Below are 110,141 nucleotides of genomic sequence, written 5' to 3' on the forward strand. Positions count from 1 at the left end.
AACAGCAGACCTCTCTATACAGGAAGCCCGTTCACCAAAGGGAAAGTTAGCTGACTAACTTTCCTCCTTTTTTTGTGAACAGATAAACATTTGACATCCTGGTGGTCTTGGACCAAGTTAAGGTAAAAGAAAATTGTGAGAGCTGCTCTATGCATTAACCCCTAAAGCCTTCAAACTCAACTCTGGACAACAAAACCAGTTCCACCTCATTTTTTCATGGCTCGCCTCTAAGCAGGGACTGATTTAGACGTGGGACACCAGGTGTGTGTAATGAATGATCAGGTAGAACAGAAAAGCAGCAGGCACCATGTAGGGTATGATCATGTCAGGTATGATCATGTAGGGTATGATTTGAATACCCATGACCTAAAGCCTATACTGATCCCAAAACATTCTAGAGGGTGGAGTATAGATTGGCCTTGGGATGAGAGGTGTGTGCCAGTCCTGAGTACTGGTAAATACTACCCACAAATACCAACTGTAGCTAAACACAAGGGACTGGTGGAGGCTTTAGCTGGTAAAGATTGGCATGAGGTGATATGGATTGAGGCCAGAGGTAGAGTGTACCGAGTGGCTATGGGAGGCAGAATAGAATGAAGTGAGTAGGACATGGTGAGGGAACACCTTTTTTACACCTGCCGCCTGTGGGGTGTGAGTGAAAGCATGAGGAGCAAAATGTATACTTTGTTCTTGCCAATCTCTGCAGAAAAGCAGCCCACATGCATAGAGCCAGGTCAGTCAGGAGGTGGGAAATGCCGGGTTTCTTAAACGAGGGTGGGTGCAGTGGGAGTATTTAAGATACTCTTTTAAGAGGTAGGGTTTCAGATGTTTTCGGAAGATGGGCAGGAACTCTGCTGTCCGAGCTTCAAGGAGAAGCTGGTTCCACCATTGGGGCGCCAGGACAGAGAAGAGCTTGGATTTATATCTTGAGAGATTGAATGTAGTAGTATTAGGTTCAACTGACTATAGTTACTGAAGGAGTCTCTTCTATCAGAAGGGCCCCATCTGAAACATTCCTGTTCAGTGGTGTAGAAACACCTCCATGTCAAATAATGACTTTTGACGGGCCATTAATAACCATTATCAGTTAACATGTCAATGCTTATCAGTCATTCCCAAGAAAGCCAGGTTTCATCTTGTAGCTGAGGTTATTCCCACTACTTTCTAAATCAAAACACACGTGGACAGGCCGCAGCATAGGATAGCATTCACGTTCAGGACGATGTGACAGTACTACGTAGTTTCTTTCACAAGCAACTTGATCAAGAATAGAGGGCTGCGGATGACCCTGCTGCTGTGTCTTAGAGGGGTTGGGAAGCAGAAGACACTTCATTTTCTTACATAAAAACAGACAATAAAGCATTTTTCTACTAACTCCTGAAGGTTCCTACCTATGACAAAGGCATCTTTGGACTGGGTTCCATGTTCGTTGTACCAGGGTGGGAGGCCGGCTGTGTAGATGGTCCGTTTGGAGGTCCGCAGCAGGGGTGGTTCTGACTTTCATTGGCTGGTGGTCCGTTTCCATGGTGCCAGCCCAGAGCTGACGGATGGAAGGAGCCTGCTGGGGAGCCGTCTCCAACCCCGCTGAAACACAGGAAATGAGACAGAAGAGCAACATATGTCAATTCCAAAAAACTGACATGCTTCTGGGGCGTACTATCCCTGTAAGACGCAGAATGTGTGAATATCATATTTGAAATGACAGCTCAAAGTTTGAGAATTGTTATCACAATACCAGTATGTGTTCTGTTTGACTTTGGAACAAGAAACGAAAAATAACTGCATATACTACATATAAAGCGCTGCATAGAACACAGCTACAGGAAACACTGATATGGTGACCATATGGAGAGACACAGAAAGGCGTTATGGGATATGTTGTTGTTGTTGTTTATGTTAGGACAAAATTAAACAGTTCACAACAGTCACCTTTGTATCCGTTTTGGACTGTAATAAAATAAAATATATCTGTGTTCCCATTCCGCTTAACCTAGTAAACCACCCAGGCAGGTGAGATAGCTTGCTATAAACATTACTCATCTCATGTGATTCAGTCTCACTGACAATGGCAACACATCTACAGTTGAAGTCGGAAGTTTACATACACCTTAGCCAAATACATTTAAACTCAGTTTTTCACAATTCCTGACATTTAGTTCTAGTAAAAATTCCCTGTCTTAGGTCAGTTAGGATCACCACTTTATTTTAAGATTGTGAAATGTCAGAATAATAGTAGAGAGAATGATTTATTTCAGCTTTTATTTCTTTCATCACATTCCCAGTGGGTCAGAAGTTTACATACACTCAATTAGTATTTGGTAGCATTGCCTTTAAATTGCTCAACTTGGGACAAACGTTTCGGGTAGCCTTCCACAAGCTTCCCACAATAAGTTGGATGAATTTTGGCCCATTCCTCCTGACAGAGCTGGTGTAACTGAGTCAGGTTTGTAGGCCTCCTTGCTCGCACACGCTTTTTCAGTTCTGCCCACACATTTTCTATAGGATTGAGGTCAGGGCTTTGTGATGGCCACTCCAATAACTTGACTTTGTTGTCCTTAAGCCATTTTGCCACAACTTTGGAAGTATGCTTGGGGTCATTGTCCACTTGGAAGACCCATTTGCAACCAAGCTTTAACATCCTGACTGATGTCTTGAGATGTTGCTTCAATATATCCACATAATTTTCCTGCCTCATGATGTGAAGTGCACCAGTCCCTCCTGCAGCAAAGCACCACCACAACATGATGCTGTCACCCCCGTCCTTCATGGTTGGGATGGTGTTCTTCGGCTTGCAAGCCTCCCCCTTTTTCCTCCAAACTTAACGATGGTCATTATGGCCAAACACTTACATTTTTTTTCATCAGACCAGAGGACATTTCTCCAAAAAGTACGATCTTCATCCCCATGTGCAGTTGCAAACCGTAGTCTGGCTTTTTATGGCAGTTTTGGGCAGGATGAACCAGACTTGTGAAGGTCTACAATTATTTTTCTGAGGTCTTGGCTGATTTATTTTGATTTTCCCATGATGTCAAGCAAATAGGCACTGAGTTTGAAGGTAGGCCTTGAAATACATCCACAGGTACACCTCCAATTGACTCAAATGATGTCAATTAGCCTATCAGAAGCTTCTAAAGCCATGACATCATTTTCTGGAATTTTCCAAACTGTTTAAAGGCACAGTCAACTTAGTGTATGTAAACTTCTGACCCACTGGAATTATGACTCAGTGAATTATAATTGAAATAATCTGTCTGTAAACAATTGTTGGAAAAATTACTTGTGTCATGCACAAAGTAGATGTCCTAACCGACTTGCCAAAACTATAGTTTTTTAAATTTATGGAGTGGTTGAAAAACAAGTTTTAATGACTCCAACCTAAGTGTATGTAAACTTCCGACTTCAACTGTACATTTACATTCATTATATACTGTATGTGTTATCATTTGTAAAATACAATTAAATGTCCAGTTGGAAATAGAAAAACAAAATAAAAAATAAAATAAAAGTTCTCACGTGTCTCAGAAAAATAGTTGATCCCATAAAATCCCATTGATGCTGTTGACCCGGATCAATGTTTGCTGCAGGAAAGAAGGGGGTGAGTGTTACTGGTTTGAAATTCCTAGCTAGTTAACGGTGCGCGCTAATAGTGTTTCAATCGGTGACTTCACTCGCTTTGAGACCTTGAAGTAGATGTTTCCCTTGCTCTGCAAGGGCAGAGGCTTTTGTGGAGCGATGGGTAACGATGCTTCGAGGGTGACTTGTCGACGTGTGCAGAGGGTCAAGCCTAGGTTGGGGCGAGGGGAGGGATGGAAGCAATACTGTTACAAAGTCTGATCCAATATCCTAGACCCGTCCTCTACCTTTTACATGCCTGTCCTGGAGAAACGGTTAGAGGCCTCAGGAATACTTGTCTCCTTAATGCTCATAGTCTGTGCAACATGAGACAGCGGATGGATTATAATCACTTACAATGTATGACATATCCTTCACATTTAGTGGTGCTATCACACTGGCCATCTAATTCAACTATTTGGGTGATGAACGGGTGTACACCACAATAGTGTTGCAAATATAGAGTAATCTCGGGTTTCGATTATTTACGTTGGACATACATACTATGGTTACACATATGGTTAACATATTATGGTTACCATGCTATAATTTCTGCAGCATTGAATGGCCGGCATCAACATGGCCGAACGAGAGGCTACCAGCGATTTATAGAAAACGCTTTCTGTGTACAAACGTTTTTACTATGAATACAAATCGCTTTCTATGCGTGATAACTTCTTGTCTTTTTCTTGTCGTCAAATCCCTGCCAAAAGTCAGGTGACCTAACGGCTTCAATATATGGAGTTGCAGGTCTGCCCTGCCATATCTGTCATGTTTGCGCATCTCTCCCCTGTGTGCAACTCTTTATGATAGTCATTTTACTTAAGGCCCTCGATTTACAAATACAAATCAAAAGGTGTTTGTTTGTGGATAGTGATTTCCATTTGTGGAAAGTGATTTCCATTTGTGGATTGGTGATTTACATTTGTGCACTTTCCATTTGTGGATTGGTGATTTACATTTGTGGAAAGTGATTTACAGGCATAGGTGGAAAAAGTACTCAATTGTCATACTTGAGTAAAAGTAAAGATACGTTAATATAAAATGACTCAAGTAAAAGTGAAAGTCACCCAGTAAAATAGTACTTGAGTAAAAGTGGAAGTCACCCAGTAAAATACTACTTGAGTAAAAGTGAAAGTCACCCAGTAAAATTCTACTTGAGTAAAAGTCTAAAAGTATCTGATTTTAAATGTACTTAAGTACAGTGGTGGAAAAATAACTCAATTGTCATACTTGAGTAAAAGTACAAAGTAAAAGTAAATGCTATACATCAAATTCCTTATATGTAGCAAACCAGACGGCACAATTTCCTTTTTTATTACTTTTTTTGACAGCCAGGGGGACACTCCAACACTCAGACATAATTTACAGATAGCCAGGGGGACACTCCAACACTCAGACATCATTTACAAAGGAAGCATTTATGTATAGTGAGTCAAACAGAAGTGAGGCAGTAGGGATGACCAGCGACATTCTCTTGATAACTCATCAAATCACATTTATTTATAAAGCCCTTCTTACATCAGCTGATATCTCAAAGTGCTGTACAGAAACCCAGCCTAAAACCCCAAACAGCAAGCAATGCAGGTGTAGAAGCACGGTGGCTAGGAAGAACTCCCTAGAAAGGCCAGAACCTAGGAAGAAACTTAGAGAGGAACCAGGCTATGAGGGGTGGCCAGTCCTCTTCTGGCAGTGCCGGGTGTAGATTATAACAGAACATGGCCAAGATGTTCAAATGTTCATAGATGACCAGCGGGGTCAAATAATAATAATCACAGTGGTTGTCGAGGGTGCAACAGGTCAGCACCTCAGGAGTAAATGTCAGTTGGCTTTTCATAGCTGATCATTCAGAGTATCTCTACTGCTCCTGCTGTCTCTAGAGAGTTGAAAACAGCAGGTCTGGGACAGGTAGCACGTTCGGTGAACAGGTCAGGGTTCCATAGCTGCAGGCAGAACAGTTGAAACTGGAGCAGCAGCACGGCCAGGTGGACTGGGGACAACAAGGAGTCATCAGGCCAGGTAGTCCTGAGGCATGGTCCTAGGGCTCAGGTCCTGAGAGAGAGAAAGAAAGAGAGAATCAGAGAGAGCATACTTAAATTCATACAGGACACCAGATAAGACAGGAGAAATACTCCAGATATAACAGACTGCCCCTAGCCCCCCGACACATAAACTATTGCTGTATAAATACTGGAGGCTGAGACAGGAGGGGTCGGGAGACACTGTGACCCCACCCAACGATAAGTGTGTGAAATGGACAATTTTCCTGTACTGCTAAGCATTCAAATTGTAACTAGTACTTTGGGTGTCAGGCAAAATGTATGGAGTAAAAATTACATAATTTTCTTTAGAAATGTAGTGATGTAAAAGTTGTCAAAAATATAAATAGTAAAGTACAGATATCCCAAACAACTACTTAAGTAGCACTTTAAAGTATTTTTACTTAAGTACTTTACACCACTGGTGGCAGGGAATTAAATATGTGATGGCCACGTATTACTGGTTGAGGTACATGACACTGTGAGGTCATGTGATTCAAATATTAAACCAACAAAATCTAATGTCATGCTACTTATGATAATGAAATGTGAACCTTAAAATGGATTGTATCAGCTCCAATAATTCTGTCAGTTCACATGAACTTTACTGCATGTACAGTATTATATACAGTACCAGTGCATAGTTTAGACACACCAACTCATTCAAGGGTTTTATTTATTTGTTCTATTTTCTACATTGTAGAATAATAGTGAAGACATCAAAACTATGAAATAACACATTTAGAATTGTGTAGTACTGTATATATAATGGCAACAGTCAAACTTAGTCAACAACATTTTTATTAATTAATTGAGGGGTAATAATGCACAGGTAAAACAACACTTAAAAAACAATTTTTTTAACAGTTCAGATTCAAAAGGTGTGGTGCCTCCCTAGTTAGGATATAGCTTCAGATCAGACCAACTCCAACATAGGAAAAACATTGTCTCATTCAGAACATAATCAAACTAAGTATTCTCCTCAACATAACCAATCACCAAACGTTTTGCATCCACTCTATAAATGGTCAGTTTTCTAAACAAAGATTTATCTAAAGCTTGTTGAAATGCTTGTAAGATAAAACAAAGCGGGAAAGTAGAATTTGTGAAGAAAAGGAAGACAGCTTAGCCTATGGACTCCCCAGGTACAAAAGGCACAGCACACACAGTCCAGACTACTAAAAAGCGACAACACTCCTAATTCAAGCCTATTTCAAGGGGTAGTAAGTGCACTAAATACAGAAACAAACACAGATACACACGCCTCCTTGTTGATCCTTAGATAGACAAATGGATTCTCAATAATTGTGTCCTGAAAAATCAACATTTAATGTACATTATCAAACTTGTTAAAACAACATATTTCAACATCCCATAACATTTGATGGACTTCAACTTGACTATTTTTTCACTGAGAAAAAAATTAAATAACTATCTTAAGCAAACAAACAAAGGGATAGGGTAGGTGATAAAAATGTGCCATTAAATGAGTAAATTACAACAAAATATGGTGTAAACATATTGCTGCAGTTGGCTCAAACAGGATATGCGTTTTCCACATCATCTCGGAAGACTGATAGTAAAGGGTGAGATATGAATATATGGTACCAGTCAAAAGTTTGGACACACCAACTGTACTCATTGAAGGGTTTTTCTTTATTTTCACTATTTTCTACATTGTATAATAATAGTGAAGACATCAAAACTATGATATAACACATATGGAATCATGTAGTAAATAAATAAGTGCTAAATATTTTATATCTTCAAAGTAGCCCCCCTTTGCCATGATGATGCTTTGCATACTGTTGGCATTCTCTCAACCTGCTTCAAGAGGAATGCTTTTCCAACAGTCTTGAAGGAGTTCCCACATATGCTGAGCACTTGTTGGCTGCTTTTCCTTCACTCTGCGGTCCAACTCATCCCAAACTATCTCAGTTGGGTTGAGGTCGGGTAATTGGGGATGCCAGGTCATCTGGTGCAGCACTCCATCACTCTCTTTCTTTGTCAAATAGCCCTTACACATCCTGGTGGTGTGTTTTGGGTCACTGTCCTGTTGAAAAACAAATGATAGTCCCACTAAGCGTAAAACAGATGGGATGGCGTATCGCTGCAGAATGCTGTGGTATCCATGCTGTTTAAGTGTGACTTAAATTCTAAATAAATCACAGAGTGTCACCGACAAAGCACCTCCACACCATCACACCTCCTCCTCCATGCTTCACGGTGGGAACCACACATGCAGAGATCATCCGTTCACCTACTCTGCATCTCACAAAGACACGGCAGTTGGAACTAAAAATCTCAGACTTGGACTCATCAGACCAATGGACAGATTTACGCCAGTCTATTGTCCATTGCTCCTGTTTCTTGGCCCAAGCAAGTCTCTTCTTATTATTGGTGTCCTTTAGTAGTGGATTCTTTGCAGCATTTTGACCATGAAGGCCTGATTCACACAGTCTCCTCTGAACAGTTGATGTTGAGATGTGTCTGTTACTTGAACTCTGTGAAGCATTTATTTGCGCTGCAATTTCTGAGGCTGGTAACTCTAATGAACTTATCCTCTGCAGCAGAGGTAACTCTGGGTCTTCCTTTCCATTGGCGGTTCTCATGAGAGCCAGTTTCATCATAGCACTTGATGGTTTTTGTGACTTCACTTGAAGAAACTTTCAAAGTTCTTGAAATGTTCCATTCCATTCCATTTCCACTGGAGCTGTTCTTGCCATAATATGGACTTTGTCTTTTATCAAATAGTGCTATCTTCTGCATACCACCCATACCTTGTCACAACACAACTGATTGGCTCAAACGCATTAAGAAGGAAAGACATTCCACAAATGAACTTTTAACAAGGCACACCTGTTAATTGAAATGCATTCCAGGTGACTACCTCATGAAGCTGGTTGAGAGAATGCCAAGAGTGTGCAAAGCTGTCAACTTTCAAGAATCTCAAATATAAAATATATTTAGATTTGTTTAAAACCTTTTTGGTTTTTACATGATTTCACAGTTTTGATGTCTTCACTACTATACTACAATGTAAAAACAGTAAAAATAAAAACCCTGGAATGAGTAGGTGTCTCAACTTTTTACTGGTACTGTGTGTGTGTGTATGTATATATATATATATATATATATATATATATATATATATATATATATATATATATATATATATATATATATATATATAGTAGATACAGTGCCTTTGAAAGTTTTCAGACCACTTGACTTTTTTCACATTTTGTTACATTACTGTGCTATTCTAAAATGGATATACACACAATACCACATAATGACAAAGTGAAAACAGGTTTTTAGATTTTTTTGCTAATTTATTAAAAGTAACGACATACATACTTTATTTACATAAGTATTCAGACCCTGTGCTATGAGACTCTAAATTGAGCTCAGGTACAACCTGTTTCCATTGATCATCTTTGAGATGTTTCTACAACTTGATTGACAGTGCATGTCAGAGCAAAAACCAAGCCAAGATGTTGAAGGAATTGTCCGTAGAGCTCCGAGACAGGACTGTGTCAAGGCACAGATCTGGGGAAGGGTACAAAAAAATGTCTGCAGCATTGAAGGTCCCCAAGAACACAGTGGCCTACATCATTCTTAATTGGAAGACGTTTGAACCACCAAGACGCGTAGGAAGCGCCTGGGGGAGAAGGGCCTTGGTCAGGGAGGAGACCAAGAACCACGATGGTCACTCTGACAGAGCTCTAGAGTTCCTCTGGAGATAGGATAACCTTCCAGAAAGACAACCACCTCTGCAGCACTCCACTAATCAGGCCTTTATAGTAGAGTGGCCTGACGGAAGTCAGGCCTCAGAAAAAGGCACATGACAGCCCACTTGGAGTTTGCCAAAAGGCATGTAAAGGACTATCCAGACCATGAGAATCAAGAGTCTCTGGTCTGACGAAACCAAGATTGACCTCTTTGGCCTGAATGCCAAGCGTCACGTCTGGAGGAAACCTGACACCATCCCTAGAGTGAAGCATGGCGGTGGCAGCATCATGCTGTGGGGATGTTTTTCAGCAGCAGGCACTGGGAGACTAGTCAGGATCGAGGGAAAGATGAATGGAGCAAAGTACAGAGACATCCTTGATGAAAACCTGCTTCAGAGTGGTCAGGACCTCAGACTGGGGCGAAGGTTCACCTTCCAACAGGACAACAACCCTAAGCCCACAGCCAAGACAACGCAGTAGTGGTTCCGGGACAAGTCTCTGAATGTCCTAGAGGGGCCCAGCCAGAGCCCGGACTTGAACTGGATCAAACATCTCTGGAGAGACCTGAAAATAGCTGTGCAACAAGACTCCCCATCCAACCTGACAGAGCTTGAGAGGATCTGCAGGGTAGAATGGGAGAAACTCCCCAAATACAGGTGTGCCAAGCTCGAGGCTATAATCACTGACAAAGGTTCTTCAACAATGTAATGAGTAAAGTGTCTGAATATTTATGTAAATGTGATATTTATGTTATTTTTACATAATGGTTAAGATTCATCGAGTTTAGCACCTGTATTTGTAGGACATATTATAAAGTAATAACATTTTTGGAAAAACTGTGCTGGATGAACAAGCAGAGTAAATTGCACCATGTAACCATAAACTTTTCACAAACTCCCACTACTTTCAGATTAACTAGATAATATACACAAGTGATTATCAAATAGATCTGCCGCTTTGAGAGAGCAAGCTATTCTGCTCTATTCATATAAATATACATTAAACATTTCATTAAATTTTACTTAAATGAAATTATTACAATTGTTTTGTGAATTCAAGTTATCTACTTTAAGTATTTATTATAGATAAAATATTAAAATGAGCTGATTGCACATTAGCATTTTCATAAATTAAAGACATTTAATTTAAACGTAATTTCCTTTTACGCTGAAATAGTTGACTGGCAGAACAGTCTAAAATGTTTAGCATTTCTGAGGATCAGTTATGGCTTAGTTAGGGTTTTGAATTCACTAAGGTGGCCCTGTTATCTACTCATTGAATCCTGTCGGAAAGCGGGGCACAGATATCTAAATGTACTTATTTCTGGACACCACATTTTTTATTTTACAGTCCTGGATATAGGAAGTTTAGGTTAGAGTAGGGTGAAGCTGCCCCTTAGAAGCTGATCTATGGTCAGTTTTGTGTCTTTACCCATAATTCTTAAGGTAAAAATTTAGGCAGGGCTGATTATAAATCTGTGTCTAAGGGCATCTTCTTCCCGGAGCGTAAAGTTTTTTTTCTTTGCTTTTCATGTGCAAAAAGACAAAACGGGGGGAAGAGAGGAAAGGGGTTAGGGTTAAAGTGCAAGACAAGTGTTTTAATGACCGGGAAAATGTCCTTATACATAACTACATCTAAGCCTTAATTTTAGGTTTTTATTTTTTACGTTTCATAAAAGATTAAACTAACTTAAACTTTTATTTAAAAAAAGTCAACTGCAGCTCCCTTTTCTGAATTATTTAAAGGCCTAGTGCAGTCAAAATTCACTTCCTCTTGTGTTTTGTATCATATTGTACCACAGCTGATGAAACTAACACTGTAAATGTGTGAAAAACATTTGATCAGTGTTATTTCCTGATAGTTACTGTTAGAAAATTCAATTTACACAGGACCTTCTAATCAGCAGGTTTGCATGGGCGGGAGTTTCGGCTTGCCTGGTGACATCACCAGGCTAAATTGGTTAAGGGAAAATTGGTTAATACACCACTAACAAAGAGAGTTCCACACCTCTCAGTTTTCCCCTCCCGACTCCCAGACAGTCCTAGGAAAATTGTAGCTTGAGAATTTTTGTTGTTGCAAAAAAGCAATTTTTGTCCATTTTAATGGGAACCTATTACGACAACATTCCCACATTTAATTCAGACTATGAGCTCCAATGGCGAAACCTATATTAAACAAAATCTACACATCTTCAAACTTTGTGGATATGCTGTTTACATTGCTTGGGTGTAGATATAGATTTTACTGTAGAAATGTTTGCGTTAACATCCCCAATCATATGCCCCACCAAGGTCTAATTACTGTCACCAAAATTCGATAAAATCTCATATCATATTGTGAAAATGTTGCTAATTTCCTACATTTCAGTGTAGTTGAAACAAAGACTAACTATGTAGCTTAGCCAGAGCATCAGAACACAGTAAAGAATTTGATGTATGCGTTACAGTGTGGTCTTTCACTACTTTGAAAAGAAAAGCCAAAGAAAACAAAGAGACAAAAACAAATTAGCATATTACACTGCAGTCTGATAAAAAAAAACTCTAATCCGACATTCAGCTGCCACAATAAAAACAAACAAAAGATGCCAAAGTGTAAAACAACAAAAATGAAAAGGAGTGTGATCGCTTTAGACCAAATTTGACCTTCCTGCGTTAAAAAAGAGGGATGACGTCATTGCTTTGAGTATATACTGTAAATAGATAGATATAGTATATATACACAGTACACAGTATATCCATTAAAATAATCACTAGCAGCACCTCACTATCCTAATAGAATATCCTTTGAAAAATCTCTCAAACACAACATGAATCTAAAGACATGTAGAGGGAATATGCCAACATTAATTTGAAATACTACTTTTGTTTAGAAAAATATATTTTTACACAGAGTAGGATTATAACTTTGATTACAATGAACCCCTGTTGTCAATAGTTAACTTAAATGATGCTTGGAAATGGAATGGAGGAAACTAAATAAAATGACTGTCATATCAACATATACCAGTAGACAAACTGTATACAGTATATTTAATGTTAAAACACAAAGATCTGAGTGCAGTCGTTTTTAGTTTTGTTCTCTGTCCGCCAATCCTTGAGGTATCCAAAACATCCTTGAGCTTACTGGCGTAATGTGGATAGATAGACATAGCCTCTCTGGCTCTTGGGTTGAAAGCAGAGCTACTCGGAGGGAGGGGGCACCCACTTGAGCTTACTCCTCCGTGTGGTGGGTTGGTTGGGCTGTCTGTTTAGCGTCAGGCTCCCTGGGTTCCCTCTCTCTGTCGGGACCGGGTTCTGGGCCTGAGCCATGTTCAGGGTGGGGGCTGAGTTTTGGGTGGTGCTGAAAATAGTCTTTGTTTGGACGGGGGTGGCCTCAGGGGGGTGCTCTTTTGGCTTGCGGCCTCTCTTCTTTCCCATGGTGGCTCCATTATTAACCTCCGTTTTCTCTTGGTTGTCTGGCGGTCTGCTGCTGCTGGGCACCATGTGGCTGAAGGCTCGGAACCAGTTCTGTAACATATGATAATGTTGAGGGGAAAACATTCAACTACATGTTACTACAGGTGTATGACATCCACCTGTGTGTTTTAAAATGTGTGTATATCAGGCCCACCTGTAAGGGATTGAATGTTCGTCTCACCTGTGAGTGTGTCTATCAGGCCCACCTGTAAGCTACTGTATGTTCGTCTCACCTGTGAGTGGGTCTATCAGGCCCACCTGTAAGGGACTGTATGTTCGTCTCACCTGTGAGTGTGTCTATCAGGCCCACCTGTAAGGGACTGTATGTTCGTCTCACCTGTGAGTGGGTATATCAGGCCCACCTGTAAGGGACTGTATGTTCGTCTCACCTGTGAGTGTGTCTATCAGGCCCACCTGTAAGCTACAGTATGTTCGTCTCACCTGTGAGTGGGTCTATCAGGCCCACCTGTAAGGGACTGTATGTTCGTCTCACCTGTGAGTGTGTCTATCAGGCCCACCTGTAAGGGACTGAATGTTCGTCTCACCTGTGAGTGTGTCTATCAGGCCCACCTGTAAGGGACTGTATGTTCGTCTCACCTGTGAGTGGGTATATCAGGCCCACCTGTAAGGGACTGTATGTTCGTCTCACCTGTGAGTGTGTCTATCAGGCCCACCTGTAAGGGACTGTATGTTCGTCTCACCTGTGAGTGGGTATATCAGGCCCACCTGTAAGGGACTGTATGTTCGTCTCACCTGTGAGTGTGTCTATCAGGCCCACCTGTAAGGGACTGTATGTTCGTCTCACCTGTGAGTGTGTCTATCAGGCCCACCTGTAAGGGACTGTATGTTCGTCTCACCTGGAGTGGGTATATCAGGCCCACCTGTAAGGGACTGTATGTTCGTCTCACCTGTGAGTGGGTCTTGCTGATGTGGTATTTGACACCACTCTCTGAGCTGAATTCCTTCTGGCACAGTAAGCAGGTGTACTTCCCTGCATCGCCCTCTGCCTGCAGCACACAGAAACATACCCCAGTCAAGTGAAGGAACAAGTTGTCCCTGAACTCAACAGGGTGATACAGGGTCAGATATTTTTTTATCCATTTAAGGTCCTGATGGTCCTACCTGGTTACAGTTGGCTAGATGAGCTTTGAGTCCGGACACACTGGAGTAAACAGCTTCACAGCTCTAAAAACAGAGAGGAACAATAACTGAGACACAACAATAGGAAACTCTGCCTTATAAACATGAACTTGTTCATTTTTAGAGACTGTTGAGCTCAGAATTTACAGCACTGAAATGTATAAAAGCAACTGGATTACAGGATTTATCTGAGAGGGGTTTAATGTACAGAACAGGTTGTCCAGAGATTCTTACTCCGTTGGAGCAGCAGATGAAGCCTTTCTCTTTGACCTCATTCTTCCAGCTATCCAGCAGCTTGGGACTGAACTTGGGAAGACCAGGACGAGTGTAGTTCAACTGGGGGAGGAAGACAGGGGCCACATGTTAAGTGTGTGTGGGTGTGTGTGTGTGTGTACCTGTGTGTGTCTTACCCTCTTGCTGTCCGGTACCAGGTCATCTTTGATGCGACGCTTTGTGCCCCAGTCCTTGGCCAGTTCATCCTCTGCTATCTCCTGCAGGTGGAACACTGCTACCTGAGCAGACCGACGTCTCACCCTACCACTAGGAGTCCTCTCAAAGTCCTCCCCCAGCCCCTCTCTCTCCCTCTCTCTCCCATCCATCTCCCTACCCGCAGACAACTCCTGACACTTTTCTTTTTCCTTCCTCTCTCTCTCCATGTGGTTCTGTTCCCTCCTTCCTGCAGGCTGTGACTCCTCTGTTCTCATCTGGAAGAGAGGAGGGACACAGCCCAGTCAGAGACCAATGAGAAGAGGATTCACAGCGATTCAAACAATGACTATGGGTGTAATAAAGGACGAGAGGATAGGGAATGGAGAGCAATTGTAACTTTTTGTAGGCATAACTCTGCCATGGCTCGTTGGCCAAAGCCTATGGGGGAATGAATGGTTTCAAAAACAATGGGGATAAATGCAGAAAATAAGGTGTGTGGTAAAACACAGGCTCAGGAGATCTTATACGTTTTGTACTATGAGATAATCTTCATCAGATAACGTCACTTTCTGTGAATTCGGAGCATTTATTTAATCAAAACAAGCACATGAAGACTTCATCATTCATAAAGGTCATGTTGACTGACTGATATTATCTCATAGAACATAACATAAAGGTCATGTTGACTGACTGATATTATCTCATAGAACATAACATAAAGGTCATGTTGACTGACTGATATCTCATAGAACATAACATAAAGGTCATGTTGACTGACTGATATTATCTCATAGAACATAACATAAAGATCATGTTGACTGACTGATATTATCTCATAGAACATAACATAAAGGTCATGTTGACTGACTGATATTATCTCATAGAACATAACATAAAGGTCATGTTGACTGACTGATATTATAGAACATAACATAAAGGTCATGTTGACTGACTAATATTATCTCATAGAACATAACATAAAGGTCATGTTGACTGACTAATATTATCTCATAGAACATAACATAAAGGTCATGTAGACTGACTGATATTATCTCATAGAACATAACATAAAGGTCATGTTGACTGACTGATATTATCTCATAGAACATAACATAAAGGTCATGTTGACTGACTAATATTATCTCATAGAACATAACATAAAGGTCATGTTGACTGACTGATTATCTCATAGAACAAAACATATCTCCTAAGCCTGTGTTAACCTGACCTTATTTTCGTCTTTCATCCCAAACCCCCATTCTTTCTACATACATTTCTGCCATAGGAATGGCTGAACGAACCAGATGTAAGTCATTTCCATAATTAACAGCATATATGACATTTCAAGACACACTAGTCATAATAATATAATAGTAAACAAAACCGTTCAGCTCTCTCGTACCCCTCTGCCGGTGGTATTGTTGGTAGTGGTGGGGTGTTCAGTGCGGAGGTGGTAGTCTCTGCCAGCCTTAGAGCGGTAGGTCTTCCCACAGTGCTGACACAGAAATACAATTTTGTCCTCCTCTGATAGCTCTCTGCCACAGCGCTTCTGATGGTACTGGTATCCCATCAGACTGAAAAAATGGGCTGAGCAGCTCTGTGTGTGTGTGCAACATTTAAAAAGGGAGAAATAGAATATTCACATTAGACTGGAAATCAGGTTGGTGGAGCGGAGTATGGATTTGTCTAACGAAGGCAAGCATCACATTGTGTCTACTATTCATCTAACATTTTTTATATAGTCTAATTAACATAAACATATTTTTCTCAGGAGGTTGTTTGACATAAGAATGGAGATAGAAATGGAGGAAAGTTTGAACATGTCCATGGAAGAAGAGAGGTTATTGTAAATGTCTCTGTCTCTGCAGCCCTCCCTCTTCCCCTCTCTGCACTGTAGTGTGAGGAATTGATAACAGAGTGTTGATGTATGTTTGGGCAGAATAACAAGAAAGACAGAGGAGAGGAGGGAGCGAAAAAGGAAGGAGAGAAAGAGAGAGAGGGGTAAATGGAGATGGAGGAGTTTTCAGCAGAAATAGAGAAGAAAATTGAATACAATTGGAGAAGATAGCAAAAGAAGTGGGGGTACAGAAAAGAGAGAGAAAGAAAGAACTTGTTGAATCAACGTCGATTCCATGTAATTTCAACCAAAAAAATTTGACGTTGAATTAATGTGGAATACTGATTGGATTTGAAAAAGAAAGGGAAATTTGTATTTTTTTCACCCAACCTAAATCCAGTGACATGGTGAACATTTTAGTTGATTTAACATTAGTTGACAACTCAACCAAATGTAAATCCAAACTAGACATTGAACTGACGTCTGTGCCCAGTTGGAGGAGAGAGTACATACCTCCCTAGGACACTTGATTCGTCCCATCTGTTTGAGCACTCTGCGCAGCCTCTCTCTCTCTTCTTGCCCGTCCCCCATCTGGTCCTCGCTCCCCAAAGCCTGAGGGGGGGAAAACACAGCGTCAGACAAGTGTTCTATCCCCTCAAAACACCTCCCCCTCTTAAATCAGGCCTGGAAAATGTGAATTCCATCTGAGGCGTTCGGGCGATGCCAGAATCATTAAACGGTTTCATGGCAATCCCGTTACTCTATGCATGTTATGACAATTGTCAAACTAATGTTTTCACCAAGGTGTTTATCAGTGCCAAAAACATGCCTGATAAAAACAGCAGCTGACAGCACAGCCAGAGAGAGGAGGAAAGGGGAGGGGGGCTACAGATTTGGGCAGTGATTAAGTGCATATGTGACTCGTTTCAAGAAGCTAGGCGTATGTCACATGTCACTACTTCACAAGAGAAGCCTGTTTTTTTTTTGGGGATCAAAATGCGTTTTTTGTCAGAAATGCCTTCTGGATCATGTGAACCTTCATGTGCCTTAATAACAAACCTGTATGCCACCTGTTAATACAAATAAAATAGTTCAATTACGAGCCTAGTTGTTTAAGCCACAGGAAATTACAGGAACCTTCCTGCTAGCCATGATTGGCTGAGATCATGGATGGGCTGGACATGCCGAGAGATGAGTTTGGATTGGTCTGCCATGTAACATGCTTCTGTCTATAACATGAGCAGCTCAGTATATGTAGATAATCCTTTCTACCACGGCTGTTTTTGAAAAATATCATGAAGAAGTGTTGCTACTGCTCTCAACATTACTACCCTGAAGTTGTGACGGACTACTTTCTGGAGGACGGTTGCTGACTCTGAAAATTAATCAGACGATGAGGAAATCCCTGATTTAGGTAAAAACATTTTCACTGAACCAGACATTGTAGGGTCTTCTGATGACAGTGATGGGGAAGAAACGGCGATCAACAGTGTTGTTGACCGAGTTTTGAAATCAATGGAATGCTCGGTGGAAGCAGATAGATGACTACCAACTACATAGAGTCGAAAAAAGAATACAGTAGGTTGTTGTATAAAACACCTGACTCCAGATCACATCTTCAAAAAAATGGCAACCATGGCATCCATGACAGAGACGGATAAGCATTCATCAATTTATACAGGTAAGAGTCTAGCTACATTTTCAGATATTATACGTTTCAAATTTAGTCAGAAAGTCGTTTTCATTGCAAGTGAAAGCATATTGTTAGCTAGCTAGGTAACGTTAGCTAGCTTAAGTTACATATGATCTGTCTAGTAATAGTTTTTGTATCTCAGAAAACCATTTGCATTCTTAGTTATAGCCTTATGTTAGCTAGCCAGCATTGAACCTAGTTATAGCCTTATGTTAGCTAGCTAGCATTGAACCTAGTTGATAGCTTTAGCTACCTGCATATTCATGCATGGTGCATGGTAGTATTGCCGTGTTCAAAACAACTGGAAACTTGGAAAGGCCTTGGTCAAATCATGATGTCAGTGATCTTCAGGTCGGAAAGTCGGAGCTCATGAGTTGGAATTCCGAGTAGGATGACCGTTCAAATGTATTTTTCCCAGTCGGAGCTTGTTTTTTTTCCAAGTTCCCAGTTGTTTTGAACTCACTGAAGTCAGAAGTCAGAGATTTCTGAGTTCCCAGTTGTTTTTAACGTGGCATTAGAGTTGGGATTACGGTTCATCGTTTAGTTAGCTAGCAAGCGATATGTCTAAACAAAAGACCCCACTATGCAAGTAACCATTTCACAGTACCGTTTACACCAGGGATCATCAACTAGATTCAGCCGCGGATAATGTTTGGCTGCTCAGAAAACTTAGGGGGCCAAATAAAAGGGGGCCAAATTTGGGGGCCAAATTTGGGCATGTGACAAATAAAAGTTGATTTTATTTGACATAGTGTGTGTTTACCAGAGATGGTAATGTGAAGAGCAACATGACCTGCACCAAAGTTAGATTAGGATATAGGCTAAGGACGAGAGTGTGTTTTTACTGCTACTTTTTTCTACTACTTTCACCACTTTTAGTCTTGAAATCTTTGGTTGTTTACTACACTACCTTATTCACTCTGTTTAGCACATGGCCTCACATGTGAGTTCTTAAAGAGATGGGTGGGGCTACGGACTAAGAGGGTGTGAACTATGATGAATGGGTGTAGACAAAGAAGAGCTCTCCAGTAGGTGTACCAAAACATTCAAAGGCCATTTTCTCAAAAGTGGGGTTACAAGTTTATCAACATTCAAAGCAGAATTACTTTCCCATTATTCCTCAACTGCAGTGTATGATATACCATTTTCTAGCTCTGAGTGTATACTTTCATCCAATGTAAAAAACACAATTTCAAATTTTACTACATACAGTTGAAGTCGGAAGTTTACATACACCTTAGCCAAATACATTTAAACTCAGTTTTTTACAATTCCTGAGAAATAATCCTAGTAAAAATTCCCTGTCTTAGGTCACCACTTTATTTTAAGATTGTGAAATGTCAGAATAATAGTAGAGAGAATTATTTATTTCAGCTATTAATTCTTTAATCACATTCCCAGTGGGTCAGAAGTTCACATACACTCAATTAGTATTTGGTAGCATTGCCTTTAAATTGTTTACCTTGGGTCAAACGTTTCAGGTAGCCTTCCACAAGCTTCCCACAATAAGTTGGGTGAATTTTGGCCCATTCCTCCTGACAGAGCTGGTGTAACTGAGTCAGGTTTAAAGGCCTCCTTGCTCGCACACGCTTTTTCAGTTCTGCCTACAGATTTTCTATAGGATTGAGGTCAGGGCTTTGTGATGGTCACTCCAATAATTTGACTTTGTTGTCCTTAAGCCATTTTGCCACAACTTTGGAAGTTTGCTTGGGGCCATTGTCCATTTGGAAGACCCATTTGCGACCAAGCTTTAAGTTCCTGACTGATGTCTTGAGATATTGCTTCAATATATCCAGAAACTTTTCCTCCCTCATGATGCCATCTATTTTGTGAAGTGCACCAGTCCCTCCTGCAGCAAAGCACCCCCACAACATGATGCTGCCAGCCCGGTGCTTCACGGTTGGGATGGTGTTCTTCGGCTTGCAAGCTTCCACCTTTTTCCTCCAAACATGATGGTCATTATGGCCATACAGTTCTATTTTTGTTTCATCAGACCAGAGGACATTTCTCCAAAAAGTACGATTTTTGTCCCCATGTGCAGTTGCAAACCGTAGTCTGGCGTTTTTATGGTGGTTTTGGAGCAGTGGCATCTTCCTTGCTGAGCGACTTTTCAGGTTATGTCGATATAGGACTTGTTTAACTGTGGATATAGATACCTTTGTACCCGTTTCCTCCAGCATCTTCACAAGGTCCTTTGCTGTTGTTCTGGGATTGATTTGCACTTTTCATCTCTAGGAGACAGAACGCGTCTCCTTCCTGAGCGGTATGATGGCTGTGTGGTCCCATGGTGTTTATACTTGCGTACTATTGTTTGTACAGATGAACGTGGTAACTTCAGGCATTTGGAAATTGCTCCTAAGGATGAACCAGACTTGTGAAGGTATACAATTTATTTTCTAAGGTCTTGGCTGATTTCTTTTGATTTTCCCATGATGTCAAGCAAAGAGGCAATGAGTTTATAGGTAGGCCTTGAAATACATCCACAGGTACACCTCCAATTGACTCAAATGATGTCAATTAGCCTATCAGAAGCTTCTAAAGCCATGACATCATTTTCTGGAATTTTCCAAGCTGTTTAGAGGCACAGTCAACTTAGTGTATGTAAACTTCTGACCCACTGGAATTGTGATTCAGTGAATTATAAGTGAAATAATCTGTCTGTAAACAATTGTTGAAAAAATTACTTGTGTCATGCATAAAGTAGATGTCCTAACCGACTTGCCAAAACTATAGTTTGTTAACAAGAAAGTTGTGGAGTGGTTGAAAAACAAGTTTTAATGACTCCAACCTAAGAGTTTGTAAACTTCCGACTTCAACTGTAGGTCCGAATCCAGGTGGTGGGTCACAGATATTGAGAGAACAACTCTGGATTGAAATGCAACTGTGGATACACGCTCGGGTGCATCTTAATGGCCTAAAATTAGCATACACTCTCAAAGGAGACTGTTTGGGACATGTTCATTCATTAATATTTTATGATGGGGCGGGAGGAAAAACATGAAAAGTTGTTGGTTCGAATCCCCGAGATGACTAGGTGAAAAATCTGTCAAATCAAGTTGCCGTGTCCACTAAGTGTTTTTAAATATATTAATAAGCCTCTCTACTTGAGCAAGGCACTTAACCCTAAATGCTTTGGATACGAGTTTCTGCTAAATGTAAAATGATACTTTTTGAGATAGTAGTTTTGAATTATTAACAAACTTAATGGAGCAGCATTCCACTAATGCAGGAGGGATGTTGATATCTTAACGAACCGCTGAGGAAGTTAACGCCATAATGTAATGTGCATCAGAACAATCAAAACTTCAGCTGTGCCAAAAAGAACAATAGTAGAAATCCATCTTTTAGAACAGGGGTGTCAAATTACTTTTGGACCACGGCCGCATTCGGTCTTCACCGAGGTTCGGAGGGCCGCACTTTAAATTGATTACTTCAATTAATAGCCTGAGAGTTTATTCGCTTCAATCACTGAACACAAGCGCTGCTTATAAGAGACATGCTTCTATTTGAGCCAGGCATCTATTTCCTTAATGCACACAACCTTTGCTCAATAAAATGTTGAAAGGACTACCAATGTTTATTGTGACCAGTATTACCAGTATAAACATAACACATCTATTGCAGATCAGACTTGCAAAGACTAGGCTGCCTATCATACACCCCCGATTTTAGTTTCAGCACCATTCTCTCATTTCTTGCGCCTCGTTGCGCCTTGTATCCGCCGTAGTTGCAGTGGGATCACTGCAGATAGACTTCAGTGTTCGACATTTGTCCAGGTCCCCAGGAGGTCGAGAGATGCCTTCAATACCATCCACTAGGGGCAACGTGAGCGCATATTACTTTATGCTTAAGCGTCATGTTTTTTCTGTTTTAACAACCCTTAGCGGCTACCTTCACCTCACCAATAGATGTTTATCCCTTCAACCATGTCAAACCAGACTGCTGTCTCATCCAATGATGTTGCTCTACTTTATCCTCTTTTGCGCAATCTTTACGGTACTCACTGAAGTTCACTCAAACTATTCATTTAGACATAGCATTTATTTAAAACAGACGTTTATTTGCTGAAATGTGTGCTGATCCCCGGCTATTAAAAGGGACAGGTGGCTATTTGAGACTTTGCATTTAATGGAAGTTTTACGATATATTTCCTTGCCGTCAAAATGTGCAAAAAATTGTTGTTTATCCAACGCTGTTATAATTGTCGATGCTCCCTGACTGTCTAGCTTTCCTTTTGATGACCGTTAGCAAGCTGGGCAGAGTGACTAAAAACGTAGATCCATATTGTGGGTCCAATATCATTATTACACAGTTTCAAGTTAATTTGAGTAATTTCAATGTTCATTAATAAAACATTTCCTTGAGAAAAATAAATAAAATACAAATAAAAATGTTTTTACTCAAACCACTTGCAGGTCGGATCTGGCCCATGGACGGTATGTTTGACACCCATGTTTTATAAACATTTAAGTACTTTTACCCACAATTATAATTGTTTGATACATGGCCTTCTCAAGAGACTCTGTCTAAAATTGCTCATTCCTGAAACTATATCCCTTCACACAATCCATCCATCACAAGAAACAAGGTGTTTTTTCTGACAGGGGAAACCAGACACATGCACACGGTAGGGTGTTGAAGTCCATATTGGTCAGAAGTGAAAACCCACTTTAGGGTCTGGTAGATACTTGGGGCTCAATCTTAACAAACCAAACACAATGGTAAATCTAAGGGCTGTATTTTAACAAACCAAACACAATGGTAAATCTAAGAGCTATTTTCACAACTACAATTATTGGGGCACTTGGTGCAAAAGGGTTGGTTATTCATGAATAAACAAGTTGTGGGTGTGTCGAGGCTTGGCCCCTCACTGGCCAATCAGAACCTGTTCCAAAGCGCAATATGTGGTTGCTTCAAGTTGTGTATTTACGGTCTTTTATGTACTTCCTTGGAATCAAATCCAATTCCAATGTTCATTATAGTTTGTTAAATGTCCTACAGAAACCTAATATCAAAATGTAGACCTATCCCATCTTTGCTAAATACGTTAACTTGAATCCATTTACAGTCCACATTGTTCTAAGTAATTGAATGGCTTCAATAGCATTTACATTGAGATAAGGGCTAGGCCTACTGTACATTTCATTATGGCTGAGCATGGACATGCCAAACATTGTTAAAAAGCAAGATTCAATTAATTAATGATGAGGCCTAAAAAGAGAACAAATAATTAATCAAATTCTATATATATATATATTTTTTTAAACGTTTAAATGCTTTAAATACACTGACAGGCCCCATCATTTCTCCCCGTGGGCATATAATATTAAAATAATGCAGACTATGGAGGGTTTTACGCATCCTCGAAACTTTTTACAGTAGCTGGATCCAATATAGATTCAATATAAAGAGAAATGGAGAATGTCCACTCACCGTTATAAAGCTCCCAAATATGTTTTATGAATATAATCGGAACCATTTTACAGATCAGATCGTATTCACATATCTCCAGGAGTTGCATTGCATGCGCGCCACGGATTTGTCACCATAAAACCAGGAAGGAAGGTGAATAATTTTAACAAGTTTGGTTGTAATAAAATTAACACATTTTAAAAACAGCAACAATAAATAAATGTAAAATGTAATGATATTATGAAACTGCTGGGATAAAAAAGACATGCATTGCTGTTGAACCAGCCTTTGTTATAGTAAGACTACAGTAAGGGAGGCCTTGGGTTTTGAACATATGAAACGGAACAAGCCTTTGTCACAGGAAAATAACAAGGTTCCCCGGTACCGAGGTTCTCATCTCTCGTTTCATGATGGGCATGGACGTCATGGAGGGTGTTTTACGCATGTCCAAAACTTTCTCTGCATAGCTAACATAATGTGGACCTGCCTACAATGCATAGATAAAAAGGGAATGTCAGCTCACTATTTTGCTCCTCTCAAACGTAATATTTTAATCAAGCTTTGGTGATTAAGATTTATTTCCAAGCATTCTCAGGAGTCAAACCTTTTATCAACAGTCTTGACTACATCGCGACTACATTGGGCAGGACAAAAAAAAGCCTTCATTGCGAGGTGAAGAGGATATGCTTGGTTTTAAATCCAATAAAAACGAAATAGGAAAAAACATTAGCGTCATGACTTCCGCCGAAGTCGGTTCCTCTCCTTGTTCGGGCAGCGTTCGGCGGTCGACGTCACCGGTCTTCTGGCCATCGCCGATCCGCCTTTCATTTTGTGTTGTCTTGTTTTCCCACACACCTGGTTTCCATCCCCTCATTACTTGAAGTGTATATAACCCTCTGTTCCCCCCCATGTCTGTGTGTGGAATTGCTTGTTGTAAAGTGTATGTGCACTTCTGACTGGTTGCGACGGTTTATTTCAACCCATATTTTGTTGTTCTGGGTGCCGTTGGTTTTGCCTCATTAAACTGCTCCGGTTATTACCCAGTTCTGCTCTCCTGCGCCTGACTTCCCTGCAGCGAGTTACGCACATCTTACAGAATTCCACACCCTGAATATGGAGTCAGCAGGAGCAGGTGCCCCTGGTATAGAGGTCGAGAAGCGGGTCCGGGAGCACCACCATCTCGGCACCGCCATGGACCGCGTTGTCCAAACCATGGACCGCTGGGAGAGACAGGGAGTTCCTCCAGCGCCTCCACCAGCACAACCACGGTCTCCACTACTCGCCCCCCCCCTGCACCCGGTCCCAGTGGGATTCGTCTCGCCCTTCCCGGGAGTACGATGGGACGGCTGCACGCTGCCAGGGATTCCTGTTGCAGATGGATCTATACCTGGCAACCATCCACCCTGCTCCTTCGGGCTGTGAGAGGGTGTCCGCCCTCGTCTCGTGCCTCTCGGGGAAAGCCCTGGAGTGGACCAACGCCGTGTGGGTAGAAGGAGATGCGGTGCTGGACCATTTCGAGGATTTCACCCGCCGCATCTGGGCAGTCTTCGACCACGGCAGGTGAACGTCTCTTCCATCTGAGGCAGGGGACAAGGAGCGCCCAGGAGTTCGCGATGGACTTTCGGACCATGGCCGCCGGCGCGGGATGGAAAGACAGGGCCCTGATCGACCACTATCGCTGCAGTTTGCGCGTGGACGTCCGTTGAGAGTTGGCCTGCAGGGACACCACCCTCCACCGAGCAGCTGGTGGACCTGTCCATTCGGCTGGATAACCTGCTGCCTACCCGCGGACATCCAGAGCGGGGTCTGTTGGTTCCATCCCCCAGCACCACCGCTCCGATGCCCATGGAGCTGGGAGGTGCTGCGCTTAGGGAGACCGGAGGAGGTTCCGTCACGTGCACCATCTGTGGCCGCAGAGGTCACACTGCCGGTCGGTGCCTGGTTGGTTCCTCTGGAGGTCGAGGCAGCAGGCAGGGCACTCTGGCGTCACCAAAGGTGAGCCGACACCATTCTCACCCAGAGCCCTCTGTTGCACATGTTTTTGTATGTTACTTTTCCTGAGTTTTCCCCGCATTCCCAGCATAAGGCGCTCGTCGATTCAGGCGCGGCTGGGAATTTCATAGACAGATCATTCACCCATAGTTTAGGGATCCCCATTGTTCCAGTGGCTATGCCCTTCCCAGTTCACGCCTTAGACAGTCGACCATTGGGTTCAGGGTTGATTAGGGAGGCCACCGCTCCCCTGGGCATGGTGACGCATGGGGGCGTCACAAGGAGAGAATCAGTCTCTTCCTCATTGACTCTCCTGCGTTTCCCGTGGTGTTAGGCCTACCCTGGTTAGCCTGTCATGACCCCACTGTTTCATGGCAACGGAGGGCTCTCACGAGGTAGTCGCGAGAGTGCTCAGGGAGGTGTTTAGGGGTTTCTGTTGGTGCTACTACGGTGGAAAGTCCAGACCAGGTCTCCACCGTGCGCATTCCCCCCGAATATTCCGATTTGGCTGTCGCCTTCTCCAAAAAGAAGGCGACTCAATTACCACCCCATCATCGGGGGATTGTGCGATAAATCTCCTGGTAGACACCGCACTTCCCAGGAGTCATGTGTATCCCGTCACAGGCGGAGACGGCGGCTATGGAAACATATGTCTCCGAATCCCTGCGTCAGGGGTTCATTCAGTCCTCTACTTCACCTGCCTCCTCAAGTTTCTTTTTTGTGAAGAAGAAGGGAGGTCTGCACCCATGTATTGACTATCGAGCTCTTAACCAGATCACTGTGAGGTACAGTTACCCGCTACCTCTCATAGCCACAGCGATTGAGTCAATGCACGGGGCGTGCTTCTTCACGAAACTATATTTCAGGAGTGCTTACAACCTGGTGCGTATCCGGGAGGGAGATGAGTGGAAGACAGCGTTCAGTACCACCTCAGGGCATTATGAGTACCTCGTCATGCCGTACGGGTTGATGAATGCTCCATCAGTCTTCCAAGCCTTTGTGGACGAGATTTTCAGGGACCTGCATGGGCAGGGTGTAGTGGTGTATATCGATGACATTCTGATATACTCCGCTGCTCGCGCCGAGCATGTGTCCTTGGTGCGCAGGGTGCTTGGTCGACTGTTGGAGCATGACCTGTATGTCAAGGCTGAGAAATGCCTGTTCTTACAGCAGTCCGTCTCCTTCCTAGGATACCGCATTTCCACCTCAGGGGTGGAGATGGAGAGTGACTGCCTTTCAGCCGTGCGTAATTGGCCGACTCCCACCTTGGTAAAGGAGGTGCAGCGTTTTCTTGGGTTTGCCAATTACTACCGGAGGTTTATCCGGGGTTTTGGTCAGGTAGCGGCTCCCATTACCTCACTGCTGAAGGGGGGTCCGGTTCGGTTGCAGTGGTCAGCGGAGGCGGATAGGGCTTTTGTTCAACTGAGGGCCCTGTTTACCTCGGCTCCCGTGCTGGCCCATCCGGATCCCTCTTTGGCGTTCACAGTGGAGGTGGACGCGTCCGAGGCTGGGATAGGAGCCGTGCTCTCTCAGCGCTCGGGTACGCCACTGAAGCTCCGCCCCTGTGCCTTCTTCTCGAGGAAGCTCAGCCCAGTGGAGCGAAACTATGACGTGGGGGACCAGGAGCTGTTGGCTGTCATCAAGGCTTTGAAGGCGTGGAGACATTAGCTTGAAGTGGCTAAACACCCTTTTCTCATCTGGACTGACCATCACAATCTGGAGTACATCCGGGCAGCAAGGAGACTGAATCCACGCCAGGCAAGGTGGGCCATGTGTTTAACCCATTTTGTTTTCACCCTTTCGTACAGACCAGGTTCCTAGAATGTCAAGGCAGATGCACTGTCCCGGCTGTATGACACAGAGGAGCGGCCCATGGATCCCACCCCCATACTCCCGGCTTCTTGCCTGGTGGCGCCGGTAGTATGGGAGCTGAATGCGGACATTGTGCAGGCGTTACGTGCAGAGCCCGCTCCCCTCCAGCGTCCCGCTGGGCGTCTGTACGTTCCGTCTGCTGCCCGTGACCGGCTGATCTATTGGGCTCACACGTCACCCTCTGGTCATCCAGGTATCGGTCGGACAGTGCGCTGTTTGAGTGGGAAGTACTGGTGGCCCACCTGGGCCAAGGATGTGAGGGTTTATGTTTCCTCCTGCTCGGTGTGCGCCCAGTGTAAGGCTCCTAGGCACCTGCCCAGAGTTAAGTTACACAACGGCAATGGTCTCACCTGTCGATAGATTTTCTCACAAATCTCCCCCTCACAAGGTAACACCACGATCCTGGTCGTTGTGGACCGTTTGGTCTCCCTACGGCCCTACAGACTGCTGAGGCCTTGTTCACTCACGTCTTCCGGCACTACGGGGTGCCTGAGGATTTTCACCCCGAGAGTAACGGGCAGGTGGAGAGAGTTAATCAGGATGTGGGTAGGTTTCTGTGGTCTTATTGCCAGGACCGGCCGGGGGAGTGGGCGGCATTCGTGCCCTGGGCAGAGATGGCCCAGAACTCACTTCGCCACTCCTCCACTAACCTCTCCCCCTTCCAGTGCGTACTGGGGTATCAGCCGGTTCTGGCTCCTTGGCATTAGATTCAGACCGAGGCTCCTGCGGTGGACGACTGGTTCCAGCGCACGGAGGAGACATGGAACACCGCCCATGTTCACCTTCAGCGCACCGTACTGCGCCAGAAAGCCAGCGCAGACCATCACCGCAGTGAGGCCCGGTGCCCGGGTCTGGCTCTCGACCCAAAACCTGCCCCTCCACCTGCCCTGCCGGAAGCTGGGTCTGTGGTTTGTGGGGCCGTTTAAAGTCCTGAGGAGACTGAACGAGGTGCGTTACAGGTTACAGCTTCCCCCCGATTACCGTATTAACCCCTCGTTCCATGTGTCTCTCCTCAGACCGGTGGTGGCTGGTCCGCTCCAGGAGTCTGAGGTGCGGGAGGTTCCTCCGCCCCCTGAAGGCCCCGGCGTATTCAGTTCGATTTATACTGGACTCGATGCGTCGGGGAGGGGCCTTCAGTACCTCGTGGAGTGTGAGGAGTACGGTCCGGAGGAGAGATGCTGGGTTCCGATAGAGTACGTGTTGGACCTTTCAATGCTGCGGGAGTTCCACCGTCTCCGTCTGGATCACCCTGCACCTCGCCCTCCGGGTTGTCCCCGAGGCCGGTGTCGGCGCGCGGTCAAGGGGGGGGTACTCTCATGACTTCCACCGAAGTCCGTTCCTCTCCTTGTTCGGGCGGCGTTCGGCGGTCGACGTCACCGGTCTTCTAGCCATCGCCGATCCACCTTTCATTTTCCATTTGTTTTGTCTTGTTTTCCCACACACCTGGTTTACATCCCCTCATTACTTGACGTGTATATAACCCTGTGTTCCCCCCATGTCTGTGTGTGGAATTGTTTGTTGTAAAGTGTATGTGCACTTCTGATATTTCAACCCTTATTTCAACCCATATGTTGTTGTTCTGGGTACCGTTGGTTTTGCCTCATTAAACTGCTCCGGTTATTACCCAGTTCTGCTCTCCTGCGCCTGACTTCCCTGCAGCCAGTTACGCACCTCTTACAGTTAGTATTTAGAAACATAAAAAACTAAGTATACATGCACTAAAAGAAGATTAGGCTACTCTTGTTCCATGTGAATATGGGCATTGTGTGTTACCGCTAAAACCAGCGCTGTCTGAAATTATCACTTTGGATTGTGTTTTTTTAAGGACACACCTCAAATATGTCCACCCCTCCCATGTGAGTGCAAGTGAGCTGATATAAAACAGGTAAATTGCTGAACCTGGCGTTAGGGCTGGAAAATTGAATGTCCGTTTGATACTTAATGCCAGCTGATAACAGAGCCCTTGGTGTCTATGTTGTTCAGAGGTGTCTATATTGGTCACTCAACAGTTCTAGGTAGGTAGTAGTGTAGTAGGTCACTGGGTCAGAGGTGTAACCTTTTTGACCAGGGCAGGATTACCAAACGGGCATGCAGGGGACATGCCCCGAGGCCCCTTTCCAAAATATGTAAATTAGTTACTTTTAAAACTGCAAAACTTTCTCTCAGCTTCATGGCAAAATGTGAACAAAAGCATGAAATGAGCTATAAAACAGCCAAAAAAATAGAAGTCAGGAGAAGGACCCTTCATTTGTCTGCCATACCACGCACAATCCCAAATCAATCACTCACGCCTACTTGCTAGGAACTCACAACAGAGCTCCCTCCACTGTAACATGTTGCAAATTAAACTCCAACGGTTACTTTCAAAACGGATAGTTTCTGACTAGTATATCAATCAACTTTGGTTGTGTGTGTGTTTGTGTTTGTTTGTGTGTGTGCGCATGTGTGTTTACCTTGCTGCTGTGCTCAGCCATTGTATGGTAGTTGAGTCCAGCCTTGGACCTAAACTGTTTCTGGCATTGCTGGCACTTCAGGGCATCCTGGAGCTGCAGGGTTAAAGGACAAAGGTCACACAGTAACTCATTCATTCCTATTAACTTCTAAATATCTTGTATCCACTGGCAGTCAAGTTCTTGGTCTTTCTGCTCACTGTTCCCCAGCATGACCTTCACATGAGTTAATGACACGGGACCATTTCACCTATAACGGTCTTTGTCAGGTATCATCAAGACCAATAACTGGAAAGAAGCCCTTTTAATGAAGAAGCAAATATTGATCTATCTGGCAGAGAAAGAGGTTTTACAGTGACTGACCCCTGTGCTAATTTTACAGTGACTGACTCCTTAATGGCTGTCTTTTTTATAGTCACATTGCCCACCAGGCCTTAAGCACCTACTGCCTTAGCTCTACATTACCTCAATAGTCTAAAGTGGCTTCTTCTCCTTGTGTCCTTTCCTGATTGTTTTGACCTACAGCCTGTAGCCTGTGTTTTCAGATTGGTACAGTTAAAGGAGAGGAAGCTACTTCAGAGTATTGAGACACAGCCACAGTATAATTCCTCCAGCCCTCCAAATCAATACTCTGCGTCTAATGGTCCCCTAGGACCTGCCCGAAGGGTCCTCAGAGAGAAGCATCTAACAGCGTGCCTGACTTATTCTCATCCCCAGAGTACGCTAGTGGTCTGAACGCTAGAGGTTACAACTGCATTTAAGAAAGCAGTCCAAATGAATAAAAAGCAAATGAAGAGTTTTATCCCAAAGCATGATACAGTTGAAGTCGGAAGTTTCCATACACTTAGGTTGGAGTCATGAAAACTTGTTTTTCAACCACTCCACACATTTCTTGTTATAAACTATAGTTTTGGCAAGTCGGTTAGGACATCTACTTTGTGCTTGACACAAGTAATTTTTCCAACAATTGTTTACAGACAGATTATTTAACTTATAATTCACTGTATCACAATTCCAGTGGGTCAGAAGTTAAGTTGACTGTGCCTTTAAACAGCTTGGAAAATTCTAGAAAATTTGGTCATGGGTTTAGCCTGTTAGGGCTAGGGGGCAGTATTTACACGGCCGGATAAAAAACGTACCCGATTTAATCTGGTTATTACTACTGCCCAGAAACTAGAATATGCATATAATTATTGGCTTTGGATAGAAAACACCCTAAAGTTTCTAAAACTGTTTGAATGGTGTCTGTGAGTATAACAGAACTCATATGGCAGGCAAAAACCTGAGAAGATTCCTTACAGGAAGTGGCCTGTCTGACAAGTTCTTGTTCTTCTTGACTCTCTTTATTGAAAACTGAGGATCTTTGCTGTAACGTGACACTTCCTACGGCTCCCATAGGCTCTCAGAACCCGGGAAAAAGCTGAATGATGTAATTCCAGCCCCTGGCTGAAAAACATTAGCGCCTTTGGTAAGTGGTCTATCAGAGGACAATGAGACTGAGGTGCGTGCACGAGGCGACCCCATGTTTTTATTTTCTCTCTCTTTGTACTAAAACAGAGATTCCCGGTCGGAATATTATCGCTTTTTTACGAGAAAAATGGCATAAAAATTGATTTTAAACAGCGGTTGACATGCTTCGAAGTACGGTAATGGAATATTTAGAATTTTTTTGTCACGAAACGCGTCGGGCGCGTCACCCTTCTTTACCCTTTCGGATAGTGTCGTGAACGCATGAACAAAACGCCGCTATTTGGATATAACTATGGATTATTTTGAACCAAACCAACATTTGTTATTGAAGTAGAAGTCCTGGGAGTGCATTCTGACGAAGAACAGCAAAGGTAATAACATTTTTCTTATAGTAAATCTGACTTTGGTGAGGGCTAAACTTGGTGGGTGTCTAAATAGCTAGCCCTGTGATGCCGGGCTATCTACTTAGAATATTGCAAAATGTGCTTTCACCGAAAAGCTATTTTAAAATCGGACATAGCGAGTGCATAGAGGAGTTCTGTATCTATAATTCTTAAAATAATTGTTAAGCTTTTTGTGAACGTTTATCGTGAGTAATTTAGTAAATTCACCGGAAGTTTGCGGGGGGTATGCTAGTTCTGAACGTCACATGCTAATGTAAAAAGCTGGTTTTTGATATAAACATGAACTTGATTGAACAAAACATGCATGTATTGTATAACATAATGTCCTAAGATTGTCATCTGATGAAGATCATCAAAGGTTAGTGCTGCATTTAGCTGTGGTTTGGGTTTATGTGACATTATATGCTAGCTTGAAAAATGGGTGTCTGATTATTTCTGGCTGGGTACTCTGCTGACATAATCTAATGTTTTGCTTTCGTTGTAAAGCCTTTTTGAAATCGGACAGTGGGGTTAGATTAACGAGAGTCTTGTTTTTAAAATGGTGTAAAATAGTCATATGTTTGAGAAATTGAAGTAATAGCATTTCTAAGGTATTTGAATAACGCGCCACGGGATTCCACTGGCTGTTACGTAGGTGGGACGAAATCGTCCCACTGGCCCTTGAGAAGTTAGAGCTTCTGATAGGCTAATTGACATCATTTGAGTAAATTGGAGGTGTATCTGTGGGTGTATTTCAAGGCCTACCTACAAACTCAGTGCCTCTTTGCTTGACATCATGGGAAAATCAAAAGAAATCAGACAATACCTCAAAAATTGTGGACCACGTAGCCATCATACCGCTCAGGAAGGAGACGCGTTCTGTCTCCTAGAGATGAACGTACTTTGGTGCGAAAAGTGCAAATCAATCCCAGAACAACAGCAAAGGACCTTGTGAAGATGCTGGAGGACACAGGTACAAAAGTATCTATAGCCACAGTAAAACGACTCCTATATCGACATAACCTGAAAGGCCGCTCAGCAAGGAAGAAGCCACTGCTCCAAAACCGCCATAAAGAAGCCAGACTATGGTTTGCAACTGCACATGGGATAAAGATCATACTTTTTGGAGAAATGTCCTCTGGTCTGATGAAACAAAAATAGAACTGTATGGCCATAATGACCATCATTATGTTTGGAGAAAAAAATAGGAGGCTTGCAAGCCAAAGAACACTATCACAACCGTAAATTAAGCATAAGGGGTGGCAGCATCATGTTGTGGGGGTGCTTTGCTGCAGGAGGGATTGGTGCACTTCAAAATAGATGGCATCATGAGGGAGGAAAATTATGTGGATATATTGAAGCAACATATCAAGACATCAGTCAGGAACTTAAAGCTTGGTCGCAAATGGGTCTTCCAAATGGACAATGACCCCAAGCATACTTCCAAAGTTGTGGCAAAATGGCTTAAGGACAACAAAGTCAAGGTATTGGAGTGGCCATCACAAAGCCCTGACCTCAATCCCATAGAAAATTTGTGGGCAGAACTGAAAAAGTGTGTGTGAGCAAGGAGGCCTACAAACCTGACTCCGTTACACCAGCGCTGTCAGGAGGAATGGGCCAAAATTCACCCAACTTATTGTGGGAGCTTGTGGGAGGCTACCCAAAACGTTTGACCCAAGTTAAACAATCTAAAGGCAATGCTACCAAATACTAATTGAGTGTATGTAAACTTCTGACCCACTGGGAATGTGATGAAAGAAATAAAAGCTGAAATAAATCATTCTCTCTACTATTATTGTGACATTTCACATTCTTAAAATAAAGTGGTGAGCCTGACTGACCTAAGACAGGGAATTAGTACTAGGATTAAATGTCAGTAATTGTTAAAAACTGAGTTTAAATGTATTTGGCTAAGATGTATGTAAACTTCCGACTTCCACTCTATATCTATTTTCAGAAATGGTGGTAAATTGACATTAATTAAAATATGTGAAAGAGATTATTTTTCCATCATGACATGGTATATTGTATTGCAAGGTGAAAAGACAGACATCATTTTGTTTGAAATATATTGCAAGGTAATTTTATTTTCAAGAAACAAATAATCATGTTTTGTGGCAAAATTCTTATTCTTATTTTTGGAGTGACACAGCCTGATATTTGTTTGCAGTGGGTAGGCTATTAGGTTGTTTCCCTTCACCTAAGTGTCACTGGATCTAGGTTATATCCTTGTCATGAGCTTGTTTAGAAATGTTCCTCTTTGGGCCAACAGGAACAGATACCCCAGGCTCCAATAAACTGTCGAAGCGATCCATAATCAAAAGGACCATGATACACAAGAGCTCAAAGCTAACGTAACGCTAGCTAGCCAATGCGAATAGCTGAGAGTGCCAGCTGTCAATCACCACATCTGACCAGGGGTTAACTTAAAAAAGGATTTGATTAAGTGTATAAAATAGAATATTGCAGTGTCATGTAAAAGTATCATAATGCAGAAAACGCAATAGCCCAACTCTCTAAATACATGGTTCCGGATATTGCACATTTTGGTATGAAACACATTTTAAAGGGGAATGGTTCTAGAACACCAGCTTACTGTAAATCTGCATTTTTATTTTGTTCATATTACAGACAGAAACATTTTGGAATGTTGATTTGTGATGGCCTGTAATGCTTGTTGCTCAAGTTGTTTGCAGGTCATTCTATTTCTCTAATGGTTTTCTAACTCTTTTGAATCAGTTGGGCTATGATCCCTGCCTGTCCGGTGCATCCTGTCACTGTGAAAATGTAAAAATTCATCATCACCATCAGATGTTATCACACCATTGCGCACTCTCTCCTTTCAAACATTACCCAGTCAGTTAAGTAGTACATTCTGCCGTCCCAAATATATAAAGCTTTGATTGAGGTGACCGGCTAAGCTCGCAGCGATGTGACCAATTAAAAATGTAACTCACAACCAAGCCATAGTGTCACAAAATGTGAGTAAATGGTTGCACTGAGACCTGTTGATGCCCACTTATAGGCTGTGTTATTCAGGATCTGATATGGTTATACCACAGTAAATGGAGAAATAGGGATTGGAATCTATTTGGTTTGTTGTTGTATATGTCACAATTTAAATCAACTCAAATTTCTGTCAAAGTCACCAAACTATTTCTATAGGTTATTAGCCTACAGCCTGGTGAAAATTACATTTGTTTTAGCTTACCTTTGACTGAAAGATGTCAGCCAGCTTGTTGGCCCTTTTCTCTCCCCTTGCACCTGGCTAGCAGGGGGGATTTCGGAAAGTTGTGGCTGTTTTTACTTTATGATAACCTGCTTATTGTGGTGACTTTGTCACAGGGAACATATCCGATTCTCCATTAAACAAACATACAAGAAATGTAGGCCTAGTAGCTGAGATTCAGCACTATAGATAGTGCCACGGTTGATCAAATTGTCGCTAATCCGACTAGTCAAGCTGTGCACTCGCTTTTGTTATTGTAACATCATGGAACAATCTTGCAAATGTCTGTTTCCACAAACGCTTTAATCAAAAGTGCATTAAAGTATCTTAGAAATACTATGACATTCAAAAGGAGGCAAATAATTAGTAGGAAAGCCTTTTGTCATTTTGATATTGCCAAATTGAGTATAGATGTAGCATAACGTTAGCTAGCTAGCTAGCTAAGATTCGGTGGGGGCGCACTGGATTTTAGCTAGCTAACGTTAGCATTCCTAGCTATTTTTGACAAAGTTTGCTAACTAATGACAACATTACCATCTGTCTGAAATACATTTGACGTCATGATAATGCTGGCAAAGTTTTCCTACTAGATATTTGACTACTTTAGCAATGTCATCGTATTTCCAGGCACTATAGTGTAATTTAGACTAAATAGTAGTTAGCCACTTTAGGGCACCACTATGGCGGCTTGAGAATGTTCATAACAATGGCATAACGCGACCGAGTGACGGAGGTACAACCTATGAATAGCCTACTGGAGTGGTAGGTTATGGCAATAATAAAAGCGACTATTGTTTAGGCTACTCTGAAGTTTAAAAAGGCTTAGCTATATTCTACAATGGACATCAAGGGTTCAATGCAAATACATCTTGCATTTCATGGTAATTTTGATTAATATTGAGAAGTGAGAGCTTTCACTCCCTTTACTGCAATCTTAACCCTTGTGTTGTCTTAAGGGTCAAAAAATGACTCACCACTATGTTTAACAGCAGAGAAAACCCTTTTAATGATATTTTTTCTACTTGAAATTTGATTACTTTTTGTAGATTGACCCCAACATTAGAAAATGTGAAACAACGCCTTTGTTCATATTTCCAGGAAAGCTGTACATCACCAGGGTACAAAGATTGTCTTAGGGTCATTTTTGACCCGGCAATTATAAAATCATTTACACACACACACACACACACACACACACACACACACACACACACACACACACACACACACACACACACACACACACACACACACACACACACACACACACACACACACACACACACACACACACACACACACACACACACACACACCACACACACACACACACACAAATTGAGATTGTGTTCTACTGATTGAACACAGACAAAACTAAAACTTTATTGTGCATGTGCAGCATCTCCCCCTCCAGGACCCCACACATGACTCAAGTTCACAAACAAAATAAAAACAATTTCAGACAAAATAAACATTTATTGAAATCATTGTTTACTACTGGGGAATGGAGTCAGAGGCTATAAAGGTGCTGCAGATGACAGTCCCCCCAGTTCTCTCTTTGCTGAAGCCAGGAGTTCACGTTTCAGTGCCCAACAGGTCGTAGATCAGATTTTTTCAGATGTCCAGGAGGAACAAGAGACCAATGATTTAGAAGAGGAGGAGATATCTCAAGAAGAAGATGGGGAAGAATACAACCCAGAGCACGATGCATCCTCTTCAGAGGAAGAAGAAATCCCCCAAGCTGAAAGAGAGACATTTTTGTCAAAGATCAGCAAAATAACATGGTCCTTGTCACCATATGACAACCAGGGCAGGATGGCAGCACAAAATGTCATAAGGATGACCCCAGGGCCCACAAGACATGCAGTTGCCCATGCCCAGGACGTCACCTCCACATTCTACATGTTCATCACAGCAGCCATTGAAAAAAATCATCCTGTAGATGACAAATTTGGAGGGTTTCCGTAAATATGGAGACAACTGGAAAAGAATGTATGAGATTGACCTGCGTGCCTACATAGGGCTGCTAATCTTAGAGGGTGTGTTTAGGTCCCAAGGCGAGGCTACATATAGTCTCTGGGATGCAGAGAGTGGAAAGGCGATTTCCTGTGCCACTGAAAGTTTTTCACACTTTCTCAAGAATACCACGGTTTGATAACGGTGAGTCAAGACCTGCAAGATGTGTGAGAGACAAACTGGCGGCCATAAGAGAGGTCTGGGAGAAGTGGGTGGAGCGTCTGCCATACCTCTACAACCCTGGGCCTGAAGAAACAGTGGATGAGCAACTGGTTCCATTCAGAGGTACATTTTTATATCTGTAAATTAACAATTTTCACTGTTAATTTTATTATGTATTGCTGTAATATAATTGATTTATGTGATTGTTTTCTGTGACACTGATACTAATTACTGATAGTAATCTCTTTTGTCAAAAGGTCGCAGTCCTTCCCGGCAGTATATGCAACGCAAGCCAGCAAAGTATGGCGTCAAGATATGGGTGGCCTGTGACGCACAATCCAGCTACGCTTGGAAGATGCAAGTCTACACAGGGAAGCCAACCGGTGGAGGCCCGGAGAAGAACCAGGGGATGCGAGTTGTGCTTGATGTGACAGATGGACTGAGGGGGCACAATGTCACGTGACAATTTCTTCACCTCTAATGAATTCAGCCAGCAGCTCCTGAAGAGGAAGATCACTATGGTTGGAACAGTTAGAAAGAACAAGCCTGAGCTCCTTCCTGCACTCCTCGCGACAAGGGGGAGAGGCCTTCTCAAAGTTTGCCTTCACCACCACTCTAGTTTTTTACCTCCCAAAGAGGAACAAGAATGTGGTCCTCCTGAGCACACTGCACAAAACGGCTGAGATCAGTGATCGTGAGGACAGGAAGCCAGCCATCATCCTGGACTACAACCACAACAAAGGAGGCGTGGACAACCTGGACAAGGTGATTGGAACTTACAGCTGCAGGAAGATGAATGCCCGCTGGCCCCTGGTCAGCTCCATAATATAATTGATGTGTCCTCATACAATTCCTTCGTGATATGAAACAAGATCAACCCTACCTGGATGCCTGATAAGCGGAACAAGAAGAGGGTGTTCCTGGAGCAGCTGGGAAAGGCACTTGTAAACCCCACACATTCAAAGAATGGAGAGCCTCACTCGCACATCAGCCTCTGCAGCGCTTGTGAAAGCTGTTCAGGGAGCTGAATCTTGTCCTGATCCACCTGAGGCTGCAGCTGAGGCAGACAAGAGGAGGAGATGCCAATTCTGCACCCCAAAGAAGGACTGTAAAACAAATACTATGTGCTGCACATGTGAGAAATACATCTGCAAAATACATCTGCATACTGTCCTACATGTGCTAATTAGAGGTGATTGATTTATGTTCTTCACATTTTTGTTTTGCATCTATTTTATTCTTATTTATTGCTGTTGTTTATACACCTTGTGGGTGGGGGCAATGGTTAAAAAATGGGAGAAGACTAGTATTTTGTAGTTGAATTCCTCATTGTACAGTATATAAGAATATATCACTATATTGCCAAAAAAGTTCAAGACTTATTGTTTCCCTTCAATCAAATGCATTCAAAACAACTTTCTGCACATTTCTGCTATACAAGTGCTATCTCTTGCAACAACAACAAAAAAGTCTAAACTTATGCAGTACCTTTAGCAATAATAATAATAAACCTCTACTTTACTAAAGAAAACAATTATGACAGGTGCGTTGTAAAAAAAAAATGAGTGGTGTCCACCGTTTAAATGCAGTCTTTCTGCATTGTGAAGAGGGAAAACCCAGATAATCACAAATTTTGTGATGAATGACAGGTTGTTTCTTCATGAAAAATGGATTTGGGGTTTAAAATTCAATTAAGCTACTTTACTTTAGGGGTTTACTGAAAGCGGGTCATTTTTTTACCCTTAGGACGAGGGGAGTAATACAGAATGTTAAGACAACCCTTAGTGTAGTCTTAGTGTAAACTCAAAGTTCAAAATAATTCTGTCCAGTCAATGATGCTGCAGCTAGTGTTGTTATCATGGCAATTTCAATGGAGGCACCAAATTAGCAACAAAATCATAGCATCCAAAATATAAATGTTCAAAGAGGAAATGTTTGTATGGAAGAAAAAAAATTGATCATATATGTGGGGTTTGTATAGATAGTTTTACTTAAATTAGCTTGTAAAATGCTTCCCTTTAAAGCACCTCGAAAGTAAATGTTTTAAAAGTATGAGAAACATAACTCATACACATACAGAAGTTTACATACACCTTAGTCAAATACATTTAAACAATTCCTGACATTTAATCCTAGTAAAAATTCCCTGTTTTAGGTCAGTTAGGATCACCATTTTATTTTAAGAATATGAAATGTCAGAATAATAATAGAGAATGATTTATTTCAGCTTTTATTTCATCACATTCCCAGTGGGTCTGAAGTTTACATACACTCAATTAGTATTTGGTGGCATTGCCTTTAAATTGTTGAACAAGGGTCAAATGTTTTGAGTAGCCTTCCCACAAGCTTCCCACAATAAGTTGGGTGAATTTTGGCCCATTCCTACTGACAGAGCTGGTGTAACTGAGTCAGGTTTGTAGGCCTCCTTGCTCGTACACGCTTTTTCAGTTCTGCCCACAGATTTTCTATAGGATTGAGGTCAGGGCTTTGTGATGGCCACTCCAATACCTTTACTTTATTGTCCTTAAACCATTTTGCCACAACTTTGGAAGTATGCTTGGGGTCATTGTCCATTTGGAAGACCCATTTGCGACCAAGCTTTAAGTTCCTGACTGATGTCTTGAGATGTTGCTTCAATATATCCACATACTTTTCCTCCCTCATGATGCCATCTATTTTGTGAAGTGCACCATTCCCTTTTGCAGCAAAGCACCCCCACAACATGATGCTGCCACCCCCGTGCTTCATGGTTGGGGTGGTGTTCTTTGGCTTGAAAGCCTCCCTCTTTTTCCTCCAAACATAATGATGGTCTTTATCAGACAAGAGGACATTTCTCCAAAAAGTACGACCTTTGTCCCCATGTGCAGTTGCAAACCGTAGTCTGGCTTTTTTATGGCGGTTTTGGAGCAGTGGCTTCTTCCTTGCTGAGCTGCCTTTCAGGTTATGTCGATATAGGACTCGTTTTACTGTTGATATAGATACCTTTGTACCTGTTTCCTCCAGCATCTCCACAAGGTCCTTTGCTGTTGTTCTGGGATTGATTTGCACTTTTCGCACCAAAGTACGTTCATCTCTAGGAGACAGAACGCGTCTCCTTCCTGAGCGGTATGACGGCTGCATGGTCCCATGATGTTTATACTTGCGTACTATTGTTTGTACAGATGAATGTGGCACCTTCAGGCATTTGGAAATTGCTCCCAAGGATGAACCAGACTTGTGGAGGTCTGCAAAGTTTTTTCTGAGGTCTTGGCTGATTTCTGTTGATTTTCCCATGATGCCAAGCAAAGAGGCACTGAGTTTGAAGGTAGGCCTTGAAATACATCCACAGGTACACCTCAAATGATGTCAATTAGTCTATCAGTAGCTTCTAAAGCCATGACATAATTTTCTGGAATTTCCCAAGCTGTTTAAAGGCACAGTCAAACTTCTAACTCCCTGGAATTGTGATACAGTGAATTATAAGTGAAATAATCTGTCTGTAAACAATTGTTGGAAAAATTACTTTTGTCATACACAAAGTAGATGTCCTAACCGACTTGCTAAAACTATAGTTTGTTAACAAGAAATATGAGTGTTTGAAAAATGAGTTTTAATGACTCCAACCTAAGTGTATGTAAACTTCCAACTTCAACTGTATAAAGGGACCCATGAACATTCATTTCAGATGAAAAAATGCATAAAACATTTTGGAATGAAATATAAGCCATCAAAACGTTATATATTGTTCTTATACACAGCAGCATATACGGTACAGTAATATCTCGATCAAGGGCCGAGTGTCTGCAGGTTTTCACCCCTCCCTTGTACTTGACTGATCAATGCAGGTCATTGATTAGTTAGGAACTCCCCTCACCTGAGTGTCTAGGTCTTAATTGAAAGGAAATAACAAAAAACAGCATACACTCAGCCCTCCATGGAATGAGGTTGACACCCCTGATCTTGATGTTGCTATAAAAACATATGGCAACTGATATTGACTCAGAGGGCAAGTCAGTTTTTGTATTCAGCACAATTGTTTGAGTGGGATAGAATCAAGAACAGATGTGGCATAGTACCAAGTATAATATTATACAGAAAATGAGCAATATGGATTATTATTTAGGGCAAGTGTCAACTGATATATTGGGGTTTAAGAGTTTCAACAGTGAGTGTGAAACACACTCCTTTATTTAGAGGAATGAAAGCCAGATGTGGCACTGTGTCTAGAGTGGATATAAATGGTGACGAGGGAGGCTAAAGACAGTTCACCCCAAATCAAACTCTGTTATGTCAAATGTATTCATACTTCAGAAGCTGAACAAAGACAGTATATTGTGTGGATCCTGCTACAAGCAGTAAGATAAATATATAGGCTGCAATCTCAAATGAAAGGGAAAGATTGTCACTATTTAGATGTATTTAGATCGCTGGTCCAAACAGCCTCTGTTTTGATTGACTCACCTTTTGGCAGATCTCCATGTGCTTCTTGAGGCCCGATACGGTCTTTCTTGTGACAATGGAGCAGGTAGGACACACCACCTCCCCCCGCTCTGAGATGGCATGCTGCCACTGGGCCTCTGCTGGAGTACCAGGAGGATATATCAATAAATCAACCAAACAATGTAACTTTTATTTAACTAAGCAAGTCAGTTAAGAACAAATACTTATTTACAATGACAGCCTACAATTAATCAACCAATCGATCAATACTTTATATTGTGAAAATGTATCACACAAAGTGGTCTCACGTGTGTACCAGGGAATAATTTGGGAGATGGAATTTGTCTTGTCACTAAACATAAATTCACAAGTAGTCCAGAACAGCCATATTAGTACCAGAGGTGAGGGGTGTTAGGTCTCTCCTAGAGGCTGGACCAGGGTGCTTCCTCTGGGGCTCCTCGCTGAACAGACCCCCCTCTAATCTCTTCACACGACCAGCCTTCAACTTCTCCTCTACCTTGTTCATACCTGAAACATACAGAGTGTGTGACTGAGTGTACCAAGGGATGTTGGTGGTACCTTAATTGGGGAGGACGGGCACGTGGTAATGGCTGGAGAAGAATAGGTGGAAAGGTATCAACAACATCAAACGCATGGTTTCCATAGTTTCAATGTTTTTGATGCCATTCCATTTGTTCCGTTCCAGCCATTATTATGAGCCAACCTCTCCTCAGCAGCCTCCAATGGTGTGTACGTGCGCACACGTGTATATATGAGTGCATATGTGCATGGGTCAGGTTCAGTGAAGTGAAAAAGGTAATCAGAACTCATGACATTTACAGTCAGAGTTAAAGTTAAAGAGAACCTGGAACTGGAGAGATTAAGTTATGCTGAGCAGTATGACACCAGGACAATTACAGAGTAATACCCTTTATTTATCAGCTGCATTTCATGGGGGGAAATGAGTGTGGATGTAAAATGATAGAGAGAGGGGGGGAAAGAGAGGGAGAGGATGATGCTGACTAAGAGGAGTACATAAAGAGAAATGCTGATTCCTGAAAAATAAAAATGAACAAAAGAGAGAGTTGTAACGAGAGATGAGGCTGGGATATGAGAAACATATAGAAAGAGATAGTCATGTAATATGCAGTGCTGTGTGAGTCACTGAGCTTAGAGAAAAGTGGTGTTAAGATAGAAAATGTGTCAGAATGAGAGTATGAGACTGACTCACTGAGTCGTGATATGAATACCTTGACAGTTCAAACACATTAACACACACAGAGAGACAGAGAGAAAGACAGAGAGACAGAGAGAGAGAGAGCGAGAGAGGCCACTACCACTAAGACAAACGAAGCGGATGGGGGACTCTCAGATGCATACACTCTTTGAAAAAAAGGGTTCCAAAAGGGTTTTTGACTGTCCCCATAGGATAACCATTTTTGTTTCCGGGTAGAACCCTTTTTGGTTCCAGGTAGAACTATTTTGGGTTCCATGTAGAACCCAATGTGGAAAGAGTTCTACATGGAACCAAAAAGGGTTATACCTGGAACCAAAAAGGGTTCTTCAAAGGGTTCTCCTATGGGGACAGTCAAAGAACCCATTTGCGGTTATCAATCGCACCTCTTTTTCTAAGAGTGTAGTCAATCAAAATGACCCAGTAGTGGTCTGGTGAGTGAGTTCCCCCTAATTTTATTTCAAACATGAGTGAGAGAAGCTGTGAGAAGACATAGGCTGAGGGTCTGTCTACCTTTCAGTCCGAATGTCCCCGAGATAGAGGGTTGCTCTCCAGTGAACTTCTTAGGAGTTTTCTGCTTCCGTCCTGGCTCAAGAGGAGAACAGAGAGCAATACACCGTCAAACACATGGGCCCTCATTTCCACTGGGCTTCTAACTTCACCCTCACAATGAAACAAAAAGTAGAACCCGACCGATATGGGATTTTTGGGTCCGATAGCGATTTTAGGGAGGCTGACGAGTTTTTTTCTAGGCTCATAATATTTTTATTTATATTCAGGTATATATATTTTTTAATTGTGATTTATCAGGGGGTGCTACTCCCGCGGATATGCCGGGCAGTAATGGCATTCTTTTTGTATCAAGGATAAGTGTTCACTTTGGTGCCAGTCCAGTGTTTGCACTTAAGTAGCACAGATTGCTAGCTAACTAGACTAACTACCTTGCTGGCTAGATAGACAGCGCCTAACTACATTGCTGGCTAGATAGAGAGCGCCTAACTACATTGCTGGCTAGCTAGCCAGCTAACGTTAACCTTTTGATGCGTAAGTTCTAAATATTAATAACGGCACTTACAGTGTGAGTTCTTTTTGCACGCGGTACCAAAATTCTATACTGCTGTTCTAGAATTTGATTGTTGCAATTTTACGCTATTCTCTACACCACTCATTGTATCAATACTGCAATGTCTGCTTCGTATAAGGCTTTATAAAACTTTCTTCCTATAGTAGTAGCAGTGAGTATCTATAGTATTATTGATAATTGTAATTATTATCTACTGTTGAAGTTGGAAGTTTACATACACCTTAGCCAAATACATTTAAACTCAGTTCTTCACAATTCCTGACATTTAATCCTAGTACATATACCCTGCCTTAGATCAGCTAAAATCACAATTTTATTTTAAGAATATGAAATGTCAGAATAATAAGAGAGAATGATTTATTTCAGCTTTTATTTCTTTCATCGCATTCCCAGTGGGTCAGAGGTTTACATACACTCAATTAGTATTTGGTAGCATTGCTTTTAAATTGCTTAATTTGGGTCAAACGTTTTGGGTAGCCTTCCACAAGCTTCCCACAATAAGTTGGGTGAATTTTGGCCCATTCCTCCTGACAGAGCTGGTGTAACTGAGTCAGGTTTGTAGGCCTCCTTGCTCGCACACGCTTTTTCAGTTCTGCCTACAAATGTTCTATAGGATTGAGGTCAGGGCTTTGTGATGGCCACTCCAATACCTTGATATTGTTGTCCTTAACCTGTTGGGGATAGGGGGCAGTATTTGCACGGCTGGATAAAAAACGTACCCGATTTAATCTGGTTACTACTCCTGCCCAGTAACTAGAATATGCATATAATTATTGGCTTTGGATAGAAAACACCCTAAAGTTTCTAAAACTGTTTGAATGGTGTCTGTGAGTATAACAGAACTCCTATGGCAGGCCAAAACCTGAGAAGATTTCAAGCAGGAAGTGGCCTGTCTGAGAAGTAGTGTTTCATCTTGGGTCTTTTTATTGAAGACTCAGGATCTGTGCAATAACGTGACACTTCCTACGTCTTCCATAGGGTCTCAGAGCCCGGGAAAACGTTGAACGATATCGAGGCAGGCTCTGGCTGAAACACTTTATCGCTTTTGGCAAGTGGCCACTCAGAGTACTATGGGCTTAGGCGTGTGCCCGCTTCGACCGAATGGTTTCTTTTCCTTTGTCTGTTTATCTAAACGCAGATTCCCGGTCGGAATATTATCGCTTTTTTATGAGAAAAATTGCATAAAAATTGATTTTAAACAGCGGTTGACATGCTTCGAAGTACGGTAATGGAATATTTAGAATTATTTTGTCACGAATTGCGCCATGCTTGTCACCCTTATTTAGCCTTTAGGATAGTGTCTAGAACGCACGAACAAAACGTCGCTGTTTGGATATAACGATGGATTATTTTGGACCAAACCAACATTTGTTATTGAAGTAGAAGTCCTGGGAGTGCATTCTGACGAAGACAACAAAGGTAAGAACATTTTTCTTATAGTAAATCTGACTTTGATGAGTGCTAAACCTGCTGGGTGTCTAAATAGCTATTCTCGACTGAGAATATTGCAAAATGTGCTTTCACCGAAAAGCTATTTTAAAATCGGACATATCGAATGCATAGAGGAGTTCTGTATCTATAATTCTTAAAATAATTGTTATGCTTTTTGTGAACGTTTATCGTGAGTAATTTAGTAAATTCACCGGCAGTGTTCGGTGGGAATGCTAGTCACATGCTAGTCAAATGCTAATGTAAAAAGCTGGTTTTTGATATAAATATGAACTTGATTGAACAAAACATGCATGTATTGTATAACATAATGTCCTAGGGTTGTCATCTGATGAAGATCATCAAAGGTTAGTGCTACATTTAGCTGTGGTTTGGGTTTATGTGACATTATATGCTAGCTTGAAAAATGGGTGTCTGATTATTTCTGGCTGGGTACTCTGCTGACATAATCTAATATTTTGCTTTCGTTGTAAAGCCTTTTTGAAATCGGACAGTGTGGTTAGATTAACGAGAGTCTTATCTTTAAAATGGTGTAAAATGGTCATATTTTTGAAAAATTGAAGTAATAGCATATCTAAGGAATTGAATAACGCGCCACAGGATTCAACTGGCTGTTGAGTAGGTCTAGCCCATAGAGGTTAAGCCATTTTGCCACAACTTTGGAAGTATGCTTGGGGTCATTGTCCATTTGGAAGACCCATTTGCGACCCAAGCTTTAACTTCCTGACTGATGTATTGAGATTTTGCTTCAATATATCCACATAATTTTCCTCCCTCATGATGGCATCTATTTTGTGAAGTGCACCAGTCCCTTCTGCAGCAAAGCACCCCCACAACATGATGCTGCCACCCCCATGCTTCACGGTTGGGATGGTGTTCTTCGGCTTGCAAGCCTCCCCCTTTTTCCTCCAAACATAATGATGGTCATTATGGCCAAACAGTTCTATTTCAGACAAGAGGACATTTCTCCAAAAAGTACGACCTTTGTCCCCATGTGCAGTTGCAAACCGTAGTCTGGCTTTTTTATGACGGTTTTGGAGCAGTGGCTTCTTCCTTGCTGAGAGGCCTTTCAGGTTATGTCGATATAGGACTTGTTTTACCTTGGATATAGATACTTTTGTACCTGTTTCCTCCAGCATCTTCACAAGGTCCTATGCTGTTGTTCTGGGATTGATTTGCACTTTTCGCACCAAAGTACGTTCATCTCTAGGAGACAGAACGCCTTCCTGAGCGGTATGACGGCTGCATGGTCCCATGGTGTTTATACTTGCCTACTATTGTTTGTACAGATGAACGTGGTACCTTCAGGCGTTTGGAAATTGCTCCCAAGGATGAACCAGACTTGTGGAGGTCTACAATTTCTTTCTGAGGTCTTGGCTGATTTCTGTTGATTTTCCCATGATGCCAAGCAGAGGCAATGAGTTTGTAGGTAGGCCTTGAAATACATCCACAGTTACACCTCCAATTGACTCAAATGATGACAAATACTGTCAATCAGTAGCTTCTAAAGCCATGACATAATTTTCTGGAATTTTCCAAGCTGTTTAAAGGCACAGTCAACTTAGTGTATGTAAACTTCTGACCCACTGGAATTGTGATACAGTGAACTATAAGTGAAATAATCTGTCTGTAAACAACTGTTGAAAAATTACTTGTGTCATGCACAAAGTAGATGTCCTAACCGACTTGCCAAAACTATAGTTTGTTATCAAGAAATTTTGGAGTGGTTGAAAAACGAGTTTTAATGACTCCAACCTAAGTGTATGTAAACTTCTGACTTCAACTGTAAATACCACTTGAAGCTTGATGGTGACGTGATCATTTGAATCAGTTGTGTAGTGCTAAGGCAACAGCTGGTGAGGTGTCAGGTTCGCCTCTGTACTTGAAGGGTGATTATTCCAACTCTGTGAAATGCTCCTACCTAAGTGTATGTAAACTTCCAACTTCAACTGTACATCTGGCAATATCTACATTTTCTACCCCTTCATCAGCTCGCACTCTGAAATTAAAGAAAATAGCTTAGTTTTTGTAGATATGAAAACAATAACTGAGATACGACTGTTCAATCTAAAGCAGCAGATGTCATTTTCAGGATACGTCAATACAGCACAGAAAGCTTAACACCAGATTGGTATTGTGGTTGTTGATTAGGTGATGGGAAATATGCAATATGTATACAAAATGATATTACTTACCTTCCTTGAAAATCCTTCTATACCGCCAAAGATGACAATGTTGTATCTTGAAAAAAAGCATTGGAATTAAAAGTGAAATGTTTAACCTATTAACCTGCTTCATTATTAATGTATTACCAGTTGATGAAGTACAACTCCCATTTCATACATCATTGAAAATTTGAATAAGTGAGAAAACTATGACTAAGTAAGAATAAAAAAGTTCAAATAACTTCTTAGATTTGATGGAGACATTATACATCTTAGTACCTTATCGATTTATGATTTGTATCAATGTGGACGAGAGACAGGGGAGCAGGAATAGAGTATTTTTGCCGAGCAATGCAACGAAGCTGGATCATTCTGGCAATGATACCTGCACCATCTACACGCTGCAAAGACTCCCTAACTCTTCGCTACAAAGGCTCCCTAACTCTTCGCTACAAAGGCTCCCTAACGCTTCGCTACAAAGGCTCCCTAACGCTTCGCTACAAAGGCTCCCTAACACTTCGCTACAAAGGCTCCCTAACTTTTCGCTACAAAGAATCCCTAACTTTTCTCTACAAAGACTCCCTAACTCTTCTCCATTGTACACAATGGCCCATTGCTTGGAGACTTCCTTTGACCCTTCTAAAGCCCGCATGGGGCATCCTTGCCTTAATGGCCCTGACTTTCTGGTCTAACGCTTCATCTGACATATCAGAATAGCATTCCCTGACAGGCATATTATGTTCTTTCATCCTTTATTGATTGAAAAAAAAAGTTCATTTCATAACAGTTATTTTTGATTGAAAAGAAAAAAGTTTATTTCATAACAAATATTTTTGTCCTGCCAGCACGCCCTCAAGCGAGCTACTCAGGCGGAGAATGACTCGTTGAAGAGGACGAGGAACGAGATGGGAGTAACAACAATTTGTTGCAAGTTGGGGAGGGGGGCTAATAGCTGAACAATAGACTATTCAACCTTTACTAAAGAATAGCCTAATAGCCGAGCTAGGTGTGAAAAACCACCCCCATATCACAGACCAGATTTACCTTAACGACCAAGGGGGAGTTAGAGCACTGATTATGCTTTTGGGTCCCAATGCACTACTGTCTCTAACTGACAATGAATGGGCAATATAAACCAAATAATAAACTGATAATTGTGCACGACTTCAAATGAAACAAGCAGGGAGCAGGTTTCGAACTCTCAACCTTCTTGCCCGAAGTCCAACGCGCTATCAACTGTGCACCAAAAGCATGGTCAATCCGCAGAATCGATAGAGCGCGGTAGCTTGCTACTCAATGTAATAAAGTAATGACTTTTCAAATAAGTTACCTTACACGTTATGTTGGCTGACAATTTGTTAGCTACGCTGTCCTTACAAACCACATAGCATATCATTACAGCAGTAGGTACCGGTATGTTAGCTATCTACCTAATGTTAGTAGTTATACATCAAACTTGACAGTATATTAACTATAGGCTGTCTAACTACCCAAAGTTTATTGTCTTGGTTATTCCCGTCATTCTTAGCTAAATGGTATAGTCGTTGTGCGTTCTCAATGAACATTTGGGTGCTTTTGTAAATTCGCTCTGGCTATCTACTCCGATTTCAGAGCACTCTAGGCTGAGTGAACCAGAGCGCAGAATAATGAATTTACCAGCACTCAACACCTGTTGAATATGACTGGTGTCATTAAATGTCGGCAAAAACGCGTAATTAAATTGTTTCCAGCAGCACAGTCACCAACGCTCTGGTTAACACGAAAACTGCCTAACCAGCTCTGCTAGGGCGAGTAAAATGGTCAGAGTGGTCTTATTTGTGTCTAGCTTGGGTGCTTGACTGCAGTTGTAAGGCCAGAACGCTCAAATCAACCCTACTCCTCACCCCGGACGTCTAGTGTGCGCTCCGGAGAGCGAAACGGTCTGAATTTAAAAACTGACAACGCTCTGAATTAGGGCTGGGCGGTATAACGTATTTTATGAAATACCGGTATTGATGCAGGGACCGGTTTGGGTTTTTACTTTACCTTCTATACCGGTATTTGAATGTTTGGTTTGTTAAATGTGATTCGCCATACGTAATGTTAATTTTTATAGATTACTTCACTACTTGAGTCATCTCTCTCCGCTCTCTTTCTCTCCGTGCCACTTTCCACACAGACTTAGTCCCGCCCCGTCACTCAAGGAGCGCATTTGATGTTCCTCAACCACAAGACACTTGTGTTCAGTCTGCATGGGCAATGCAGCACATGCAATGTTGATGACCACAATGCTGTTTTCACTTTGCTTCTTAATATAAATACACTAGCATCTATAATGCCATTATTACTTTGTTTCTTACATCAACAAACAGCTAGTTTGTCTTTTCTTAGCAGGTTGCCCTAAATCTTGTGAGACGCTAATTGTTAACTGCTAATGCTAATAGCTAGCTAGCTAATAAATGTACTGAGTAAGAGCAAACGTAGCTGGCTAATACAGCCTGATAATACCAGTGATAGTGTCAGCATGTTGTTTGTGCAGCAGTATATTCTAAATCAAAGAGGAATATGCAAAGCAAGAATATGTTAGCTACATGAAGTAACAGTTAGCTAAGAGAAAACACGCAATGTAGCCAAAGCTTATAGGGTCCCCTAGGAAAAGCTTATCAACACTTTAGTTCCTACCCTGTCACAATAACTTCTCCCTGGCATTTTATTTCGTTGTCATATCAAACACTGTATTCAAAGTTCCCACTATTATATTCTGACTATATAATTAGAATAGTCATTCTATTTCCATGATTCCAACAGTTTTGCTCTAATTCTCAAGTCAAATCGCAATTGCAACATTTGGTTAAAAATAAGTCCTAGATTATTTGCCCATATCATGCAGCCCTACATGGCAGTGTGGAAATTATCTCAATTGAGCAGTGGTGGAAAGCACTTAAGTAGTACCTGAAAGTATTTTTACTTAAGTCGTTTTTTTTGGTACCTGTACTTTACTATTTTTTTTTGACAACTTTTAATTTTACTTTACTACATTCCTAAAGAAAATATTGTACTTTTTACTCCATACATTTTCCCTGACAACTAAAAGTACTTGTTACATTTGAATGCTTAGCAGGACAGGAAAATGGTCAAATTCACACACTTGTCAAGAGAACATCCCTGGTCATCTACTGTCTCTGATATGGAGGACTCACTAAACACAAATGCTTTGTTTGTAAATTATGTCTGAGTGTTGGAGTGTGCCCCTGGCTATCCGTACATAAAAAATAAAAAAAATAAAATGGTGCCATCTGCTTTGCTTAAAATAAGGAATTTGAAATGATTTATACTTAAGTATATTTAAAACCAAATACTTTGACTTTTACTCAAGTAGTATTTTACTGGGTGACTTGCACTTTTACTTGAGTAATTTTCTATTAAAGGTATTTTTACTTTTACTCAAGTATGACAATTGGGTACTTTTTCCACCTCTGCAAATGAGTGCAGGAAATGCAGAAATGATAAAAGTTCTGAAATTTGTTTTGGTTGAATTGAACAGTAGAAAACAATCAGAATGGAGAAAGACTCATTGAAATCACTTAGAATGTATGTGTTGCCACCCTAGGATCACTCACTACTCATAAAGAAAATGTAGAACTTGTATTATTCCAAAACTAAAAATACCGTCAAATACCGACCATTTGTTTTTAAATACCGTGATAAAATATTTTGGCCATATCGCCCAGCCTTACTCTGAATTTATGAGCTCAGGCACTCCAGATTTAATTTAAGAACACACCGAAAGTCGAAAAATATCTAACTAGTAATTTGTTGTGCTAACTAGCTAGCAAGAGGTTGCATAGCAACAGCATTAACTTCTGGTAGAGAAGTAAAGAAGGCAAAGAGCAATTACGTTCAACTGAAAGTTCGGTTTCACTACAATTAGGGTGTGGAAATGTTATGCCCCTTAGACATTAATTTAGAATCCTCCAATCCTTTTATGCTCTAGCCTACTCCAGACCGTCACGTTGTACAGTGCTATATTTTCTATTCCATCCATCCATTCTCGGAATAGATACACCATAATATTAATCACATTAATTAAGCCAAATTTCTTAAAATCAATTCCATATACTATGTAATTACAAAAAAGGTTTTAAATTCTCTGGTAATGCCAATATGGAAGTCTATCAAATGCTTCTCAAATATGCCCTCTGGTGGTCAAACTAGCAATAACTCACATCAACAGAAAAAATGGCTGACAAATAAATAACGTGCCACAGAATGCTGCAGCAGCCCGCAAGGTGTGCAGTAGTATGATGCAACTTTTAAAGGAGGAACCACTGTATGTTCTTACAGATTAGGCTAAAGGTTGTTGGCTAGGGAAAATATGATTTGATTATTTCAATCAAATCATATTTTTCCTAGCCAACAACCATTTGGCCAAATGATAAAACATAATTGCGAGAATGCATTACAAATCAAGTAATAACAAAAGTTGATAACATACTTTTCCTTTTGTTTTATTTCAGAAATGGAGCCCAGGAGTCCATTTCCAGGGGTTCTATTTTTATTCAGCATATAAACTTCTCCTGTGTTTTCCCCCCAATTTACTGATAAATCCCCCATAGTAATATTTCTTCTATCATAACCCTCCACGATACCTTCCCACATTTCCACCCCCCATGCACCTGAAAACCCTACACCCCCACAAACCCCACTAAAATAGTTTCAATCATTTCTGGCAACCCTGTTCACGCTACAGCTAGGCAGTAGGCTTGTATTTGGGCGATGATCTGTGAGGTGATAACACTTTATTTGCTTTGTGATTGGTCAAAAACTGTAAACAACTTGTCAAGTCATGTGCTCCGGATCTTGTATACACTATAACAAGCACATTTGTAATATGCTGAAAAGTGACCAAACAAAGTCGATATTTTCTGGGCAATGTGCGCAGCCATCTTTGACTTTGTTTATTTGCGTCTTATGCCACGTTCAAAACAACTGGGAACTGTGGATGTGTTCCATATGACGCTTGTATGATGAAGTTCATATTTATCTTTTACAATAAACTGTCAAATTGAGGAATAAAGTTTAAGACCTTTATTTTCCATCAGTACAAAGAAATATTTAGACGCATTTGTTGTGTCATACGTTCTGCTGCTACTGTTCCACTGAGATGGTACGCTGCAGGGACCACTCAACAGGGATCACTAATAGGTGATCGTACACGTCAAAGGGTTAACTAAGTGAGAATGTAATGAGAACAGGGCTGCTTGCTTGGTGAAGTGCACTTCGTATTATTTACGCATTCAAATATGCTGTCACTGGCTGTGGCAAGCTACTTGTCCCACCTAACTATCTTAAGATGAATGCACTAACTGTAAGTCACTCAATGACAAAAATGTAAAGTGCCCTCTTCAAGAAACCATTGAAATATTATAAGAATTACAGCAAATGTATTTGTATTTGTTCATTCTATATATATAATATCTGCATTTTATGTGTGGAATAAAGACTGATACAAATATTTCTGTGTAAGGCTAATATTGGCTGATAATATCGGTCGGGCTCTAACAAAAAGATCCTACTCCTCATCATATTTTAATCTTACTGTGCCTTGTCCTCTCAGGGTCTTCGTTGGGGTATGGTGGGGGTAGGCTGCTCCCCTCATCTTCGCTCTCGCTGCCCCCAAGGGTGTTAGGGGAAGTGTCAGATGAGGAGGCCTGCTGCTGAGGGGGCTGGGGGTGTGGGTGCTGTTTCCTCTCTCCCCTCTGGGGGGCACACTCCCCGTTCTGGGAGGGACTAGACACTTCCTGGGTCTTTTTGACTTTAAAGAACACAGGCGACGGTGGAGTGTTCTCCATAGGCCTGGACAGAGAAGACACATTGGTACAATCTAATCAGTATGTAGGTAAGCTGTATGTCTTGCGGTGAAAATCCCTGACCCATGTCACCTTTTCTTGGCAGTCCCCTTCACGGGGGTCTTATGTAGTTTGGGCTCAGCCTTGGTCTCGATGGTCGCCCTCTCGGGGTGGTTCCACAGCTTGTGCTTTTGGAGGCGGACCTTAGTGGCAAACACTGCCTTACAGTCCGGACAGCCATGACTCAACTTTTCTACTAGGGTCACCTGAGAGACATAAAAATAAAGAGGGAGGAGGTAAAATAGAGAAAGGGAAATATATTGATACATCTAAAGTACAAAATCTAATTCAACAGGTGTACACATTGACAATAAATATATAGACACCCTTGACGATAGTGGGGGACAGATGGAAAAGACGGAGGGGGTGAGGAGGCACGATGTGGGGGAGCAGAAAGGGCGAGGAGAGAGATGATGTGGTGTCTTACCCCCTGGCAGCGTTGGTAGTGGTATTTGAGACCGTAGATGCTGGGGAACTCTAACCAGCAGCCTGAACCAGGACACTTTACCCTGGACCTCCTCTTAAACTCCTCCTTCCACTGGACCATCATGTTAGCCTGCAGAAAGGGAGATTGAAAGGCATGTGTATTTCATCTCAAACACGCCTACATAGGAAGTAGGGATTAGAAGGGATAGTAGATACTTACAGGGATACTCCTGAGCTCCTGCACTTCAGCTCTGGGACGCCCCTTCTTCTTCCCCTCCCCTCTTTCACTACAGGGTGTACCTGAGAGAGAGAAAAAAGAGAGGGGTGGGGAGATAGATAACAGGGTTTAGTTGGATAAATATTTACTGTATCATTGGTTCAATTCACAAACCACACAACTCCCTCCTTTCACAGGCATATAACACCCCCCCCCACACACACACAAAAATGTATGTTTTTGTACCAATTACTGTAGAACATAGATGGAAAACACTTGATAGTAGTGATGGGGGGAAATATCTCCCCCCTACAGTACCAGTTACTGTAGAACATAGATGGAAAACACTTGATAGTAGTGATGGGGGGAAATATCTCCCCCCCCCCCCCTACAGTACCAGTTACTGTAGAACATAGATGGAAAACACTTGATAGTAGTGATGGGGGGGGGGGGGGGGGGGATATCTCCCCCCTACAGTACCAGTTACTGTAGAACATAGATGGAAAACACTTGATAGTAGTGATGGGGGGAAATATCTCCCCCCCCCCTACAGTACCAGTTACTGTAGAACATAGATGGAAAACACTTGATAGTAGTGATGGGGGGAAATATCTACCCCCTACAGTACCAGTTACTGTAGAACATAGATGGAAAACACTTGATAGTAGTGATGGGGGGGGGGGGGGGAATCGATCCAGTTGCACTACTGTCACTTAGAAATGTCCTTGTTTAAAATAACATCAAATTGATCAGAAATACAGTGTAGACATTGTTAATGTTGTAAATGACTATTGTAGCTGGAAACGGCTGATTTTTAATGGAATATCTACATAGGAGTACAGAGGCCCATTATCAGCAACCATCACTCCTGTGTTCCAATGGCACGTTGTGTTAGCCTTTTAAAATAATAAACTTGGATTAGCTAATTGATCATTAGAAAACCCTTTTGCAATTATATTAGCATAGCTGACAACTGTTGTGCCAATTAAAGAAGCAATAAAACTGTCCTTCAGACTAGTTGAGTATCTGGAGCATCAGCATTTGTGGGTTCGATTACAGGTTCAAAATGGCCAGAAACAAAGCACTTTCTTCTGAAACTCGTCAGTTCTGAGAAATGAAGGCCATTCCATGCGAGAAAGTGCCAAGAAACTGGAGATCTCGTACCACGCTGTGTACTACTCCCTTCACAGTGTCGTGTCTTTGGGGGTACCATTAAACGGAAGATATGTTTATCAATTAGCTCCCTGTAATTATTATCACGCGATTAAACTGATTAATCGTTTAATTGTAATTAACTAGGAGATCGGGGCACCAAGGAGAATATTCAGATTACAAAGCTATAATTTTCCTAATATAACTTTCCTGTACTATAATATTATATTCTATTACAGTATAGGCCGATTATCTTCTAGTTTCAATGGTGTATTTACCTCTAGTCCAGTCTCATCCCAAACGTCGTAAATTGTTGTATCTGCACGAACCCAGTCTTTACTAAAATCATCCATACATCAATTGTCTTAAAATCATTTATTTACTACACTAAGTAATTAACAGAAAAACATACAAACAGTAATTATCGTCACAAAGGATTGGTATCGGAATGTGCCCTTGTGGGCTAAACAGGCAGGTCGGCCTGTTGAACAATGGATCATAAACGGTCAGGCTCAGAAGTTACACAGAGTTCATTAATATTAACAATTGAAGGCTCACTCATTCGGGAACAATTGAAATCAATATATATTTACGCTCAGTGTGTCGTCGTTCTTTGTTGGAGAGTTCGGTTCTGTTGGGAAGTTTTGTCCGCGTTCTCTCTCTCTCTCTCTGTTAGAATGGATCTTTCAGATCATTAATGTCGTCATCGAATGGTTGTTTCGTTGGTCTTCGCGTTCAATGATATAATTTACTTAGCTGCAGACTAATAATTAATATCAAAGACTTGTTCTTATTCTGTCAGTATCGATAGTCTAAAAGTTAACCACGTGGTATGGTTCACTTTCAGTAGAGGAATTGGAAGGTAAAACCTATTAGCCAACGGAGTGTAGGCCTGGTCTGAGGAAATGTAAATCAGGGGGTGTTTTATAGTGCCCATAGAACAGCTTGTCAAATGACGCCTGGTCCTGTATGGGTCCCTGGGGGCGTGCCTATGAATGAGTTAGATTTGGTTATAGAAATACAATTCTATCACATTACATCAGTACAATAGCATCTCAATGTCTTACAAAAGCTTTATCCTTATTAATACATTCCATACACCCATATGATGCAAGTCTTATGCTGAGTCTATTATATAAACAGTTTTATGGTAATATGGCTATATTGTCTCTTCTGAGTATCACAAAATTGTACCAAGCGGATCAGTTCGTAGCTGGATTCTTCACCAATCTTCCATACCTTCTCCAGAACACAAAATGTCGCTTGGCTCTCCAATTCTATGAGTTGGAAGAATTTCCTTTGTCTCTCTATGGGCCATGTGGCCAGAGACTCTCCTGGAATTTTAGAGTTTTTACGACCCTTTACACACAGGGTCGATTGGGGGGGGGGGGTAGGTTGGGTGGTGGTGCAACAGGGAGGGGGTCAACTGTCCTCCCTGTACCAAAAGAGGCCAACGTCATGACAACAGAACAGGGCAAACTGTCTCCAACTAGAATAAAAAGAGGAGTGGGTGCACAACTGAGTTATTTTAATGGACAAGAAAATGTGCTACTACTAATTTGTTCTCGATCCTCTTTTTAAACAGGGAGCCAATTTGTTTTCAACACTTTTATTTCCCTGAGTGATCAAAACTCGTTTTCTCATGCTCTATCGTTTCTGCAGCAAACATATGGGGAGCAAAATGTTTGGAACATCGAATCGCAATAAAATCACAGAAGCGAATCGCAATACATATAGAAGTGTGAGAATCACAATAATATTGTATTGGCACCTAAGTATCGTGATAATATCATAATCTTGAGGTCCCTGGCCATTCTCAGCCCTACTTGATAGTCTTGGTTACAGAGGCACAGATTAATTTTCACATGCTTGGAAAAGACCTACTTAGCAACAGAGCAATAGTCACAACTCAAAATATAAAAAACGGTGTAGGTGCAGCTATGGCAGCAGGATTAAGACTGTTTAGCTGTGTGAGGGTGTGTGCGTATACATGCGTGTCAGTGTGTGCGTTCATCAGCGTGTGTGTGTGTGTGTGTAAAGGCCATTTGATGAGCCAAATATATCCCCTATATATCACCACAACCTCTGACAAAGCACACAGAGGATTCTCTCTCTCTCTCTCTCTCTCAACATATACCGCTTACACCACTTTCTCATTATCTCTCTTTTCCCGACACTCTCATTCCTTCTCTCTCCCCCTCTTTCTCCTTATCTCTCTTTTCCCACTGCCGATACTCTCATTCCTTCTCTCTCGTCCCCCTCTTTCCCTCTCTGCCTAGGTAAGGAGGGCAGGCAAGTTCATTATGTTTCTCCTTTTCCCCACCACAGTTCCCTCTCTGCTCTATCAGCCCTCCACTACACTCCATTATGTTACACTATGAGGTGAATGGGAAGGGGGAGGATGGGGTCGAAGGGGGAGACCTATACAGTGCACTCTAACAGATACACCACCATTCAGATGGGGAAGAGTGTAGAGGCTGTGAGGAAAGAGACAGAGGGGAGGATGTAGAGGAAAAGGAAGAGAGGATGGAGAATGTCCATCGAACCGTGTCCCAGGCTAGTTCCAGTCTAAAGATCCTGACAATTACACCCAGTCACCTAGGGCTGGGCGATATGGACAAAATATTATAGCACGCTATTTAATGTTTTTGATTAATAAAAGTTCTAAATTTGCTTAATGAGTAGTGTGTGACCATTGGGTGGCAACACATATATTCTAAATGATTTCAATGGGTCTTTCTCCATTTCTCTGTTTTATACTGTTCAACTTCAACCTAAAATAATTTCCTGCATTTCCACCCAATTTCTGCATTTCCTGCACTCATTTGAGATCATTTCCATGATGTGGGCAAAAATACTAGGCCTTATTTTAACCAAATGTTGCAATTGAGATTTAGATCAAAACACTTGGTTGAACTTTTGGAATCATGGAAATATAACGTTTATTATAATTCTATAGTTAGAATATAAATAACAGTGGGCACTTTGAATACAGTGTTGTTTGACATGACAATGAATGAAAATGCCATGGACGAGTTATTGTGATAGGGTAGGAACCAAAGTGATGTTCAGTGTTTCCTAGGGGACCCTATAACCTTTGGCTACATTAAATATTTATTCATATAGCCAACAAATTCAAGCTTCGCCTATTCCTCCTTGATATAGAAGATACTGTTGCACAAACAACATGCTGATTTAGGCCTCTACCAGCACTGGTATCAGGCTGTATTAGCTCGCTACGTTTGCTCTGACTCAGTACTTTTATTAGTTAGTTTTCTAGTCAGCTAACTAGCGATTAGCATTAGTGGCTAACACGATGTAGCTTAACTTGCTAAGAAATTACAAACTAGCAGTTTGCAAATGTAAGAAACACAAATTAATATTGTAATTATTGAACGCTTGTGGATTTATATTAAGATCAAATTGGAAACAACATTGTTGCATGTGCTGCATTGACCATGCAGACTGAACAAAAGTATATCGTGGTCAAGCAACAATAAATGCACTCTTGAGTGACAGGGGGTGGGACTAGGTCTGTGTGGAAAGCGGCGTGGAGAGAGAGACAGGAGAGACTCGAGTAGCGGAGTAAACTATAAAGATGGACGTTACACACGGCGTATCATATTTAACAAACCAAACATTCAAATACCGTTATAGAAGGTAAAGGAAAAACCCAAACCGGTCCGTGCATCACTACCGGTATATTGTAAAATACGGTACACCGCCCAGCCCTACAGTCACCTACCTATTCAACGTCCACTATCTTGACAGTCCTGAATGAAATAAACAGCCCTTGACTGTACTATGGACAGAGAGCATCTAACATCTAGGTCTGGCCCTGTTTCTGTCTGAAAGGATTACACAAGTTTTCATTTTTTATTTCACCTTTATTTAACTAGGCAAGTCAGTTATGAACAAATTATTATTTACAATGGCGGCCTACCAAAAGGCAAAAGGTGATGGGGGCAGGTTTTTAAAAATAGCAACAACATGGCAGCAGCACAAGGTGGTACAAACATTAATATTACACAGACAACAGCACAAAGGGCCACAAGGTAGAGACAACAATACACCACACGAAGCAGCCACAACTGTCAGTAAGAGTGTCCATGATTGAGTCTTTAAATGAAGAGAATGAGATAAAACAGGGTTAGAGGATTTCAGTTTAACTGATTTGACTTCATGTGATTATTATTTATACTGAAACACCATTTAATAGCACACGGATTTTCCTCAGCCCTCAACCACTCTCAGTAAATACCTTATCCCTCATTTACATTTTACATTTTAGTCATTTAGCAGACGCTCTTATCCAGAGCGACTTACAGTAGTGAATGCATACATTTCATACAATTTCATACATTTTTTTTTTTTTTTTTTCTGTGCTGGCCCCCCGTGGGAATCGAACCCACAACCCTGGTGTTGCAAACACCATGCTCTACCAACTGAGCTACAGGGAAGGCTCTACCAACTGAGCTATGAGGGATAAACATGTAATCTTTGATTGGGTACTGATGGTAATGATGCAGAAAAACTGATGATATTCTTTGTGCATAAACATTTCCCCCTTAGCTCTCTCAACTATTGCTGTCTAATACTGTTTGCACACACAGGCACCCATTCACGCACACACACCTCACATAAACAGTGTAAAGGGTGTGTATTAATATTCCTCAGACATATGAAGGACATTGGCCTATTAGTTGTCTCATTTGCAGCAGGAGAGGTGATTCATTCAAACGGTGCAGCTCTTGAGCTGGGAGGAAATTGAGCGTGCATTTTAATTGCTGTCTTGGAAAATAAAGGTCTCAAAAAAAAGTAATAATTAATGAATTTCATTATTGGGTAAGATATGTTCCTGTTGCTATGGGAATAAGACCCACCTCTCTTAGCTACTATTACCATTTCCTGATGAACCCCCCCCCCCCCCACCACCCCCCCCACACACAAGCACAAGAACACATGTAAGAATAAATACAAGGACAGAGCTAAAACACACACACACTGACATACAAACACTCACCATCTTCGTCAAAACACAATGCCTACTTTCTCTTTGAATCTCCCTCGAAAACATGAGACTGGCAAACACACACCAGACACCCACACATACGCAAACACACACCAGACACACACTTGTGCACCCACCACCCTCCCAGCTGTCTAAGGCTGCAGCTGCACATTGTTCAACCTCTCTGGAGAGAAGAGAGGATAGAAGAGAAGTGAGGAGAAAAGGGAAGGGATGAACAGAGAGACGGGAGTGGAGGAGAAAAAAGGAATCAGGCCCCAGGAGTATTGCTGCCTTATGATCTCAATTAACCCGTGTTTCCCTAGTTACGCTGCCTGCTACCACTTTCCCTGAGCACACACACACACACACACACACACACACACACACACACACATCTGTTTGCTTTGACTTGTTACGGTGCAATAAATAATTCAAAACACAGCGACTAGGAAATACACACACACACACACACACACACACAGCTGTTTGCTTTGACTTGTTACGGTGCAATAAATAATTAAAAAACACAGCGACTAGGAACACACACACACACACACACACACACACACACACACACACACACACACACACACCCACACACACACACACACACACACACACACACACACACACACACACCCACACACACACCAACACTCTGCTATAGCAGAAAGCAACCATTTGTTTTCCCTTTAACACATAGGAGCCTTTGTCTGTCTGGACTCAGAAGTTTGTAAACAGACACACAAACAGTTTAGAACAAATGCTCACACCCAACCCCAGCAAATAACATATCTGCAACCAATGCATGTACATACAGTACATTATAATCATATGTGGATCTGCTGCTTCTACAGTACAGTCAGTCATTGTAGCCCATGTGTTTTAGATACATAGTGATGAGGGTGTGTGGAACAGCTGGACCTAACAGTTGTCTTCTCGCTCTCTCTCCAGCTGGACACCAATTCTTCACACTCTCACCCTTTCTTTCTTTCTTTTTATACACTTCCTCTTTCTTTCTCTTCTAGCAATCCTCCTCTCACTAGATATGTTTCCATGAACTTCACCAGTAAATGTTTCTTGTTGTCAACATTTAGAACATTTGCATAGAAAATAGATGCTACAATTTGCCTTGTACGGTGCGTTTCCATTGAACTGTCGTGTTGATAAAAACAGTTGGCCCTAATGACGCCATACCTTAAAACAAGTGGTTGAAGTTTTTCCATTAACCATTCAGGCAAATTGCGCATAAATAAATTGTCGACAGTCCGCATGCCCTCCAAACTATCTGTTTTATGTCTTAGGTAGCCCGTGAAAGCCAGCATGGACAGAATGCAATAAATGACAAATATATGCCATATTCTAATAATTCTCATGTGGACACGTATCGCCACGTTCCGTGCCATGGTGAAACATGCGCTCCTGTAGATCAGAAAAGCCAGGCAAAGCAATTCAGCCATTATTGAAAGTCAGGACAATCTTTGTCCTACAAAGAAACAGGATTTTTATAGTTGAACATTTTTATTTAGCAGTAGGCACGTAGAATGACCTGTGGAATGGACCTTTGTAGTTCTGGGATGATGTGCCCTGTGTACCTTCACAATTATTTGTCAATCATTTATTCTAAAAACACAATTTATCATCATTTGTTGCAATAAAGAAAGCTTGGCAAAATAAAAAAATCCACCCGTCGAATGGATAAAAATGTGATCTTTAGAAAATGTCTCCTATATCTGCCGTTTCCATTACACATGTTGCTAGGATTTTTTTGCGACATCGCTTTTGTCAAATAAACCTGGGTCATGGAAACCTGCCTAGTCTCTTGATCCTCTCTTTCCCCATCTCCTTCCTTTTCCCTCTGAAATATTATAATAATCCTCTGTCTGTCTGTGTGTCTCCCCCCCTCTCCTGTCTCTCGTCTCTCTACTGCTTTCTCACCCCCCCCCCGCCTCCCCCCCCGCTCCCTCTCCTTCTCTCTCCTGTCTCTCATCTCTCCTGTCTCTCTCTATTTTGTCTGTCTGTCTGTCTCTCTCTCCCCTTTTTTCTCTATGACATCTCTGTCGCTCTCTGGCCTGTTTTCAGACTGTAGGAACATTACAGCTGCTCAGACAGTCGCTTCAGTTAGCCCAGAAACATTCATTTTCCCTTTCCCTCTCTGGCTGAGGGCCCTGTTTAGTTCCCCCCCCCCCCCCCCCCCACACACACACACACACACACACACACACACACACACACAAAGTTACTTCTCCATTCGATAGCACAAAGTTCACTACAAAGCATTCTATTTGAGCCAAGAATCCACAAACAGCCAAGCTTAGGAGCTGTTGAAGCAACAAAAAAACACATTGCTCTGAGAGAGATGGAATTCCTAGACCGTTTACCAAGTAGGCCTACTACATTATTAGGATCAAGACTAAAAGGCGTTAACTAGCTGTTGTTCAGGTTCTTATTCATTACATACATACAGTTGAAGTCGGAAGTTTACACACACCTTAGCCAAATACATAAAAATTCAGTTTTTCACAATTCCTGACATTTAATCCTAGTAAAAAGTCCCTGTCTTAGGATCACAACTTTTTTTAAGAAAGTGAAATGTCAGAATAATAGTAATGAGAATGATTTATTTCAGCTTTTATTTTGTTCATCACATTCCCAGTCAGAAGTTGGGTCAGAAGTTTACATACACTCAATTAGTATTTGGAAGCATTGCCTTTAAATTGTTTAACTTGGGTCAAACGTTATGGGTAGCCTTCCACAAGCTTCCCACAATAAGTTGGGTGAATTTTGGCCCATTCCTCCTGACAGAGCTGGTGTAACTAAGTCAGGTTTGTACACCTCCTTGTTCACACATGCTTTTTCAGTTCTGCCCACAAATGTTCTATAAGATTGAGGTCAGGGGTTTGTGATGGCCACTCTAATACCTTGACTTTGCAGCAAAGCACCCCCACAACATGATGCTGCCACCCCCGCGCTCCACGGTTGGGAAGGTGTTCTTCGGCTTGCAAGCATCCCCCATTTTTCCTCCAAACTTAATGATGGTCATTATGGCCAAACAGTTCTATTTTTGTTTCATCAGACAAGAGGACATTTATCCAAAAAGTACAATCTTTGTCCCCATGTGCAGTTGCAAATGGTAGTCTGGCTTTTTTATGGCGGTTTTGGAGCAGTGGCTTCTTCCTTGCTGTGCTGCCTTTCAGGTTATGTAGATATAGGACTCGTTTTACTGTGGATATAGATACTTTGTACCTGTTTCCTCCAGCATCTTCACAAGGTCCTTTGCTGTTGTTCTGGGATTGATTTGCACTTTTCGCACCAACGTAAGTTCCTCTCTAGGAGATAGAAAGTGTCTCCTTCCTGAGCGGTATGATGGCTGCGTGTTCCCATGGTGTATATAGTTGCGTACTACTGTTTGTACAGATGAACGTCGTACCTTCAGGCATTTGGAAATTGCTCCCAAGGATGAACCAGACTTGTGGAGGTCTACAATTTTTTTCTGAGGTCTTGGCTGATTTCTTTTGATTTTCCCAGGATGTCAACCAAAGTGGCACTGAGTTTAAAGGTAGGCCTTGAAATACATCCACAGGTACTCAAATTACTGAAATTATGTCAATTAGCCTATCAGAAGCTTCTAAAACCATGACATATTTTTCAGGAATTTTCCAAGCTGTTTAGAGGCACAGTCAACTTAGTGTATGTGACCTTCTGACCCACTGGAATTGTGATACAGTGAATTATAAGTGAAATAATCTGCCTGTAAACAATTGTTGGAAATATTACTTAGATGTCCTAACCGACTTGCGCAAACTATAGCTTGTTAACAAGACATTTGTGGAGTGGTTGAAAAATTTGGTTTAATTACTCCAACCTAAGTGTGTATGTAAACTTCCGACTTCAACTGAAAGATATTTTTAATACAGTGACTCAAATACAGTGCATTCGGAACGTTTTCAGACCCCTTCCTTTTTTCTACATGACCTTATTCTAAAATCTATTCAATTACTTTTTTCCCCCATCAATCTACACACAATACCCCATAATGACAAAGCGAAAACAGGTTTTTATACATTTTTGCAAATGTATTGAAAATAAAATACTAAAATACCTTATTTACATTAGTATTCAGACCCTTTGCTATGAGACTCGAAATTGAGCTCAGGTGCATCCTGTTTCCATTGATCATCCTTGAGATGTTTCTACAACTTGATTGGAGTCCACCTGCGATAAATTCAATTGATTGGACATGATTTGGAACGGCACACACCTGTCTATATAAGATCCCACAGTTGACAGTGCATGTCAGAGCAAAAACCAAGCCATGAGGTTGAAGGAATTGTCCGTAGAGCTCTGAGACAGGATTGTGTCAAGGCACAGATCTGGGGAAGGGTACCAAAACATTTATGCCATATTGAAGGTCCCCAAGAACACGTTGGCCTCCATCAATCTTAAATGTAAGCAGTTTGGAACCAGAAAGACTCTTCCTAGAGCTGGCCGCACGGCCAAACTGAGCAATCAGGGGAGAAGGGCCTTGGTCAGGGAGGTGACCAAGAACCCGATGGTCAATCTGATAGAGCTCCAGAGTTCCTCTGTGGATATGGGAGAACCTTCCAGAAGGACAACCATCTCTGCAGCACTCCACCAATCAGACCTTTATGGTAGATTTACTGAGGATGGCTTCCATCTGGCCAAAGGCACAGGACAGCTCGCTTTGAGTTTGCCAAAAGGCAAATAAAGGACTCTAGAGACCATGAGAAACAAGATTCTCTGGTCTGATGAAACCAAGATTAAACTCTTTGGCCTGACTGCCAAGCAACACATCTGGAGGAAACCTGGCACCATCCCTACGGTGAAGCATGGTGGTGGTGGCAGCATCATGCTGTGGGGATGTTTTTCAGCGGCAGGGACTGGGAGACTATTCAGGATCAAGGGAAAGATGAACGGAGCAGAGATCCTTGATGAAAACCTGTTTGGCCGAGTATGGTTTCCAATCAGAGGCAGGTGTCTTTCGTTGTCTCTGATTGGAAGCCATACTTAGGCAGCCTGTTTTCCTTTGGGTTTTGTGGGTGGTTGCTTTCTGTTTAGTGTGTGAGTATAGCTGACAGAACTGTTTGGCTGTCATTTGTTTTTCTTTGTGAAGTGCTTTCATTAAAAGTAAAAGATGAGCACTCAACACGCTGCGCCTTGGTCTCTTCAATACGACGCCCGTGACACTTGCCTAGTTAAATAAAGTTTAAATAAAGGTTACATACATAAAACAAAGTATACTTTTATGTGTATCTCACATAATTTAAGTAAAATTGTTCCATGTTTGCGGCCAGGGAGCACGTACCTGGGGGGGTCAATTAAATTGATAAGTCTCTTGAACCCTTCCTTTTCGACTGTGCTAATTTGTTGCATGTCCTTAGCAATGCAATGCATAATAGCATTTGTGATGTCTTTGTCTATTTGATGTTTGCATAACGCATTACGGGGTATTATGTGTAGATTGATGAGGAAAAAACCCCTGATTTAATACATTTTAGAATAAGGCTCACACATCATCCTCCCTCCATTCCCCCATCCCCTCATCTTGCCATCAGCAGGTGTTATGAGAAGACAAAGGGTTGTCATAGAAACTCAGCAACACCAGACAACAATTACATTTCTCCCCAAAACAAACATTACCAATCTATAACTCCTATCGATTGGAGCTTTGTGCTCTCACCAGGAAGAGAGCTGAGAGGAGAAAGGCTTTGGGATAGATGAGGGAGAGTAGAAAGAGAGAAGGAGAGATAATGAGACACAGGGAGAAAGAGAGAGGGAAATATTAAGGGGCAGAAAGAGAGCTGCTCGGTCAGCAGATGGAGTCTGTGTGTGGTGAGCTGGAGATGAGGGTCTACACCGTGGTAGCCTGACAGTCCTGTCACTGTTGAACTGCCACCCCTGCATAACCAGCGTCCCACCACACAGGGGGCACCAGACGGACAGACTGTCTGCTCTGGGGCCTAGAAGTAGGGTGATGTGGCCCCTAGACGCTGATCTAATGACAGTTTTGCTTCCCTGACCTTAATGGTTAAGGTTAGGATTTGGTGAGGGAAAGCTGATCTTAGATCTGTGCCTAAATGCAACTTCTATCCCATAGTCAGGAGACTATTAAAATACTTTCCAAAAAGCAGACTCCCTGCCTTTTGAGGTAATCCTATGATAGCATGTCATCATCTTAATGGCCATACAGCTCTCTAATGGTGCTACCCTTCTCCCTGGTTAACACCATATTCTCATGACTCTGGCATGCAGGCACACACACTAGTCTATTCGAGACAGACACCCTCTCTGACCACATCCTGTCCTGGTAGCTGTGTTTCGGGTATGGCCGAGTGACAACCCAGCCACACCACATTCTCAGTGAGGATGATGAGAGCTCCATGCTGCTTCTGTTACTAAATTAATCACACTTTGTTTTACATTTACAGTGTAAAAACAAGAGGAAAACCACTGGGCCTCTGGGAAAACATAGGAAGTGTATGGAATGTCTCACCCACCCTATACTGCACGTATGACGTTATTTGATGGTTTGTCCTAAACATTTGTTTCCTGTATATAAATGTGACAACACAATCGAAAATGTGTGTCCGGGTAGCCTGTATCCGAACTGTTCTAATTCACTTCACAATATCAGTGAAATGTAACAATTCAGTGTGTATCCAGGCTAGTGCCTGGGGACAATAAGAGTGAATATGGGACCAGAGCAGTTTGTGAACAGCCACTATAGTAGCTACAGCTGAGAGAACATCAATGGAAACACTGTTAGGAGTATAATGAGGTTCAATAAATCCCTTCACCTCCAGACATTTACTTAACGCTTTACCTTCACCTGGAGACAGGTTCAATTGGCTTGGCTACTGTATACAGTAGTGTTCAGTAGTGTTCAAGACATTAATACAGTATTATTTCTACAGTCCTACTGTATGTCCCTTGGTATTCACAGGAAATCTACAGAAACCATGCGGTAACACTTTTTATTTTACCTAAAACCATAACCTGGACGATACTGGGCCAATTGTGCGCCACCCTTTGGGACTCCCAATCACGGCCGGTTGTGATACAGCCTGGAATCAAACCAGGGTCTGTAGTGACACCTCTAGCAATGCCACTCGGGAGCCCACTGGGTACTTTCAAGTCACAATAAGTGACATAGCCAACACAGGACCCAGGCCTGTTGCTGAAAGGCCTATAAAATAACCAATATATAACCACTAGCAGGATGCTAGCAGCAGGCTGCTAACACAGGCCACATACTGGAATAGCATTGTTACTTACTAGTGAACTAGTGAATTAAATTACCCTTTTAACTTTTTCTTTCTGTTTTTACCCTTGGAAGGAATGTACTGTTCTTATCCTATCTGAGAGGTCATACAGTACCTCAAAAGAGTTACGGATATAAGCGCATTTTGCATATTAAAATACTTAAACTGAACCTCACTAGTGTCGCGAGCTTCCACCCCTTCTCCTTCCCATTCTAGCTCTGATTCCCAGTGATGTGGGATTACCAGTTGTGGGACTCTTGTCACAATAATTTGAGCCTGAGGGCTCTATTCTCGGCTAGTGTCAAGCCAGCACTGTTAAAGCCATCGATCTCCAATTTTCTAACCCTAGCGCCAGGATTCGTAATTTACCTGTCTTAAATGCTTGCGCTGAGGTGTCCTTATAAACAGATACTAAAGTGACAATTTCTGTATGTGCAGGAGGGGATATTCAAGACCAACTAGTTGTTTATGGCATGGATTTTGAAAATGGAAGCGCAGCCTATCCAGCTGTGACGCACAGTGTCCATTTGCACATGGAACAAGAGATGTGTTTTAGTGTGCCCGTAAACCTTGTATTTAGAAACAAAAATTCATGTTTTTTCCCCCATTTCGTTTCATTTGATTAAAAACCAAGCATAGCCGCCGCTCCTCACAATGAAGGCATTTCTGGGTGTGGAACAACAAAGGGAATCCCTTTGTTTTTGTTTCACATCCATGGCATTAATAACAATTACATGTTTTATTTATTTTATTTCACCAGGTAGGCAAGTTGAGAACAAGTTCTCATTTACAATTGTGACCTGGCCAAGATAAAGCAAGCAGTTTGACACATACAACAACACAGAGTTACACATGGAGTAAAACAAACATACAGTCAATAATATAGTAGAAAAATAAGTCTATATACAAAGTGAGAAAATGAGGTGAGATAAGGGAGGTAAAGGCAAAAAAGGCCATAGTGGCAAAGTAAATACAATATAGCAAGTAAAACACTGGAATGGTAGATCTGCAGTGGAAGAAAGTGCAAAGTAGAAATAGAAATAATGGGGTGCAAAGGAGCAAAATAAATAAATACAGTAGGGGAAGAGGTAGTTGTTTGGGCTAAATTATAGGTCATTATACATCATTAATAATACTTTTATTTTTCTTAACAATGCTAACTTGCCAGCAGCATACCACCCTGCATCCCACTACTGGCTTGCTGCTGAAGCTAAGCAGGGTTGGTCCTGGTCAGTCCCTGGATGGGAGACCAGATGCTGCTGGAAGTGGTGTTGGAGGGCCAGCACTCTTTCCTCTGGTCAAACATTTTTTTTAAAACATCCCAATGCCCCACGGCAGTGATTGGGGACATTGCCCTGTGTAGGGTGCTGTCTTTCGGATGGGACGTTAAACGGGTGTCCTGACTCTCAGGTCATTAAAGATCCCATGTCACGTATCATAGGGGTGTTAACCCCGGTGTCCTGGTTAAATTCCCAATCTGGACCGCATACCATCATGGTCACCTAATAATCCCCAGTTTACAATTGGCTCATTCACGAGATGAGATGATAGTTTCCGGATTCGACTATATTAATGACCAAAGGCTCGTATTTCTGTGAGTTTATTATTTTATAATTGAGTCTATGATTTGATAGAGCAGTCTGAGTGATGGTAGGCACCTGCAGGCTCGTAAGCATTCATTCAGACAGCACTTTCGTGCGTTTTGCCAGCTGCTCTTTGCTGTGTTTCAAGCTGGGTGGGTATAATTTGTGGAACGTTCCAACAGGAACCTATTCCAAAAACTTCGTAAATAACAAGGTTGCCAAAAAACAACGCATACAAAGTTGTATAGTGGCAGAATAAGATACCAGGTAGTGAGTGGTCCATTTCATTGCGTTTTTCACTCATCACGTTTATTCCGAAAAATGTCTGTCCTCACTCTGGTTGCCTATGGACAAACATTAAGAATAAGCTACGTGGTGAGTTGATGCCTATTCGGCAGCTAGTTAGCTAGGTTTGTATGCGTTGCTACTTTGTATGCATTGTTGGTTGGCAACCTTCTACTTTATGTTTTTTGGAACAGATTCCTGTTGAAACGTTCCACAAATTATACCCACCCCTTCAAGCCTGTCAACTCCCATGTGAAATGGCTAGCTAGTTAGCGGGGTGCGCGCTAATAGCGTTTCAAACGTCACATGCTCTGAGACTTGGAGTAGTTGTCTCCCTTCCTCTACATGGGTAACGCTGCTTCGAGGGTGGCTGTTGTCGATGTGTTCCTGGTTCGAGCCCATGTAGGAGCGAGGAGAGGGACGGAAGCTATACTGTTACACTGGCAATACTAAAGTGCCTATAAGAACATCCAATAGCCAAAGGTATATGAAATACAAATCGTATAGAGAGAAATAGTCCTATAATTCCTATAATAACTACAACCTAAAACTTACCTGGGAATATTGAAGACTCATGTTAAAAGGAACCACCAGCTTTCATATGTTCTCATGTTCTGCGCAAGGAACTTAAACCTTAGCTTTTTTACATGGCACATATTGCACTTTTACTTTCTTCTCCAACACATTGTTTTGCATTATTTAAACCAAATTGAACATGTTTCATTATTTAATTGAGGCTAAATTGATTTTATTGATGTATTATATTAAGTTAAAATAAGTGTTCATTCAGTATTGTTGTAACTGTCATTATTACAAAAAAAAATATATATAATAATAATAATAATAATAAGTAAAAAAAATAAACATAAGAATTGGCCGACTAATCAGTAGCGGCTTTTTTTGGTCCTCCAATAATCGGTATCGGTGTTGAAAAATCATAATCGGTCAACCTCTAGAAATAATAATTGTGTCCTTCAAACTTTGCTTTCATTAAAGAATCCTCCATTTGCAGCAATTACAGCCTTGCAGACCTTTGGCATTCTAGTTGTCAATTTGTTGATGTAATCTGAAGAGATTTCACACCATGATTCCTGAAGCACCTCCCACATGTTGGATTGGCTTGATGGGCACTTCTTACGCACCATATGGTCAAGCTGGTCCCACAACAGCTCAATAGGGTTGAGATCCGGTCACTGTGCTGGCCACTCCATTATAGACAGAATAACAGCTGACTGCTTCTTCCCTAAATAGTTCTTGCATAGTTTGGAGCTGTGCTTTGGGTCATTGTCCTGTTATAGGAGGAAATTGGCTCCAATTAAGAGCCGTCCACAGGGTATGGCATGGCGTTGCAAAATGGAGTGATAGCCTTCCTTCTTCAAGATCCCTTTTACCCTGTACAAATCTCCCACTTTACCACTACCAAAGCACCCTCAGACCATCACATTGCCTTCACCATGCTTGACAGATGGCGTCAAGCACTCCCCCAGCATCTATACATTTGTTCTGCGTCTCACGAATGTTTTTCTTTGTGATCCGAACCCCTCAAACTTAAAATTTGTCTGTCTATAAAACATAACGTTTTTTTCCAATCTGTCCGGTGTCTGTGTTGTTTTCTTTTTATTGGCCAGTCTGAGATATGGCTTTTTCTTTGCAACTCTGCCTAGAAGGCCAGCATTCCGGAGTCGCCCTCTTCACTGTTGACGTTGAGACTGGTGTTTTGTGGGTACTATTTAATGAAGCTGCCAGTTGAGGACTTGTGAGGTGTCTGTTTCTCAAACTAGACACGAATGTACTTGTCCTCTTGCTCAATTGTACACATGGGCCTCCGACTCCTCTTTCTATTCTGGTTAGAGCCAGTTTGCGCTGTTCTGTGAAGGGAGTAGTACGCGGCGTTGTAAGAGATCTTCAGTTTCTTGGCAATTTCTCGCAAGGAATAGCCTTCATTTCTCAGAACAAGAATAGACTGACGAGTTTAAGAAGAAAGTTCTTTGTTTCTGGCCATTTTGAGCCTGTAATCGAACCCACAAATGCTGATGCTCCAGATACTCAACTAGTCTAAAGACGGACAGTTTTATTGCTTCTTTAATCTTAACCTGTTGGGGCTAGGGGGCAGTATTTTCACGGCTGGATAAAAAAACGTACCCGATTTAATCTGGTTACTAATCCTACCCAGTAACTAGAATATGCATATACTTATTATATATGGATAGAAAACACCCTAAAGTTTCTAAAACTGTTTGAATGGTGTCTGAGTATAACAGAACTCATTTGGCAGGCAAAACCCTGAGACAGATTCTGACAGGAAGTGGATACCTGATGTGTTGAATTACCTTTAAGCCTATGCCATTGAAACACACAGGGGCTTATTAATGTTTTGGCACTTCCTATTGCTTCCACTAGATGTCACCAGCCTTTACAAAGTGTTTTGAGTCTTCTACTGTGAGATCTGACCGAACAAGAGCCTTGGAACGGTGATGGCCGATTAGACTCTGGCGCGCGAGGTCATGTTGGGTACCCTCGTTCCAATACGTTTTAAAAGAGAATGCATTCGTCCACCTTGAATATTATTCATGTTCTGGTTAAAAAAGGCACTAATGATTTATGCTATACAACGTTTGACATGTTTGAACGAACGTAAATATATTTTTTCCCCTCGTTCATGACGAGAAGTCCGGCTGGCTTAGATCATGTGCTAACAACACGGAGCTTTTTGGACATAAATGATGAGCTTTTTTGAACAAAACTACATTCGTTATGGACCTGGGATTCCTGGAAGTGACATCTGATGAAGAGAATCAAAGGTAATGGATTATTTACATAGTATTTTCGATTTTAGATCTCTCCAACATGGCCGTTAGTCTGTATCGCAAAGCGTATTTTTCTGGGAGCAGTGCTCAGATTATTGCAAAGTGTGATTTCCCAGTAAGGTTATTTTTAAATCTGGCAAGTCGATTGCGTTCAAGAGATGTAAATCTATAATTCTTTAAATGACAATATAATATTTTACCAATGTTTTCTAATATTAATTATTTAATTTGTTGTGCTGACTTGACTGCCGGTTATTGGAGGGAAACGATTTCCTGAACATCAATGCCATAGTAAAACGCTGTTTTTGGATATAAATATGAACTTGATAGAACTAAAAATGCATGTATTGTCTAACATAATGTCCTAGGAGTGTCATCTGATGGAGATTGTCAAAGGTTAGTGCATCATTTTAGCTGGTTTTATGGTTTTGGTGACGCCTGTCTTTGAATTGACAAAACATTACACAGAGCTATTGTCAATGTACTCTCCTAACATAATCTAACTTTATGCTTTCGCCGTAAAACCTTTTTGAAATCGGACAACGTGGTTAGATTAAGGAGATGTTTATCTTTCAAAGGGTGTAAGATAGTTGTATGTTTGAAAAATTTGAATTTTGACATTTATTTGGTTTCAAATTTGCCGCTCTTGAAATGCACCTGCTGTTGATAGGGTGCACCACGGGTGGCACGCTAGCGTCCCACATAGCCCCAAGAGGTTAACAGTTTTCAGCTGTGCTAACATAATTGCAAAAGGGTTTTCGAATGATCAATTAGCCTTTTATAATGATAAACTTGGATTAGCTAACAGAACGTTCCATTGGAACACAGGAGTGATGGTTGCTGATAATGGGCCTCTGTACACCAATGTAGATATTCCATAAAAAAATCTGCCATTTCCAGCTACAATAGTGATTTACAACATTAACAATGTCTACACTGTATTTCTGACCAATTTTATGTTAATTTAAAAATGGACAAAAAAATGTGCTTTTCTTTCAAAAACAAGGACATTTCTAAGTGACCTCAAACTTTTGAACGGTAGTGTATATCGAAATGTTTCACAGTTTTTTGGTTAGTACATGATTCCATACGAGTTATTTCATAGTCTTGATGTCTTCACAATTATTCTACAATGTACAGTCATGGCCAAAAGTTTTGAGAATGAGACAAATATTAATTTTCACAAAGTCTGCTGCCTCAGTTTGTATGATGGCAATTTGCATATACTCCAGAATGTTATGAAGAGTGATCTGACATACTGCTCAAAAAAATAAGGGGAACACTTAACCTGTTGGGTCTAGGGGGCAGCATTTGCACGTCTGGATAAAAAAAATGTACCCGATTTAATCTGGTTACTAATCCTACCCAGTAACTAGAATATGCATATACTTATTATATATGGATAGAAAACACTCTAAAGTTTCCAAAACTGTTTGAATGGTGTCTGTGAGTATAACAGAACTCATTTGGCAGGCAAAACCCTGAGACATTTTCTGACAGGAAGTGGATACCTGATGTGTTGTATTGAGTTTAAACCTATCCCATTGAAAAACACAGGGGTTTAGGAATATTTTGGCACTTCCTATTGCTTCCACTAGATGTCACCAGCCTTTACAAAGTGTTTTGAGTCTTCTGGAGGGAGATCTGACCGAACAAGAGCCATGGAACGGTGATGTCCCATTAGACACCTGGCGCGCTACTTCATGTTGGGTACCCTCGTTCCAATACGTTATAAAAGGCTATGCATTCGTCCACCTTGAATATTATTCATGTTCTGGTTAAAAAAGGCCCTAATGATTTATGCTATACAACGTTTGACATGTTTGAACGAACGGAAATATATTTTTTCCCCTCGTTCATGACGAGAAGTCCGGCTGGCTTACATCATGTGCTAACGAGACGGAGATTTTTGGACATAAATGATGAGCTTTTTTGAACAAAACTACATTCGTTATGGACCTGTGATACCTGGAAGTGACATCTGATGAAGAGAATCAAAGGTAATGGATTATTTACATAGTATTTTCGATTTTAGATCTCCCCAACATGACGTCTAGTCTGTATCGCAACGCGTATTTTTCTGGGCACAGTGCTCAGATTATTGCAAAGTGTGATTTCCCAGTAAGGTTATTTTTAAATCTGGCAAGTTGATTGCGTTCAAAAGATGTAAATCTATAATTCTTTAAATGACAATATAATATTTTACCAATGTTTTCTAATTTTAATTATTTAATTTGTGACGCTGACTTGACTGCCGGTTATTGGAGGGAAACGATTTCCTCAACATCAATGCCATAGTAAAACGCTGTTTTTGTATATAAATATGAACTTGATAGAACTAAAAATGCATGCATTGTCTAACATAATGTCCTAGGAGTGTCATCTGATGGAGATTGTAAAAGGTTAGTGTATCATTTTAGCTGGTTTTATGGTTTTGGTGACCCTGTCTTTGACTTGACAAAACATTACACACAACTCTTGTAAATGTACTGTCCTAACATACTCTAAATTTATGCTTTCGCCGTAAAACCTTTTTGAAATCGTAAAACGTGGTTAGATTAAGGAGATGTTTATCTTTCAAATGGTGTAAGATAGTTGTATTTTTGAAAAATTTGAATTTTGACATTTATTTGGATTCAAATTTGCCGCTCTTGAAATGCACCTGCTGTTGATGGAGTGCACCACGGGTGGCACGCTAGCGTCCCACCTAGCCCCAAGAGGTTAAACAACACATCCTAGATCTGAATGAAAGAAATAATCTTATTAAATACTTTTATCTTTACATAGTTGAATGTGCTGACAACAAAATCACACAAAAATAATCAATGGAAATCCAATTTATCAACCCATGGAGGTCTGGATTTGGAGTCACACTCAAAATTAAAGTGGAAAACCACACTACAGGCTGATCCAACTTTGATGTAATGTCCTTAAAACAAGTCAAAATGAGGCTCAGTAGTGTGTGTGGCCTCCATGTGCCTGTATGACCTCCCTACAATGCCTGGGCATGCTCCCGATGAGGCATCTCCTCCCAGACCTGGACTAAAGCATCCGCCAACTCCTGGGCAGTCTGTGGTGCAACGTGGCGTTGGTGGATGGAGCGAGACATGATGTCCCAGATGTGCTCAATTGGATTCAGGTCTGGGGAACGGGCGGGCCAGTCCATAGCATCAATGCCTTCCTCTTGCAGGAACTGCTGACACACACCAGCCACATGAGGTCTAGCATTGTCTTGCATTAGGAGGAACCCAGGGCCAACCGCACCAGCATATGGTCTCACAAGGGGTCTGAGGATCTCATCTCGGTACCTAATGGCAGTCAGGCTACCGCTGGCGAGCACATGGAGGGCTGTGCGGCCCACCAAAGAAATGCCACCCCACACCATGACTGACCCACCGCCAAACCGGTCATGCTGGAGGATGTTGCAGGCAGCAGAACGTTCTCCATGGCGTCTCCAGACTCTGTCACGTCTGTCACGTGCTCAGTGTGAACCTGCTTTCATCTGTGAAGAGCACAGGGCGCCAGTGGCGAATTTGCCAATCTTGGTGTTCTCTGGCAAATGCCAAACGTCCTGCACGGTGTTGGGCTGTAAGCACAACCCCACCTGTGGACGTCGGGCCCTCATACCACCCTCATGGAGTCTGTTTCTGACCGTTTGAGCAGACACATGCACATTTGTGGCCTGCTGGAGGTCATTTTGCAGGGCTCTGGCAGTGCTTCTCCTGCTCCTCCATGCACGAAGGCGGAGGTAGCGGTCCTGCTGCTGGGTTGTTGCCCTCCTACGGCCTCCTCCACGTCTCCTGATGTACTGGCCTGTCTCCTGGTAGCGCCTCCATGCTTTGGACACTACGCTGACAGACACAGCAAACCTTCTTGCCACAGCTGGCATTGATGTGCCATCCTGGATGAGCTGCACTACCTGAGCCACTTGTGTGGGTTGTAGACTCCGTCTCATGCTACCACTAGAGTGAAAGCACCGCCAGCATTCAAAAGTGACCAAAACATCAGCCAGGAAGCATAGGAACTGAGAAGTGGTCTGTGGTCCCCACCTGCAGAACCACTCCTTTATTGGGGGTGTCTTGCTAATTGCCTATAATTTCCACCTGTTGTCTATTCCATTTGCACAACAGCATGTGAAATTTATTGTCAATCAGTGTTGCTTCCCAAGTGGACAGTTTGATTTCACAGAAGTGTGATTGACTTGGAGTGACATTGTGTTGTTTAAGTGTTCCCTTTATTTTTTGAGCAGTGTATATTGCAATTAATTGCAAAGTCCCTCTTTGCCATGCAAATGAACTGAATCCCAAAAATACATTTCCACTGCATTTCAGCACTGCCACAAAAGGACCAGCTGATATCATGTCAGTGATTCTCTCGTTAACACAGGTGTGAGTGTTGACGAGGACAAGACTGGAGATCACTCTGTCATGCTGATTGAGTTTGAATAACAGACTGGAAGCTTCAAAAGGAGGGTGGTGCTTGGAATCATTGTTCTTCCTCTGTCAACCGTGGTTACCTGCTAGGAAACACATGCCGTCATCATTGCTTTGCACAAAAAGGGCTTCAAAGGCAAGGATATTGCTGCCAGTAAGATTGTACCTGAAATCAACCATTTATCGGATCATCAAGAACTTCAAGGAGAGCGGTTCAATTGTTCTGAAGAAGGCTTCAGGGCGCCCAAGAAAGTCCAGCAAGCGCCAGGACCATCTCCTAAAGTTGATTCAGCTGCGGGATCGAGGCACCACCAGTACAGAGCTTGCTCAGGAATGGCAGCAGGCAGGTGTGAGTGCATCTGCACACACAGTGAGGCGAAGACTTTTGGAAAATGGCCTGGTGTCAAGAAGGGCAGCAAAGAAGCCACTTCTCTCCAGGAAAAACATCAGGGACAGACTGATATTCTGCAAAAGGTACAGGGATTGGACTGCTGAGGAATGGGGTAAAGTAATTTTCTCGGCAAGCTAACAAGCGGGCCACAAACAGACAAATAGCAGCGCAGTACAACAGTGGTTTGGGGAATGGCATCTTGGGATGCACAACTCGTCAATCCTCGTCACGGATCGGCTATTACAGCAGACGACCAGATTGATTCCTATCAGTTAAAAATAAAAATAAGCAGCTCCAGGGGGCGATCACCAACGCTGGACAATTGATGAGTGGAAAAACAACACCTGGTCTGACGAATCCCAGTTCCTGTTGCCTCATGCTGATGGCAGAGTCAGGATTTGGCATAAGCAGCTTGAGTCCATGGACCCATCCTACCTGTGGTCAACGGTACAGGCTGGTGGCAGTGATGTACTGTTGTCTAATCTGCAGCAACTGCTTGATGCCATCGCGTCAGCAAGGACCAACATCCCTGTGGAACGTTTCCGACTTGTAGAATCCATGCTCCGAATAATTCAGGCTGTTCTGGAGGGGAAGGGGGGTTCGACCCGGTACTAGATGGCTGTACCTAATAAACTGGCCAAGTGTATAGATACATATTTTCAGCTGTAACAAAGATAAATGTCCATTGGGTGGTGTGGGCAGGGTAATTGGGGAGGGGGGAGGTGGGGTAGTGGTAGAATATCCATAGGGGGAGCAGCAAGTGGGGAGGAGTATGAAGTCCGGGGGGTAGGAAGGGGACAGGGGTGCAGGTAGCTGCCTAGTGGCTATTCCGCAGCCTGATGGTCTGGGGGTAGAAACTATTGGCCAGTCTGACCAGTTTTGCCATGATACTCCTATAATATCCGTATCTGAGTGATGGAAGCGGGGAGAACCGGCTGTGGCTCGGGTGGCTGAGGTCCTTGATGATTTTCTTGGCCTTCCTGCAATACCTGGTGTCCTGGAGGGCAGGCAGTGAGCACCCAATGGTGCGTTCGACTGAGCGTACCACCCTCTGCAGAGCCTTGTGGTCAGCGGCGGTGGAGTTGACGTACAAGGCTGTGATGCAGCCTGACCGAATGCTTTCAATAGTGCTCCTGTAGAACACTGTGAGGGCTCTCGGGACAGTCGTGGGTTTAGGAGTTTAGGAGCGGACTGAGGACGCACCCTTGTGGGGCCCCCGTGTTGAGGATCAGGGTGGAGGAGGTACCATTGCCTACCTTCACCACCTGGGGCGGCCTGTCCAGGAAGTTCAGGACCTGGTTGCATAGGGAGTTCATTCCCAGGGTTGTGAGTTTTTTAATGAGCTTAGATGGCACTATGGTATTGAAGGTCAATGAACAGCATCCTCAAATATGCGTTCCTCTTGTCCAGGTGGGTGAGGGCAGTGTGCAGTGCAAAGGCGATTGCGTCATCCGTCAATCTGTTAGTGTGGTAGGCGAATTGGAGAGGGTTGAGTGTGTCGAGGAGGTGGTCTTTGATTAGCCCCTCGAAGCACTTCATGATGTAGGAAGTGAGTGCTATGGGTCGGTGGTCATTCAGTTCAGTAACTTTCCCTTTCTTGGGCACGGGATGAAAGTGGACATCTTGAAGCAGTTTAGCATAACAGCTTGAGCTAGAGATTGAAAATGTCTGAAAACTCAACAGATAGTTGGTCTGCACATGCTCTGAGGGCCGGCAGCCTTGCGAGGGTTAACACGGTTGAATGATTTACATACATCCTTCGTGGTGACCGTAAGCACGTAACCTTGTTGCCCTCAGAGTCTCTCCTAAGCAACTCAGAGTCGTTATGCTCGAAGCGGGAGAAAAAGTTGTTTTGAAGCCCCTGATCGTTAAAAGTCCCTGCCACATATGCCTCGTGTCCGACCCGCTGAATTGCTCGTCCACTTCACCCTTAATTCTTACAATGTGTTGCCATCTTGATTGATCTGTGTACTGTCAGTTGTATTTGTACTGTTTAACGATACAATTGTTCCCAGTCTCCTTGCCATGTTTATAAGCAGCATCTCTCTCCTTCAGTTTCCTGATAAGGCTGCCATCAATCCACGGTTTTTGATTTGTGTAAGTTTTGAAAGACATCATCTATATCACATTTTTTTATGAATCTGGTGACTGAGTCGACATATTCAATGATGTTATGCCATGGAATATATTCCAGTCCATGTGATCAAAACAGTCTTGGAGAATGGATTCTAACTGGTCAAACCAGCGTTGCACAGACGTGACCACCGAAACTTCCCTCGAGTCTTTGTAGGCGGGGAGGAGCAAAAAGGAGTTGTGGTCAGATTTGGCAAAAGGAGGACGGGAAAGGGCCTTAACCCCTTCTCAAAAAGGTGTATAGCAGTGGTCAAGAATTTCGGAGTTAGACAGTCAATGTGTTGATAATAGGTGTTGATAATAGTTGGGGAGTACGGACCTCAAATTACTTTTCTTAATGTCCCCCCGTGACAATGAACGCTGCCTCCAAGTCTGCGGTCTCCAGTTCGTTCACGGCCCAAAGAAGATCTTTGAGAGCATTTTTGGGTCAGCCTGGGGCGGGTTGTGCATAGCCATGGCGATAATCCCTGAGAACTCTCTCGGAAAGTTAAAAGGGCGACATTTGATGACCAATTATTCCAAGTTGGGAGCGCAGAAGCTCGCAAGTTCCTATACGTTTCCCCCATCGCACCACTTGTTATTGGTAATAAAGCAACTGTATACCCTACTGGTTGTATATAATCTGTTTGGATGTCTGAGGAAAGGCAATTATCAGAAAACCAGAGTATGTAGCAGAATCTGATGTCCTTCTAGAAGGAGATCCTCGCTTTGAGTTTGTCAAGTTTATTCACGAGTGATTCAACATTGTCGACTAGTATGCTCGGTAATGGAGGACCGGTCGCCCGACGTCTCAATCTCACTAAGACCACTCCACATCTGCCTCTCCTTCGGCATCTTCATTTCCTTCTCTCCGTTAGGACTCCCAAGGCCATCGGGTGCCTCAACAAAGAGGCTGGACCATTGTTTCGCCATCTCTGGGAATTCGGGAATGTTGGATGGACGGTGAGTGCTCAGTGATTCATATTCCAATAGTTCTACCAGATGTATGAAGTTATGCAAGAAACTAACTGAGTAAGAAAATTTGAGAAAAACACTAGAAAAAAATACTAGGAAAAGTAGAAACCTGTAGGAGCTCAAGGCAAGGCTACCATGTTCCTGGCCAAGCCCTCATTACACCTACAACTTGTTTACTCATCAAAACCCAGCCTTTTTGAGCCACCACCAGCTTTTGTGCTCATAAAAAAACAGCTGTGAAAATAGCTCAAATATTTCTGACCCACCCCTGGAACTATAGCGCTAGCGCCAGCGCTTAGATTCACCAATGCATTAGGCTTGTTAAAATAGAGCCCTGTGTGATTTATATGCAGATGTTTAATGAGAAATAAAGACAGGAACGTATAAACCATGGCACGCTGAGTACTGGGAACACTCCGGGTCTCCATCAGTCAACTGGTGTGTCAGTTACCATTCGTCCAGCCAAAGGAAGTTAACATTAACTAACCAGTCACGGGAGAGTTAGAGAAACAGAACAGTGCATAACACATAACAACGGGTCAGGACCATGTGACCTGACCAGGACAAAATCTGAGAACTAGTTATACACTACAACAAGGGCCCAGGGTTATATTCCTGGTCAAACTCTGGGAACTAGTTATAAACTACAACAAGGGCCCAGGGTTATATTCCTGGTCAAACTCTGGGAACTAGTTATAAACTGCAACAAGGGCCCAGGGTTATATTCCTGGTCAAACTCTGGGAACTAGTTATACACTACAACAAGGGCCCAGGGTTATATTCCTGGACATGGACATGAGAAACTCATGAGTCCTGACCCTGCACATAGCCACAAGAATAACCTGCTCTTATAAGCTCTCTTATGCACTCTCCACTGTTTTAACTTCCATTCATTGTTATGTTTTATGTTGTGTTGTGTGTAACTATATGTATGCTGCTCTCTTGGCCAGGGCTCATTTGAAAAAGAGATGTACATTTCAATGTGACTTCTCTGGTTAAATAAAGGATAAAAACAATTTAAAAAATGAAGCAAATCCACTCTGGGTGACTCAGTAATGCAACTAAGCAAGTTAAGCAACATATAAACTCAGCAAAAAAAGAAACGTCCTCTCACTGTCAACTGCATTTATTTTCAGGAAACTTAACATGTGTAAATATTTGTATGAACATAAGATTTAACAACTGAGACATGAACTGAACAAGTTCCACAGACATCTGACTAACAGACATGGAATAATGTGTGCCTGAACAAAGGGGGGGTCAAAATCAAAAGTAACAGTCAGTATCTGGTGTGGCCACCAGCTGCATTAAGTACTGCAGTGCATCTCCTCCTCATGGACTGCACCAGATTAGCCAGTTCTTGCTGTGAGATGTTAACACACTCTTCCACCAAGGCACCTGCAAGTTCCCGGTCATTTCTGAGGGGAATGGCCCTAGCCCTCACCCTCTGATCCAACAGGTCCCAGACGAGATCCGGGCTCTTCGCTGGCCATGGCAGAACACTGACATTCCTGTCTTGGAGGAAATCAAGCACAGAACGAGCAGTATGGCTGATGGCATTGTCATGCTGAATGGTCATGTCAGAATGAGCCTGCAGGAAGGGTTCACATGAGGGAGGAGGATGTCTTCCCTGTAATGCACAGCATTGAGATTTCCTGCAATGACAACAAGCTCAGTCCGATGATGCTGTGACACACCGCCCCAGACCATGACGGACCCTTCACCTCCAAATCGATCCCGCTCCAGAGTACAGGCCACGGTGTAATGCTCATTCCTTCGACGATAAACACGAATCCGACCATCACCCCTGGTGAGACAAAACCGCGACTCGTCAGTGAAGAGCACTTTTTGCCAGTCCTGTCTGGTCCAGCGACGGTGGGTTTGTGCCCATAGGCGACATTGTTGCCGGTGATGTCTGGTGAGGACCTGCCTTACAACAGGCCTACAAGCCCTCAGTCCAGCCTCTCTCAGCCTATTGCGGACAGTTTGAGCACTGATGGAGGGATTGTGCGTTCCTTGTGTAACTCGTGCAGTTGTTGTTGTCATCCTGTATGTGTCCCGCAGGTGTGATGTTCGGATGTACCGATCCTGTGCAGGTGTTGTTACACGTGGTCTGCCACTGCGAGGACGATCAGCTGTCCGTCCTGTCTCCCTGTAGCGCTGTCTTAGGCGTCTCACAGTACGGACATTGCAATTTATTGCCCTGGCCACATCTGCAGTCCGCCTAAGGCACGTTCACGCAGATGAGCAGGGACCCTGGGCATCTTTCTTTTGGTGTTTTTCAGAGTCAGTAGAAAGGCCTCTTTAGTGTCCTAAGTTTTCATAACTGTGAGCTTAATTGCCTACCGTCTGTAAGCTGTTGGTGTCTTAACGACCGTTCCACAGGTGCATGTTCATTAATTGTTTATGGTTCATTGAACAAGCATGGAAAACAGTGTTTAAACCCTTCACAACGAAGATCTGTGAAGTTATTTGGATTTTTACGAATTATCTTTGAAAGACAGGGTCCTGAAAAAGGTACATTTCTTTTTTTGCTGAGTTGATCATAACCATTTGTATTCACTGCTTATTTTAGTATACATTATATTTCCAGGGAGGGGGGGCAAGGACAAACAGCCTCATTCTCATGACACACGCCATAATTACCAAACACACACGTAGCGTTGGGCAGTATGCAAATTCTGTACCATACCATGGAATACGTATAACCCAATGTGCACACAAGGGGCGCACAAAACAATCTTGATCCAGGAGAGGATTGAATGTCTCTGTTGTAACCCAGAAGCTTGATCTTGACATCTAGACAGTTAGCTAGCAAGTTAGCAAACCAAATGCATAGCGGGAGCCCTGAGCTGATATCATTTATTTGACACATTTTAGATTTCTTCTAGTTATAATTAACTTATAGTTAAAAGAATGGCCCCCTCGGTATACGGTATATCGCCCAAGCCGAAAAAAACACGCAACACGAACGCACACACACACTCCCCTCTAAATGCCTTGCATATGATCAAGAAAATTCATCTAATTACTACCCAAGACCATACACTACATTTTTGTCATGCTTTCCATTTTTTTAGTAATGCTTTGGCTGAAGTTAACACACACACATTTGCACGTATACATAGGGAAACAATTTTTCCCTTTTCTTTCTTCAATTGTAAAATCTGTCCTGCAAAATTAGACCTCTCACTATGGCAAACAGCAGTCAGACATAATGAGGAGCATGCTCACACACACAGACACCACAACGGGTAAAACATCCACAGTAAGCTGAATATTATTAACACAGAAACATGTAGGAGGCTAAACCTGGTGGACTCTCATTGGTCTGGCCTGAGACACTGTGTTGTAGCAACCAAACAACTGGTTCATATTAGAGAAGGCCTGGTTTTCCAAGTATGTCTTATTGTATAAGCAGTCATCAAGATCTTTTGATTTATTAGATTGGAATTTGATTCCACAGTCTACTCCATCCAGACTTGCTCACTATCCAAACGGCTTGAATTTTTACTGAAGTCAATTATTGCTAGCTATGACAGTTTGTTGGTATGTTTGGATAGGTTACTGACTGATAGAATATCCACATAGGACCCACCTGAAGCTTAAGAGGGTGTGAACGATGCTGAATGGGTTTAGACAAAGAAGGGCTCTCCAGTAGTAGTACCAAAATATTTAAAGGCCATTTTCTCAAATGTGAGTTTACAAGTTTATCAACTTTCAAAGCAAAATTACTTTCCCTGTAGTGTATGATATACGATTTTGTAGATCAGCGTCTCTACTTTTATCCAATGTAAAAAACACAATTTCAAATTTTGCTACATAATACCGATTTGAGCCGGTTGGTCACATATTATTCCCATCACTCTCTATTGGTCTCTGCCTACTCACAGAAATCCTCTCAGGATCCCTCACCCTGTACCCATCTTCCTCTACCACTCTTCACTACTTCAGCATACAACCCTTCTATACTACTCTGACCTGGCAACCTCAACCTGCCTTTCTCTCACCAGACATCTCCGATCTCCAGCCACATGGGTAACCCCACATCTAACACACACAACTTTCTCCACGGATACTACATATTTCTTTAACAAGATGCCCTCCGGCACACATCTAAGAATCTTCCTCCTACACACTCCTGCAACATGACCATAAGCTTGGCACCTAAAACACAGTAGTATTTTCAGAACAAAATCTCTCATGGGATAACTGACACATCCTAACTTGACCTTGTCGGGCAAAGACTCTGCATCAAAACTCAACAAGACAGACAATGTCTTCTCCGTTTCACCACGCTCTCCACTGGGTCTGCATCGCACCAAACGGCGGGCTGCACTGACACCAGGAATCTTACATTTCCGCTGATCCTCCACACCAACTCAAAAGTTCCCAATCTCTTCTCCACCAAACCTGACACCACATTTGGATCAGCCAGAATACAAGGATCCATTCTCTCCACAAATCTCACTCCCACTGGACCAGAATCATCCTTGTCATCACCAGGACAGGGCTGGTGCTCACCGCAGGTACTTCATCCTCACGTTCTATTTTTTCTGTAGCCCTTCCAAAAGTTCTGTGAGATCATCCATTCTCTCCACAAATCTCACTCCCACTGGACCAGAATCATCCTTGTCATCACCAGGACAGGGCTGGTGCTCACCGCAGGTACTTCCTCCTCACGTTCTATTTCTTTCTGTAGCCCTTCCAAAAGTTCTGTGAGATCATCCATTCCATATTCACAAAAAACATGTTCTACTTTTCTCCTTTTTTTTTCTTGTGCACCTTCTTATCCTTCATCAGATGTTCCAGAAGGCTTGTTGCCTCTCCCACTCTATATTTACTCATAATATGTTCCACTTTCCTCCTTTTTTTCCTGTTAACTCAGCCCTTTTTACCGCCCAACTCAACCCTATCAATGAACGCCCTTCTCCTTTCCAACTGCTCTCATGAGAGCTGTGCTGAAACAAAGCCCATAGACAGTGACTGTGCATGGTTGTGATCAGAGGTCACCTACTGTGTTTGTTGTTCTCAGGGGCTGTGGTCCTGGCAGTCTCCTGGGGGTGGGCCTGCTTTGGAGGACGACCCTTTGACAGCTTCGCCAGCCGGGGGATACTGGGGGTCTCCATGCTTGGGGACAAGAGAGGGAGATTAATATATAGGTACAGTTATGTTTCAGTCAGACACATACATGGTCGTCTGCAGTTGACTAGTTGTACACACTAATCTGTAATCACAGTGTCATAACTATGATATGAAGTTTCAGGAACTTTGGTAGTCTAACTTACAAACGGGTCAATATTAAATACACACTAAATGTAACAAACATTTAATCAACATAAATTATTTTCCTTGCTAAAAGTATTTTTCTGCAATTCTCTCTCAACATCCAGAAAAATGACTTTTCCAGCCCTGGAAATGGTATTTAAGCTATCCAGATGGAGGCAAAGCCATCATCCTAAGGTAAAATGAGAGCATGACCTTCCATGTTTCATTTAAAAATCAATACTTTCAGATACATATGAACTGAACTCCATGGTAAGCCACTTAGAGGGGAGTGGAGTACAGTAGTACAGAGCCAATGTACCATCATGGAGAGAAAGAGAGAGAGAGAGAGAGAGAGAGAGAGAGAGAGAGAGATGGAGAGAGAGAGAGAGAGAGAGAGATGGAGAGAGAGAGAGAGAGAGAGAGAGAGAGAGAGAGAGAGAGAGAGAGAAAGAACTAGCAGTAATAGACACATTTTGATTTCTAAGCACTTTACAATAATAAGTTAGCATTGTGTTGAAGAGAAGTCCAAGCATGGACTGAAATCAAGAATTGCATCGATATATTAGGCTGGAATACCTCATTCCACTATCTATAGCTTCTTAATGCATTTTTTTATTCTATTTAGAGAGCATTAAGTTTAGTGGGCTGGAGTGTAGCCTTCATGCCTGGTCCATGTAATCAGATGAATCAAGTACAGGCTTAACCAAATGAACCACAAAGACAGAATGCAATATGGCATTTTATTAAATAGTTTGGGGAATGGCCTGGTCTCTGAGGGAAGATCTTCAGTATATCATGTTGATTCTGGCCATCATCACCCCAAAGCACACTGGTTAACAGATGATGAAATATTGCTGACCAGTGGAGGATCATCCTACTATTTATTTTACCTGGTAAGTTGACTGAGAGAACACATTCTCATTTACAGCAATGACCTGGGGAATAGATACAGGGGGGATGAATGAGCCAATTGTAAACTGGGAATGATTAGGTGGCCATGATGGTATGCGGGCCAGATTGGGAATTTAGCCAGGACACCGGGGTTAACACCCCTAGTCTTACAATAAGTGCCATGGGATCTTCAGTGACCACAGAGTCAGGACACCCATTTAACATCCATCCGAAAGACTGCACCCTACACAGGGCAATGTCTCCCAATCACTGCCCTGGGGCATTGGGGTATTTTTTTATACCAGAGGAAAGAGTGCCTCCTACTGACTCTCCAACACCATCTGGTCTCCCATCCAGGGACTGACCAAGACCAACCCTGCTTAGCTTCAGAAGCAAGCCAGCAGTGGGATGCAGGGTGGTATATTGCTGGCAATAAAGTGAATTGACTAAGTGAATTTCATACCAATTAAAATAGTGAAACATTGAAAAAGTTACCCTTAGAAAAAACTATATTAAATATATTCACGCCACCAAGTAACTGATTAAAACACACAGTTTTGCAAAGGTCTACAGTAGCCTCAACAGCACCCTGTAGGGTAGCACCATGGTGTAGCCAGAGGACAGCTAGCTTCTGTCCTTCTCTGGGTACATTGACTTCAATACAAAACCTAGGAGGCTCATGGTTCTCAACCCCTTCCATATACTCACACAGTAATTATAACGACTTCCTGAGGATGTCCTCCAACCTATCAGAGCTCTTGCAGTATGAGGTGACATGTTGTCCATCCAATCAAAGGATCAAAGAAATAAATATATTACTAAAAGCATAAGCTACAGCTAGCTAGCACTGCAGTGCATCAAGTATGGTGAGTAGTTGACTCAAAGAGAGAAAGACACTAGTTGAACAGTTTTGAAGGAGAAGCAGCAGAGAGATGGAGCGCTAGCTATATTTCATTGTATTCTTGTAATTATTGTTTTAAACATTCAATTACTTAGCTAATGCAGCTAATTTAGCCAACTCAACAACCTGATTTAAACAGAGATGAATGCTATTTACGTTAGCTAGCTGGCTAAGGCTATCCAACACTAACTCTTCCAAGTCAAGGTAAGCTCCTGTTTTATTCATTGAAAACCACGGGGCCCACCGGTGTAACTGCTAAACTGCTTGCTGTACACTGTATTGTGTGATTGTACACATTAATTGGATTGTGGGTTTACTCACGCATTAGTTCTAGTTTGTTGACTATAACCTTAATATGGTGACAACAATGTAGGCTGTGTAGCGTTTAGCGGCTATGGTATTGAAGGTTTGGCCTGGTCACTGTAAATGCGAGAAGGAATTATATAATGAGTAGAGTGATGATGCTGTAGGAGGCTGCTAAGAAAGTGAACTGTGTGTGTGGGTAAACAGAGGTCAAATCAAATTGTTTTTGTCACATGCTTCGTAAATGAAAATGAAATACAGAAGAATTCACACCCCTTTGCTATGACAATCCAAATTGAGCTCAATTTCCTTTGATAGTCCTTGAGATGTCACTACAACTTGATTGGAGTCCACATCTAACTTAACAGCTTGAGAAAAGCTGCAAGGAAAAATGGGATGTGCAAAGCTGATACCCAAGACGACTCAAAGCTGTAATTGCCTCCAAATGTGCTTCGACAAAGAATTGACTCAGGGGTGTGAATACTTACGTTACGTAAGATAGATATTTCTGTAAAATTTCTATAAACATGTTTTCATTTTGTCATTATGGGGTATTGTGTGTAGATGGGTGAGATACGAAAACTGTGTAATCCACTTTGAAATCAGGCTTTAACACTACAAAATGTGGAATAAGTCAAGGCAATGCGTGTACATTATCAGTCAAAAATTCAGACACCTACTCATTCCAAGGTTTTTCTTTATTTTTACTATTTTATACATTATAGAATAATAGTGAAGATATCAAGACTACAAAATAACACATATGGAAACATGTACTAACCAAAAAAGTGTTAAACAATATTTTATATTTGAGATTCTTCAAAGTAGCCACCCTTTGCCTAGATGACAGCTTTGCATACTCTAGACATTCTCTCAACCAGCTTCATGAGGAATGCTTTCCAACAGTCTTGAAGGAGTTCCCACATATGCTGAGCACTTGTTGGCTGCTTTTCCTTCACTCTGCAGTCCAACTCATCCCAAACCCCTCAGCTCCCAGCTGTGCCCTGGACACCATATGTGAATTGATTGCCCCCCCATCTATCTTCAGAGTTCATTCTGTTAGGTGACCTAAACTGGGATATGCTTAACATCCCGGCAGTCCTACAATCTAAGCTAGATGCCCTCAATCTCACATAAATGATCAACAAACCCACCAGGTACAACCCTAAATCCGTAAACACGGGCACCCTCATAGATATTATCCTAACTAACTCACCCTCCAAATACACTTCTGCTGCTTTCAATCAGGATCTCAGCGATCACTGCCTCATTGCCTGCATCCGCTATGGGTCCGTGGTCAAACGACCATCCCTCATCATTGTCAAATGCTCCCTAAAACACTTCTGCGAGCAGGCCTTTATAATCGACCTGGCCCGGGTATCCTGGAAGGATTTTGACCTCATCCCGTCAGTCGAGGATGCCTGGTCGTTCTTTAAAAGTACTTTCCTCACCATATTAAATAAGCATGCCCCTTTCAAAAATTTCAGAACTAAGAACAGATATAGCCCTTGGTTCACTCCAGACCTGACTGACCTCGACCAGCACAAAAACATCCCATGGCGGACTGCACTAGCATCGAATAGTCCCCGCGATATGCAACTTTTCAGGGAAGTCAGGAACCAATACACGCAGTCAGTCAGGGAAGCAAAGGCTAGCTTTTTCAAACAGAAATTTGCATCCTGTAGCTCTAACTCCAAAACGTTTTTCTCTATGGCTCGCCATGCTTTCCTCCTGACTACCCCAACCCTGGCCAACAGCTCCGCACCCCCCGCAGATACTTGCCCAAGCCTCCCCAGCTTCTCCTTCACCCAAATCCAGATAGCAAATGTTCTGAAAGAGCTGCAAAACCTAGACCCGTACAAATCAGCTGGGCTAGACAACCTGGACCCTCTCTTTCTAAAATGATCCGCCGCCATTGTTGCAACCCCTTTTACCAGTCTGTTCAACCTTTCATTCGTATCGTCCGAGATCCCCAAAGATTGGAAAGCTTCCGCGGTCATCCCCCTCTTCAAAGGGGGTGACACTCTAGACCCAAACTGTTAAACCTCTATCCATCCTGCCCTGCCTTTCTAAAGTCTTCGAAAGCTAAGTTAATAAACCTTATCACTGACCATTTCGAATCCCCCCGTACCTTCTCCGCTGTGCAATCCGGTTTCCGAGCTGGTCATGGGTGCACCTCAGCCACGCCCAAGGTACTAAACGATATCATAACCGCCATCAATAAAAGACAGTACTGTGCAGCCGTCTTCATCGACCTGGCCAAGGTTTTCGATTCTGTCAATCACCGCATTCTTATCGGCAGACTCAACAGCCTTGGTTTCTCAAATGACTGCCTCGCCTGTTGTCCGGACCTCTGGCAGTCTCTATGGGGGTACCACAGGGTTCAATTCTTGGGCCAACTCTTTTCTCTGTATATATCAACAATGTCGCTCTTGCTCCGGGTGCTCCGACACCATTCTGTATACATCTGGCCCTTCTTTGGACACTGTGTTAACAAACCTCCAAACAAGCTTCAATGCCATACAACACTCCTTCCATGGTCTCCAACTGCTCTTAAAACGCTAGTAAAACTAAATGCATTATTTTCAACCGTTCGCTGCCCGCACCCGCCCGCCCAACTAGCATCACTACTCTGGACGGTTCTGACAACTACAAATACCTAGGTGTCTGGCTAGACTGTAAACTCTCCTTCCAGACTCATATTAAACATCTCCAATCCAAAATTAAATGTAGAATCGGCTTCCTATTTCGCAACAAAGCCTCCTTCACTCATGCCGCCAAACACACACTCGTAAAACTGACTATCCTACCGATCCTCGACTTCGGCGATGTCATTTACAAAATAGCCTTCAACACTCTACTCAGCAAACTGGATGCAGTCTATCACAGTGCCATCCGTTTTATCACCAAAGCCCCATATACCACCCACCACTGCGACCTGTATGCTCTACAGTAGTCGGCTTGCCCTCGCTACCTATTCGTCGCCAAACCCACTGGCTCCAGGTCATCTATCAGACTTATTTCCCTCACTAACTTTAAACATCAGCTATCTGAGCAGCTAACCAATCGATGCAGCTGTCCATAGTCCATCTGTAAATAGCCCACCCAATCTACCTACCTCATCCCCATATTGTTTTTCTTTACTTTTCTGCTCCTTTACACACCAGTATTTCTACTTGCACATTATCATCTGCACATCTATCACTCCAGTGTTAATTTGCTAAATTGTAATTACTTTCCTACTATGGCCTATTTATTGCCTTACCTCCTCACGCCATTTGCACACACTGTATGTAGACTTTCTCTTTTCTATTGTGTTATTGCCTGTACGCATGTTTATTCCATGTGTAACTCTGTGTTGTTGTTTGTGTCGCACTACTTTGCTTTCTTGGCCAGGTCGTAGTTGTAAATGAGAACTTGATCTCAACTAGCCTACCTGGTTAAAAATGTGAAATAAAAATCTCTACCTACATGTACATATTACCTCAATTACCTTGACTCTGTACCGATACACCCTGTATATAGCCTCCACATTGACTCTGTACCGATACCCCACCTGTATATAGCCTCCACATTGACTCTGTACCGTATCGCCCTGTATATATCCTCCACATTGACTCTGTACCGTAACGCCCTGTATATAGCCTCCACATTGACTCTGTACCGTAACACCCTGTATGTAGCCTCGCTCCTGTTATTTTACTGCTGCTCTTTAATTATTTGTTATTTTTTAACTTCTCTATTCTTTACTTAACATTTATTTTTCTTAAAACTGCATTGGTGGTTAAGGGCTTGTAAGTAAGCATTTCACTGTAAGGTCTACACCTGTTGTATTTGGCGCATGTGACATAAAATTCGATTTGATTAGTAGGCGTGGACAATGATAGATCCTTAGTGATGTGGACACTGAGAAACTTGAAGCTCTCAGCCTGCTCCACTACAGCCCCGTATGTGTGAATGGGGGTGTGCTCGGTCCTCCGTTTCCTGTAGTCCACGATCAGCTCCTTTGTCTTGCTGATGTTGAGGGAGAGGTTGTTGTCCTGGCACCACACTGCCAGGTCTCTGACCTCCTCCCTATAGGCTGTCTAATCGTCGTCGATCAGCCCTACCACCATCCTGTTGTCAGCAAACTTAATGATGGTCCTATTGTGTATTCATTCCGCCAATTCGATTGCAAAATGTTTCTTAAAATGGAACGAAAGGTGGAGGGACCTACCTTAATTTGTCAAATAGAAACTCTTGTTTTAATAGAATGTTTTGCAACTGTTTGGACTAATGATTACACCCCAGATTCTACGCTTAGCAGGGAGAAGGTTTTCATGATATGCACAGCAAATAATAGCAATTTATATTTTCAAGAGTATGTGAGTCTAGAGTTCATATTTCATAACCTCCTAATTTCCTATGCGTGAGTCAATAGCAAAATAATACACCTGATTTATGCTACATAGCATGCTAAATGTGTCTGATCAGATATTAGCAAACTAATAGATGAGCTGATGGAGATTCAGTGAAACAAAATCACATTTATTGATTATCAGACAAGTCAATGGCTTTTAGTCGGGATATATCCTAGGCTACTATACGAGTGAAGAGATAAATAATTCACCTGTTATACTACAGTAGGCTAGTGTAGGCTAAATAGTTAGCTAACCTGCTAGCAAAAATTCTGTTAAAGACCAACATCATGAACACTCACCTCAATTTGGCTAACATTTTAACAAATAACTAAAATATCAAAACGTTGTTTTCATGAAAAATCTATGAATGTCAGATCTTAGTTATCATGATGAGTCCCCATGATTGTCTCAAAGCAGTGTGAAAATGCTGTCCCAATCATGAAATGATGGTTGACCACACATGGCTAAAGTATAAAGCTTAAAGTATTTAAAACGGTTGGATGAGGAGTTTCAGTAAGCAACAATATGATAAATGCCTTCAATGGCATTATCCTACTTTATTCCAATATTTTTGTAATTCAGTGATATTCATTCCCACAGTAATTATTGATCAATCCATCTAGTTGTGGTTAAGAAAACGTGAATACATCGTGGTAGGCTTTGCTAAGTGATGGGAGAATCGACATGCCTTGCAATGTGTTAGCACTGCCACGAGGATGTTAACAGCCTAGTAATGGCCACTGCCTAGAAACCATCATTATGAAGCATCAAATCACATGAACGTGCATTGCCTATGCCAGACTTAGCTAGGACTAGTCTTATTTTTGGTTGGTGCAACAGGTGTAAATTCTGATCCCAAAGTCAGACGTAGCTATGCCCGGCATTTAAGACCAACTTCTGTACGCCCAACTGTTGTAACCGGCTTAAGATCAGCTAGATGCAGGCAAGTGTGTGCAAGGCAGTATTGAATGTCAGTTTGTCACTTCAGTTTGTCACCTACTCCAATTTGTCTCTTGACCTGTGCACCTACGTTATAAACTTTCATTCATAGACTAGGTTGTAGCAACCTCATGATGGGTACAGGGGACATTTGAGTATCAAGTAGTAGCCTATGCCTATCAATGTAACATTGAGCTGGGTGAATGGAATATGAACTAAAATCATTCAATATGCTGTAATCGAAATAAGCACCGACTGCCACTGTTTCTGACAGTGACTAATTATGCTTAGTAAAATTGATTAGAGTTAGGCCTACCATCATGCTTTCTCAGCGTAGTACGCATATATTTATGTCCTTCCCCTAATGAATTACTACAGTACACAAAGGGTCATTCATGTGGTGGCTCAGGTAACAATCTTTTAATTTAACCTTGTATGGTGGTACCGGAGCGCCAAGTCTAGGACCAAAAGGCTACATAACAGCTTCTACCCCCAAGCCATAAGACTGCAGGGCTGAGATTTTGATAGGAGTTTCATACACTAGGCCAGACAGACAGACAGACATTATGCACCTTCATAGTCCTAAGATATCTGCAACACTTTCTATTGTGTCTTGACTGACTGTCCCGTCAATAACATTGTTGGCACTAAAACAAATTCATTTTTGTTGATTCGTTTATTGATGTACCATGGTTGATTTTTGATTTGCAATACAGTTTTCAATTCAACCAAACTAAAAATATATATTTTATATTCCATATTCAAAGTACAGCTGGGCGATATGGCAAATAAATATGCACGATATATATATATATTTCATTAGATAACGATAATTATTACGATATTAATCAAATAATGTTTTTAAAAAGTTCATATCTTATTCAGACTCAAGAATGCCTAAAAAAACCAAAGGCATTTATTTAGAAGATTCCACTCTGTCAATATAGTGGACAGTGAGGCTAATATGAGTTTCTGACGTGCGACCAGACCACAGATCGGTAGTAGTAGCAAAATAGGTCAAATCTGTCTTGAGCTGTTCCTCAACTTTTTCCCTACACTTGGAATAGAGTTTAGGCAGTGCGGTGTGAGAGAAATGTTTGCGGCCAGGGAGCACGTACCTGGGATCAATTAAATTGATAAGCCTCTTGAACCCTTCCTTTTCGACTGTGCGAATTGGTAGCATGTCCTTAGCAATGCAATGCATAATAACATTTGTGATGTCTTTGTCTATTCGATGTTTGCATAAACGCTATCAGTGTTGACTGCTTCGGGCGAACATCCCTAGATTGGCTGGTGCTTGAGGGGCGTTTATCAATACCGTGGCACAAACTCAAACTTTCTGCATGTTCCAAAGTGATTTTTCTTCAGATGTTGAAAAAGGTTTGTTGTATTACCAGACTTGGTAGCCACCCGTCTACGGCACAACTTGCACCGAACATTCCTCTGCTCTTTGTCGGACTTCAAAAATCCAAACCACTTCCAAATTACTGAAACTGTTTAACCCTTTTTATCAATAATTTCTTAATTGTAAGCTGCTCCTTCTCCATGGCTATCACTGCACTGTTTTCGCCTACATCGCTCATTTTTCGTGATTAATAATGGCTACTCCATCACTCGAGGTGATAAGTGGTGTTTAGTGGGCATATACCACGCCACGTGCATATTGTCACTTCTCTGCACGTTCCTGCTGCGTCACAGAGGTGAAATGGACTGCTGTACCTAATTATTCTATATCGACATTATCAAAAATGTATTTAAATGTTTTTATATCATTATTGACGGAAGTAATTACCTCGATAATTATTGATATTGATTTATCGCCCAGCCCTAATTCACAGTATAGAATATTCTGTATTCACATTTACTTTACACCCAATTGAAGTGAACACACAACTGCTACACAGTCAAGGCACTGTTATGACTACCAGGCATACTTGTGGTGCACCTTGAACACACACTTTTGAGGTGAACACACCTGATCAAAGAGGAGAAGCCACACACACACACACACACAGTTTGAGTTCTGTATTACTGTTATACAACACTGTTACTGCTACATTGCAACTATTATACTGCTACTTTTGTAGTATTGCCTACATTTGTAAGCCTACTTTCCAATTCATGACAGTTAGAAACCAGGACATCATACAGCTGGCTGCAACCAAAACAGAAACCCAGAAGCCTGCAATGGAATAAAATTAAAGCCTACTAGGGAATTAACAAAAATAACAGCAGCAAAGTGAAAGGTTGGAGCTATTTGGGGAATTTAACACGTACATGTTTGAAGGCTGCACAGGCACACAGTCAATCAAAAATCTAACACAACCTGCCATATTCACCTCTTGGTCGCGTAGGATACATGTGGCATATCTGGGTGAAAACGGCAGGTTGAGTTGCGTCTGTTTTACTCTAGATGGTTACATTGTAGCAACATTGTTTGCGTATGATAATGTTCTACATTGGTGCATTTGAACGCTGCTGGCAACAATGTTTACAGTGTTGTTGATGAATATCATCGGGACGTTGGCTTCCAGAAGACCACACCTACCTGGAATGTCGGAGTCACCCAGCACAAGCGGCTGGGTGGCCCGGGTCACCCACGTAAGGGTCAGGCGGTAGGGCTACACTTCGCGCGGTATATGCGCCTTTCCCGGTGTTACATGGCAATCACACCTGCCGTCTTGAGCGTTGGTACAGGCGGACTGACAGTCGTCACGGTCGGTCCTTAGCCCCCTCTGTGAATCCGAGGAAAGAGGAGGAGGGGGCGATGAAGAAGAGGGAGCGGGAGGAGGAAAAGGGAAATTCCAATTTAAATCCTAGAGACTTTCACAATTTTTCCAGCCATCACTTGCCCCCTCTCATGCATTAATATGTCAACCACGAGGCACGTATTCAACCTCAATCGTCTCGTTGGAAAACTCAACAAATATGAAATCAGCAGGCAGGAAAGATAGAGCCGTCTCCGTCTCCTTGAAGATAATATTTTAAATACAAGGTTTTATATAGGCAGTGAAGCAAAATGGCGACTTTAATACGAAGGAGGAGTAGAACAAATCATTGCGCTGGCCGGAGCAAAGGGAGGCACAAAAATATGTTTAGTGCGGTCATTTTCGATAGCTGCAAGAGAGTTAGTTAGAGTAAAAGAAAACGAACCTGAAGGAAAAGATTCGACCTCGGTCGCATTCGTTGCCGTCTGCGGTTCCTTACCTCGGGGCTATTTTTTTACACGGATATTATCTTCGCGGCCGTGTACAGTAATATAGTAAGTAGTGTGTTGGGTTATGCGCGTACCCACTCTACCTTTGACAGTTGTAACTACAGTCTTCAGGCAACTTACAAACTCTCGCGTTATTATGAATGTTATCGAGCATGTAATTTCGGGCTTTCTGCCTAATAAACCCGGTATAAAACTGACGGTATGATACAGCTCATCCGACGTAACGCCGTTCGGTCATGACGAAAAGGGGTTAGGCTACATTCTTAAAACCAGGCTTGATTAAGCGTTTTAATAAGGTACGCCTAATATTACTAAACATTCGGCTTTTATCGTTAAGCGTAGTTTCAGGTAGCCAACTGAACGCTCGGCAAAAATAGCCCCTAGATTGTAATGTGTTTTTGTGCTGTTTCGTGGGTATCATGCCAGTCAATCCAAAAAATAAACCACTGGTAGCGTAGCAATCAAAACTTGCATAGTGATACTGGGACAGAATTGAATAGGCTTTTCAGCTCTGAAGCGGATCAATCAATTTGATAGAGAATGTGAAATAAATTACGAGACGATAAGAAGACTATTATGGTTGAGCATTGCTGAGGTGTCATTTTATTCCAACAAACCAAATCAATTTCGAAAAACAAGGTCACTTGAAAGTTTCGCTTATTTTCCCCGCTAATAAACGATTACTTATGATGATGATTATTATTGTCACCATCGTCATTATTATTATATTTCTGTTAAAGTCAGCAAGTTTCTGTATGAGTGGCTAAATGTTCTCCATGTTACTCAGTTAATTTTGATTTATTTATTTTACCGTTATTTTACCAGGTAAGTTGACTGAGAACACATTGTCATTTACAGCAACGACCTGGGGAATAGTTTCAGGGGAGAGGAGGGGGATGAATGAGCCAATTGTAATATAATGATATGTAGGTCTAATGTATGTGGCCTGTAGGCCTACTTCTGTATCCACTCTGAATCATGGCCACTTACAGTGAATGTGGTATCATAGCCATGTACAGTGGGCTCACACAACCAGAGGAGACTTCAGCTCTCTCAGGGTGTGATTGGTGTCAGGCAGCATTACCTAATATTTCCTATAAATGGAAACATCAGAAACAATGATGTAATCTGTGCACACTGGCTGTTCCCCTAAACCCCCAGAAGAGGGCAGGGTATACTTGTTTTAGGGCTGGGCAATATCAGAGCCCAAGCAGGGTCATGGATGTAAAATGTATGCTACTTTCCACCACATTTTGAAGTAGTTACTGACAGTGTTGGAAAAAGTACCCAATTGTTATACTTGAGTAAAAGTATAGATACCTTAATAGAAGGTGTGATATCCCTCCTAAATAGCTCGGGCTAATGTTCCTATCGACTCAGTAAGGTCAGCAGGTTAGTCTTTTTTTAAGATTTTTTTTTATTGGTATGTAATTGTTATGAAAGTTGTATTGTCAATTTTGTTTTATATTTAAACGCCACTTTAAATGTGTACTTGACACCACAACAACATTTCCCCATGGGGACAATAAAGTAAGTAAGAAAGTAAGTAGAAAGTTACTCAAGTAAAAGTGAAAGTCAGCCAGTAAAATACTACTTGAGTAAAATTCTAAAAGTATTTGGTTTTAAATATACTTAAGTATCAAAAGTGAAAGTATAAATCACTTAAAATTCCTTATATTAAGCAAAGCAGACAGCACCATTTTCTTGTTTTTAAAATGTACAGATAGCCAGGTTCACACTCCAACACTCTGAGATTGTTGTGTTCTCCACATGTTATCTTGATAAGTGTGTGAATTTGACTATTTTCCTGTCCTGCTAAGCATTCAAAATGTGGCGCGTACTTTTGGTTGTCAGGGAAAATATATGGAGTAAAAAGTACAATATTGTCTTTAGGAATGTAGTGAGGTAAAAATAAAAGTTGTCAAAAATATAAATAGTAAAGTAAAGTACAGATACCCCAAAAACGACTTAAGTAGTACTTTAAAGTATTTTTACTTAAGTACTTTACACCACTGCTTACTGATGAGACATGACTTGACAGTGAAAGCTATGTGGCGGAGCCCTTGCTTTCACCTGTCAATTTATGTTAAATCAGTTAGGCCTGCCTCTAGGAAGGAATTATTAAGCATGCTGTTTTAATGTATTCCATCACCTTTCCTTCTCTGCTTCTCTTCTTCTGGACTGATTTGAAATAGTTTGTAAAGTGAAAGTAACATGACCAAAAACCTGCCTCCTTTCATCTGTCATAGCCTCAGAGCTTTAGAGTGTGTAGCTACATTTAATTATTGCCAGCTTTCTTAATTTGCTCTACGATTGTTGTCTACCCTACATGTCTATGAAATATCCAGTATTGAGAAGTGTTGCCTCAATACTGGGTTGTGACACTTGTGAGACTAAAATATAGACAGGCCAGAATGTCATACCACTAGAGAAGCGACAGACAATTCAAATCTAGAATTGATTATTGGTTGGTATCTTTCAATCTTATAAATCTTGTCAGTGAGTGTACTATTTCCTCAGCTCCTCTGACAGATCATTGTTCCATTATTCTTTCGGTCACGACTTCCGCCCGAAGTCGGCTCCTCTCCTTGTTCGGGCGGCGTTCAGCGATTGACGTCACCGGCTTTCTAGCCATCGCCGCTCCATTTTTCATATATCCATTTGTCTTGTCTTGTTTCCATACACACCTGGTTTTCATTTCCCCAGTTAAGCTACTTGTATTTAACCCTCTGTTTACCATCATGTTTTGTGTGTAATTGTTTCATGTTATGTGGTGTTAATTTACACGCTTTACTTTTATGTTCCGTTTTTTGAGCGCGTTTGATTTATGTAGTGCTCCCGTTTTGGAACTATAATAAAAGTGCGCCTGTTCATTATACCCTGCTCTCCTGCACCTGACTTCACCTCCTATACACCTTGTGACAGAATTACACACCTTCAATGGAGTCAGCAGGAGCAGGTACCCCGGTTAGAGGAGTCGAGGAGCGCGTCCAGGAACATTCGGCCATGCTACAACATCTTGGTGCCATGATGGATCGCGTTGTCCAGACCATGGACCGCTGGGAGAGACAGGATGTCTCGACCAGCACAACCGGGGTTGTCTCCATCCGTTCCATCCGGAGAGAGTTCCAGTGGGATGCGTCTCTCCCTTCCCAGGGAGTATGATGGAACGGCAGCACAGTGCCAGGGATTCCTGTTACAACTGGACCTCTACCTGGCCACTGTGCACCCAGCTCCCTCAGGAGGGGAGAGAGTGGCCGCCCTCATCTCCTGCCACACAGGAGGAGTGCTGGAGTGGGCAAACGCCGTGTGGAGAGAAGGAGACCACTTCGAGGATTTCACCCGTCGCTTCATCTTCGACCATCCACCTGAGGGCAGAGCGGCGGGGGAGAGGCTCTTCCATTTGAGACAGGGGACGAGGAGCGCCCAGGAATTCGCCCTGGAATTCCAGACTTTGGCCGTCAGAGCGGGCTGGAACGACAGGGCCCTCATCGACCACTATCGATGCAGCTTACGAGAGGACGTCCGACGTGAGCTGGCCTGCAGGGATGCCACCATTTCCTTCGACCAACTGGTGGATTTGTCCATCCGGTTGGATAACCTGCTGGTCACTCGCGGACGTCCAGAGGGGGCTCTGTCGGTTCCATCATCCAGCAACCCCGCTCCGGTGCCCATGGAGTTAGTAGGGGCTGCTCATAGGGAGACTGGAGGAGGAGCCATCACATGCGCCACCTGTGGCCGCAGAGGACACACTGCCGGTCGGTGCCGTGTTGGTTCCTCTGGGAGTCGAGGCAACAGGCAGGGCACTCTGGCGTCACCCCAGGTGAGTTTGCACCACACTCATCCAGAGTCCTCTGTTGATCAACTGTTTGTGCCTGTTTGTTTCCCTGAGTTTTCCCCACATTCCCAGCATAAGGAGCTCGTCGATTCAGGCGCAGCTGGGAATTTTATCAACAGAGCATTAGCCATTAGGTTACGGATCCCTATTTTTTCCTATAGTTAGACCCTTCCCGGTACACGCTCTAGATAGTCGACCATTAGGGTCCGGGCTAATCAAGGAGGCCACCATCTCCTTGGCCATGGTTGAGCAGGGGAATCATGAGGAGAGAATCAGTCTCTTTCTCATTGACTCTCCTGTGGTACTAGGCCTTCCTTGGTTGGATCTGCATAACTCCACTATTTCCTGGCAACAGAGGGCTCTCACGGGGTGGGCGCGAGAGTGCTCAGGGAGGTGTATAGGGGTTTCCGTTGGTGCTACCATGGTGGAAAGTCCCGACCAGGTCTCCACCGTGCACATCCCCCAGAATATGCCGATTTGGCTCTGGCCTTCTGTAAAAAGAGGGCGACTAAATTACCACCTCATCGACGGGGGGATTGTGCGATAAATCTCCTGGCAGACGCTGCGCTTCCCAGGAGTCACGTGTATCCCCTGTCACAAGTAGAGGCGGTGGCTATGGATACATGTGTCTCTAAATCCCTGCGTCAGGGGTACATTCGGCCCTCAACTCCACCTGCCTCCTTGAGTTTATTTTTTTGTGAAGAAGAAGGATGGAGGTTTACGCCCGTGCATTGACTATAGAGGTCTCAATCAAATCTCGGTGAAGTACATTTACCCGCTACCTCTTATCGCCACGGCGATTGAGTCAATGCATGGGGCGTGCTTCTTCATGAAGAAACTGGATCTCAGGAGTGCGTATAACCTGGTGTGTATCCAGGAGGGAGACGAGTGGAAGACAGCGTTCAGTACCCCCACAGGGCATTATGAGTACCTCGTCATGCCGTACGGGTTGATGAATGCTCCATCAGTTTTCCAATCCTTTGTAGACGAGATTTTCAGGGACCTGCATGGGCAGGGTGTAGTGGTGTATATCGATGACATTCTGATTTACTCCGCTACACGCACCGAGCATGTGTCCATGGTGCGCAAGGTACTTGGACAACTGTTGGAGCATGACCTGTACGTCAAGCATGAGAAATGCCTGTTCTTTCAGCAGGCCGTCTCATTCCTAGGGTATCACATTTCCACATCAGGGGTGGAGATGGAGAGTGACCGCATTGCAGCCGTGCATAATTGGCCGACTCCCACCACGGTAAAGGAGGTGCAGCGATTTTTAGGGTTTGCCAATTACTACCGGAGATTTATCCGGGGTTTTGGCCAAGTGGCTGCGCCCATTACCTCGCTGCTGAAGGGGGGGTCCTGTAAGGTTGTGGTGGTCGGCTGAGGCGGACAGGGCTTTTGGGCAACTAAGAGCTCTGTTTACCTCGGCTCCTGTGCTGGCCCATCCGGATCCCTCTTTGGCATTCATAGTGGAGGTGGATGCGTCCGAGGCTGGGACAGGAGCCGTGCTTTCTCAGCGCTCGGGTACGCCACCGAAGCTCCGCCCCTGTGCTTTCTTCTCGAAGAAGCTCAGCCTAGCGGAGCGTAACTATGATGTGGGGGACCGGGAGTTGTTGGCTGTGGTTAAAGTGCTGAAAGTGTGGAGACATTGGTTTGAGGGGGCTAAACACACGTTTCTCATCTGGACTGACCACCACAACCTGGAGTACATCCGGGAAGCGAGGAGACTGAATCCTCGTCAGGCAAGATGGGCCATGTTCTTTACCAGTTGTGTGTTTACCTTATCCTACAGACCAGGTTCCCAGAATAAGAAGGCAGACACACTGTCCCGGCTGTATGACACAGAGGAGCGGCCCATGGATCAGACTCCCATACTCCCGGCCTCCTGCCTGGTAGCGCCGGTCGTGTGGGATCTGGATGCGAACATTGAGCAGGCGTTGCGTACAGAGTCCACTCCCCTCCAGTGTCCTGTTGGGCGTATGTACGTTCCGTCTGCTGTCCGTGACCAGTTGTTCTTTTGGGCCCCTACGTCTCCCTCTCGTCATCCAGGGATCGGTCGGACAGTGCGCCGTCTGACTGGGAAGTACTGGTGGCCGACTTTGGCTAAGGACGTGAGGGTTTATGTCTCCTCCTGCTCGGTGTGTGCCCAGTGTAAGGCTCAGAGACACCTGCCCAGAGGTAAGTTACATCCCTTACCCGTTCCACAACGACCTTGGTCACATCTGTCAGTGGATTTTCTAACCTCACAGGGAAATACTACGATCCTGGTCGTTGTGGATCGTTTTTCTAAGTCCTGTCGTCTCCTCCCTCTGCCTGGTCTCCCTACGGCCCTACAGACTGCGGAGGCCCTGTTCACACGTCTTCCGGCACTACGGGGTGCCTGAGGATATAGTGTCGGATCGGGGTCCCAGTTCACGTCGAGTGTTTGGAAGGCGTTCATGGAACGTCTGGGGGTCTTGATTAGCCTTACCTCAGGTTTTCACCCCGAGAGTAATGGGCAGGTAGAGAGAGTCAACCAGGATGTGGGCAGGTTTCTGCGGTCCTATTGCCAGGACCGGCCCGGGGAAGTGGGCAGCGTTTGTGCCCTGGGCCGAGATGGCACAGAACTCGCTTCGCCACTCCTCCACTAACCTCTCCCCCTTTCAGTGCGTATTGGGGTACCAGCCGGTTCTGGTACCGTGGCATCAGGGTCAGACCGAGACTCCTGCGGTGGACGATTGGTTTAGAGGAGACATGGGAGGCCGCCCGTGTCCAGCAAGCAGCGCGTCGCCATAAAGCTAGCGCGGACCGTCACCGCAGTGAGACCCCGGTGTTCGCACCGGGGGACCGGGTCTGGCTCTCGACCCGTAACCTGCCCCTCCGCCTGCCCTGCCGGAAGCTTGGTCCGCAGTTTGTGGGGCCATTTAAAGTCCTGAGGAGGGTGAACGAGATATGTTATAGATTACAGCGTCCCTCTGATTATCGTATTAACCCCTCATTCTATGTGTCTCTCCTCAGGCCGTTGGTGGCTGGTCCGCTCCAGGAATCTGAGGTGCGGGAGGTCCGCCCCCGTTGGACATCGAGGGGGCCCCGGCGTAAATCGTTCGTTCCATCGTGGATTCGAGGCATCGGGTGGGGGGCCTTCAGTACCTCTTGGAGTGGGAGGGGTACGGGCCGGAGGAGAGGTGCTGGGTTCCGGTTGCAGATGTTCTGGATCCTGAACTGCTGCGGGAGTTTCACCGTCGGCGGCCGGATCGCCCTGCACCTGGTCCTCCGAGTCGTCCTCGAGGCCGGTGTCGGGACGCCGCTGGAGCCGCGAGTCAGGTACCCCCCCCGGGTACTGTCACGACTTCCGCCGAAGTCGGCTCCTCTCCTTGTTCGTTCGGCGATCGACGTCACCGGCTTTCTAGCCATCGCCTCTCCATTTTTCATATATCCATTTGTCTTGTCTTGTTTCCATACACACCTGGTTTTCATTTCCCCCGATTAAGCTACTTGTATTTAACCCTCTGTTTCCCATCATGTTTTGTGTGTAATTGTTTCATGTTATGTGGTGTTAATTTACACACTTTACTTTTATGTTCCGTTTTTTTGAGCGCATTTGATTTATGTAGTGCTTTTGTTTTGTAACTATAATAAAAGTGTGCCTGTTCATTATACCATGCTCTCCTGCACCTGACTTCACCTCCTATACACCTTGTGACACTTTCCTTTTGTTTTGATAATGACAAGAGATTTCCTAAAGCATACTGGAAATGTAACTATTTTCTTTTAAAGAATGAGTCATTTTGTTTACAGTCTAAAGATCTTATCAGAGAAGCCTGTCTCGTTTCTGCTCTTTCTTATAGTAACAAATGGTAAATGATTAAATTCTGACTTCGATGTCTTGACATCATTACTGGTAAAATGCTAGTTCAGAAAAGATTCTCCAAGCAGATGGATATTATTGTTGATATTAACAGCCTGAGCAATAAACTTGATTTAAATGAAGATGAAAAAGCCAAGCTTGCTAAATGCCAATGTGGCTTGCACGACATATACAACAATAAGACAAAGGGTGCCTTCATCTGTTCAAAGGCCAAATGGATTGACGCATTTTATTTATTTCATTTGGAGAAGTGTAGGCAGACTATAAATAGGATTAAATGACACTATCATGGTTCTTATACCCAAACCAAAGAAGGACTCTCTTTACCTGGACAATTGGAGACCAATCACGTTGTTGGCAACTGACTATAAGGTACTAGCCCATGTCTATGCCAATAGGCTGAAACAAGGCCTTGATGATATAATCAGTGAAAGTCAATCAGCCTTCCTTAAAGGAAGGAGTATTCATAACCGTATACGATTGGTTTTAGATTACAGTGAGTTAATGGGCGATCGTGGCTTTATGTTGTTTTTTAAAGGATTTTGATACTGTAGAGCACAACTTTTTATTTAGAACTCTACTTTTAGGTTTGGGGAGAATTTCTGTAAAGTGATAAGCATGATGTATAATGATATTAAAGTTTGGTGGCTATGAGTAATGGAACATCCCTTAGTTTCTCTTGCTTGAAGAATTAGACAGTGTTGTCCAATCTCCCCTCTATTTATTTTAGCCACAGATTTACTAGCAAATCTGAGCAAATCTGAGAATTTAAAAGGGATCCGTATTTTTGGTAAAGATATAAATATCACTCAATTTGCAGATGAACTGCCCTTTTCCTAAAGGATAGGGTGGCTATTCCTTTGGCTGTTGACAGAATCAAGACATTTTCTATGGCCTCTGGGTTGACTCTCAACCTTAAGAAATGTGATCTCATGCCAATTCATTGCTGTGACTGTCAACATTGCCTCCATACCAGTTAAAAAGGAAGTTAAATATTTAGGAATTGTTTTCACTAAAAACGTTTCAGATAGAGAATCTTTAAACATCGATAATAGGATTAATTCCATGAGAGTTTCAGTAAGTCAGTGGCTGCAACGTGATATCTCAATTTTGGGTCGTATTATTTTTTTCAAGACTGATGGTTTATCTAGAATAATTTACCCAAGTCAGTCCCTTTTTCTTTCTTCTAATAAGATAAAACAATATAAATCTGTTATATTTAGATTTATTTGGAGGAATAAAACACATTATATTGGGACATTTCTGTAACGGTTGTCCAAAGGAGTAGACCAAGGTGCAGCGTGGTGAGTGTTCATCTTATTATTTATTATAAATCAGAACACTTAAACAAAAATCATAAACAAACGTCCGTCACGTCTTGCAGGCTAATAACAAGCAGTACAAAAATAAGATCCCACAACTACAGGTGGGGAAAGTCTGCCTAAGTATGGTTCCTAATCAGAGACAACGTTAGACAGCTGCCTCTGATTAGGAACCATACTCGGCTCAACACAAAGAAATAGACACCATAGAATGCCCACCCCACACCCTGACCTAACCCCATAGAGAAACAAACCGTCTCTCTCAGTTCAGGGCGTGACAGTACCCCCCCCCCCCCCCCCCCCAAAGGTGCGGACTCCCGGCCGCAAACCTGAACCTATAGTGGAGGGTGGGCATCTAATACTTGGCGGCGGCTCTGGTTCGGGGCGTAGCCCCCACACCGCCCACTGATCCCCCCGCTTCTGTGTCGCTGGAGGAACCAGACCGTGGATCATCGCCGGAGGCTTAGGACCGCCAACTGCCGCTGAGGACTCTGGGCTGCAGGCCGCCGTTAAAGACTCTGGGCTGCAGGCCGCCGTTGAAGACTCTGGGCTGCAGACCGCCGTTGAAGACTCCGGACTGAGAAGCGTCGCCGGATGCTCCAGAATGAGAAGCGTCGCCGGAGGCTCCGGACTGGAAAGCGTCGCCGGAGGCTCCGGACTGAGGAGCGTCGCCGGTGGCTCCGGACTGAGGAGCGTCACTGGAGGCTCCGGACTGGAGAGCGTCGTTGTAGGTTCCAGCCTAGGGACCGTTGTTGCAGGCCCCATGCCTTGGATCATCAATACAGGTTCCGTGCCATGGATCATCACTGGAGACTTCGTGCCATGGATCATCTCTACGGGTGCCGGGCCATGGATTATCCCTACAGGCTTCGTGCCATGGATTATCCCTACAGGCTCCGGGCCATGGATCATCCCTACAGTCTCCGGGCCATGGATCATCACTAGAGGCTTCGTGCCATGGATCATCTCTACAGGCTTCGGACCACTGATTATCACTGGAGGCTTTATTCGTGGAGCTGGAACAGCTCTCACTGGACTGGGGAGACGCACTGAGGTCGCTCCTACCAGGTGGCGTGGCGAGAATCTGTCTCCGCACCATGTGCTCTCACCACTGGTGTCCCCCAGGGCTCTGTTCTAGGCCCTCTCCTATTCTCGCTATACACCAAGTCACTTGGCTCTGTCATATCCTCACATGGTCTCTCCTATCATTGCTATGCAGATGATACACAATTCATCTTCTCCTTTCCCCCTTCTGATAACCAGGTGGCGAATTGCATCTCTGCATGTCTGGCAGACATATCAGTGTGGATGACGGATCACCACCTCAAGCTGAACCTCGGCAAGACGGAGCTGCTCTTCCTCCCGGGGAAGGACTGCCCGTTCCATGATCTCGCCATCACGGTTGACAACTCCATTGTGTCCTCCTCCCAGAGTGCTAAGAACCTTGGCATGACCCTGGACAACACCTTGTCGTTCTCCACTAACATCAAGGCGGTGACCCGATCCTGTAGGTTCATGCTCTACAACATTCGCAGAGTACGACCCTGCCTCACACAGGAAGCGGCGCAGGTCCTAATCCAGGCACTTGTCATCTCCCGTCTGGATTACTGCAACTCGCTGTTGGCTGGGCTCCCTGCCTGTGCCTTTAAACCCCTACAACTCATCCAGAACGCCGCAGCCTGTCTGGTGTTCAACCTTCCCAAGTTCTCTCACGTCACCCCGCTCCTCCGCTCTCTCCACTGGCTTCCAGTTGAAGCTCGCATCCGCTACAAGACCATGGTGCTTGCCTACGGAGCTGTGAGGGGAACGGCATCTCCGTACCTTCAGGCTCTGATCAGGCCCTACACCCAAACAAGGGCACTGCGTTCATCCACCTCTGGCCTGCTCGCCTCCCTACCTCTGAGGAAGCACAGTTCCCGCTCAGCCCAGTCAAAACTGTTCGCTGCTCTGGCACCCCAATGGTTGAACAAGCTCCCTCACGACGCCAGGACAGCGGAGTCAATCACCACCTTCCGGAGACACCTGAAACCCCACCTCTTTAAGGAATACCTAGGATAGGATAAAGTAATCCTTCTAACCCCCCCCCCCCCCTAAAATATTTAGATGCACTATTGTAAAGTGGTTGTTCCACTGGATATCATAAGGTGAATGCACCAATTTGTAAGTCGCTCTGGATAAGAGCGTCTGCTAAATGACTTAAATATAATATATAATATAGGACCGTGTGTTCAAAGCAGGCACCGGCCGAACTGGGCTATGGAGGCGTACTGGAGGAAGAGTGCGAGAAGCAGGCACAGGACGCACTGGGCTATGGTGGCGCACTGGAGGGAGAGTGCGCGGATCAGGCACAGGACATACTGGGCTCTGGAGGCACACTGGAGGTCTGGAGCTTAGGGCTGGCACACCCCGTCCTGGCTGGATGGTTATTTTCGCCTAGCAAGGGCGGAGCGCTGGTACAGGACGAACTGTGCTGCGCTGGTGAACGGGGGGTACCGTGCGTAGAGCAGGCGCAGGATAACCTGGGCCGAAGAGACGCACTGGAGACCAGATGCGCTGAGCCGGCGCACTTCTTCCTGGCTGACGGCCAACTCTAGCATGGCAACGGTGAGGAGCTTGTACCGAGCGCACCGGGCTGTGAGTGCGCATGGGCGACACAGTGCACATCACCGCATACCAAGGTGCTTGTTCAGTCACTCGCTCCCCACGGTAAGCACGGGGAGTTGGCTCAGGTCTTAAAACTGCCTTAACCAATCTACCTGTGTGCTGCCTCTCGGGCCTCCGTTGTTGCCTTGCCTGTCGATCTCGTCACTGTACCTCCCTCGCTGCTTCCACCTGTTCCCATGGGAGGCGATCCCTTCCGGCCTGGATTTCCTCCCACGTCCAGGATCCTTTGCCATCCAGGATGTTCTCCCATGTCCAGTCATCCTGCCCACACTGCTTGGTCCTTTGGTGGTGGGATCTTCTGTAACATTTGTCCAAAGGAGTAAACCAAGGTGCAGCGTGTTGAGTGTTCATCTTATTGTTTATTATAAATCAGAACACTTAACCACATAGAGAAACAAACCGTTCTCTCAGGTCAGGGTGTGACAATTTCAATTAGTGAAAGACTATGATCGTGGAGGTTTACAGGCTATTTATTTTTAGTCGTTAGTGGGTGCTTTCAGAATTAAATGGTTGAAATAATGTCTGTCTAGTCCTATCTCTATGTGGTATCATATCCCTAACAGTCTGTTTAATAAACTTGGTGGACTTGAACATTCCTAATGAAATGGGATTTTGACCCTCCAAGTTTCACCAGCTAATTTAATTTTTCTGGAAAATAATATTCTAGCACAATTTTCCCCTCATAAAACATTGATTTGGAATAATAGAGTTAATGAAATTAATAGGAAATCCATTTTCAAAGACCTTTGGTTTAACAAGGGTATTCATTGTGTATGTGATTTGTTAGACAACAGTTTCTGCCGTTTGATGAGTTCATTGGTAAATTTCAGGTTAATATTACTCAGAGAGAATATATTAAGTTTTACAAAGCAATTCCACTTCCTTTACTTGGATTTATTAAGAACACTTTGTTATATTATGAGGTTGTTCCCACTTTTCCAAGTTTACAAATTAATGACTTGAACCTTTTGGACAATAAGTGGATACGATTGGCAGTTAAAGAAGACATTTTTGGTGGTTATAATTCAATATATTGCTATGGAAGTGACCAACCCATGCTATGGTCAAAAGTGACTATCTTTTACCTTAATTGTCCAGTTATCCCAAAAGTTAAAGAAACTCATTTTAAAATATTTTCTTCCATCTACCCTGTTAATGAATTGTTGCACAAAAGGTTACATTTTGACAAAACGCCTTGTGTTTTTTGTTCCTCTAATTCAGAATCTATAGAGCATTTATTTTTTTCATGCCGCCATTCTAATAAACTATGGATTGAAATTCATGAATGGTTGTGTATAAACTCTCTAGAATTACCTATGTTTACCTTTGATGATGTTAAATGGCATTATCCTTATCCTTGTAATTCTAATCATAACTATTTTATTAACATTGTTATTCTCTTGGCCAAATATTATATTCACATTCATGTAAATGGGGTGGAAAAATTCCCAATTTTTTTTTTCATTATTCTGTTACAATTTTATAAATCCCTCAAACTTGTGAAACTTAAAAAGTTGTAAAAAAGTAATGTCTCTGAATGTCTGTTATTGTCTCATTGCCTTCTCACATATAAATGATGTCCTGAATTATAGCTTTTTTTGGGGGGGGGGGGGGGTTGCCTGGTGTTTTATTACTATTTTCATTGTATTCACAGGAATGTCCCTGTATTGATGTTTAATATTGTTATGATTGTTGCAATAAATGTGGCTATGTTGACAGCTGTCCATTGACGAGATGCCAGTCGCTTAAGTAGCCTGCAACAAAGTTTCAAAAGACAACTTCCTAAAGTGGCAGGTTGGGATCTCTTGGGTTGCCGGTTGTTCCATTAGAATATGGCAGAGAAGAATACAATTTTTTTTTAATTATTTTTATTTCACCTTTATTTAACCAGGTAGGCCAGTTGAGAACAAGTTCTCATTTACAACTGCGACCTGGCCAAGATAAAGCAAAGCAGTGCGACAAAAGCAACAATACAGAGTTACACGTAAACAAAGGTACAGTCAATAACACAATAGAAAAATCTATGTACAGTGTGTGCAAATATAGTAAGATTAGGGAGGTAAGGCAATATATAGGCCATAGAGGCGAAATAATTACAATTTAGCATTAACACCCCGGAGTGATAGATGTGTAGATGATGATGTGCAAATAGAGATATTGGGGTGCAAAAGAGCAACAACAAAGGTACAGTCAATAACACAATAGAAAAATCTATGTACAGTGTGTGCAAATATAGTAAGATTAGGGAGGTAAGGCAATATATAGGCCATAGAGGCGAAATAATTACAATTTAGCATTAACACCGGAGTGATAGATGTGTAGATGATGATGTGCAAATAGAGATACTGGGGTGCAAAAGAGCAACAACAACAAAAAACTATATGGGGAGGAGGTAGTTGGGTGTGCTACTTACAGATTGGCTGTGTACAGGTACAGTGACCTGTAAGCTGCTCAAACAGCTGATGCTTAACATTAGAGAGGGAGATATAAGACTCCAGCTTCAGAGATTTTTGCAATTCGTTCCAGTCATTGGCAGCAGAGAACTGTAAGGAAAGGTGGCCAAAGCAGGTGTTGGCTTTGGGGATGACCAGTGCAATATACCTGCTGGATCGCGTTGTACGGGTGGGTGTTGCTATGGTGACCAGTGATCTGAGATAAGGATGGGCTTTACCTAGCAAAGACTTATAGATGACCTGGAGCCAGGGGGTTTGG

General features: G+C 42.8%; 1 protein-coding gene across 1 annotated transcript; it reads right to left on the bottom strand.

The window, feature by feature from the left end:
- Positions 1-8,965: 8,965 nt before the first annotated feature.
- Positions 8,966-95,847, bottom strand: LOC106600538 (zinc finger protein 512B). Its single transcript, XM_014191962.3, has 18 exons — positions 95,695-95,847; positions 95,090-95,276; positions 84,857-84,969; positions 53,811-53,890; positions 53,592-53,720; positions 53,198-53,370; positions 52,855-53,111; positions 43,092-43,163; positions 41,741-41,872; positions 41,366-41,484; positions 29,669-29,761; positions 16,760-16,858; positions 15,812-16,006; positions 14,391-14,684; positions 14,215-14,316; positions 13,963-14,025; positions 13,749-13,847; positions 8,966-12,891 (listed from the first exon to the last, which is right to left on the bottom strand). The coding sequence occupies exons 3-18, from the start codon at positions 84,966-84,968 to the stop codon at positions 12,565-12,567; spliced, it is 2,346 nt and encodes a 781-aa protein (XP_014047437.2). The 5' UTR covers position 84,969; positions 95,090-95,276; positions 95,695-95,847; the 3' UTR covers positions 8,966-12,564.
- Between the last annotated feature and the right edge of the window lie 14,294 nt (positions 95,848-110,141).

Source organism: Salmo salar, chromosome 03 (assembly GCF_965601325.2).
Source record: "Salmo salar chromosome 03, fSalSal1, whole genome shotgun sequence".
Lineage (NCBI taxonomy): Eukaryota > Metazoa > Chordata > Actinopteri > Salmoniformes > Salmonidae > Salmo > Salmo salar.

Coding starts and splice junctions, on each gene's coding strand:
- LOC106600538 (XM_014191962.3), bottom strand. CDS start 84,968: ATGGAGACCCCCAGTATCCCCCGGCTGGCGAAGCTGTCAAAGGGTCGT. Junction 29,762..41,365: donor ACATGGAGATCTGCCAAAAG/GTGAGTCAATCA, acceptor TTAACCCTGCAG/CTCCAGGATGCCCTGAAGTG. Junction 14,685..15,811: donor ACAATACCACCGGCAGAGGG/GTACGAGAGAGC, acceptor CCTCTCTTCCAG/ATGAGAACAGAGGAGTCACA.